The 144,179-nt window shown below is 43.1% G+C and overlaps 1 protein-coding gene across 1 annotated transcript; it reads right to left on the bottom strand.

Annotated features, from left to right (window-relative positions):
* Nucleotides 1-26,066: 26,066 nt before the first annotated feature.
* Nucleotides 26,067-114,686, bottom strand: DIRAS2 (DIRAS family GTPase 2). The gene is made up of 2 exons (XM_086961124.1): nt 114,238-114,686; nt 26,067-31,407 (listed from the first exon to the last, which is right to left on the bottom strand). Exon 2 carries the CDS (start codon nt 31,369-31,371, stop codon nt 30,772-30,774), a length of 600 nt encoding a protein of 199 aa, XP_086817250.1. The 5' UTR covers nt 31,372-31,407; nt 114,238-114,686; the 3' UTR covers nt 26,067-30,771.
* Nucleotides 114,687-144,179: the final 29,493 nt, after the last annotated feature.

Below are 144,179 nucleotides of genomic sequence, written 5' to 3'. Positions count from 1 at the left end.
AAGCCAATTCTTCACCAGAAAGGAGACAAGCTACCGGGGACCGGTTTCTGGCATTTCAGCCGTCTTCGGCCCGGCTTGCTTGAATCCTGATGGAGCAGTGAGAAAGGGACTCATGTCTGAGTATACCCTGCCACACCTATAGTGGCCAAAAACGATTCAGAAAAGGGGGTGGTGATGAACAGAGTGTCTGAATTAAGCAGACCACTCTTACCCAGTCCAAAGATCAGGGCTTGATCCATCACCGTTATTTATCTCACTGCCCCATCCCAGCTCAGAACCTGGCTATATGCAAATCAGTCTGTCCCTGGCCCAGTGCATCATGGGAACAGGGCAGACTAAACTACCAAGCCAATTCTTCACCAGAAAGGAGACAAGCTACCGGGGACCGGTTTCTGGCATTTCAGCCGTCTTCGGCCCGGCTTGCTTGAATCCTGATGGAGCAGTGAGAAAGGGACTCATGTCTGAGTATACCCTGCCACACCTATAGTGGCCAAAAACGATTCAGAAAAGGGGGTGGTGATGAACAGAGTGTCTGAATTAAGCAGACCACTCTTTCCCAGTCCAAAGATCAGGGCTTGATCCATCACCGTCCATGCACTGGGACAGGAATAGATTAATTTGCATACAGCCAGGTTCTGAAACTGGGATGGTGCAGTGAGCTAAAAAACGGTGTTGGATCTAGCCCTGATCTCTTGACTGGGTGAGAGCTTTCTGCTTAATTCAGAGACTCTGTCCCTCACCACCCCTTGTTGTAAATATTTTTGTCCACCCTAAGCGTGGAAGGGTATTCTCAGATGTGAGACCCTTGCTCATTGCACCATCAGGATTCAAGCAAACCGGGCCGAAGACGGCTGTAATGCCAGAAACCGGTCCCCGGGAGCTTGTTTCCTTCCCAGTGTAAGAATTGGCTTTTGTAGTTTGGTTTGCCCTGTTCCCATCATGCACTGGGACAGGAATAGACTAATTTGCATACAGCCAGGTTCTGAAACTGGGATGGTGCAGTGAGCTAAAAAACGGTGTTGGATCTAGCCCTGATCTCTTGACTGGGTGAGAGCTTTCTGCTTAATTCAGAGACTCTGTCCCTCACCACCCCTTGTTGTAAATATTTTTGTCCACCCTAAGCGTGGAAGGGTATTCTCAGATGTGAGACCCTTGCTCATTGCACCATCAGGATTCAAGCAAACCGGGCCGAAGACGGCTGTAATGCCAGAAACCGGTCCCCGGGAGCTTGTTTCCTTCCCAGTGTAAGAATTGGCTTTTGTAGTTTGATTTGCCCTGTTCCCATCATGCACTGGGACAGGAATAGACTAATTTGCATACAGCCAGGTTCTGAAACTGGGATGGTGCAGTGAGCTAAAAAACGGTGTTGGATCTAGCCCTGATCTCTTGACTGGGTGAGAGCTTTCTGCTTAATTCAGAGACTCTGTCCCTCACCACCCCTTGTTGTAAATATTTTTGTCCACCCTAAGCGTGGAAGGGTATTCTCAGATGTGAGACCCTTGCTCATTGCACCATCAGGATTCAAGCAAACCGGGCCGAAGACGGCTGTAATGCCAGAAACCGGTCCCCGGGAGCTTGTTTCCTTCCCAGTGTAAGAATTGGCTTTTGTAGTTTGGTTTGCCCTGTTCCCATCATGCACTGGGACAGGAATAGACTAATTTGCATACAGCCAGGTTCTGAAACTGGGATGGTGCAGTGAGCTAAAAAACGGTGTTGGATCTAGCCCTGATCTCTTGACTGGGTGAGAGCTTTCTGCTTAATTCAGAGACTCTGTCCCTCACCACCCCTTGTTGTAAATATTTTCCTTCCTCACTAGCAGCGTGGTTCTGAAGACATTTTCCAGCCTCTAATGATAACCGTTGCTCAGTCAGGGCTACTCCTGTGTGATCGCGTGTGCAGATTTGATCAAAATGACTCAATTTTGCCAGCCATACAAAACCATAGGTCCCCCATGTGAAGCGGGTATTTTCATTTTGCCCATTTGCGGACACTGAACCCAAAGCCCTAGTGTCCCTGTATAAGGTCACAGTAAAATAATAGGACAGTCAGGGCAAATGGGATAATTATAAAATACCTTAATTTGTTGACTGGTTCCTGTCAAAATTCTAATTTTCCAATATACAACTAGAGGGATCAGGAACAAAACAGCAAAGAGGTCAGGCCCATCCCAGCCTTCTCCCGTCACTGACAGGTGCAGACGGTCCGGCCCTTGGCTTGCAGAGTTTTTAAAGAGCCTCTTGACGTGTAATGCGGGTGCCGGCGGTGATGGCAGCCGCAAGGCAGCCTGGGACCTGAGTCCTGTCCTGCTCCCTCTCTGGACCACAGTGGCAGCAAGCAGCAGAGTTTTCCAGGCTTTCTGCGCTGCAAGAGCACTGCAGAGTTTTTACAGCACCTCTGGGCATGTGATGCGGGCCTCGGCGGCGGTGGCAGCTGCAAGGGAGCCTGGGACCTGGAGTCCTGTCCCACTCCCCCTCTAGGCCACAGTGGCAGCAAGCAGCAGAGTTTTCTGGGCTTCCCGCTTTATGGGGCCCATCAGAGTTTTTAAAGCGCCTCTGGGCGCATAATGCGGGCGTCAGCAGCAGTGGCAGACGTAAAGAGCCTGGGACCTGAAGTCCTGTCCCGCTCCCCCTCTGGACCACATTGGCAGCAAGCAGATCTCAACAGACATGTTCTGCTGAATCAGAGAGGTAGGAAATGTTGTTATATCACCTACATTGATAGTTAAGTTACCTTAGTAAAAAAAGAGAGTCCAAGGTAGGTGTTGTAAGTGTAATACTTTACTGTAATGTTTATTTTTTTGCACCTTTTAACTAGTTTTCTCTATTCAGGGTGCAGAAGATACGCAATCATACAATTTTGAAAATTTTTGTACTAAATATGTACTTTGAAACGGTTTAATAGTGACATATTTACTTGTTCATGTTTTACTGGGTAATTTTTACTGACTTTTTATGTTTTTTTACTAAAAAAACTGTTTAGGACAAGCTGTTGTTTTTAAAGACTCAATACTTGTTTTTTTCAACTTTCCTGATGCTTTTTGTGGTTTTTTCAATAATTGAAATTTGTGTTTTTTATGGGTTCTGCTATGGAATATTTTTGTATGTCAGTAGATGGTTCTTATTAAACAACAGACATTTCAAGAAAAAAGATTTCTGAAGGTAAGGTTCAAATATTATTTTAAAATATGCCAAAAATATTGCCTTTTTATGATTTTGGCGGTGTGAAAGCGGGCCGCAATGCTGCAGCCCTTCTCCCACAAAGCCAAAGCCCAAACCGACTGCCCACCATAATAAGACTTTTTAAGTCACTGGTGACCAGTTCTTTGCCATTCCCATGGATGTGCCTTTAAAATAGACACTGCCATGGGAACGTCAAAGCCTGTTCCGGCACAGACTGAAATGCACAATTCTGTACATTTCTTTCCATGCAGGAACATGGGGCAGACAGGGGGCACACCATGGCTCTCTACATGAACCCTATGGTGCAGAGGCACAAGTGGGCCCTGTGGGGCATCCTTTGTTTCCTCGCTGCCACACTTTTCATGGTGATTGCACCACCATGAAATGTGCAGTGGTGAGGAAACTCCTAATATGCTTGTTGGTGCAGCCGGGGGCCTGCCATCATATTAAGGGCTGCATGCCACTGCACCACCACCAGTGATCGTGGACCCTGCCAGCAGTAGCAGTCATGTTGTGGTCAAACCGCCACAGTCCTAATGCCACGTGACCCCATTTGTCACCTCAAAACATTTGAAATGCAACTTAAACGATGAATTTAGTAAATAAATTACAGTAACAGGGTGTGGTAAAAGGTAGTTTTATTTGTATTCAAAACATGCAAAAAGTACTAGAAACAGTTCTCACATACATTGATAACAGAAGTCAAAAGTAAATAGAAGATGGATATATACTAGTCATCAATGTAAAAATACTGATCTCCATAGAATCAAAAAATGAGTTGATCCTAAACCTAAGAATAAGAAACTAAAAAAATTGATTTTAACTGTGACTAAAAGTAAGAATAGGTTACACGCTGAGGTTTGCATTATGTCAATGAGACCATCTTCAACACATCAATGAGTCTGGTGATATTTCACTGACCATCTAAAGTAAAAATGTATATCACATTTACAACTGATTATCTCAATAATAAATAATTAGAAAAACACACGGAAATAGTGAGAGTTATTTTAGGAATTTAAAATTGTATTGACAGATACCTATAGTTTAATTAGACGAACAAGAGAAATTTAGAGATATCTAGAGTGAAGTATATATGTGCAGGTATTTACATGTAATGTGCACTGTTTGATCCCCAAGTTTGGATTTAAGGGACAATACATGTCAATTGTTGCAAAGCCGACACTATAGTGGTGAACAGGTTTCTTCAAAGGTATAGTGAAGTCGACCTAAGGAGTAAGAAGGCTCCATCATAATGTTCCCCAAAAGGGAGTCAAATCATTTTTAGAAGAATTTGATTATACTTACTTCAATCAGATGTTGGAGGACCTGGAACAAATCAGAATATAGTGTATCACATCATCCTGTATAGGGAATAGCAGAGGATAGGCCACTCTTATTCACTCTGAAAGAGACAACCTGGCTGAGAAATAAATTGGTTGTTTAAGCAAGAACCACCATGCATCTAGGGAAAATCGTTAAATGCATAGGTGATTAAGAGTGAAATATGTAAGTGACCTATCTTGGGACGATAATGTGGGGGAAAGAGTTTCTGTTAATGCTAAAACTAACCTGCTACAGTAGTACAGATGCACTGCATTATTTCAAATGTCCTTACATACAATCCATTAGCAGTGTGAGGATGCTTATTTCACTGATCTGGATGCACTCAGATATAATAACATGTTACCGTAGTTTACCACGTGATCAAAGTGAAAGGCAGTGCGAATGCTCTAAAAAACACAAAATGGAAGTGTAATATTAGATTTGACAAAGTTAGCTCATTATTGAATGTGGGATGAGAACTCTGGTAAAATATAAGAGGCAATCATATCTCATTTATGATGTGCAAATTCAATAGTAAATTTAAGATTAGGATTGAGCCCATTTATTCATTCATGAAATTCAAGAAGACTGTCAGTATTACCTTTCCAGATAAGGAAAATATTGTCTATGTAACACATCTATTTGTTTATTTATGGTTTCTATGGATTCTCAATATTTCCAATGAATTTAGTTTCAAAGTTGGATACATAGACATTCACTATAGCCAGGGAAAAAACTGCCTCCTCTGCAACACCCTTTACTTGCACATAAAACTGGTTATCAAAAACTAAAAAGTTGCTACGCAATGCCAAATAGGTGAAAGCTATAATAAAGGAATTAGGAACGTTGTAAGGACGGGGTGTAGTGTTTAGCATTTAGTAGATCAGGGACCTCCTGTAGGGATATAGTGGTGTACAAACTCTCTATGTGCATACTTACAAATAGTTCTTCAAAGGGATTAAATGGAAATTCTTCTATGGCATTAATGACAGTAGTATCCCTTATATATGTTGGATGATTGGCAACAAAAGGTCTTATAAAGAAATGAGGATTTTGTGCCAAAGGTTTGAGAATCAATTTGCACCCAGAAATAATAGGAGCTCCAGGTGGTGTGATCACATTTTTTTGTATTTTTGGCAAGGTTTATATAGCTGACTCTTTCTCACTGAGCCACCCTTCTTCTAAACCTGTGCTTAAAGCATACATTTGTTTTGCTTAGTTCTGTTGTGGGATTTCTTGAGAGTGGTTTGTAATGTTCAAAAAAGCTAAGTTGTCCAAGTATCCATCCATGTATTTAAGTCTATCATCAGAACCATGTGACCTTTATCAGTTGGTTTGATAATTATATAGGACCAGAGCTTTAAGTGAGCAGACGTTTTTTTTTAATTGAAGGGTAGTGGATCTCTCTCATTGTAAATGTCTGCGCATTATAGCATTGCATAGGACAGAGTTTGATGATTATGGAGCACTTTTTGCTGGTATTTCATTAGGTTGAATGTGGAATTTATGGAAATCGTGGAAATGATTGTCAATCTCAGTCAAGATTGCATGTCAAATCCCAGCTCACCTGAGTTTCTGTTCAGTTCTGATGGAGGTTGAAGACAGTCCGACCCCACCCTGAAACTGCTTGTTCCAACACACTAGTTTTAAAACAGTGCACTAAGAACCAGAAGCTCAAAGGAAGGGGGAAAGTGGATAAAATAAAAAAAGAGAGACAACACCGTTCTTGCGTTTCCACTGTAGAAGAGCTGGTAAAATCTGCGACCCTCTCTGACTTCTGTAGAAACTGGTGCCTAATGAAACATAAACAAAGAACAGATAAGTGCAACCTATCCCTAAATGTGTTCCTGGCTAAACCTTAATCTTATTAGAAATTCTCTTCCAAAAGTACCTCTTGGATCCTGGTCTCAAGCTTCCAGGTTTGGAATGTGTTACTGTTCTGGGATGTGCTTTCTATTAATGTAAAACTTCTGTAAAATCAAACGAATATCATTATCAGAATTACCAACGTCTAACATTCACCTTAATATAACTAAAGCCTAAATTCTTAATGGCAAACTCACTTTTCACACATTTCCAGACTTTTTATAAAACAAATACTGTACTTTTACATCAAAATACAGCAGGTAATATGTGCAAGTCCTTGATTTACTGTTTGCCTTGCTGTCAATGGTTTCCTCTGTTCGATTCTTTAAAAAGTTCCATGTAAAACAATGTTTATTTCACAAAGTTCCACAAAGTATTCTTGTAACAAAGGGTTTGAACCACAAAGTTTGTGGGAGATATCTTATTCCAAATTGTCTTTACGTGAATACAGAAATCGCAGACAAAGTTCTTTCAGGTAATAAAAGGTTTTGCACTTACTTGTTGCTGAAAAGGAATACTGATCAGTCTAACCTTGACCTCTTTCTCTTTTGCAGGTCGATTGCAGTGGACAGAAGAGGGGCTGAGGCAAGAAGTAGCCGGAAACCAGAAGAAGGAAGAGCCAGAAGCCATGCCCGTTGAAGTCAATGAAGGTCTGGAGAGAGCAGGAGTGCCAGCGCCAAAGGATCTATTCTCAGGTAAGTGGGAGGTAGACGAGCACAAGCACTGGGTGAGGCTCAGGGGCTGCCTTTTATAGACAGAGCTGGGTGTGGTTCACAGAGCTGGGTGTGGTTCTCACAAGCAGGTGTGCAGAGCTTCAGTTATTATGCTAATGAGTTGAAGTAACACATGGCCTAGGGAGGAGTGTTCTAAATAAGCCTTGGTAAAAGCAAGGTCCAATGTTTTCTAAATAAGCCTTGGTAAAGCAAGGTCCAATGTGCAAACAAGACAGCAATGTTCAAACTTGTGAATACATTGAGCAACATACACAGAAGTCTTAGGGAGGGGCTGAGATAACAAAAAAGGCTTTCGGTAGTATGTTTAAAGAGAGCTATTACAGAGACCACTAGTGCAATGAGAGGGGACAAGCTCTTTGCTGTGCACAAACCCCAACAGTCGCCCCCCTCAAAGGCCCTCCTACTGGACGTGGTTTCCATGGATTTTTTAGATAAAACTGTGTAATCAACCGTGGGGCATGTACATAGGACGCTGGTTCCCATGAATTCTCAGTTTTGTCATATCCTTTCCATTCTACTAAATAAAACAGACGTCCATGAATTCTTTTTGCATCTTTTATGCTTTTCACTTCATATTCTAGATTTCCCTTAATTGGTATGGTTGGCGGTGGTGGTTCGGGTCGGGCATTTGGGTTTTACGGCTTAAGCCAGGACACATGGAATGTAGCATGTACCGGGTATTCTTTTTGTACGTCCAATTTTACTGTTACCTTGTTTACTATGGCAGTTATACTAAAGGGTCCAATTAAACAAGGTTGCAGCTTTCGGGATCCCTCTATATTTAGGTTCTTTGTGGAGAGCCATCCTTTGTCACCGATTTTATACATTGGGGCCTCAGATCTGTGTTTGTCTGCTTGTCTTTTCATGCTTTCCTTGTACTTTAATAAATGTTTCCTGGCCTTGTCTTGTATGTCACCTAATCTCGTTAGTCTATATGTTACTGTAGGCAACAGGGAATCTTCTAATAAAATGGGTATAGCTCTCGGATGATACCCCTGCATGAAATAGAATGGTGAGCAAAGTAGAGCTGCATGCTCAGTATTATTATAAACAAACTCCGCTACAGGGAGAGCTTCCAACCATTCACTAGAATATTCAGCCAATAAACAATGTAGCGTTTGAAGAAAGGTTTGGTTCAGTCGTTCAGTTTGTCCATCTGTTTCTGGATGGAAAGCAGTGGATAATGCCACATCTATTTTCTGTTTTTCACATAATTTTTTCAAAAATCTAGAGTTGAACTGGCTACCTCGGTCTGACACCACTTTACTTGGCAAACCATGTAAACGCACAATTTCTCTTGTAAAAATATCGGCAAATTCTGCCGCAGTTGGCAATTTCCGTAATGGTACAAAATGTGCCATTTTAGACAATCCACTATCACTAATACTGTTGTGAAGGATTTTACTGGTGGTAAACCTACAAAAAAGTCTACACTCACAGTGTGCCAAGGTTGTTTGGGTGATGGCATTTGTATTAACAAACTGTCAGGGGCCTTATGAGAAGATTTATGTCTTGCACAAACTGGGCAGGTAGTAACAAATTGCTTAATGTCCTTACTCATATTGTCCCACCAAAAGTGTTTTCGCACGTTTTCCAGGGTTTTTACCCAGCCAGGATGACCTGCCAATGGTGAGGCTTGATGCCAAATTATCACCTGTGTTTGTAATTCTGTGGTGGGCACTAACAGCATGTTGTCGTGATACAATAAACCTCGTTGTATTGAGTTATGGGAATCCTTTAACCAATATTGAGGTGTCATTTGCATGTGTGCATTATATAGATCTGTGATGAAATTCTTCTGTTGTACTGGTGCCAAATGTTTTTGGGGAGGAATGATGGGTTCTCCTATTTTGTCTTGTTTCATGTCTGAGGAATGTCCGTATCTAGATAACACATCAGATTGAATTTGTTGTGCACCTGGTCTATAGGTTATACCAAAGTCAAATGTACTAAAAAAATGTAACCAGCGCATCTGACGTGGAGTTAATGCTTTTAGTGATCCAAAGAACTGTAGGTTCTTATGGTCAGAAAAGAAGGTAACAGGATACTTGGCTCCCATTAAATGGTGCCTTCATTCAGGAAAGGCTACTTTGATAGCTAATAGTTCTCTTTCAGCCACAGTGTAATTTTGTTCATCTGGTAATAACTTTTTGGAATAGAAGGCTATAGGATGTAATTGGCCATCTATTGCATCTCGTTGAGAGTGAACTCCTCCTAAAGCTACTTGTGAAGCATCCGCTTCGCAAAAAATGGCAAGTCAGGATCAGGATGTTTCAGAATTGGGGCTGAATGAACTTTTGTTTCAGGGGTTGAAAGGCGTGAGCCGCCTCATCAGACCAAAGAAATTGTTGCCCGTTCCGCAACAAGGTGGTTATTGGGGCCGCAATGTCTGCAAAATGAGAAATAAACCTCCTATAAAAATTGGCGAAACCCAGAAATTTCTGAACATCCTTCACAGATGATGGTTCTGGCCAATCAGTAATAGCACTCAATTTCTTTTCATCCATAATTATTCCTTGAGGTGACAGGCAGTATCCTAAAAAGTCCACTTTGCTGACATTAAAAGTACATTTTTCTAATTTAGCAAAGAGATGATTTTCTTTTAACTTTGATAATACTGCACGAACATGTTGGGTATGTTCTTCTGGGTTCTTAGAGTAAATGAGGATGTCGTCTATGTATACTATGACACAAATGTCCAGGAATTTGTGTAGGACCTCATTTATAAAGAATTGGAAGGCCGCAGGGGCATTACACAACCCAAAGGGCATTACTGTTTACTCAAATAGACCAAACGTTGTCTTGAAAGCTGTCTTCAACTCATCCCCCTCTTTTATTCGGACCAGGTGGTAAGCTCCCCGCAGATCTAGTTTAGTGTATACAGTAGAATGTCTTAATTGATCCAACAACACAGGTATTAGAGGAAGAGGATATTTATTTTTTATTGTAGCCTTATTTCGTCCTCTATAGTCGATACTCAAGCGCAGAGATTTATCCGGCTTCGGGATAAAAAAAGTGGAGATGACACCAGAGATGTGGAATGTCGGATGAACCCAGACTGTAGTAGGTCATCTAGGTAGGTTCTTAAATATTTGGTCTCTTCGTCAGTCAAAGCATATACTCAGTTATTAGGTAAAGGGGTCCCTGGGATGAGATCTATACGGCTGTCATATGACCGATGTGGGGGTAACACACTAGCCTTGACTGGATCAAAAACGTCTTTAAAGTCAGAAAATTCAGGAGGGAGACTTGGTTTGTCTTGTGTAACACTAGCACAGTGTATTACTGAGCTCTGTTCTGTACCTGCTTCTTGATAGCAATTGGTTCTACAGAATGAGGAATCCAAAGTAACTGTTCTGTTCACTCAATCAATTTTTGGGTTATGGGTTGTTAACCAGGGTACCCCGAGAATCAAGCCAAAATTAGGGTTATCTATCAGATCAATTCTAATCATCTCTGTGTGCCCGTTTTGACAGACCATGACAAGAGGACTTGTTTGTTTTGTGATTAATCCAGAGGTCAATTCTGACCCATCCACTGCACATACTGCTTCTGGACAAGGCTTTAGGCAAATAGGAAGACCTAATGTGTTAGCTAACTTATTATCCACAAAATTTCCTGTTGCTCCTGAGTCCAGTAGGACAGGGAGAGAATGTCTTACTTGGGTAGTAACAATTAAAAAGATCTGAATTATGAAATGTCTAGGTATGTGCGGTACCATGAAGGCTGCAGAATTAGAGGTTTGACTCAGTTGAGGAGATAGAGGAAACAGTACCCTTTCGTGAGTTTTTAGGTTTTACTGGAAATTCTCTGGCAAAATGTCCTGCCTTGCCACAATATAAACATAATTGAAGTGTTCTCCTTCTTTCTTTTTCCTCTGACGTGAGTGGACCTCTGAGTGTCCCTATTTGCATAGGCTCAGGTTCAGGGAGCTTATTATCTGTGTCTTTCTTCTCATGTCTAATAAAAGTTAACCATGATTCCAGTTTGGATTTATCTCCATTTCTTTCTCCTAGTCTGCGTTCCAATTTCATGACTAAATCTACAAAATCAGAATAGTCTTCTGGCAAATCAACGATATGAGGCAGTGCGTCTTTTAACTCGTCTCTCAAACCTTTATAAAAAAGGGAGACACGCTTTTCTTCTGGCCAACGTGGCTCAGTGAGTAAACGATTACAACTAGTGGGATAGATCAACAAATCCTTGTTACCTTGTTTAAGATTTAAAAGCTCATTATCGCTTGCCTGCATAAAAATGTGTTTTGCAAAAAGGCTGGTCATAGTACCTTTAAATTGATTCCAATTATGGAGGATGGGATCATATCTATCCACGAAAGGAATTGACCAATTGGCTGCTGTACCGCCCAAATAAGACAAGATGAATGCCACTTTCGTAGCATCAGCAGGAAACTGTTGTGGTTTACAAATGAAGTGTAATTAACATTGATTGATAAAAACATGGAATTTGTTACTATCTCCATGAAAACGTTCAGGTGCTGCTAAAGGCACAGCATTAGGAACATTAACAGTAACCTCAACTAGGGGGGAGTTGCATGTTTTGCTCGCGCCCCTATCTCTGAGGAGGTTTTAAACACAGGCGTAAAAGCTGTGTTCCACTGAGATTCCCTAGTTTTATACCTGCTTAAATCCTGTTTTAAAAAGGTGTTTTCCAACTTTAATTTCTCTATTTCCTCTTGCATATGTTGCAACATGCCAGACACTGATTCATTATGGGCCAAATCCTCGTTTAGGGCCTGCGCCATATCCGTGGTGTCAATGCCCTCTGTTTCTTCCCCGGCATTCATCGTCCAACAGAACTGAATATTTTAAAGGCTTGTGCTTCTGTCAAAGCCCAGCTCACCTGAGTTTCTGTTCAGTTCTGATGGAGGTTGAAGACAGTCCGACCCCACCCTGAAACTGCTTGTTCCAACACACTAGTTTTAAAACAGTGCACTGAGAACCAGAAGCTCAAGGGAAGGGGGAAGTGGATAAAATAAAAAAAGAGAGACAACACTGTTCTTGCGTTTCCACTGTAGAAGGGCTGCTAAAATCTGCGGCCCTCTCTGACTTCTGTAGAAACTGGTGCCTAATGAAACATAAACAAAGAACAGATAAGTGCAACCTATCCCTAAATGTGTTCCTGACTAAACCTTAATCTTATTAGAAATTCTCTTCCAAAAGCACCTCTTGGATCCTGGTCTTAAGCTTCCCGGTTTGGAATGTGTTACTGTTCTGGGATGTGCTTTCTATTACTGTAAAACTTCTGTAAAATCAAACGAATATCATTATCAGGATTACCAACGTCTAACATTCGTCTTAATATAGCTAAAGCCTAAATTCTTAATAGCAAACTCACTTTTCACACATTTCCAGACTTTTTATAAAGCAAATACTGTACTTTTACATCAAAATACAGCAGGTAATTTGTGCAAGTCCTTGATTTACTGTTTGCCTTGCTGTCAATGGTTTCCTCTGTTCGATTCTTAAAAATGTTCCATGTAAAACAATGTTTATTTCGCAAAGTTCCACATAGTATTCTTGTAACAAAGGGTTTGAACTACAAAGTTCGTGGGAGATATCTTGTTCCAAATTGTCTTTACATGAATCCAGAAATCGCCGATAAAGTTCTTTCAGGTAATAAAAGGTTTTGCACTTACTTGTTGCTGAAAAGGAATACTGATCAGTCTAACCTTGACCTCGTCCCGAGATTGTTCCTGGAGGACAATCGCTTTAAGGTAGACTGGTGCCAGGTTTCCTGGAAGTGCACCAAGGACCTGCTATTCCTGATTAGTCAGACAGCCAAACGACTAGCTGAGGCACTTCAAGAAAAAATCTCTGCCCTAGAAACGACCATGAAAAATGCTACTTCTAAAAACAACAAAACAGCATACACGACTAAACTCACTGAGATCAATCAGGAGATGACTGATCACTATGATTTTCTGCTCAAACAGAAAACCTCCAAACTGGAGAAGGATATAGCGAAGTTCTCAAAGGAAAAGGTTTACCCCTACCTCAAAGATGGTTTTAAGGGGCGAAAGAATAACTACTCCTCGGATGATAACTCGGGCACAGACACCAGGCGTGGCTCTTCGAGTAGTGATTCCAGTGGAGGCTACCCAGTAAGAAATACAAGAGCTACCCGCCCATGGCAACAAGGATACCATCAAGGACCAATGTTCCATGGCCCACCAAGTATACCTCCACCATGGCAATACCCATTTTACCCCCAGGGCCCCCCGCAATTCTACCCCCTTAATCCGCCTCCTTTTCAGGGCAGAGGTTGGGGCAGAGGAAGAGGGCGAAAGCGAGGCGGGAACAAAGGTATTCAGTGGCAAGACCAGATGCCAGAACCGACGGGGATGGAGACCAGGAGCACGACGTCCAGGGGGAGAAGAGCTTGATTGTGAATCTCTCCAAGAGAACCCTCACCACCGTAGAGAAGGCAGTCCTGGAGAAAGGACTCGGGTTTGTCCCTACTCCGACCCCCGACACCTTTCATGAAATGATAGAACTGAAGCAATTCTTCAGGAAGATACGTCTCCGAGCCTTTTTCGACAACAAACCGGATACCCCCTGTGAGGACACGGGCCTCAGGAAACCTTCCATGTTCACTCCTACCGATGGGATGGTCCCCCCTGAGGTATTAACATTCGAAAGAGCTGTTCTGAGAACCTTGAAGGACAAACCATCCACCAAACCGTTTAATAATCTATCTAATGATGAGAGACGGGCAGCTTCCTCGCTTGGCAATGACACCTCCATTGTGATAAAGCAGGCCGACAAGGGGGGAGCTACTGTCATCCTCGATTATGATGACTACGACCGGGAATGCAGGCGTCAATTGTCTAATTCAAACCACTATAGATTATTGACAGAAGATCCCACTAACCGCCTCATGACCACCGTGATGTCCCTGGTCATTGAAGCAGAGACCAATGGATGGGTGAGCAAAAAAAAAGCAGAATTTCTGGTGACCATAGACCCTGTAACACCGTATTTCTACATTTTACCCAAGATACACAAGGGCATCACCCCTGTCCCAGGACGACCCATTGTGTCTGGTATTGGTTCTATTTTAGAACCCCTCTCCCAGTTCTGCGATGCCTTCCTGCAACCCTTGGTTAAACGCATTCCATCCTACCTTCAGGACACTAGGGATGTGCTTCGCCTCATTAACGATATGGATGGGAGAGAGGACATCGATCTTCTCCTGACACTCGACGTGGAAGCTCTTTACACGAACATCCCCCAACAAGCAACACTGGAGTCCGTGGAAACACTCCTCCGACAAGAAGAGTGGGTATCACCAACACCTATTTCCCTCATTATGGAATTGGCTCATTTGGCTTTAACTGAAAACTTTTTCAAATACGAGTCGTCCCTGTACCATCAGATACGCGGTACATCTATGGGCTCGACCTTTGCGCCGAGCCTAGCCTGCATCTACATGGCATCGTTCGAGGATAGATGCATCTACCCCCCAGATCTAAATCCATTTCGTGAGAATCTCACCTGCTGGCGTCGATACATCGACGACATCCTGGTATTCTGGAAAGGAGACCGGATGACCTGTGAGGCGTTTTGTGGTTGGATTAACCAACAGGACCCGTTCCTAAAGTTCACGGGCACCATATCAAGTGAACACATCCCTTATCTTGATCTTACCATAGTGCTGGAACCCACGACAATAAGCACCACCCTCTACAAGAAAGAGACGGACAGGAACAGCCTGCTACCATATAGCAGCCACCATACAAGGTCCCTCAGGGATAATCTACCATTTGGTCAATTTCTCCGCCTCCGGAGAAACTGTAGTTCCACCGATGACTATAAACGACAGGCACGCTCCCTCCAAACCAAACTCTTGGACCGGGGTTACCCCACCCGCCTCCTGAAAGACTCCACCAAAAGAGCTCTCAATAATAATAGAGAGGCCCTTCTCGAGGTGTACCCCAAGGTACCAGACGATAAAATTACGTGTGTGACCTCATTCACCAGAAACTCAGCCTTTATCAAAAAGACTCTCAATGCCCATTGGGGTATCCTAAACTCTGCAGGACTAGAGATGCCACGTCCACGTTTCGCTTTCAAGAGGACGGCAAACCTCAAAGATACTCTTGTCCACACTCGTCCCAAGAAGACTACTGTCCAAACAACCAAGACATTGTGGGACCTCCCGCCTGTAACTGGGCACTATCGTTGTGGCACATGTGTAGTATGTCCACAGACCATCCAGGGCAAGTCCATCACCCTCAACAACAATTTCACATGGACTTACAGCAAGCATACAAACTGCAACAGCTCCAGGTGCATATATGCCCTAATTTGCCCTTGCAACTGTCTGTATATAGGGATGACCATGCGCCCTGTCAAGCAAAGGATAATGGAACATAACAGTAACATTCGTTGCCATAGATCTCACACCAAACTGTATGACCATTGCAAGGATAATGAACACCCCCCTGAAAGCATTCGATGGACTGTGATTGAATCCCTACCACACCTTAATCAACATGCACTCTTCATGCATGAACAAAGATGGATACATCGTCTACAGTGTGACACGTTGGGTCTTAATGACGGGGTGCCCTGGACGACTCTCGCCAGATAGTCATGATTGTGGACACGTTGTCCATGTTTACTTCCATTGCTGTGCATCCCCTGTTTGCAACACACCTGACCCCATTCCAAGATGGCGCTCATACTAACGCGCCCGGTGTATGCAGTCCTTCACTGACCCCTTCTCTCTTTTCACCTTTTGTTTTCCGTCGCGTAGTGACTGGACGGACACACCCTCTATGTGCGCGCGCTGCCTCCCTCATTTATACCCGGAAACGTTCTGATCAACCATGCCGGCTGTCCAGACCTGTTGTTTCCTGTGGGAGGGGTAGGTGCAGAGCAGCTTGCCTGCAGCGACGTTAGAGGTAAGGTGTTGGGCGGGTACTTTACCAGCTGGTTGTATTGACGGAGCACCGTCTTCCAGCAGCCCGGATCGGTTTTGAATGTCGGTCTGATTCCCCTGTGGGCGCCTGCTCTTTTTCTCCACTTACAGGGCTCCCTCATCTCGCTGCCGGCCCCACTTGGACGGCCCGTGAGGTTTCCAGGAGGAAACATTTGGGGTGAGTGCGCCGACCGGTGCACAGTTCAATGATTCCCCACAGAGTGTCAAACCACAATCGTTCTCGGGTTTTACTGTGTGGCTTTCCCATCTAAGCATAAAAGATTCGAACCTCTCACGGTTGGCTGACCGATGTCACACGCCACCGTATCTTTTCAATGTGTGTGATTAAACACGCGCCCTGCCACATGATGACCGACTGCATGATGTAGGCGGCAGTGTTTACTTTGCGACATGGTTCAATGCAAGCCTGTACGCTACCACTATCTAGTGCGAGCATCTTCCACGCACTTACCAGATTTCAATGCATTTTTGATTCTCTCTCTCCCTTACACGATAACACTTGATGAGGTCAGTATCTAGGCAAAGCCATTCACTGGTCACGCATGTTTTGGATAGCATGCACACAAACACAGATAAAATGTCACCAACAAGTTAAAGCAAAAGAGCCATTTTCTGTGTCTACATTGTTGTCTCTCTTTTCTTTTCTTTTTCAGTTCCAGAAGGTCCCCTCTGTGGAACCATTACGATACGACACTACCTCAGGTCGTATACTGGTGTCCTGCTAAATTTACAGGACCCGAGTAATTTATGAGCACCCAGGTCCTGATGAATCGCCCTTAGGGCGTGAAACATGTTGACCATTTCTTGCACGTTAAGGGTCGAATAAGGGTTGGTTCCATTACTTACCACCCCTCAATACCCCTTTATCCTTTTACTGAAGCAGGAAGCCTGACTATTAAAATATTCACCAACAGGACTTCCCTGACTTCTTTTAACTTCACTACCACGCTCACGATTACACTCCCTTAGGCCCCTCACACGCACACACCCGCTGGCCCAGAATAAAAGATCTCCATCAAAAGTGCAGCTTTCATCGCTGCCCGACGGGCATTGCACCGCCAGCCTGCCGAAGGAGCAGGGTACCGATGATGAGGCTGGACGACTGTCGACTGGGGCTACAGCTGTAGTCCTGTCGGTAGCCTGTGTGAGGTACCTTTTCATTCTGGAATATGGGTCTACACCGCACACTTGAGACCCTCACTTCACCCCTTGTCTAGATTCAGTGAGAGAGAATTACTGGTTGAGCTAAATTTGTCGAGCTCTCCCGGGGGAACTCTGTACACCTCTTATTGTTTATTGTTGTCAGGACAAGTACATTGGACCCCCTTAAAAATTGTCCAACCCCCCTCCCCCTATTTGAGATCTCAATAAAAGGTTTTGCACTTACTTGTTGCTGAAAAGGGATACTGATCAGTCTAACCTTGACCTCTTTCTCTTTTGCAGGTCGATTGCAGTGGACAGAAGAGGGGCTGAGGCAAGAAGTAGCCGGAAACAAGAAGAAGGAAGAGCCAGAAGCCGCGCCCGTTGAAGTCAATGAAGGTCTGGAGAGAGCAGGAGTCCCAGCACCGAAGGATCTATTCTCAGGTAAGTGGGAGGTAGACAAGCACAAGCACTGGGTGAGGCTCAGGGGCTGCCTTTTATAGACAGGTCTGGGTGTGTTTCGAAGAGCTGGGTGTGGTACGAAGAACTGGGTGTGGTTCTCACAAGCAGGTATGCAGAGCTTCAGTTATTATGCTAATGAGTTGAAGTAACACATGGCCTAGGGAGGAGTGTTTTAAATAAGCCATGGTAAAAGCAAGGTCCAATGTTTTCTAAATAAGCCTTGGTAAAGGCAAGGTCCAATGTGCAAGCAAGACAGCAATGTCCAAATTTGTTACTACATTGAGCAACATACACAGAAGTCTTAGGGAAGGGCTGAGATAACAAGAAAGGCTTTCAGTAGTATGTTTAAAGAGAGCTATTACAGAGACCACTAGTGCAATGAGAGGGGACATGCTCATTGCTGTGCACAAACCGAACATTGCATTCCCAAAAGTAACAAATTCTTTTGGTATCATGGTATTTTTGGGGCAGAAGGTAGCCCAGTGATGTTGTGTCTATACGTGGGATCTTGCATCGCAAAAAGACTTTTTAATCATACCAGTCGAAAGAATTTATGAGGTTCTGTTTGAGTCTGAAATATCTCATTTTTATTTATTTTTATAAAGGATAATACTGAGGATTCACAATTAATAAGTATGTGTGAAGAGAGGTTAAAAAGGGGTATTGTCAAGTTGTCATTTACCATGCGTAGTATTGGTTTCAAGTTTGTTTCTGTCCAGAGGTGTAATAGTTGTGAAACCATCCTCATCTCGCCCCGTGATCTCCGCAGAGGACTTGAACCTTTGTGGGTCAATCCTAAAAAAGCCTGATGGGATGTGGAAAGTTGGTTTGTCGTAATCTATTGAATGGAATCTATTGGTTGCTTGCTCAGTGTCCGTATCAGAAGTCATGTCACTAAAATTAATTCTTTTGATAGGGTAGGAATCAGGACCAGATGATTGATAAAAAAAATTCTCAAATAAGTGTAAGTACGCTCTTTATTTTCTCATTATATCTTTTTGAAGTTTGTCGGGCTTTTTGCTTATGTTACATTGTTCAAAATATTTATTGGTTGGGGTGAGCTTATCGAACAATTCTTTAGAGTTATCGATTTTTGAGTTGGAACAGATTTTCTTTTCAAGGTCTTCTATTTCTTTTAATAGCAACTTGATATGTATCAAAGCTGTCTCAATGCTCAGGACTTTTCAGTCCATGCCGTGCAAGAACTGTTTTTGATTTTCCCATTGCGTTGCCCATTTTTGGAAGCATCACCGTGGTAACGACAAAAGAGCCCACCAGACAGGAGGAAACTCCTAATTTAGTGGATGGCCTCACCACAGGTTTGGGCAGTGTGGTGGGAGTGTGGGCCCTAAGTATCTTTATTCCTCCTTGTTACTCTTTGAATGTGTGCTGCATTCATATGCCCAAATACAAAGCGGACTCTGAAGATATTTCTTCCTATACAAAAACTATTCTGACAACAACTACAGCACCCTTGTGCCATCGCAGCCCAAAATGCATTAACACAAGGAGATAACCTTCACCATATTTTTGTAAATATGGTATAATTCTGCGTGCTCCCTTTAATGCAGCACAGCGCAGCTAAGTCCCCTGCTGCCCTGCATTTTTAAACGCCTTAACCGCAGTGTCAATTCCGCCGCAGTGTGGGCGTTCTAAACGGTGGGTGTGGATGTGATGGCCAGTGGTCGTTCGCAGCACCAGGGAGGTAGTGCTCCCGACGGTGAGCACAAAAAGGGTAAAAATCATAATAAATGCAGGCCTTAGTTTTTAATTCCTTTATTACAGTTTGCTATTGTGAACGTAATTAGCTGCAATTGATGTTTGTTCATTTTCTTATCAGATTGTGTGAGAAGAATGAAACTAAATCACTGAAATTGCATTTAGGGTAAATGTTTTTCATAGTAGAGATCATGGCTACCTCAAAGTACAAAATGTTTTTCTCAGGGTTTTTTTTTTTGCATTTCCCTTGACTATATTTATTTTTTCAATATAGACAGCTGCTTTCGTGTTCAATAGTAAAGCATAGACGAAAGCCATGGTGTATTTATGTTAGGCTAGATAGTGCATAGTTAGTTGAAAGGATGTGTTGTTAACTTAAATCTTCTATCTATCATCCAAATAGCAGTATTTTCTAAAATATGCAGATTATGGATAGTAGAAAACAGTAAAATTATTTTAGTTGGATATTTGTTATCATAGAAAAGTGAAGGTTCATGAGTAAACGTCTCTGTAATTCGGGTAAGATTATCTACATTAGAAAATCTTTTAGGTTGAATGGGTTTAACTTTACTTGCCTGTCTGCGATGGATAGTTAATCTTTTTTAAATTTGGGAGCGGAGGCATATCCCTCGCAAAATATACAGGTGTTTTTGGACATCTCCGTAGAACTGAAACACAGGGCTCTTTGGTGGAGGTAGCAAGTGATTTATTTTTGTTGAACATTTTTTCTCACTTCAATCTCAGTTACAAAGGCTGAGTAGTTATTCTCAGAGGTAGTTTCAAATTTTTCCCCAGACTATCTGCTCTGTCTCTGCAACAAAATGAACAGTAATTTACACATATCCAATGTACCCATAGTTTAGTGTGTTGTGCCTTACAATAAAAGTACCCTTGATATTTAAGTAATCTGTTATCTGTTTTAGACAAAATATAAATTGCCTCATAAATGGTCTTTATTTTGTTTTAAAAAGAAGAAACATTTCATTAGTGATTATATTATTGCTTTCATAATTAAAATAAAAGTTGATTGTCTGCTTTTAATTTGGATTTCCAATGTTTACCTTCTATTTGATATTATTTTGATTGAGACCTGGCTTTATCATTTTCAGGTGATGCGTGTGGGCTTTTACCAAGGTGATGTATTTTCGTGAGATTTCTTGAATATATTCTGTTGGTTTAAAAAAAGTTTCCTCTTTTCATATATTATGCTTCTATTAATAAATTGTCATCCATAGTTAATCTATAAACAAAATAGATGTATTAATGACCTGTTCTAAGAAGGAAAAAATATTATCGTGTATTTAACCTATTCGTAGTATTTTAGTAATAGTTGGTTATTTAAGTTAAAGTATTGTCCAAATGTAACTACATTTATTTTGAAAAATGTTGGGATTGATGTTATCTTTTTGTTGAAAGCTTGAACTTCTTTCAAATAATTTGGTATAGTTCTTCTTTATGATCTTTAATATTTGAAAATAAAAATGATGTGATTATTTATTTTTATATTTTTTTTAAAGAATTACTCTGAAAAGCAAAATGCTGGTTGAAGACTCACTCTGAAAAGACAAATGTAGATTAGTGTTTTCATAGACATAGAACTCTGTTTTAAGAAAAAAAAAATCATTCATTTTTACCATTATTAAAAAAAAATATTACCTGAGTTCTTCTTCAAAACCGTTTTTGGCGCCTTGAACTGTAAAGTTTATGTGCTTTGAGATGAGTCTGTTGTTTGGAGTATAGAGGACCTGGGTATATAACAGAACAATTATATTTAATTCTGTTCCAATTTATTTTAGTTTATTTTAGTTGACTTTGATGTTTTGGTCATTAAAAACGTCCTTTCATGTTCTGATAGGTAGGTAATGCTCTTCTTCCAAAGTAATATCATTGAAGTATGTCCTGTTCATTCAGCTGTGACTAGGAACTGTTGACAAATTAGACCGCTGTCTACTTATATGTGGTCTGGCTAAAATAACTCATTTGTAAAACAGAATAAGATTCAGTACCTACAATTTGTTTTACAAACATTTGTAGATAAACAGGGCGTACTTTTTAAAAAAGCATAAGTGCATTGTCCTTCATTGTATTAAACTGGTGCCATTTGGGTAGAGATTTATATAAACTGTTTACTTCAATGTAATTATTTTCTTGCTATATAAAACTAATGATGTTATTAAGATATTTTCAATTTTGCAATGTAAAAAACATATGTATGTGGTAAAGATTAGCACAATAAGGACCTGATTAGGATTGTGGTGGTCTGACTGCCAGACCACCATTGCAGCGGTCGGGAGAACGCCCCCAAGCCAGCAGATCCCAACTGCCGCACTAAGAGTAAACCGCCCGTGGTGTGCAAGCGGTGGTCTTGAGCTGGCTGCATGCTTTGGCTCATAGAACGAGCTTGAATGCAATGCCGCCACACTGTAGGGCCTGCACTGTCGTGGGTGGACTGTTGCCACACACAATGTTGTGCATGGCACACAGTGTGCACACAACAGTGCAGGCATATGGGGACACAACTTGTGCCCCCAGCCACAATACAGAATGGGCAAAGCCAGGTGGAGGAGTGTGGCTCAATGGTTAGAGCGGCAGACCCTGATGCAGTGTTCTGGCCCAGGACAAGGGTTCAATTCCCGCCTTGGCGGGTCTTGGGCTCAATTTCCTCAGACCTGACAATTCTCGCCTCGGTGCCTATTCTAATCATAGGCCCCAACTCTGGGCAGTAGCTTGCTTAACCTCCACGCCGGCCCCAACAGCGCTAGGATGCCTGGCTGGGCACATCACAGGGAAAGCCAGGAAGGGTTCCACAGCAGTATGAGTAATAGCGCCAGGAAACCGCCTGGTGGCAGTGCGCTCTACAAATACCTTGACATTTACATTTCACTCATGGGGCCCACTTGGGGTCCCAGCCATGCCTTTCCGATGACAGTTTCATGACGGGGTCCCCACCAAGAAAAGGTTGGTGCAAATGCAACACGTAATTGGCTCAGCAGTGAGGGCATCAGCACTGCCTCCAATCCCCCCGCCTTCTCAAACACCGCTGCTACAGGATCCTGGCAGTGGTGACAATCTTGCGGTGGTCCGACTGCCAGGCTCGTAATCAGGTGGTAGGACCACCTACTTGGCCCTTAGTGTCAAATACATACATTTACATTACATTGCAAAGTCTATAGTTCTAAAAAACATATTGTAAAATCTAGAGTTTTAAAATAATGCATGATAAAGTCTGATATTTGCTATATATTGCTCAGATCAGACTGATAGTTATGTTTGTTCATGGTTGAGAAAATTGAGGATTGCAGCAGATGAAGCCCATGCTCTTCTATGAATCCAGACAGAGTTTATATGTCCCACATTCTGTCATATTTCAAAATTTGTTGATGGCCTGCTCCCTCAAGACTCTGCCTTGACATCTCAATCCTGTGCTGTGGTTTCTCCTACAAGGATTTCAGAAAGTTCTGACAGTGGCAACAGTGAAAGTTATGTGGGTTGCAGCTATGTTTTTCCAACTCTGAGTAGTATGGAATTACTAGAAATATTGATTTCTGAGCTATTGAAGATGTTCATTATGCTGATTCTAAAAAGTCCTTCATCCCTGTGATCTTCCCTACTGTTAAAGGTACTGTGATGCACGGTTCTAGAGCCTATGAAAGAAAGCTTTTCCACTTTCGGTCCTGCAAAGTTGTCCTTCTGGTCTATGTCACTTTTTGGCATATTACCAAGCAATAGCGATAATTATCGCTATTGCTTGGTTAGAGACAAAAATGTACCGCTAAGCTGCGGCGATTTTTATCGCAAATAAACCTTGGTATTACCAAGGTTTATTGCAAATTCGATAAAAATCATCCGCAATGCATGAATATCGCTGAAAAGTCAGCGATATTCATGCATTACCGAGCTAATGCTCTTAGCCATGTTATCCACCTCCCATTGGATAACATTGCTAAGAACTGCTCAGGGCAGGTGTTAGCTTTTGGAGATATTCGCACTTAGCGCGAATATCTCCAAAAGTTGGTAATAGGAGATAGCGATGTTAGCGACTGTTTTCAGTCGCTAACATCTTGGCACGCCCACTTTGCATGTCATTAGTGATAAATATCACTTACATGCAAAGTGGGGCCCAAGATGGTCGCTATCTCCTACTAGCTGTCGCTAACTGGTGTTAGCGACAGCTAGGTAATAGGGAGATAATTTTATCTCCACTTTCTTGGCTTTTAAAGCCAAAAAAGCGGAGATAAACCCCCTTGATAATATGCCCCTTTGTTTTGCATGTTAGTTCACTTAAGTGCTCTGATTTACCCTGCTCCATACCTAAGAATTCTTAATATTGATGTTAGAGTCTGGCTATTTGCCAAAGGCGATGTCCCTCTTTCACTTTGGTGAGGAGATGATTTTGACATTATTTTCATCAACTGCAGAGGTAGTTGGGATGCAGGTTGTGAATGTCTGTATAACAGTGCAATATAACTAGATAGGGTCAGTTTCTTCTGAAGATGTGATCAGCTGTTTGTGGAATTTGGGTCAGCATTGAAAGGGGCAACCCACCAACTGTGATTGTCAATGCTTATGGTAGGAGAACAAGACAGTCTATGATTTTCATTTACACCTGGAGATTCCAGGAGTCTTCCTGTCAATATACATAGAGGTTGCAGTATGAGTGTGATCAGCGGCGCCTCCCCTGCTATGGTGGAGTAGCCCTATCAGTATCGAAACTTTAAAAATAAAACGTCAATAAAAGTGTTCATTATTGCTTTACTTTTCTTACAATAGCCGAGGCTTGGGGGTGAGGTCATCATGGAGGGGGAGTGCTGAGCAGGGCACTATTGTCAGTGCGCATGAAGATTTGGCCGGCCATTTTAGGCTAGCCCAATCATCATGCGCTGTTAGGCTCTCGCCAACCCCTGCTGCATTGTCGGAGAGAGCAAGCACAAGCTCCCAGTATCACGCTAAGTCCAATCCTGGTTTCAGCATCATGAAAGCAGCACCAGGATTGGACACAGGGAATTCTGGGAGCCTGTATTAGTGACGGTGGAGTAGAAGATTGAAGATGCGGCGAAGTGGCAGGTAAGTTATTTTTTTTTGTCTCCTTTTTGTCTCCTTAGTGTGTCCTCCGTACCCACCCTCCTCCCCACACTGCCACTCTGCCCGGACACGAGTCGCTACTGAGTCGCTACTAAGTGTGATGTTTTGTGTCTATCCTGGTGATTTTAAGTACTGTTGTGGTACATCCGCAAAAGAAAGAAGGTAAAAGGAAGAGGAGATTATGGATCACTCACCAGTAATCTTCATCACAACGAGTCATCTGTTCCTTGACACCTTTGTACATCCATCCCTGTACAACCAAGGTTGCATTGTTAGAGAAAACAGACTAAGAGATTGTCTTCCATCATTTGCTAGAAAAGGGTGAGATCTGCAAGAGGTAAACGAGTTTAGGAGAATAATGATGTGCTCGAGAGGGGTTGTCTGTGTCACGCTAGGCAGGCTTCAGGCTAATGAATGTAACGAGGAAGTAAAGAATTCAGACAATACTCGTAAATGCAAATTGTTTAGCTAACTGCCTTTTCATCAATAGTGACAAGTTTCAATAACCTCCTTGGCATAGCTCATGGTAAATCCTCTCCGTTATTGTTTTTCTTAATCATGCTTCACTTATTTGATTCGGGCAACCAGAACAATAAAACAAAGAAGCCTGATGGTACTTTCCAGGACACCACGGTGGGTTGATGCCTGGATAAACAAGAAAGAATAATCAAAAGATTACCAGCAAATTGTCTTGCCTCCGGTCCCCCGTATATTCATTGGCCACACTGCAGGGCATTTCTCTTGTTAGTTCGGGGAATTGGCTATCTATATCAATCAATAGGTTGGAGCAGCTTGATAATGCATTACATGAGCTGCTTTCTCTCGGCGTTTACCTCATTCTTTATCAGTACTATGTTTTCCTTTAATAATAACTTGATAAAGGAATTACTCAGATAATTGTGACCCAAGTTGGAATCGCGGCCATGTTGCCACTGTATTCTATTTGTTTTCTTCCATGCTGGTTCTAAATGAATTATGGGCAAGGATTGCAGGCGGATCAGAGAGAATTTCTGCCATTACCCACAATGCCAAGCATGTCACATGAGACTGCAGTCTTGTTTTAATAACTCTTGTTATTTTTCGAACCCGTACAACTGCTTGTTAATGCATGACACTAACCGTTTACATCACATATATTTTTGGTCATTTCATATTTACAGAGAACGTTTCTATAGCAGCAGAAACAAGAGATGCTGTGCACTGTACATTAAGGTGTATTTTGCCCTATTCAGCAACGAACACATGATGGGTATATGGTGGCGTGTATATATAATTGGGACAGTACTGCTAGAAAATGTACACCGTTTGTTTGTATATTTACGTTGCATGTTTACCATTTGAGACACAAAATGATAAAGTGATTTGTTAATAATTTAGTATCTTAGGTACCAAGTGCCAAATACGAGGTTTTCGCCGTGGGCGGCAGCTTCTAACCAACCATTTAGACCTTAGACCCCATTTGAAATGTACACTATCTTTATTTTAAATCTACAGAGTATTCAATGCGAGGACATTTTTTTTCCCATGAACATCATTTTAAGATTCATTTTGCAATAAATGGTTTGTTACATTCCAAATATCACTCAAAACAGTATTTTGTAGGCACAGATGACTTTTATTTCCATATTTTCAGGAAAAGATATATTATGAAATGCTTACAATAAATGCATTCTGATGAGAGCTATGCTGTACATTGTCATTTTCCACATATAAACATCATGCGCAATGAGGAACTTACTTGTCCGTATCTTGTGTTGAAATTCATTGTTCACCTTATGTTTAATATGTTCTGTCAGTTATATATACACTTGAAAGACCTTGTATATATTAGCATCACATTCCAGAAGAAAACATAAAATATATTAAAGCTGTAAAATTTCTTTTCTATTGTCCTTTTTGCTCTACCAAAAATAAGCATTCTTTCAACGACAGCAAAACAAATATTTATGACCTGCTTACCATATGTAAAATGGACCAATATAAACTATGATTGCATTGCGAGGGTATAAAATATAATTTAGTAGTCCATAAGGAGTATTGCTTTTTTACTGACCTTGCTTGGGTGCGTGCAAGCCCGGGACATATATCATGGCTTTAATAAGTCTTCCAATAGAAAGAATTGGGGGCCAGAGGGAGTGCTCTTGTGATCGCCGTTGCATGATGGGTGCGGTGTTCCTAGTGTGAGGGGCATGCATTTTGACATATATGGGCTTCCCTGATTTTCATATGAATTGACAATGCCGAGGGAAGGTCAATATTCAAACAATGCCTCGGCATAATTCTCGGCATGACGTCACTTATTGAAAACACCTGGGATCCTTTCACTCAGCATATTGGTAGGCAAGTAAAGGTGTTTCCGTGATTGATGGTGTAATGGCCGCTTCAATACGCAATGGTGAAAGAACAATGAAGAAAAATTGTGCAGCCACCCGGCCAGGTGAAGCTGCTAGCAGTTAAGGCACTGTTTGAATCGAAATCATCATTAGCGCTCTTCACGTACGCTTTAAAGGTGTGCTCGTTTTTATGGGATAGTGTGTCATTGCGGTTTGTGGGACACATGCAAAAGAAATACAAAGCTGAGTGATGGAGAACTGAAGCATCTGATTTAGTGTTAAGTGTTCTTGGCACCTACCATGATTGCATACTAACCTAGGTGGCAATTATTGCTGACTATTAGAGATGTTTTAGTGGATCTAGCTGATGGCACATGAGTAGTTGGACGGCGCAGAATCAGGAGTTTATATTTGCTTCTTGGAATTGGTTGTTGGTGCCTAATGCTGTTGGATTTCTGTGTTTTTTTGTTTCATCGTATATTTTACCATGTTTTATTTCTGGTGGCCATACCCAACTCACTGTCCAAACACCCAAATGCCAAAACCAGAACAAAACAAACCACGTATTTGCAGCTGGCCAACAAGAACTGTCGCTAGGGAATGCTAGCCACTTACCTCTTGAGAGGCCTCATCTGTGACCTTGGGCTGAAGAATGTCCCCTAATGTAGAATGCCAAATTGATACTGGCGAAAGGGAAAGCAATCACAGAGGAGAAGAACGGAGGCAATCAAAACAGGAGTGCTAGCCGCTGCTGATTGTCATGACCCAAGTCAAAACATGTCAGAAGCAATACAACTAGAAGGAAAGATGCTAATGTTAAAGCAGCGCGAACAGCAATTGCTCCCTCCTGATAATTGGTAATTAGACATATACGGTTAATTACTTGTACTGTATTTCTAGGCTCACTAAATAATCACTATAGAGGCCCTTTCACTACCACGACACTAGAATGAACGTCTTAATAATATTTTCTGTAAAACTGTGCGGTGTATATATTGTGCATTTGTGCAGTACAGGATGCAGCATACCTGCCACCATATACTGTTAGTTTCACATTGTCCTTGCCTGAAACATTTCATGTAAAATGTAGTCGCGGCTGGAGGGGCGGGTGTGTGCTTGGCGGTGTGTGTATATGCATGTGCTCATTATGTTCAATTTCCCCTAATGGAGTCGTCAGTTACATTGATGACAACAACAAACTGCTAAGGCCTTTGCTCATACACAAAGTACTGCAGGGTTACTGTATATGTGCAGCCTTCAAAACATTACACTGTTAATACTGTACATGATGCAACTGACCTCTAAAAACCACACTATTCATTCTTGGTTTTTCAAGTGCTATTCTGAGAAATTAGACATTTAGCCCTGAATGAAAAAAAAAACTATACTTTCGATTCTGCTGCTGTACATTACAAATATCTCTAAACTATCCAGTGCCATTTGCCAGTCAAATACTGAGCCGTTGTCTCCTTTGCTTTTAAAGAGTTTGGCAAACATGACCTCTTAACCTCATTTCTCATCCGTCCTTCTGTTGATTTTTTTCGTTATCAGGAGCTCTGAGGTTACGACACAAAAGCGGCCCGCAGAGCCATGGTAAGCAGCAGAGAGAGCGGGGACAGTAGGAGTTCAGGGGTCAAGTGATTTGTAGCAAATGCGAGAGGGAGGGGTCTGGCCAGGTTGCTGCATGGCCGCTTTACGATTTGTGCAGTGCTAGAGTGCCATTGAAGGAGCAGAAATGGCTCCAGTACACATGGGGGAATATCAACAAGAAGTCACTCTTCAAGCAACAAAGGTGTTGTGACTATGCCTGCTGCTACACTGTTACAACTCTTTGAATACATGTATTTTGTTACATGCAAGGCAAACTAAATTACCCCTACAGTCCTGCACTGCACTTTCCAGTACTATGCATTGGAATAACAACTAACATAAACACAGAGGATGCTCCCTTTCTCATATATGTCCTAATAAAGTGCACATAGTAGCGTATCAGTTGTATACCTTGGTTAACAGCAATGTGCTTTGTTCCTCTTTGTGGTAATCAGTGTGTCGCGACTCGCAACCAATCAAGACGTGCCGTAGGAATCCTAAAAGCAGTGTTCTTACTGAGAAAAAAACTGATTTTTTTTACTCAAAAAAATCTATACCACATATTTAGTATGTATCGATTTGGCAGTGAAACCAATTGTAACAGCTCAAAGACTCATCATTCTGTGTTGTTGGTTGTGTTGGTCATCGCTGGGGAAAAAACTGTGCCGTATGATAATAAAGATGGACATTTAGTAGCCACAACACACCCGTCTGCTGCTGTGCAATGAATGACCGAATCATAGTTAAACGTATTTGAGCCAAATATGATCAGGAGTGTGTGGCCATTAGGTTGCATCAAAATGTGTCAAGCCATTTTGGACCCGGCTATAAATGGCTTTGCCAACCTTAAAGGAGGAGCCAGGTGGGCCTCAGAACTTTGTTGCTGTGTTTGCATCTCCAACCTAAAGAATATTTGTATGAATTTGAAAAGTTTTTAGCTTTTTATTGTGACTTTTTCGTCACACCAGGAATTCATATTACATTTATTGAATCACCCCAGAAATTAAATGTCAACACTTTTGAGCCAAACTAGTTTTTGCAATCGGAAATTAAACACTTTCTTAAACCATTGCCACAGCTGAGGTCAGGTGTCTGAACTTATCAAACCAATTGATTGTTTGTTTCGCTGGAGGAAATTCCAGTTGACTATTTTCAGTTTACTTCTATTGGATCCAGTTGTAGCATGTATTCTCTTTTTTTCATATAAATTGTTGTGGCGAAAATTCTAATAAGCTCCAATTGCATTAAAACTTGAAATATTGGCCAATATTGATTTCAGTAGGAACTTTTATGTAACCTGTAGATCTCCTCTTGTTTTCTGAATAGACATATATGGTCCAGGCTCCAAAGGACCACAGGAGAATCTGAACTCATTAGAAACCATTTACAACAGGTCAACTGAAAATTCTACCAAAGGTTGAAGACCAACAGTCAATGATTCTTTCAATTATAGTCACTCAACTTTCAATTGTGCGGATCTCTTCATAAGTCAGATGTCAGCATTTTACTAATCAATATTTGAAGACTATGAACAGCATGACCATTTTATTACTAAAGGGTCAGCAGTATTTAAAAAGAAAATCATAACGATTTAAGCACTTCACAATTTAAATTAGAATTGGCTCTTAGTGTCTGTCCTACAAACAATGCTGTGACGAAGATTTGATGAGATTGTTAGAGCTACAGCCTAAGTCTATCTGCATGCACCACTGCGGAAATTTACTTCATGCTAGGGGAAGTTGCAGATACATCAGGGGTAATACATGTAGTCACTGGTGAGCCAAAGTTTGCCAACTGCACAACACTGGGAACTGAAGCTTTGGCGTTTTTTAAAGACAATTTTGAGCACGCCAAAACCCGCACAGGAGAAAAATGAGTTGATCTGTTTGCAGAAGGAATTCCATACTTTGTGGGGTGTGGATAGGATTGTTCTTCAGTCACTATCACTTGTTGATGCAGGCAATTAATGCAATTATACTACTTGTCCCGATTTTTTCTTTTTGCTGCACGTAGGAATAATTTCCCAATTGTTTTTTCAGATCTAAATTGTGCTGGCTGCTATAAGGAATATATGTTTTTCTGCCACTGAGACTTGGTTTAAAAGTGGGATGTGAAGAAAAAAAATCAAAGCAACAATTCTCTTGAAGACTGTCTGTCACTATTTGCGTTTTTTAATTGTTTTTTCTTCTGTGCAGAAGACCACAACCTTCTAATGTTTTTTAATGGTTTGGGTTTTTTAAGTTGTTCTACTTTTCTGTCCATACTATATGACTACTTTCCATCAGGGATAATTTAAATGGCATGCTGATTCCGTGCCACACAGCTTGCTTCTGCTAGGCAGGTGACACTGTGCAATTTTCTTATCCAATCTCGTTTTCACATGACCACACATTTGCCTTTCAGCTTCTCTTTCCTTTTCTGCTGCTTGCTCTTTTTGCCGTCGATCTGTAGACTCACAGTCCTGCGTTTCTCCAGGTTCAGCAGCTCCTGAAAAAGCTCCTTGACGTTGTGGTTCATTTTGGCCGAAGTCTCCATGAAGGCACACTTCCATTTCTTAGCCATGGCCTCCCCCTCGCTACTCTCCAGTTCCCTGTTTTGGTTCTCGTCATTCTTGTTGCCCACCAGCATGATGGGGATGCTCTCCACGTCCCCTTTGATTTGGACGATCTGCTCATAGATTGGCTTGAGTTCCTCCAAAGACTGCCTACTGGTTACTGAATAAACTAGAATGAACGCATGTCCTTTGGATATAGACAGGCGCTGCATGGCCGGAAACTGGTGGCTCCCTGTAGTGTCCGTGATCTGCAAAGTACATATGCTTTTATCACAGCTGATCACCTGCCGGTATGTGTCTTCAATGGTAGGGATATAACTTTCTCTGAAGGTGCCCTTCACAAACCTCAAAACCAGGGAACTTTTTCCAACGCCGCCAGCTCCAAACACCACCACTCGGTAATCATTACTTTGTTCAGGCATGATCTTCAAACTGTCAAACCCTTAGCCCGGGAAATCCTAAGAAAAATAGTACGAAACACAATTAATAGAGTATCTCAAGGTATATCTCAAGCAACACATTCTCCCACTTATTCCTCTCTATTTTCATATTATTGTGTAAAAAGTACAGAACAATAACATTAACATAGAGGTGTGCAATTCCAACCATGGTGTTTAGAAATATACTTAGTTCATTTACAAACTTGAACAAGTTGTCTGGAAGTCATGCAGTCACAGCAATACCATTCACGATCTCCCACTAATTAGTACAAACTGAGCCATAGTCACCTCTGTGCATCCAATATGCCACAAAGAAGCTATCATATTTATCATACAAGCCATAGTATATTCTCTAGGTCTCAATAGTTTCACAAACTTCCTTGCACATCCCCTGCTTCTTTAAATGTACCTTCTCTGCCACCATACATCGGTCCATATCCATGTACCATCTTACCATAGTCATCAGCCGTGCATTCTCTCATTGTTTTGGAATGTCTCTTTTTTCTACGTTAAATTTCAAGGAACACGTTTTCTGCTCCTACTTCTCCTAAACATATCTACATCATTCAGAATGCCTGAGATTGCAAAGAGAAGCCTTGGGTGTATATGTTACCCATGATTCCAGAAGACTTATCCCAAACTTATGTCCAGAATGTCTGGCATTCTAACTCTGTTTGTAAAAAGGTGCGTTGGCTCATTCTGTACTTCAGACATCCGCCACCGGACAACTGATTGTACCACCCACACAAGTAGCCTTTCAAAACTGTATCAGGATGCCATTGCCCGGCCTGTTTGTGTGCAGTTTACTGCCACTTTGACTTGGAATTTAAAACCATATGCAGAACCGTAAACTCCCCTTTTACTACACATAGATCACTCCTAAGGTAGGCCATTGGTAACCCTAAGGACAAGTTGCTGTATAAGATGAAGGAAGGACATGCACATTTAAGTTTTACATGTCCTGGTAGTGACAAACAGTTACATTCATTATTTACTACAGTGAGGCCTACTCTCCTTATGAACAAGCATTGGGAATTCCTTAACACACTCCTAAGCTGAAATTCCTGATTAGGGAGAAGTAGCTAAATTATGTTTCATATCTTTGGAAAGGTAATGATGAATCATCTTTAGTGTTAAAGTTTGACCTGATATTACTATTTTAGAAATACCACTTTTAGAAAGTGCACTGAGTGAAATATCTAGCTGACTGTTTATTGGGCTGCCAGCTATTTGAGCAGACTGAGACCAAAATCACAAATAAAATGATCTACATCTTTTAATTGTTCTTTTTTTGAAAATTATTATATGTTTTATAAATTCACAAGACGTATATGGACTACACTTCACAATTTACACAATGTCAAAACTTCACTGAAAAATTAAACATATCAAAACAAATTACAACACCATAATTTGGTACGATTTGGTATTTGGCCAGTGCTGGCCCCATTACTTTGTTGTTAACTGGAGTACCCATCAGACAAAGAATAGACAACTCCAAAAGATTACTACATAGAGGCATTTTGGATAAAAAGGTTAAAACACCTTGCTGCCCCATGGGCTCAACGACAAATTCGAAATGGCATGCTTTTTGTAAAATGCATCTTAGATTAATACACATGTCTTAAGAACCCTCACACACACAATTTTAATCTCACATTTACCAACAACACTGAGCTGGCTGTTTTTTCCTTCATATAATTAGTCCTTCTGTATAATCGATTTTTCTTTGTTTATATAATTTATTTATTTTGTTGCAATTATGCCAGTTTACTCATAGAGAGGACGGATGATATAAAGAAAACTGTCATAATATTCTGTGAAACTTAAGGAGTCTGCATACTTGTAAAACGTTTTTTGGACATTGCTAACATGTTTATTATTAACTAATAGTCACTATGGTCACTTGGGAGTACTTTAAAGCTGATTATTTGCATCTACCAGTGAACACCACTGTTCGAAATATCTATAAGAAGACTAATGAGGCATCTGTTTGGTTCACGTTCATTGATTCTACAGTCGTGTTGGCATCGTGGAATTTTGCAGAGTAATTTGTGAAGTGAAATGTATTTGGGGAGATAGTAGATTAATAGCAGAGCCACGGCTATTCGGGGAAGAGTAACATTAGTATCTCTTGCAGTTTCCTTCCATGTTAGTGTACAGTCATATGACTGTTTCAGTTCCCTGTAGCACTCAAGCTCTTAAGCAGTTGTCAGTGAGGAATGATCGAACATACATCGTCATGGCGTCTTTCGCAGGGTTCCCTAGTGATCGGTAAGCATATTGAGACATCGGGTTGGCGATGCTACCTGGGGCAAGGTTACATATCGAGTTGAGCAAACACACATTTATTCTTTTCAGCGAGTCCACCATTTGAGGCAGCCATCAAGAGTTGCTTGAACATTGTAGCGGTCCCGCCCTGTTTTGGCCGGAGGTACAGTGATATTGTCATGCACACAGGCGATTACGTGTCTCAAGTCCTTAGGTACGTGCATGTGATGTTATGGAGATGATGGCTCTAATCATCATTTTTGAGATAACGCTCACTGTTGGCATTTTATTTTTGTAGTGATTACATGATTTGTGCTACGAAGAGCTATGGAAAATGTTGAAACCTCTTGAGTAATATTGAGGTATTGAAAATAAAACACGTACCTCTGCAGACTGGTAGTGAGTAAGGTATTGACATCACAGGTGTAATCTGAGAGATGCTTCTTTGTTACGTTTTCTTTGAATCAGGTTGTTCTGACTGTGTTGTTAATTCAGGTTCGCCACGGAGTTAGCAGTAAGTGTTGAGTTTCAGGTATAATGATCACCTTTGAGCACATCAGGTTTGGCGAAGGGTGCATGATACAATAATCAGACAAATAACTTAATTGTAGTCCCTTATCATCAAGTGAATTGTCTCCTATCATTGCTAGAGTACCAATGTAAATCATATATAAGGCATAAATTGAATGTATAGGTATGATTTTGAAAATAATGTTTTTTTGAAATACTAAATGCATTGAGTTAAAAATCCTTTGGTCTAAAATTGTAATATTGCATTGATTTTTGATTATTTCACATTTTGTGGTGCACGTTAGAGTCCAAGTCACACATAGGGACTTGGACACTCCAAAAATTAACTTTAAAACCAACACAAAAAGATGATGGATGGAATGTTGAATATTGTCAAACATACACCCCCAGTCACAAATCTAGGTTTAATCTAACTTTATTTTGCTCACCTCACCATTCCAGTTTGGACCCAACCATATGCAAATCAGCCTTGACTCTGTTCCCCATGTGAACAGTCTAGCCCGAACTGCCAAGCGAGGTCCTCCCTGGACTGTAAAACACGCATCCTTTGACTGGTTTTGGGGTATCACCCCTCATCAGCCAGGCTAGCTTCAACCCGGTGGTGAAGCAAGCAAGGGACCAACGTCTGGGCATTCCCTTCCCATTTAGGGTGACAATGCTCATTGTGCCACTTGATTCAAGGTAGCCTGGCTGATGAGGTGTGACACCCCGAAACCAGTCCCAGTATGCTTGTTTCCAATCCAGGGAGAACCAGGCCTGGCAGTTCAAACTGGACTGTTCCCATGGCAAGCAGGGTCAAGACTGATTTGCATATGGCTGGGTCCAAACTGGTGAGCATGGTGAGCAAAAGAATATTGAATTTCACCCAGATCTCTTGACTGGGGGTGAGTGTTTGAAAAGTTTCGGTACTCCGTTCATCATCTTGTTCTGTTTACTATGTTTGCCCAGAGTTGCCAAGGTTATGGCCAGATGTGGGTCCCTTGCTCGCTGTGCCACTGGATTCAAGCTAGCCTGGCTGTATAGGGGTGAATCCTAAAACTGGTCCCAGGATGCTCGTTTCTGGTCCAGGGAGGACCTGGCCTGGCAGTTCGGGCTGGAATGCTCCCATGGGGAACAGGATCAAGACTGATTTGCATATGGCTTGGTCAAACTGGGGTGGCATTGTGAGCAAAAAAACAATGAATTTAGCCCTGATCTCTTAACTGGGGGTGAGTGTTTGAAAAGTTTCAGCACTCTGTCCATCATCTTGTGTTTGCTTTGAACTTTAAAACCATCAATGATAGATTCTGATCCCTGAGCAAATGAGTTTGCACAGAGGACAGATTTGTGGGTCACAACTCGGCTACCTCTCCTATCACTTGTTGACTTTGTTTATCTTTGACCCTGTACAATGCTCCTCTGCCTTTTGGCTAGATTCGCACTATAGAAATACCATATACATACATAAATATGAGCTAAGTGATAATTATCACACACCCACACTATTCCTTTAATCAGAACACCCAGGATGTAGTGTCATAGATGTGAAAATTTTGTGGCACAAAAATGGAAACCTTGGGGAATTATTGTGGAACTGTATTTTACTCATAATCATTCTTTTTCAGCAATTAAATCAATTGAAAATGTTTTAGCAGATCATTGCACTCTGAAACAGGCATGTATAAAGTGTCTGAGAGTGTTTGTTAATCTTCGCATTTTTCTATTGTCAGAGTTTTATTTATTGCCAGACCAGATTTCGGGTCCCAGATTGTTTGAAAAGCTATCATCAAACATGAATGGGTAGTTTCATCCAATTATGGTCTAATTTAGTAGCTGTAGAAAGAGAAGGACAATCACGTACAGGTTACCGTATCCTTTTTTAAACATTCAGATTATGGACTTCTGCAGGATATTGGAGATGGGCGCCCCTGATACCCGTGTCTTTGATCTGTGCATACTTCCTTTGTTGGTACAATGAATGATTTACAATTGTGATTACTCTTCCTAGAATTCTGCATATTTTTGAAAATATTTGTGCTCAATTTTTGGAATTCCATTTAATAGAATTGCGTGGAATTATTTTACCTAACAAAGGAAAGAATACATTGTGGAAGCAGTATGTCATGAATGTGGTGTGCGAATGCTTTGTAGCTCATAAAGTTAAGCGCTCGTTGCTGACATCTGATGATACATGTAGGCCACATATTTTTAGTATATCAGTGTTAACTCTGCATTTCATACTTTCAAGGTCAATGACTTGAATATCATGGTGTTGCTATTGCAATTTTAAAACCTATGAAAGTGAAAAAGTACTATATAAATAAAATGGAGCAATGTAGTTGATGAGAACAGAACTTATCAGAAAATGGAGCAAAATTGGCTTTGAAATTTGGGTAATTCATAACTTGAGAATTCTTTTTAAAGTGTGCATGATTGTTGCAGTTCTTGTGGCGGTGCTTTATTTTAGAATGGTTCAGAAGAGTTTTGAAAGTTCAGAAATTGTTCAAAAACAGCACTGACATCTCTCAAAATAGAAAGGTTTTTTCCAAGATGTTGTAGAATTGTTTATTATGTACACAAAATCCTTACAGAAGTGAGAGTACAGTACAGTTTCCCCTCCACGACGCACTGGTAACTTCCATATGCCCAGTAGCGCAATGCAAAATTGCCTTGTTTTATTCTGGCAAGACTAGTATAGGGGCATATTACCAAGCAATAGCGATAATTATCGCTATTGCTTGGTTAGAGACAAAAAATTACCGCTGAGTTGCAGCGATTTTTATCGCAGATAAACCTTGGTATTACCAAGGTTTATCGCAAATGCGATAAAAATCGGCCGCAATGCATGAATATCGCTGAAAAGTCAGCGATATTCATGCATTACCGAGCTAATGCTCTGAGCCATGTTATCCACCTCCCATTGGATAACATGGCTAAGAACTGCTCACGGCAGGTGTTAGCTTTTGGAGATATTCGCGCTTAGCGCGAATATTTCCAAAAGTTGGTAATAGGAGATAGCGATGTTAGCGACTGTTTCCAGTCGCTAACATCTTGGCACACCCACTTTGCATGTCATTAGTGATAAATATCACTGACATGCAAAGTGGGGCCCAAGATGGTCGCTATCTCCTACTAGCTGTCGCTAACTGGTGTTAGCGACAGCTAGGTAATAGGGAGATCATTTTATCTCCGTTTTCTTGGCTTTTAAAGCCAAAAAAGCGGAGATAAACCCCCTTGATAATATGCCCCATAGTTAATAAAAAATACTGTCACTCTTAGTACATTCAGTGACAGCCAAAGAAACAGAACACAAAAAAGTGACCAATGGGATAAAGTGAGGTGCCTTCTTCTTATGGTAATCGCTGAACTGAATGATGTCTTAAATGAGAAGTTTTGGAAGTCAACCTACTTACTACACTCCTTTCCAATGTGCCTTCTGCAGCCGGCTGTCATCATCTGTGCACTTCTCAAGAGGATGCTAATCTTACTACCACAAATTGCTGCTGCCCACTCACTGTGACAGGCTTCTTCTGCTTTTTTTCGGTACTATTCTGGGGGTCAGAAGTTCGCTGCTCTCTTGCAGAGCTGAGGAGCCTGAAGGCCGACTGCATCGTTCGTGGACATGGCTTGCTGGAAATAGACACAGTGCAACAGCAAACACACATAATTAAATTGAGAACCTAACATAACTGAGGACCTGCAAGCAGGCACCTGCCAGCAATGTCTCTAGCATGAGGCACCTGCATGGCTGAAGACACGGGGGTCTGGACCACTAACATGACTCGAGGATGCAGACAGAGGCCAGAATGCAAAGGTGCCAGTCAGGCCTAAAAATGCACGATTATTATGGCGAGCAAGGCAAGATAAAAAACAATGCTGCCGTCTCCCACCTCTGTGTCTGCCACAAAGCTGATTCAATCAATCTCCTTCCTGTGTGCGCGGTCTTAGGGGTAGAGTAGCCTCCCATCGGAAAATAAGTCAAGACATCATGAGTGCTCTAGTCTACACCAGCAAAGTCAAATTTCATTGAGATGAGGGCACTGTAGCCACAGCGCATACATGCTTGACCCATCTGCGTGCAGAAGCCTTGAGCATGTGTGAGCAAGACTGGCGTAGCCTATTTCTACTCCCTAAACCCCACTGTATTTCATGATGGACTGTTGCACATGTGTGCTTACAGCCAATAATATTGTGCGTGTGTGCTGGGAGACTCTTTTTCTACGGAGAAAAATGTAAATAATGTGCTCATCGCGATCCTCAGCTGATTTTGCATTTATTTAGCAAAATCACGAAGTGATGGATGGTCTGTCTAATAGGCCCTGGCAGGTAAAAACCTTGAAAATGTTTCAGATGAAAAGACACCAAAAAATGCAAAAAATGCAGTGTATTAAAAATGATTCCTCATACCAGGCCTCATTTCCATTTTGCAAGCGGACAATAAGGGAAATTTACTTTGTTTGGTTAATACCTCCACCTGGGGTAAGAATATTTTCCGCTTGTGGAACATACCCCACCATATTCCACACATCATGTAATGAGGGTCTTTATATTTAAACTATTAAGGGGAGTACAGGTCCTATTAAAATTGCAATTGAGCAAATATTTTCATACAACTCTCCAACCCCTGATGTGTCTTCTCCGCTCATCAATAAAATAATACTTCCCAGGACACAGGCAGCCGCCTCCTGACACACTGCAAACCTCGGTGCCTGCTGCAGTACAGACTGCGAGAAAAGTCCCAACTGTCAGCACAAGCAGGTCCCAAAAAAAGTATAAACCAGCACTTGCCTCACATGGGACGCTTCCCCCACAGCCTTGGGGTGCCTGTCAAAGCGTCTACGAGTCGGGGAGTTGGGCGAGTGGTGGAAGTTTTCAGTTGAACAGCATCCAGGTAGCCTCACAGCCCGGACCTCCTATGCTTTAGGTGCATACGTAAAAAAAAAGCCTTATTCCATCGGAAAATAGCAAGTGATAAAAGCCAAAATCGTCTGACTAGGCGGGGAGGAAGTGATGGGAAGATCCTGGAGATGCTGATGCTACTCCCTAGACTGTTGCTCCTATAGGCTACTGTAATGTTTCCTGAGCCGGGAGATGATCACTGACCGTTTTACCACTGGGCGTCTCCCTGCATGTAGCCCGAGCGAGAGGTGAATGGCTGGGCAGAGGGGCCCTGTCATTGGCATACTAATGGACGTGCTTGCTGGAGCCTGGGGGCAGAGTGCAAGAGGAGACACTACACAGTGTTAACCATCTGAGGGCTCACAGCCCAGTGCCTATCATTTGTGCAAGGTGCTGCAATTGTTATTTTCCCAATTTAGCAGAAAATTTGCAAACCACTGTGAATTCACAGGAAAACCGAAAAAAAGTTTTTTTTTTACCTTGGTGGGTCCCTGTGGGACCCCACCACCAGGCCTAGGGGGTCAAGGTAATACTACCCTGCCCACTTCTCTTTTTTTACCCTTTTTGTTTGGGACTCAAAGTCTCAAAATAGCTGCCAACACTTCCTGATTGAAGTGTTGTCAGCCAATCAGATCTGAATATGAAATCTGCCAGATTCATGAAGGATCTGCACCTCTAGATATCTACATTTCTTTTTCCTTTAATATCTCAAAAACTCCTGAACAGATTTACACCATATCCCAAAATGACACTTTGTGGACCAAGCGCTACCTCTGCCAAATTTGGTGTAATTCTGTCCAGAAGTTCGGGCTGTAGTTGTGTCTAAAATATCTATGGGAATTAACATGGGACCTCCCCTTTTTTTCAGCCCGCTTGATGGATTACCCTGAAACTTTTCATGCACAACTAGAAACAGGAGGTCACTTTTAGGGGAACATTTCAAACAGCACCAACATTAAAAGCAGGTCAAAAAACACTATTGTTAACTACATACTGACGACAGGTATAGATACCTTTAGTGACTGCATAATTGAGGATTTAAAGAACTGAACTATAAAGTATAACAGAAGCGCAAACGAGACAATGTGAATGTCATCATTAGCAAATCTGATAAAGGGGGTAATGTAGTGCTGTGGCCCAAATCCCAATATATGGCTGAAGCTCAACTACACCTAACAGATGAAGCCTGCTACAGAAAAGTAACAATCAATGATGTTAAGCAGGTAAAGGACATGTTATATAGAGAACTGGGTCAATGGAAAAGAGAAGGTCTTTTAAACAAAAATGAATACAGTTTCCTGAAAACCGATCATCCGATAACCCCAGTTCTCTATTTTATTCCAAAAGTACACAAAAAACAAACACCTATACCTGGACGTCCGATAATTATTTCTCAAAGGAGTCTACTAGAAACAATATCCAAATATGTAGACTATTTTTTGCATGAATTTGTAGAGAATCTGCCTTCTTACTTCAAGGATACAGGTCATTTGTTGTCGACATTACAAAGAGTTACCTGGAGTGAGGACTGTGTATTTATTGTTATGGATATATGTTCCCTCTACACTAGTATACATCACATAGATGGGTTGAAAACTGTGAAGTACTTTTTTGACAAGAGGAGCATTCATTTCCATCAGCACAATGTTATGCTTCTACGTATGATTAAACTATGTCTTGCAAATAACTATTTTATGTTTAAGAAAGAAGTGCACCAACAACTGCGTGGAGTTGCCATGGGGGTATGCTTCTCTCCCAGCTACGCATGTCTACACATTGGCTGGTGGGAGGAGCATGTCCTCAGGCAGACCCACAAGGATCTCTATGAAGCGCATGTCTCACAATGGTGGTGCTTCATAGATGAAGTTTTTGTTATCTGGAGGGGGTCAATTGATTAAGCCAAAGAGTTTGTTGGTGCTATTAACAATAATGCTCTAAATCTAGAATTCATTGCACACATTAGCAAGGAAGCTGTTCAATTTGTTGATGTTGAAGTATATATCAGTAATAACAGCATACAGACCAAACTCCACAGAAAATGCACAGCGGGAAACTCAGTACTCCATGCTAGTAGTGCCCATCCAAAACATCTTAGGAGCATTCCATACGGCGAATTCTTAAGAGCTAGAAGAATTTGTAGTTCTGATGGGGATCTCTTACAATGTCAAATTGAGTAATTTGAAATATTTAGAGCCAAAGGATACAAAACTAAGGACTTAAAGGCAGCCATTTCCAAGGCAAACACATCGTCCTGAGAGGAATGTTTGGGTAGTGCCTCCAATGAAACTAGAGATAAGAACTCACCAAGCACTGGCACCCTTTCGCAGAATACAAACCAAGGGCCCGATTAGGATCGCGGTGAATCCGCATCCTCCGGGCCGGCGGAAGCCACCGCCGGCCCGGAGGATGCGGATTCACCGCTGCGGACACATAAAAGACCCCCGCCAGATTGCGATGGCAGGGGGGTCATGTTTCCGTCCGCCGCTTTTCCGCCACGGTCGCCTTCCGACCGCGGCGGAAAAGCTTTAATATGGTGGCGGTGTCTATCAGACACCGCCAGCCATATTAGGATGCATGGGGAAACATGCTTTTCCACGGCGGCTTTGCCGCCGTGGAAAGGCATGTGATCTTTTCAGTTTGGGGGCCCGTTGCGGGCCCCCAGGGTGTCAGGGGGTGAGGGGTGCGCATGGGGGGGGGGGTAACTATGGTACCTCCCTGCATTTGCTTGCACATAGCGGCAGGCACCGCGCGGTGCTTGCTGCTTTGTGCATGCAAATGAACTGCATGTATTTTTAGCATTGCAGCGGGTGTGCTTCAAGCAGCACCCGCCACAATGTTATAAATACAGGATGTGCCCGCCAGGGTGGCGGTCACATCCTAATTCACACGGAGGGACCGCCGCTGCCCCTGCGGACGGTCCCTCCACCTCTGGGGTGGCGGATGGACGCAGGTCCGTCCGCCATCATAATGACCCCCATAGTGAGAGTAATAACCAGCTTTAGTAGCCAGGAGAAACAAATAAGAAATATTTATTATAAAAACTGGCCCATAGTTAAAACTGATTTAACTATGTCACAAATACTGCCAGATCTCCCTCAGATCACATTTAGAAGAGCTTCCTCTATGAGGGATGCCCTGGTCAAAACTAGTCATGAGGTTGACAATACAGGTACCTGGTTATCTAAAAGATTTGGTTTCTTCAAATTCATCTCTTGTAGGGTCTGTAAGTTTGGTACCAACATGTCTAAATATATGAATGCCTTTAAAACTATGCCTACCAAGGTCAGGGAGCTATTCACTTGTAGAACTGACTATGCTGTCTATGTAATTGAGTGTTCTTGCTAAATGAAATATGTAGGCAGCATGAAATTACAAGTATACATTTGTATAGTTCAGCATTTACGTGCTATAGTCAATTCAGACAGCAGCCACCAAGTAGCACGACATTTTAAATCAGTACACCAGAATACCTTGAATGATTTGAGCTACTATGTGATAGATGAAGTACCCAAACATCACTGAGGTGGAAATAGGGAAAGGAAATTACGCCAATTGGAGTCATGATACATTCTGTTACTCAACACTAAGATGCCCAACGGCTTGAACACAGGAGAGGATCTCCTTAACTTTCTATAAAGCTGATCTGCCTATGCTTTGAAGAGATTTGGTAATTTGTTTTGCACATGTTAGTTTTAACCGTTCTTTTTAGCCTGGCCTTTTTTAGCCTCATTTTTACCCTGTATTACAATTGGATTTAGTGGGTTTTATCAGGTTTTTTAGTAACGGTTTTTAAACTAGTGTCTAGTCATTTATTATGATTCTATACCATCAGGATGTTTATATATATATATATATATAATTTGTTTGCCCTTTATTGATGATATCTGTTTATTGCATTTGCACTTTATGTACCTAGCTGCATCCGGCAACCCAATATGACGAAGTATTTTTATATGATGATCCGCTTTTTGCACTTGCACTTTGGCCAATATAGCTCCAACTTTTTCAAATGATGAAATAAGGAGGAATTCAACATATATTGGATTAAATTGCTGCTATTCTGATATATTTTGCACTTTTCTTAGGAACTGGTTCTATGGGTTTTAGTGACATTTTAACGTATGTACCCATTTATTAGGTCTCTCACCTGGCGATTACAGCGCAAAAGCGCTGTCTCGCCTGCAAGACCTATAGTCACCGACTCTGCTTCCAAGGAGACAGGAGATGGGCATGCGCAGCATGGCGGAATCGGATCAGGTCACTCGCGGACAGTATGCCGGAAACACACGCGCGCACCGACACAGACACATGTGCACACACAGACACTCACACACACACACACACACACATGCACACAGACACATGTGTACGCACACACACAGACACTCGCGCACACCCCCCCCCCCCACTCACGGACTCCTTCCGCTACAGGCTCCGCCACTTCGCTGCATCAGGGTACCACGCTGGTTGTCCCTCTCTCCCTCGTCAGCGGGTCAGTGTCGGCATCAAGCGGGCCGCTAGCTCACAAGCTCACTTTTGGCTGGCTTCACGGGCACAGGAGCGTGGGGTAGGCTCCTGTCTGTTTCCTGTCTTTTTGCGGCCCCGCCCCTGTCCCAACACAGGTTGCCTAGCTTCCTGTCCAAGCCGGGCTGCGGCGGTGACTTTCTCAATACGTGATTTGTGTTTCTAGCTGCTGATAAAGTTTTGTCCCGTCTGCTGGTCCACTCGTCACTCTTGTATATTCTTTTACGAGTAGTTGCTTTTATGGCAGCATGCCCAGGCGGTAGCCATTGCTTTGTTTCTCATTGCACCTTATACAAAAAGAAGGGGTCCGGAGGGTTGGATACATGCAACCTTGTGTGAAATTCTTGTTTTTTAAATCTAATTGTCAGCATCGAGGCACTTGAAAACACGGGAATGGGCGGCACTTTAGGATATTTGGTGTTGGAAGGGTTGCATTTTTTCCAGAAGTTTGAGTTGGACAAGCCTCCTTTGGCTGTTTCTCGTGGGAATTTTTAAATTTGCGGTCAATCTTTATTCCTAGATATTTTGCACACAATCATTTAGGCGTGAAAGCCTGCAAGTGCTCCGATAGGTCCAGGGAAGAGGGCTTCTGGGCGCCCAGCCCCGGCTGCTTGGGAGGTCTTTGTGTAGGGGGTGCTCTCTGTGCGGGTCCTTTAGTCACTGAGGAGCGGTGGGGGTGACATAGATGTCTCCCCCTCCTTCACTGAGGCTGTTTCTGCTCCTTGCGAAGATGTCACTTACACGCGAATCCTAGCACCAGGGTGCAAGGGGGGGAGGGTGTTGTGAAGGGTGTGGAGTGTTGTGAAGGGGGTGCATCGTGAACTATTTGGACACTCCAGGACTTCCTGAGCCATGCGGGTGTCCCATTTCAACGTGTGCGTGTTGCAAAAGCAGAGAGGTGCCAACCCCTGTCGTGTTGCGCGATAGAGGAAGTGTTGTGATACCTGTGACATACCCTTCAATCGCATGTCCTGGCGACGCTGTGCGACGGGTGCAGCAAGCCAGTCTGTGATATCCCCGCCCCTGCCTGACCTCCTCAGGCCTGTCTTTTACAATATGTATTTATTTATGTATGTGTATGTATGTCCAATTTAGTTTCCAAGAGTACAGAAAGATTAAATAACATTTAAGTGGGATGAAAAAACTGTGTATGGCGGGGTGGTGTCTCTCGAAGGGGCATGGGGCATGGGCCGTGGCCAATGTAATTGAGGGTGTGGTTTAAAAAACATAAGCTAAAATTCTGTGCTTAGCATAGTGTGCTGCCCGATGTGTATTTTGCTGTTTCTGTCCTTGCGTCCAGATATATGATACAAGTAACATTATACCTACAACAAGTCAGGATTATTGCCTTTGTCAATGGTTGTTAGTTGCATTAGATAAATAAGCAGCAACTATGGCTTGTATATAATATTGAAAAAACTTCCACTTAAAGCCCTGGTGACACTACAACAATGTTGCTGCTTCCGAGCTTCAAAAAGAGAAGGGAAATCCAGAGAGAAAATGACTCTTTAAAGGGTTTCCCTTCCCCTACAAACCTCACCTGGCATGACGTCATGCCGTAACTTCTCCAATAGTTAAAAGTGAGCTGTGTGAGCAGCACACATTGATGTGCCTCCTATCACTGCAGTCCGCCTGTGCCAGGGCACAAAACAGAGCCCAATAGAGATCAGTTTCGAAGCCCCCTTTAAACAAGCATTTACAATGCAATAGGTCTTACATTATTAAAGTTTGAGCTAATGGCATTGTAAATGACAATGCCTTTTATTCATTAGCATCGGTGCGTACACAAGCACTTTGTACTTATAGTCCATGCTTATGAGAAGCAAGGCTGGCAGTCTCTTTTACTGCAGGCCTTGCTCATTGTAAGCAAGGACTATATGTTCAAAGTGCGTGTTTATGCACCGATTGCAGGTTTTAAAAACAAATGACTAAGAGGCATTGTCATTTACAATGCCAAAAGCTCAAACTTTAATAATGCGAGACCTATTGCTTTGTAAATGCTTGTTGTTAACAGTTATGTAATGAATTGAGTTGCAAGATATTACTTGGTCGGATTACTGAAAATGAGATTATACCGCACCATCAGAGGATTGTACATTAGCAGGAAGTAGGAATACCAAGGTCTCCCCACATTGTTTTAATTGATTATTATGTCTATGATCTGTTATGTAATTATTAGCAGATACTAGAAGACAGTATAATTTTTGCACTTTCAATTTATGTATTATTATTTATTTTTCCGGTCCATACTTATTGCTGTTTGACATGCTGATCATGATGTGGGTCTCTGCAACTTCATCAAATGCCATAATTTTACTACTTGTTATATACATAAAGAGTACTAATCCTAGTATCAGGCTCTTTTTAAAGAATATAAATGAAAGTATGCACCTACCTTGATTATTATACTGAAATTGATTTTAACAAAATTAATGATGAATATGATATGGTTTTATATGCCACCTATTATAGTATGTCTTTCTAAGGAACTGACCGGAAATGATGTGTCGTCACTATATAATGATTGAATTCACTGCAGTGTGTCATGTGATCAAGGCCGTGGAGACACAGCCGAAATGCTTCATGCTGAACGAATTGCAATAAAAGCACTTTAAAAGTATCCAGCTCTTGTGGTCTGCACCTGTTTTGTCTACCAAGGATTTGGTACTCAGGAGTGTGTTCCTATATATATATATTCACTGAAAAAACCATAGGTTTCAGGCCTTATATAGTTAGGAATTAGCATTTAAAAAACCTTGCAAATTCACTGAAAACACCATAGGTTTCAGGCCTTAAATAGTTAGGAATTAGCTTTTAAAAAACCTTTGAAATTCACTCAAAAAACTATAAGTTTTAGGGGTGTTATATTTAGCTGGACATTTCACTCATAAAAACAATTGAAATTGCTCCTATATAGTTAGTTGTACTAACTATATTTCGCGCACCCGCAATCCACTGCTGATGATGTCACATATTACATCATTCATGACATGCTCAGTGACATCACTGATGACACCTCAAATGACATCAATGATGACATCACTGATGACATCATCCAGTGAATGTGGTTAGCTTCGTTATTTAAATATGCATTATATATGAAGCAATTTGCATTGAAGTATGAGTAGATATATACAAATAAATATTTGGATGGAGGACTTTAACAATGTATAGTGTCTCACTAAATATAGTGGATAGTGACTAAACTGTGTGAATATCTGTATCACTTTGTCAGTTGTTGTGTAAACTGGTTCTCCAGTTGGTTACTAGCTATGTGAAAGTCTATATTAGTTATTGTTTAGTTAATTGAGTATCTGTATGGGAGAGTGAATGTGTGTGTGGTTCGGTGGAGGGTGTGTGACTTCCCAAAGATGTGTGAGTGTCTGACTGGGTCTGTTAGTGGGTGAGAGAGAGTATGAATAGGTCTGTAGGTGGTGTATGAGCGTCTGAGTTGAACTGTGAGTGGGCTTGTGAGTGTCTAAGAGGGTCTGTTACAAGTATGAAAATTGTGTATTCCATGACAATATTCACTGTGTTTGAAAAAAGCAACCTCATTGTTCTGTCTAAGTTTAAATGTTTCTTATTTAATAATATGTTTTAAAAATATAACATTGAAAACAGTCATTTATAACCTATGCAGAGCAACATTGTTATATGGGCAGATATATATTTTTGAATTTTTTTTATCAATTAATTGTAGATAAATTACAATAAAAATATTTTGAAGCCTGTGCAAATTAATGCAGAGGGGTGCAAAAGGAAGTGTAAAAAAGGAAAATGCAAAAGTAAAAATAAAATACATTTTAAAACAGCAAACTATTAGAAGCATAAATGTATTAATTTTAAATATGAGATCTGTCAGTAAATAGCTACCTGCACCTCTAAAACAAATCTTCAATGCCTACCAAAATATTACTATTTTACAATTAGGGAGATATTGAGCCACAGAGAAGATGGGTGGCTTGAGTAAGAAGATGGGGAAGGTTGATGCTCGACTTAAGTAATGATCTCTATTTTAGCCCATTTTAAAATATATTATGCATCAAAGGAATAAAGCTTATATTTACCCTAGGATTTATTTTAAACTGCTGGTTTCATACATGCATTAAAACCTTAATGGCCATTACCTTCAGCGTACTTCATGAGAAAGGCTTTAAAGTCAGCCACGCCTATTCCAACAAAATGGTGCTCAAGAGGGTCTGCCCCCTGCATATCGAATCAACAATATTGATGATCCTGTACAATATGGAGTACATAATATCAAAATAAAATATCAACAGGTAAGTAAGTATAGATTTTCTATGCCTAACTCCACATATGTATATATACACCTATGCGATACTTGTATGTTCAAGGTACATAGACGTGGAGTCAGGGATTGTAAATCTATGCTTTCCTGAATGTACTTACCTTCCAATATATTGTCCCTCGATATTCTGTTGTCGATATTAGCATGTCATGATTTTGTTGGTGTCGATATTCAGTAGTACAATCATTTAGGTGTGCTTCAATGTTATACTAGATAGAGACTGTAGCTTTAAATTAGAACTTGCTGCTGGTAATGATAGCACACACTTCACTAAGCGGGACAGACTTTGTTTCTGACATGGATGAGGGAGCTTTTTGTATTATATGAACCCTATTCTCATTTCACTTTCTAGGACACAAACCATAATTTCTATGACAAAATAAACCCCTATTTTTTGTTAATTTAGTGCAGTCTCCTCCTGTGCAAATGCTTTCAAATCTGCAGCTCTGATTACAGGTGCATGCTATTCTGGAATGACTAAAGAGAAGCTTGGCTTCTGGGCACACTAAATAATTTCCATTCAGCAAAAGATTTTGCATTTATCACAGGTGAAAATCACCTGAGAACTCATCATGTTTCCTGAATTTAATATGCTACCACCAACAAATGAATCATATTGTGACCAAAATCTGCTATCAGCCTTTCTTTTTGCTCCTTTTTGTGCCCTCAAATTCAAGCATTCATTTCAATGAGACAAAAATGGCACTAATGCCAAGTTTGGGGTGGTTGTGATGGATACGAGGAAGATGTTCCAGTTCATTGGTGCATAGATGTAAAAGTCTTGCTGCCTTGTTTTTTGTTTTCAGTCTGCAGTCTTATGGTGTGCTGGCTGCGGGAGTGCCCAGATCACCAGAGACGGTGATCTTGTCTACAAGATAGGTGGGGGCGCTGGTTGTGATTTATAAATAATGCAGCATGTTTCTGAAATCTATATATAACAATACAACAAAGTGCTGTGCCCTACTGTTAGTGGATATTATTTTAAAACTAAGATAAATCAATCAATTCACATGCATAGTCACTGACAGTCTTAATATACTTTTTGGGATAATGACATTATTTTAAGTTGTTTAGTTATTGCATGAAATGAAACAATTATCGTTGAACTGTATATCTGACAAATTAACTGCACTTTTATGTATCACCTCATTTAGAGGGGCGTCAGTGAGAGTTGACCAAAACAAAAGGAAATTGTTTTTGTGGTTCAAGAGCAAGTAAACGATTCCTGGATGTAATATTTTGACAACCCTTTCAATATCCTATCATGGTGAATCAAGCTGTTTGCTTACAAGTGAATGTGCCCATAACTACATGAACCACGCAGGCTTTCACACATCACTTCCTCATTCCTTTAAGAAAATATTTTCTCTCAATAACCAGATGCATAAGTTCCTTGTTCTTCTGCTAAAACCCAACACGTTTTCCTATCTTTTAATCACTTCAATGCAGGTAGGGGCCAGATTCATAAACCTATTTGTACCCCTAAGTGGTACTGAGTGAAAATTCAGGTTCGTGATCCCCAGAAACTGAATTAGCAATTATAAATGGATGTAACGACAGGGAATATTACACCAATACAGTATCATTTACGTGTAAGTAAATCTCGTTGTTGACATTTTATGTGAGGACACTTCATAATCGCAGTCAATACGCACATGACCACAAGTTTATCTGCATGCACAAACTTTTTGCAAGTTATCTCCGCACCGAAAAGGTCAGAGAATTACCAACGCACATCCGAAAAGGCCAGACATATACCCCTGTCAAAGACGGGAGTTACAGATGTTTTCACTATGGAAAAGGGGAGAGAGAATGTTGCTAAAATTGGTGACTGTTTATGAGAAAAATATTTTCTCTAGTGAGAAACAAAATAGTAAAACAGTGCAAATGCTCTTATGCAATGCACCTATGCATTTGGAATGAACACCGGCTACATTTCCAAGAGCGCAATTGTATCCGCAGGTGTTAACTCCTAGTTAGATGCTGCAACAGTTACAGTTTCCCATGAACACTTCAGACAGTGTTTGAGAATTCCAAGTGTGAAAATGTGTAGGCCTTGGCGGTAAATTCCGTTCCGCTCGCGGAATTTGGGTAATTTCGCGTTCCGTGGAGAACGCAAAATTACCCAAAATTCTGCTTTCCGCGACTTCGCAAAATGTTTTGCTTGTTCGCATTCTGAAAGTGCGTGTTCACGAGATATATCACCGAGCATGCAAAAAGCGATTGCGAACAGGAAAAAAGCATTGCGAACAAGCAATTCCGCGTGTTCGTGGTATTCTGCGTTTTCTCAGAGATTTTTTACCGTTTCGCAGAGATTTGCGTAACGTAATTACGCAAATTCTGCCAACCCCTAAAAATGTGTCAAAAGGTAGGACTAATCTCATGGGTGCAAACTTCTGACTTTTCGGTGAATTGGACCCTATGTGTTATAATAGCCCCTAACAGGTGTAGTGTGAAAGTTGTAAATGTAAATAGGAGGAGACTAGTCGTGCTGGGAGCAGAAGCAGTGGCTTGCAAGCATGAAGACAAAAATGAATCCTTGAATCAGTCAGAAAAGTTATATACGGAGTGTTTATATACCATTCTTTATTTAAACTGTCATGCCTTTTAGTTTTAAATGGCCTATTACCCATGAATCCAATGTGACAAGAATTTCCACATAAATGCTCCCCAACAGCCTGAGAACAGAAAATCAAGAACATACAAGAGCTTCTGAGAATTAATGATTCGCAATGCTTAGCAATGCCATGCAGTCTCTTGGGGCCTGATTCACGACTGCCCATCTTTTTATGTGCAGAGTCTCCGCCAAGAGTGCGGATATACTGAACTCGTACAGATACTACTCATAAAATTGTCTAAGTGAGGAAACAGCCAGTACAATGCAGTTTTTTCCATGTATATCATTAATTACACTTGTGTTATAATGCATGCACCGTTACCATGCATAGCCTTTACCATGCATGCCTTTACAATAATTACATTGTAAAGGAACGTATGATAAAGGTATATGTGTGGCAAGGGTGGAAGAGGCTATCAGCATGGTTAGAGGAAACTGAGAGACCCTTCAGCTTCCTCTTTACGACGTGCACCGTGTCTCAGAAGAGCTGAAGGTGTACCACCGTGGAGAGGTAAGGGGGATTTTAAATTAATTTGTCTTTATTATTTATTTATATTATATTAGGGCTCATGTTGGAGGCCGGCAGGCGGGGGTCACATAGGGGTACATTTGTAGGGCTTTGGCCAAAAGAGGGGTAGTTTTTAGAAGGGCTGCGGGTCAGAGGAAGGGTTGCGCAGGTGACCGCTTCGAGGGCTCTAGATAGGGCAGGGGTATTTGTTAGAAGGGTTTGGGTCCGGGGGGGAGGTCCCACAGGGGTATAGGGCAGGTGAGGGGTATTCCCCAAAGCTCACATTTGTATTTCTTTGGAAGTAAATATTTTATATTTGGAAGACATCAAGTTGCTAACAGGGATGGGATATTAATTCAAGATATTTGTAGAAACTAAAAAATGTGGCATGGTGCCTGAGGTTAATGAGAATGCACATTTTATCACTGCTCTGTGTGTCCTCGTCACTCTATGTACATTTCTGTGTGTCCTCGTCACTCTATGTACATTTTACAAATTAGGAATTTTACCACAAAAATGGCAAAGAACTGTGTTTTTTTAAAACTTTGTTATATCTCATGTGTAGGTTTTGAAATTGAGTACTTGGCTTCGAAATGGGGCCGGGGATATTTTCTTTTTAAAGGACTGGTGGCCGCACGGGGGGGCAGGGAGGGACTACTTTTACGACTCGGGCAGGGGTCAGGGAAACCTTCATCATGAATATGCCCTTAACATTCATGCCTTCATAACGAAATTAGTTGTAAAGTTATATGTGGTAACAGCATTAGTGTTGATAATGCATGCATTGTAAAAGCATGCGTTGCAACAGAATGCAATGTAATGTCATACAACCGTATAAGTGTTGCATCTGCAGTGGATTATGGATGTTTATGAATAACTGGGGGCCTGACTGTACCAAGATCCATAAATTACACACAGTAAATTTACAAACGTATAAACCAACAGTATTAAATGTTTGTCTTACACAAGAGTTGCAGATGATTCACTTCCAAGAACTGGATTCAGTTGGTTTTAGGGGGTGTCCCTAAGAAGTAGGAAATCTGACTGTATACAGATACTATAAAGAAAAGATCCATCTACTACATCTGGAAGGCAAGAATCATGGAAATATCCTTACATGATACAATTTTGAATTATCCTATATAGTGGATGGAGGCTATAAATTCACTGGAAAACAATAAAGGAGGGGCCAGGAAAAGTGGTTGGATAACAGACCCCTAGATATTTGGCATCACACATTCTCCTGATGTTACACAACTATATGATGCATGAGTTACACAGTTTCAGTGGATGTTCAAATTCACTCAGGAAAGGATCCATGAATGTAACAGGACACCACGTTTTGGTTGAGGGTCAGATATCCTTAAACAACGTATTCCGTTCACACCACACCAGTGCCTGAATATACTCAGACATGCAGTCCATATACCTTCCCTAGTTTGAGAAACTTGTGGAAGCAGTAAGATCAGTGTGGGGGTTTATCCTCAGTTTGCAAGGCATACTGTCTATCTTTAAACTTCCCTCCCTTTCCCTCATTCTAATTAGAATAATTTCACAAAATGGGCTACCGGGGGTGACACTCGCAGAGTGTTCACCTACTGGGATGTTTCGTGCATAAGTACGCCCCTGCGCTGCGTGGGTGTAGGGAAACAGCTGATTAGGAAGGTGGCACGAGACACGGGCGGTTGGCTTGAGCGTCGTTGTGCCTGTGGTAGTTTCCAGAAGGCAAGGACGGCGTCGGAAGTTTTGGCCCGCCCTCCCGCCCCCTGTTTTGATTTGGCAATACTTTTTTCATGTTTTCTGTTCAATTGATGATAATTTTCTATATTGTGGTTGTCGCTTGGACAGGTGGCTGATTTGGAGGAAAGCAAGACAGGCAGGAAGGGTTTTGGAGCATTAGGAATAGGTTTGAGCAGAGGGAATCAGGGGAGAGAAGTTGGGGCCAAAAGGTAGGCAGGAGACTGAGTTAGGCGTTTTGGGAAGGAGGTGTAGGAGGTACAAGGTGGGGAAATAGTGGTTAGGGGGTTATGGCTTAGGGGATGGGGTGTTAGCGTGGGAAATGTTTGTATATGATATATATGCATTTATTATTCTGCCTACCTGTCCAATAAAGCGCCTTTTACCCCATCTTGGTGTGAGGCGTGGTTATTGCCCAATGGGCTCCCGGGGGTGACACTCGCAGAATGTTCACCCCGGGATGTTTCGGGCATTGATACGCCCCTGTGCCGCATGGGTGTAGGGAAACAGCTGATTGGGCAGGTGGCACGAGACACGGGCGGTTGGCTCGAGCGTCGCTAGTGCCTGTGATAGTTTCCAGAAGGCAAGGACGGCTTTGGAAGTTTTGGTCCGCTCTCCCGCCCCCTTTTTTGTTTTGGCAATACTGTTTTCATGTTTTCTGTTCAATTATGATGATGATCATTTTCTATATTGTGGTTGTCGCTTGGACAGGTGGCAGATTTGGAGGAAAGCAAGACAAGCAGGAAGGGTTTGGGGGCATTAGGAATAGGTTAGGGCAGAGGGAAGCAGGGGAGAGAAGTTGGAGCCAAGAGGTAGGCAGGAGACTGAGTTAGGCATTTTGGGAAGGAGGTTTAGGAGGTACAAGGTGGGGAAATAGTGGTTAGGGGGTCAAGGCTTAGGGGATGGGGTGTTAGCTTGGGAAATGTTTGTATATGATATATATGCATTTATTATTCTGCCTACCTGTCCAATAAAGCGGTCTTTTACCCCATCTTGGTGTGAGGCGTGGTTATTGCCTATAGAATACATTGCTTGAATGTTGAAGGAACAGTCCAGCCATTGAAAAGGAAGGGAAAGATGTAATCGGCCAGTTAACAAGTTGCAAACATTGTGATTCTCTAAATCACAAAGAAATTTCATTTTTTACTAAATACTAAACCCATTGTTTGATTCAGTGAATGATTATTGAATCATATTATGGGTTTAGAAATGCGTGAAAATTGGAAATTTGGAAGGGGCAAGTTTTGATCATACCATCAAAATTGCGATTACCCTCTCTTCCGGCTATGGTCGCGGCCAACTATACGGCTTTAAGTAAAAAGATCAAGGAGGAACTGGCCCGTTGGGACAAGGGCACGTTGTCGTTGCTGGGCAGGGTGGCCACGGTAAAAATGACCCTTCTGCCGCAAGTCCTGTACCTCTTTCGGGCTCTCCCGTTGCAACCCCCCAAGGGCTGGCTTGGGCAGACTCAGTCTGATATCACACGCTTTGTGTGGCAGGGTCGTAAACCTAGGCTCAAGAGAGCCATAGCCACGCTAGCGCCTGAGTCTGGTGGCCTTGGTATACCGGACTTGCACAAGTATTTTGAAGCTGCTCAACTGCGCTACCTCGTAGAGTGGAGCCGATGGGAATCGGACAAACATTGGTTGTTTCAGGACCAGGCGGTGGCGGGCAGGACGCTGCAGGGGGTGCCCTTCCTGCAGAGGGCCCACCGCCCCCCAACCTCTATGCATCCTTCGTAACGCGGGTCCCGCTCCGAGTATGGGACTCCGTGTCCACCAAGCACGACCTCACCACCTTTCCTTCTCCTTTCACGCCAATAGTTGGTAACCCGGACTTTGGCCCAGGTATGGAGCCGGGAGCCTTTGAGCTCTGGCGAGCGGCCTGTTGCTCCGCCCTATTCCACATGTATGGCCCGGAGGGTGCGGTCTCCTTCCAGAATCTACGGCGGGACTTCGGTCTACCCGATACAGAGCGTATGAGATATATGCAGGCGCGCCATTGGGCGCTACAGCCGCAGGTGCGAGCATCGGCGAACCGGAAACTCACGGCATATGAGCGCTGGCTGGTAACTCGCTCATCGGACGCCAAGCTTATATCCGACCTTTATAAATTGTTGCAACCCCCCCCCCCTTTCACATGTACAATCCCGGGAGAGAGCGGTGGGAGTGGGAGTTGGGGCGGGCGCTGAGCCACACTGACTGGGACCACATCTCCTACCGGGCACGACACTCTGCCTACCACACTGGGCTCACAGAGACTTTCACAAAAATCTCGACTTACTGGTACCGCACCCCCGAGAAACTACATGAAATGAACCACTCAATACCCAAGACTTGCTGGCGAAATTGCGGTCAGACTGGCACACTCACTCATATACTATGGGAATGTCCCCTGCTGACCCCTTACTGGGAGGAGGTGCTGAATGAGGTTGACCAATGCTTTGGGATTGAATTACTCCGCTTTCCCGCCTATGTTCTACTGGGCTTGCCAAATGGGTTAATGTATCCACTAAGATCTAAGAAGGGTAGGCAGATAGCGATCGCCCTGGGATCGGCAATACAGAATATACTCATTCATTGGCGCACTACTACACCTCCTACTGTTGTCGGCTGGCTGCATAGATTGTGGCATGTCCTAGGCATGGAAAAGATGTCCCTGGTGGTGGCGGGGGAGGTGGACACATTTGAGGAGCTGTTGGCACCATTTCACACATTGTTAAGGTCGGAATTCAAGGAAATTACTTGCCCTAGATATCTCAGATTGCTACGGCTGACGCCGCCGCCAGACCCGCCCGTCTGAGCTGGCCGAGTAGTTAGCTAGAGGGGGGGATGGATATCACGCTGCCACAGTGAGAAGACGGAAGGTTGATAGCACAGTACAGGGGGTGGGGGAGGGAGTTGGGGTGTTGGGGGGGGGCAGTTGTTTGGGGGGGGTTTCTTTGTCTTTCTTTTTCCTTTTGTTTTGTCCCCGCCCACAGGTGCGCTAGCTATGTGACTCTGGTACGGACTGTACCCATCGCACAGCACGAACTGACTTCGCGTATATGTTGACTTGTACACATTAATTTGCGGGGTGCACCTGTGGGTATTCGTCTGTAATGTTGTCCTTTTTCGTACAATACTGCAATAAAATACTTTAAACATAAAATTGCGATTACCAATGTAATGTATCACTGGTTTGTGACCACAATTTCAGTTCCAAACCTTTGAAAAGTTACTGACTCCTCAAAGGGGATAGTAATCCATTTACAAAGGGAAAGGGGTACACTTAGGACCCCTTCCCTTTATGAATGGTAAAAATAATTTTGATGGAGAGCAGGCAGAGGTCCAGGTCACCAATGTCGAGCCTAGAACAAACCTAAAAAAAAACAACAACTTGGTTTAAATTAAATTTAGCTCCATTTCCTTTAATGAAAATGGGACGGATAAAAAATAGTTTACTAAAGTGCGATAACAGACATGGCGGTCTGCTGACCCCAGCAGGCCACCATCCTTGTGATGGCATCAAACAAGAGCATGTTAAAATGTGAGACCTATCCCATTAATATTCATGCAACAGATCAGATTGCAACCTACTCAGAATACTGATGCTATGTACCCACCTAAAACTACTAGTCCAGTTCACAAAATCTGATTGAAGTCACAGTCTATGCAACCACTTTTTGTGAATCCTATGTTAGTACATCTGACTCGAAATTGTGTCTTGAAACTATGTAGTGCAGCCAAAGCTTGAATACGCTCTAATCAGTAACTATGTACCAATCACTGTTGATTCTGTCATTGTCAGATGACTTACCTGACAGCAACATAAAAGTGCCAACATTTCTCCCACTATCTTCATATTTTTTCATAAATACCCCTTTTGCCTCACATGATTATTTCAAGAGGAAAAGCTAGATCACGCTTACATTCTTCAGAGATCAATTTGTAAAAATGTCCACTGACCCATAGTTTTATCACATCTGACTGGCACTGTAAATAACAGGGTGTGCGAATTCGAAGGCTTCCTACTCTTGATTCCACCCTGCTTGTGTTTTGTCTCTATCTCCTTGTTGCATTCATGAATCAGTCTCTGCTTTCTTCCTTTGTCGCTGTTCTCCTACAGCCACTTTTCTCAATGTCTGCCTTTCTCTCTTACTCTTGGTCAAAGTCTGATTAAGAAAAATAAGTCCTGGTCCCCAAAATTGAGTGGCAGTGTCCACCACCTGCAAACACCAGCACAAGTTAAGCACAGGCCTTTTTCAGTAACGTTGCCTTTGCTGTATTGTTGTTGGCAGAATGCCTTTGAGTATCCCTTGTTTCTGTTTCTTTGTGTAGCAGCAAATGTTAAACAAAATGTTTAATCGGATTTATTGAGTTTTCCGCTGTCTGATCCGTACTCTGTTAATTATTTGGAGGTGTGGAGTTCAGACACCAATGCTGCTTCTGTCATATCGAATTTGTATTTCACTACCACGTTATTGGCCAAGGGAAATGCATCCTTGAATATTTTTGCTAATCCAAGAAGGACCTGCACAATCCTTTTCATTCTCATTGCCTTTCGCTATGTTGCTATCAGACCATGGAGGTCTCTAATAATTTGGATGTGTCGCGCTGCAAGGGGTGTGCTGCATTGGCCCCGGACTTTGTTTCCTGCAAGGATCTTTACTTTTGGCTTCAGACCCCACATCTCGTGGCCTCCGCTCCGCGGGAGCCACTCGCCATCCAGGGAGTCCCGGTGTCTGCTGCTCACAGGACCTAAGCCTAATACCAACGAGGCCCGGAGCGGGACTGCGAGGACCAGCGGGCAGTGTGTCTAAATCGCCACAGGTGGTCATCTTCCAGCCTCTTCCCTGAGCATTCAAATCGGGGGCAGGACTCTGCTTCCCTGTGTGTCGCGCTCCAAGGGGTGTGTTCCCTCTTCTATAAAGCTACACCTCCATATCCGGCCCGCGGGACGCACCCGGGTAAAGCCCGGGCCAAGGGCGGGCCCGTTTCTGCCCATTCCTGACCGGTCAGGACAGGACCGGGCCCCCCCTCATGATTCAGGCATTGTAAACTTATTATTAACTTTGTGAACCATGTCTGGGCGCGAACTGAGGAGCAAGTCATCGATTGTTGGAGGTTCAATTCTGGGAGGTATGGAAACATTCTTAATTAGAGCTAACTCCCTAATTGAAACTGTAATCTCTGTCTTGGAAAAACGTTTGTCACAGGAAATCACAGTAAATAAAAGATCCTCCCTGGGAGCAATTGCTAATGCCAAAACGCTAGATAGGAATCTGGATACCGCCATTACAGTGCCTTGCATAGCAGAGCAAGACATTACTTCTGGAGTGGAGGAGCATGATTTGCAGGACTTGGACATTCTAGTTAATGAAATCTTGCCCAAAATTAATTTAATCCTTGATAATCCTGTAATTACACCCTCTGACCCCGGGGACATTATTAATAGCACCCTGCCTCAAGGGACCAAAGAAGGGGCTATCCCTAAAAGGAAACAGGTTTATAACAAGAAAGATGGGAGTAAAGCTAAAATAGCAAAGCGATAGCAATTCATCAGCTAGACCAACGGTGGGGCTAAAAGAATCTGCGAATAGGTTGGTTGATTTAACTATGCCCCCCCCCTGTTATCCATTCGCGGACCCTGCCCGGCAACGATTTGTCCATTGAAAGCCTGGGAGTGCTATTTAAATCTATTTTATTCCCCTTAGAAGCTAAAATGGAACAAATTGAACTTAGATTGGCAAATATTGAGAAAGCTACATCTGCTTTATTAGCAAACCCAAGTATGGCCAACAAGCCGGGCGCATCCTTAATCCCTGCATGCCAGACTGGGTGGACATTATCCTCTGTAGATGGTGGAGCGCCCATTCCTAATTGTAGACCGCCTGGTCCACCAGGCTTTAATCCTGTACATGAGGCACCCCCTAAGCAGACTCCTGCCCCCTTGCCCAGTGGTAGTGTTAACCAGGGGAATGCTGCTGACTGATTGTTACCTTGCACCGCCGGCGTTAGTAAAAGAGTGTAGAGTTAAAAGACCCCGACTACCAGACCTCCCACCTGAAGCTAATCGTTTTATGGTGGTTTTGGCAGGTGCTCCTGCTTTAGAAGAGGGGGAAGGAGAATCTGTTAGCTCGCTAAAAAATAAGGTTATCAGATGGCTAAACAAGAATAGACCCTTGCCGGCTCACTTATCTAGTGAAAATATTATGATAAGAAGGTTGCCCTGGTTGGGTAAGACAGCTAAGACCATAAATGGGGACTGTAAACCAGTCAATTTTAGAGACCCTTGAACTGTCTCCCATATTTTTGCTGGTTTTAATAGGTCATTTGACTCCACCATTCAGACACTGCCATTGTCCTTATTTTTTTCCCCCTAACTGCATAGCCTATGGAAGGGGCACTGATGATTAGACAAGGGTTGACCGTAGGGGAAGAAACAGAAGATTTGATGGCAGATCAGCCCCCCCTTTCATGCCCACAGGGGAGTTTTTAGGAGTGGGGGATGGCCATCATGGTACTGGGTATAAACTAGTGAGCTGGAATATTGCTGGTTGGCGAAAAAAGGAAGAGACTCTTAGTTGGAGGGAGTCTGTTATTAATTACGACATACTCTGCCTCCAAGAGACGTGGTCTACGGTAGAGATACATTTTGATGGATATGTGTCTTTTAATTGTTTGGCGCAGGAATCAACCATGGGCAGGGCTAAAGGTAGGCTGGTGATTTTATTGTCTGTGAATTTTCCGGTTCGAGTTAAATCCCATACCATCATTGGATTCCATTCACAAGTGCTTTGGTTGCAGCAAAGTGGGGGTCGAAACATTCTGCTAATTAACCATTATAATAATGTGTTTGACTCCTCTTGCTCCACAGTAGTTAATGAACTCGAGACTGCAGTTGATAAAATTTGTAGGGCCAACCCTGTCCCTTTGATACGATTTGGGGGGAGGGGATTTCAATATCTTTACGTGCCCCTTCTCCTTTATGAATGTCTGTGGTTTTGATGGGCTAGAGGGGAGGACCGGGCTCACTTTGTTCACACCCCATATGGAGAGTGTCTCAATATGCTCATGCTTAAATTAGATCTGTTAATTCATCAGCCGGCAAATGATAGCGAGGGCAACCCTGTCCCTACCTTTGTAGGGAGGAACTCAGCCTCTGTCATTGACTATTTGTTGGTCTCTGTAAATATCAGCTTTCTCTGCGCTATTTCGGAAATTGTCGATTTGGCCCTTAGTGACCATAACAGCATTACTATGTTTACGTCAATTTGGGGGATGAAGGCTCAAGCCGCCCGAAGGACTGTTGCCGAAATAATTCCCTGTAGACAGAACGGCATCACGATTAAATGGTGCGGGGATAATTCAGAGAAGTTGTTGACTTAAATCGTGGCAGCTAGTCTCCAGGAGTTGCAGCGCTGCCTTGATGTTAATACAGGCGGATTATGTATTCTTGCCGACTTTGAGAAATTAAATGAAATAATTAAAAGGACTTTAACTATCACCACTAGGGTGACTGTAGGCTGGTTCGACGGGGCCTGCACGAAGTCCTTACGGGAATTAAAGGAAGCCCTCTCAAGCTGTCCAAGGGATAGGGAAGTTGTTAAATCTCTTGGGCAACCTATAAAAACCACCTGAAATGCAGGAAGCAAGAGTTAAGGGCGGAAGCTTGGGACAATCTCTCGAAAGCGGCAGAGCTCCTCCGGAACAGTAAGCTTTTCTGGAATACTGTAAATAGCCCCTTCCTTCAGAAAGAGGAATTCCCTGTATTATCTGCCCAGGTCAGTGAGGAAAGCTGGGTTTTGTACTTCACAGGTATTTTTAACCCGAGCGGGGAAGATTCCACCAGTTCTAGGGCTGTAGTCCTCGGCCCAAATTTACCCCTTAATATTACAACGCTAGAGGTAGATGATGCTATCCTGAATAGCAAGGGAGGGAAGGCCCCTGGGCCTGACAGGGTGCCGGTCGACCTGTATAAAGTGGATTCATTGTTATGGGTCCCTCTTTTGACCCAGGTTTTTAATGTGGCAGTTAAGGAATGCACCCCATCAACATGGGGTCAGTCCAAAATTATACCAATTTACAAGAAGGGAGACAGAGGCGAGGCTAAGAACTATCGCCCTATCTACATTCTAGACTCATCCCTGAAAATAATGAGCAGGGTGCTCTTGTTGTGACTGGAGGAGTGGGCAGAGGCTAATGGTATCCTTGCGGATTCCCAATTCGGGTTCCGCAAGTGTCTCGGTACCATCGAGCAGTGTATTAACTTAGATCTAATTATTGGTAAATACACCCGAGCCAAGCAGGGCTCGTTATTCCTCTGTTTTGCGGACCTCACCAACGCATTTGATTTGGTGGACCATGCTTTATTGTGGACACATTATTAGATCTGGGCGCCCCTGCTGCAATCATTTATTTTTGGGCTAGATTGTACAGCAAGTTGTCGGCCCAGATTCAAATTGGCCAAGCCGGGGAATGTACCAATAACATCAAGGTCAAATCAGGTATTAGGCAAGGCTGTGTCCTTGCCCCACTCCTTTTCTCCCTTTTTATTAATGCCATGGATTCCGAGTTGAAATTGGTTAATGCTGATGCACCGCTTGTTGAGGTCCAAGCGTTCCCGGTACTGCTCTACGCAGACGACACAGTCCTATTATTTAGAACACCAGTCGGTCTGCAGAGACTAATGGACAGTTTTTTTGATTTTATCAAGGGGAGGAAACTAAAAATGAATAACTCGAAAACTTTTATCATGGCTTGTGGGAAGAAGGTAAGGAAGTTAAGATCATTCCAGTTTGAGGATCAAAAAATCGAAGTGGTGGGCAAATTCTGCTATTAGGTATTACTGTTAGTAGCAGTGGCACGTGGACACAGGAGATACTTATTATTAAGGCTAAGATGGGCAAGGGTGCTTTTGGTGTTTTTAAATTTGCCTCTAAAATAGGAAGTTGTCGTATATATGACATGTTGTATGTATACCGATATAGATGTGCTCCAGTGGCACTCTATGGTTCGGGTGTTTGGGGACACTGTCGCCATGGGGACTTGCAAGTGGCGGAAAATGACTTCTTAAAGAGGCTTCTTTGTCTCCCAACCTCAGCCTCTAATGAGCTGGTTCATCAAGAAGTTGGGTTGGAATTTATGACTGATCGAATAGGATTAAGACCACTATTGGCCTGGAGATCTATCTGGGCCAAGGACGAAACTGGTTTCACTAGGAGAATCATTAACGACTGCCTCCGTTTGGAGAAATATAGTCTGATCCCATGGCTTAAATACGTTATAACATCATATAGAGACATGTTTGATATGGATGTTTTTGCGGACCTAGCCAGTGCCACTGATATTTCAAAACAGGAGCTTAAACATGTCTATCTGGGGGTTAAAGAAAAATTGCGTAGTGAAGCCAGCTGCCTGTTTGTAACACATCAATTTTACTATTCTAATACCTGGCATGCTATGGCTTTTCGAAGTATTTAAAAGTGGTCACTAAGCAATCTCACCAGTATGTCCTTACCAGACTAAGACTAGGTATTGTTCATAATCTGGTGGCTTTTCCCCTGACAAAATAAGCATATGTCAATCCCCTGTCCATGCGACAGGACCTCGAAGCAGAGCACTGTGCACTTTTTGCTTATTTGTCCTTTGTACCTGTATCTCCGTACTGCCTACCTTAAACCGCTTTTCAAAACATACTCTGTGTCAACTGTTAAAACTGCCATGAGGTTTTTATTTGCACTTGATGTACCGGATGTGTGTTTTTTTACAGCGACATTTATTTTGAAATCCGTGTCCGCCAGGAAGAGTATGGACTTTACAACCCAACTGTGAATGTACCGTTTCCCGTAAAATTAGCTGCTGTTGTCCTTGTCCACTTGTTACCTCTCCCTTCTTTGAGATTGTAATGAATTTTTTACTTTTAAAATTTTTAAAGTTGTTAAGTAATATTGATGTATTTACTTGTGTGCTTTTATGATTGTTTCAAATGATCGAATAAAGCTTTTGAAAAGAAAATGGATGCACCTAAAATGGATTGTGCTTGTTTTTCACGTGTAAAGAAAGTAGGTCAATAGGTTTCTGAAATATCCATGATATAGTAAAAAAAAAAGCCATCAGAAAGATAGATTAAAATAATATATCTTTAGGAGATCTGCAACGAAACCTACTACTGATATATGATTTCAGATTCAAATTTTGATTGCACCAAATGTAAACTAGGAGACAATACCTTACTACCAGTTCTTAACATCTTGCAGTTTCAGGTTCTTGAATTTTAATGAAATGAAAATAAAGTGTATATTTCTCAGGTATGTTGTAATAAGTTTCTCTGAGTGGGTTCACACATTGGCTTGGGCACTCACAGTGGCCATTGGGATTAATTCCGATGTATAAATAACTTTAGTCATGATGGAGATTATCTTTTAGGTTAGTGTGATAGGATACCCATAGCATTTGTGAGGTGTAACCAAGTCTATCTATTTTAGATACAGGATTATTAAAGTCTTTGACGATCACAATTAGGTGAGGACACATTAATCTATATTGCATTTCCCATATTTCCCATTCCCCATATTGCAACCAACAGAATTCATAAAGCATTATCGCATTGTTTCTAGAAGATATGTTCGAGCCAGCCTTTAAGGCTTCTTGCACCTTTTGGTACTCCCTAAAACCTACTACTTGCTTTTTGCTGAAACAGGTTGACAAACGCTACTTCTTAATGTGCACTGGTGATTGCCAAAGTTGTGTAACAATGTTTAATCAAACCATTTACATTAATTAAAGTAGCACTGCATTATTTGTTAGTTCATTCCAAACACTGTTCACTACAACCCTTCTGGGGGGTGACTCAAATATTTTCTCATTTTAGCACCCTCCACCACAGAGCTCCCAAACCCTGTGTGGTTTTGCAGCATGCACTATATAAATAGAGGAAATATGCTTGACCCTTCAAAACCTTCAGCTGATATTGCATACAGGCCTTACTCTTGAACTAAATTGTGTCTTGTTTCAACCTTACTTCCATTACTAAGAAATAAAGTGTAAGTTTTAGTTTTCTTAGGGAAGGCTATTAATAATGATTAAGCCCATCATTAAGAGCTTTAAACCAGCTTATTTTGTGACTGCTCCTACTTACTTATGATGAGATGACCTCCAACCATAGAGAAGACATTTCAGCTTGCTCATCTAAACTCGCACCAGTAAAGAGGCCTACCAAGGGAAATTACTGACTTTATTTCATTGAGTTATAAGACAGGGGGATCTAGGTCACCTTGGCTGCAATTAAAATGCAGGAAGATAGTAACATTGGTGAAAAGTCAGGTGGTTATTTTCTAATTAGCCAAAGCCTGGCTAATTTAGACAGATGTTCCAATAACATAGCACGATTTATGCTGGCAGAAAACCTGGCAATTTAATTTTAAGTGCACACTTACAAATCAATGATTTCCATATAGATATGACTACGTATGAATATTCACTTCATCTGTTACAGCTGACGGACACCTAACAGTATTGGAAATACTGGGAACAAAATAATGTCCAAGTAGGGAAAATGAAAACTATGTTAAGTGAATTACCTCTTTCCTGCAATGTGTTATCTAGGAGGATTGAGTCCTGAAACGTTAGATATGTGCTTTTTGTTGCTCATTGTTCGTATATCGATCAAAAATACAGTACTGGTTGATGTTGCCCAAGATGCTTTACCCAACAGTGGTAACTGAATGGCAGGCTGGATCTTGAAGTCACTCAACTTAATTTATTAGACATATGCTTTATTGGAAAATTACATATATTTTGCAAATGAACTATTCAACACAATTACTTTACACTGTGGCATCCATAAAAAAAGATGGATCTTGTTATTGTTTTTTTCCAGGGAAAGTGGTGTTTTTTCCAGCCAGGTAGGTCTGCAACTGGCTAGCCATTTGACTTCAGTTTTTACAGTAGACCGATATGCCAGCAATCATCCAATGGAGAACAAATAATCAATTCTCAAACAAGGGATCATCCTCAGACTCTTAATCTTAGAGTGCATTTTGCCAGGGGTAAGTCAACCAACAGAGTAGATGTGCATTGGAGGTGTCTATCAAACACGTTCCTTGATCAAACTTAGTGCCAAACCTAGCATCAGAGGCTAGGTAATATTGGGCACCAAAAGTGTGCATAGAAGAGCAGCATAGCATATCACAGTTGCTACAGCAGTTTTATCACTTTTGAAATGGGCAGTTAGAGGAGCTCTGCTGGGACTTTGATACCACTGATCTATGCAGTCAAACGTATCAGGAATGAATCCACTTTGGTCTTAGGAACCTGATATCTGTTTTTTTTTTTTAAATAGTATCTGAAGCCATCTTTATAGCTGAAGTATGCGAAGCCAGCTTTGCTGGGTTCTGCGGATGAAGATAAATTAATTGACATAGAAATGTGGCACAACATTTGACAGACGAGAAGGATGTCTTCTTATGATTTGTTTGACTGAAGCATGTGCCTAACATAGTTAGCAGATATTATCATGATAAGATAACCCACACATATTTGAGCTTATGCTTAGGTAGGAGATTGAAAGACATCCGGAAAATTTAGAAAGAATAACTTCCCAAGAAGATGCTGGTGTTCTAATAGAAGGAACTAATCTATCAAAATTATGAATGACTAGAGTGCTGAAACATTAGCCCTAAGAAGGGGATTTACTTATACATTTATACCCAAAAGATCAATTAGAAAAGAGAAAGCGGCTGACCAAGGTTATGCACAAAGAATTTCAAAGTATAATACGTAAGTCCATATGTTGTGCACAGTATGTCCAGAGTATGCCACACCAATACTCTCCTGCGAAGCAGATCCCAAAGTTCATATATAAAAGGACGGTGTGCTAAAAGGGTGTACTCGAAAGCTCCAATTCTTAGTCCAAAATTATTTTATTCAATTTCAATTAAAACAAACTCCTCAGCCAATGCATTTTGTGCGGCAACCACCGCAGCACCAGGAGACGGATCACTCGATGGAGGTGTCCGCCGCGGGGGGGCTTCAGCAATCTCCAGCGGCGGCCGCCCGCCGCAGCACAAGGTCAATGCGGGCCTGGCGCGTCACCTCAAAGGCCCGCCCAAGCAATCTCGGTGCCCCAGGGGAGTAGGGCTAGAGGAGCGCCCGGGCCCGGCAGAACACTAAACAGCAGTCAGGCATTTAAATGAAGAGCATCCACAGGGGGACAGAAAGCGGGCGGCCCCCACAGCTCGGCCGGCGGTCACTGGTGCGCCGCGAGACACAGCACGAGGCCCAGTGGGCGGGGCCAGACCTCGGGCTTGCGTGATAATCCACGCCAGTTCAGCAGCTCTTCATCAAGGCCCAGGGAAGGCCGCTGGTCCCGGGGCAGAGCGTGGCATCCGATCACCACAAAATCAACCTCCTTCGCAGCCCAAATAGTCTAGTCCACTCCTGAAGTGGGAGGTCAGGTGTCCGGTGGGTCACATTGGCCAGCAACACAACAACAGCAAATTTTACCAAAAAATGGAAGAACTTTGAAACTGTAGTGAATAGAGTCCACAATGAAGTGGGAATTTTGCCTGTGGCTTTTCTCTCTATGTTAAAGGAGGCCTCCTAGAGAATGAGAGTAACCATTAAATCCCCTTGGCTTAAAAATGGCTATTGGCTGCAAGCTGAATGTCTTGGATTTTTCTTTCCAAACATAATGGTGTTCCTAAACAGGCTTCCTATATCTAATGATTTGATTATATGATAAACATACATAATAAATCTAAACCAGGATATATCTGCACAAACTGGAGGACGTGTCCAAGAAATACACTTCCCTGCATGTACCCATGAATCAGTGCTGACCCCTTCTCATTTTGAAGAAACATTACATCCTGACTCTCACCTCGATGCCAAAGGTGAAGGGGCACTGATGGCAGTCATTGTATGCTTTGGAAAGGGAGTTTGACAAAAGCAGGGGTGCTACCAACTCCTTTTTCTGTGTCTGCTGGGAGGTATTTTTGTTCCAGGCACAGCAATCGTACTATGTGGGACTCACTCTTCATCCTTTGTATCTCCTCATTAGTCTGATAGTCATATGTCAAAGGTAGTGAGAATGGCACCTCCATGAACCTCAGGTATGGCCATACAATCTAGTTCAGGAATGTCTACAGAGAACCACTCATTTTGATACTTGGAACTAGGTACACCACATGCACAAAAGAGTACATTTTCAGTGCAACAAAGCAATGAGACAGTCAAGATTTGTAGGAAATAAATTCCTCTCGGCTTCTATCTGGTACTGGGAGGTTAATATTCTTCTGAGCAGAACGTTAGGATTGAGGATCTCTTTAAATTGAAAAGGGAAAATCCTTGAATCAGGTAGTTATCAACAAAGTATGTGACAATATTTTTCCTAATTGTATGTTTCCGTACTTGTTTAATTATTGTTGACTAGCATCATGTTGGTCAGCTAATGCAACCCATAGCATGTCAGTGTTGCCTTTAAAGAAGACTGAATTTGATTTGACCTACTTTCTACAGTGCTGGAGCTGCAAGTGATATGCAATCATTATGCCTCTTCCCATAAAAAAACAGCTTCATGCTCAGTCAATTAATGTAAATGTGTAATCTACTAATCTCCTTGTAAAGCACAGAAGAATTGCTCTTAATTATAGTTCAAGGGACAGTTATATGATATGCAACAAGCCCATGTATGTGCTTTGTATGCTGCTAATATACAGGGCCACTGGAAGTAAGTGGCAGGGATGACCAATTTATGAGGTGGGGTTCACTAAATTATGCAACAAGAAATAAACTATTGTTTTAGCATAATACGTCACAATTTGTGGAAGTATTACTACACAATTTGACATTTTTACTAATGTTAACACTCTAGGAGCTAAGGGTTCTCTTCTTCTATGGTATCAGTTGAAAGCCAAATTCAGCAATCAGTAACTGAACGGTGACCTGAAACTGCTTGGCAAACGGCCCACTACTGACAGTAGTAACATTTGACAACCGTTTAATCTAGAAACAAGTTTTCTTTGTTAAAATCTGTTAAATATTCAAAAAATTATGTATCATGTGGCAAGTGTGGCACATCCATAATTATGTGGAAAACACCACAGCCGCAGAATCGCATATTTCCAGAGTTCCTGATTATATGCCTATACATATATTAACATGGTACATATTTGTGTATTTGACATTCGCTCAGAGTAAGAATGATTAAGGCTTTATAATGAGCCATAACAATTAGTGTGTTAATTCAACACTTGTTCTTATTTTGCTTGCCGAAACTGGAAAATAACATTGCCTTATTTTGTCTGTATAAATTGCTATATGTCTTCGTCTCTCAACAGCTAATCTTGAAGAGGTGATTTCCAAATATGCATTGCCTAATATTAACTACAGCTAGGAGGCAAAACATTTCTTGCATAATGAACTTGCCAGGCCGGGTTCCGCACTAACTGTGATTTGACTATAAATATGCACTAACTTCCGAATCTACAAATTACATTTTTGTATCTGGCTAAACCTTGCTACTTCCGCAGAACGGGGTTCACAGTGAGGGTGCCCCCACAATCCCCATACGAATGTAGTAAAAAAGGTTACATAAGCAATGTCCTGGAAGCTACTAGGTATGCCGGAGTTTCTAAATGCCTCTTCAATAGTCCGTATGATCACATACTGCCACAAGGCATTTTGGGAGTTTTAGACTAATTGATTAGTAGTGTCCGATGAACAAATGCTATAGTTTATATTCTATTCATTCTGATAATATTCATGATTGCTGAGGACTTGATTATTATAATGATAACCTGAATACATATATTATTTATAATATTAACACATAATAAACACAAATTATTATCGACAGCTAGGTTTGTGTGTGTGCTAATCCTTTCCTCTGCAGAGGCCAAGATTACACTCAAACCTCAGAGTATAAGGACATCTTCAAGTTGTGACCCATGGAAAGAGACACTCGTCACAGAATGCCCCAGAACTCTTACCCCCTAGTCACTCTTTTTAATTCAAATCTTATAGGCAGTTTGACTTCCCATCTACTTGCCCGTTTGTTCTTGGTTTCTTGTGGCAACTCATTTCTAAACTGAAGAATACATCAAATATTCTCCTCCATATGGATATCCACCAGTCCAGAAGATGTCTATGACTAGTACGGTTGAGTGAAATGGCATTCCTCTCTTTGACATTGAATTTTTTTAGTTCTAGCAGTGATCAAAATTAAGTAAGGTCCAGTGCTTTGTTACGTGGCTTTGTGTTCTCATTCCAGTGCACAAATCAAATATCCACCTTCTTCACAAAGCCCCTAATAAAAAAGATCAGAATTGTGCACCACTAGATTTAGCCCGAGTTCCCTGACTTTCTCCAGACCGCAGAATCCCACACATTTCCACAACGTGAAATAGAACCTGAATTTGCAACAATCTGACTGTGAATAGTAATATCAATACGAAACATAAATAGTCAACTAAAAAAAACACCAAAGGGTTGCAGAAATATATGACATTCAAAGATTTCCAGGAGCTTCAGTAATGCAAAATGTCACATACAGAAATTCTACCAAGTAAGAAAATCCATTATATATAAATGATGCATACATAGGGCATACATAAGATCAAGGAAATGTTTTATTCCATGTAAGAATCATTCCTCCTGTTTAAGAATCCCTTGTCCCTTAAACAACACCCCCTCTCACAACATCTATTATTAAATTATTTTGAGTGTTGAAAAATGCTAACAAGGGGTATGTGAATACCCACAAGATGACATATTTATCTAGGATGCCACATCAGGAAATGTCCACCATGACCTCTCTAACCCTAAAGCTTACTAACATGGCAAATACACCACATGAGCAGACATCCTCCTTTGAATGTACACTTTAGGAATGTAAAATTTCACAAAATAATGAATTCATAATTTAATTTTTGGAATTTAATTCAGAACGTGATTTTATTTATTTACTCATCCAATTACAATAGATGTACACAGAACCAGCTATGATCATTCATAGACTAGAAAAAATCCATGATTAAAGCTTAGAAATACATTCCCTGCACCTGTGTGCCCATATATGGTACAACACAGAACGTTCACGTATAAGTCTGTCTCCAAGTGCACCTGAGCTGGACAGTAAAACGCAGATGGTATTGGATGTAAACCCTTCATGCTGCATTATAATGGAGTTCATCAGAAATTATCCCAATGTCACATACTTGAAGAGATGTCGTTTCTCTAATGCAGCTCACTATTCGGAGCAGCATGAACAGAATGCACAGCAATGATTTTAAAAATATCAGTAAATGATTATGCTAAATCACAGCTAAATTCAGCCACACACCATGTGGGTTCTCTAGGCAGATGCCATGTTATGGAACAGATTTACCGCTGATTTACTGAAGGCTCCTGCTGGAGGTATTTACAAAAATACAGCTTTCCCTTTTGAGGAAGGACAAGGCACATTTTCATATGGTTTGCCAATAAAGATACGTTCAATCTGTGACCTATGTTGATTACCAGTGTTTTAAATGAGACAAAGTCATCTATTTAAATAAATATGATGTAAAGATTATATATTTAAAAGAAGAAGGGAAACAAACTAAAACGTTGGAAATAATTGATGAAAAAAATGATTCCCTAGTGGGTTAGTATTTGTTTTAAAAAGCTTCAATTTTCTTGATGTTTTGTTTTAATAGTATGATTTAGTGTTACAACTGTTTTGAAAGCAGGAGGGTGAACTGGAAATGATATTATTTCAGTACTTCATGTTTTTTTTAAAATATTGCCATATAGCATATACTTTGTAAGTCATTCATTTAAACTGGGACTGTAGTTTTTACATTTGTAATCAGGATAGCCCTTTGGCCAGTGAATTCTTAACAAAAACTAATATTCAAATGTTATATATTTCAAATGATTTGGTTTCAAATCAACTGTCTTTTTAGTGTTAAACATGTTTTGGAATATTTTTGGCTAACAAAGTTCGCTGAAAAATGCGGATTTTGAAATCACTCATCTGATTTTTTCACCTGAGTATGATAACGTTTGGTTCAGGTGTTTCAATGCAATATAGATATGTGAAGACTGCAATAGGAGACTTTCTTTCCTTTAAAGTATAGTATTGCAACCATTATTGTCCCTAAGCTCCTCCTAAATTAAATCACCCCAAAAAATGTTTTGAAGTGATTGTTAGACCTGTGAGCCCTAGGGTGGTCTTCCCACAAATGATTGCCCTACTCTTCCATTTTTGTTGACCTTGTTTTCAGTGGCCTTAAGACTCTGTGCTCTTTACCACTGCTAACCAGTGCTCAGGTGCATGTGCTCACTCCCTTAAAACATGATAACATTGGCTTACACCCAATTAGCACTTTTGATTTACTTGTAAGTCCCTAGTATGGTGGTACTACATGTACCCATGGCCTGTTTAATAAATGTTACTAGTAGGCCAGCAGCACTAATTGTGCCACCCACTTAAGTACCCTTTTAAACATGTCTTGGGCCTACCACTGCAGCTTGAGTGTGCCATTTTAAACTGCAATTTTGACCTAGCAAAATAAACCTTTTGCCAGGCTTAAACTTTCCTTTTTAAAACATATAAGTCAGAATTAGTGTAGGCATTAAGAGCCCAGTGTACAGTGTGCAGTGTATTAAAAACATTGAACCTGCAATTGTAAGTTTTACATGTCCGCATAGTAATAACTCTTAAATTACTTTTTCACCAGTGCAAGGCCTACATTTAACCTAGGATAACACTGGAGTCTTTCAAATTGTAATTTAAAACGCTATTTAATGGTAAAGTTAGATTTTAAGTTACAATTCTGAAAAATACACTTTTAGAAAGGATCTCTGACTTGAAATGGAGGAGGAGCTGTCACCTATCACACTTGCGCATAACATAGCCTCTGCACGAACACATTCACAAAGAATTTGGCACAAGTCTTTTGTGCCCCGAAACAAGCTAGGGTAAGGGCAGGGAGGCAGGAAATTTGAAACACCTCAGGGGATAGACACCTCCGGAGCCTTCTCCTACTTCAAAGCTGGCACCATATATAAATATTGAACCCTCAGACCCAACTCTTCAGTACACTTCTAGACTTGAGGAACTGTCTGAGGGGCTGTTGTACTGCTCTGGAAAAAGGAGAGTAACTCTGTTGTCCTGCTCCTCCAGTGAAAAGACTGAACCTAAATCTTAACCCTGGACCACCAGAGTGACTGCAAGGGCAAGTTGGCTGCCCTCCTAATCAAAGCCTCAAGGACAGAAAAGACTCCAACAAACTTGAACCCAGAACCTGGACTCAGTGATGCCACCCCGGTCCTGGGCTCTTGATTGAGGGCCTAACGGTGCTCTTCCAGTCCAGCTGTATTTTTGTGAGAAGAACCAACGCAGCGTGTCGCTTCTCCTCGCAGCAGCCTCGGAACTGCCGTTGGGTAACGACCCGAACACAGAACCTCACATTGCATCCTGCAGCTTCATTTGAACCAGTGCTGCATGACGCATCCTTGATGATGATGCAGGACTTTGCATCGCAGACCTGCAGCTTCATCTGAAACCACCTGTGCATGACATATCTTTGAAGTGGTATCTCGAAATGTTCCGCAACTAGTATTTAGGTTCTTTGTTCAGCGGGCCTAACCTGGTCCTTGTATCTGGCAAGCACTCCATTGGAGTAAGCCTAACCTAGAGACTTTGTCCTGTTCCGTCACAGCCAGATAACTGCTGCACGACAAAGTCTTGACACAGTATCTCGCAGTGTTCTGCAGCCAGGATTTAAGATACTATGTTCAGGGGGCCTAACCTGGTCCATGTATCTGGGCCGCATTCCATTAGTCAATCTGAACTTTAGACTTTGTACCAGTCCGGCATGACCAGATAACCACAGATGGTGCTTTGTGCTTCTAGGAACTATTTTCACTTAAAACCTTCAAACTGCATGACTGTTTGACTAATTGGATTTTTGCCATTTAGTCTTAAATACGTTTTTAAATGTAAATCTATTTGTGTAAATTGGTGTGGGGTTTTTCTTATTTTTCTTGTTTTGTGGTAATATTGTTTGAAGTGCTGCATAGATATTTTACACATTGCCTCTAAGTTAAGCATGACTGTTTTGTGCCAAGCTATAAGAGGGTTGAGCACAGGTTAGTGTGGGGTTTCCTTTTGTCTTCACCTTGACAGAAATTGTGGTTGCTGCCTGAGTAAGGTTTCAACCCCATAACAAATAACCCAGGTTCCTACAGTGATTTAGTTCAAAGTGTCTATTGGAGAAGAGGTTTTCAAATTACTACTGTCATACATTTGCAGTAAAGACACTTAGCATACATATATTTAGATCAAAATGCTTTCCCGGTATAAAGAAAACAAAATTCTCACACCAAAAGAATCCAACAAGTGCGCTCCTGTAATGTGCCTAAAAATCTTGAGTTTTTTTAGTCAGCAAAAAGTGTTGTAGAGTGGTCAAGGAACAGTGGGCATTTCCTGCTTTGCTTAGAAGCGAGGCACCATGCAAAGGAGGAATTGCCTTTGCCAGGCCGACTGTGGTGTATTTTTTGAGCAAGGGATAAAAGGCCCTTGAGGGATGTGTTAATTGTGTGCCACACCTTCCAGTGACACCACCATCAAAAGGCAGGCTGGTTTACCTCTGCAGAGACACTGTCAGCGTGGCTTTGTTGTTGTTAACAGTCTTACACCCTGGCACCTAGAATCCCTCTTATGGTACCAGATACAGAACTTCAAGGGACACTCAAAGGCTAGTGTGGAGATATCTGCACATAAACACAAAAGGTGATTACATCCTTGCTTGGTTCTTCAAGTCCTGTTCCGTCTGCAGCATGTACACCAAACTGCTCAAATGTAAATGTAAATGTGTGGGACTTGTAAAGCGCACTGTTGCCCGGGAGCGTCCTGGCGCTGAAGACCGCTGGGAAACCGGTCCTGGCTTTCCCTGTGAGATGGTCCCTTCTGGGTATCTCCAAGGTGAAACTAGGTATCCCCAGCATCTGTGGGGGGCCGTTGTAGAGATGAGGCAAGCTTAGTGCCCAGAGTTGCCGATTGTGATCCCTGGTTAGAGTGGGCACCGAGGTGCGAATTATCGAGTCAGTTGACCCTGGTCCACGACCCTGCCGCGTCAGGGATTGAACCCTGGTCCCGGGCCGTTCTCCGCTTCCGGGTCGGCTGCCTCTAACCAGTGAGCCACACCACTCCAGCTCAGTTAGCATATTGCATAGTGCATTTCTCAGAATGACCTAGCCCGGTCTCCTCTTTTTTGCACTTAAGTGCGTGACTGAATTGCTTCAAATGACAGCACTTCAAGCCCCATGTGTAATCCAAGTCTAAGACAGGTGAAAATGTTTTGATTGTCAGCTATTTTTGCCCATAAGAAACATTATAAGTGCTAATTGATGCAATACTCATTGCAAACCTTTAAGTTAGGTGTCAATGCAATTGCTTATTGATTTGCAAACATTTCATATCTTACAAAGATGAGTAGGGAAAATATATATGTTGCATAAGTTATGATCTTGTTATGAATGACTCCAAGAAGAAATGAAGCAGAAAACAAACTCTGGAAGAGAAACTACCTGGATATCCAAGCTTTGAAACATTTCTGCAACTCAAAATATTTAGTATGTTAGTAGCAACCAGAACACGAATGTGCTGCACGAAGACTGGTCTCTTCCAAACCATCTGTTTTGCTTTCGCAGATCACTGATTGCGACAATCATTTGCTGTGAAATACAGATGGCGGTGCACTCCTCCTCATAAAAGAGGGTGATGCATCACTGGCATCACTTACTGCTAGCTTTAATCATGACATATTTCAAGAGGTTCATTCGGATCTGCCAGTCAGTGCTGACTTCTACAGACACCAAACAAGAAAAGGTTTTGGAACTTCCTTAAACCGCTATATCCAACTCAGTAAGTCGACGAAATAGGTTTTTATGCCAACACGGCTGGTTTACATAACATTGACCACACTGGAAACTGTTCGCCTTACTAATAGTTCTAAACACAACAGAAATGTAAATATACCGAACAGATAACAATACCACAGCAAGCAAAAAAAACAATTTATTTCTCTTGATTACAGAACTTTCATCAACGCCCATACAGTATCTGTAGGTTCACTGACTTTCTTTGCAATTAGACATAATAAGCACCAGTTCGACAATAACATCTCACAATCTCTCCTACAGAAATCATTAAAGTAAGTGAGATATTCTCCTTACAGGAGCCCTCTAAGGCCAACCAACTGTCCTAAAGGATGGGTTCTAGACTTTACTTCCTTGGCATGGTGCCCCCCCCCAATCTTTATGCCTTCACTTCCCTGTTTTGCTGAGCTTCTTTTTGTCAGCATTAGGCTACTGTGCACTGTATCCCTGCTAACCAGTGGTAAATTGCCTTTCCTCTCCCTTAAGCACTGTAAAATTGGCTTACACCTGGTTGAGACAGTCAATTTACTTATATACTTATAAGCCCCTAGTAAAGGTGCCTACATGCACTCAGGGCATGAGGCAGTCATTGTGCCACCCAATAACATATCCTTGTAAAACATGTCTCAGGCCGGCCACTGCAGCCTGTAGTACAGTTTGAAACTGCCATTTTGGCCTGGCAAACCATTTGCCCGGACTAAACCTTCCTTTTTAATGCTTATACGTCACCCCTGAGTTAGAACCTAAAGGCTCACATGGCAGCATGCATGGTATTTATTAAGAAGGACATGTGTACTTAAGTTTTCTGTCCTGACAAGCCCCATGTGTAATCCAAGTCTAAGACAGGTGAAAATATTTTGATTGTCAGCTATTTTTCCCCATAAGAAATATTGTAAGTGCGAATTGATGCAATATTCATTGCAAACCTTTAAGTTAGGTGTCAATGCAATTGCTTATTGATTTGCAAACATTTCATATCTTACAAAGATGAGTAGGGAAAATATATATATTGCGTAAGTCATGATCTAGTTATGAATGACTCCAAGAAGAAATGAAGCAGAAAACAAACTCTGGAAGAGAAACTACCTGGATATCCAAGCTTTGAAACATTCTGCAACTCAAAATATTTTGTATGTTAGTAGCAACCAGAACACGAATGTGCTGCACGAAGACTGGTCTCTTCCAAACCATCTGTTTTGCTTTCGCAGATCACTGATTGCAACAATCATTTGCTGTGAAATACAGATGGCGGTGCACTCCTCCTCATAAAAGAGGGTGATGCATCACTGGCATCACTTACTGCTAGCTTTAATCATGACATATTTAAAGAGGTTCATTCGGATCTGCCAGTCAGTGCTGACTTCTACAGACACCAAACAAGAAAAGGTTTTGGAACTTCCTTAAACCGCTATATCCAACTCAGTAAGCCGACGAAATAGTTTTTTATGCCAACACGGCTGGTTTACATAACATTGACCACACTGGAAACTGTTTGTCTTACTAATAGTTTTAAACACAACAGAAATGTAAATATACCAAACAGATAACAATACCACAGCAAGCAAAAACAACCTGGCATGAGGCAGTCATTGTGCCACCCACTAACGTATCCTTGTAAAACATGGCTCAGGCCTGCCACTGCAGCCTGTAGTACAGTTTGAAACTGCCATTTTGTCCTGCCAAACCATTTGCCCGGACTAAACCTTCCTTTGTAATGCTTATATGTCACCCCTAAGTTAGAACCTAAAGGCTCACATGGCAGCATGCATGGTATTTATTAAGAAGGACATGTGTACTTAGGTTTTATGTCCTGACAGTGGAAAACTCCTAAAGTAGATTTTCACTGTTGTAAGGCTATCTCTCTCTCATAGACTAACACTATATTACCTTATAAAATATAATAAGTGATAACTTTAGTTTCAGAACGGCAAGAGAAATGCTTGTTCCACTCATATGAATTGTAATTTAAGATCGGTTTTAATGCTAAAGGCAGAATTCTAGTTACTATTCTGAAAATGCCACTTTTAGAAAGTTGAACGTGTAGTGTAACAGCTGTGATGCACTCAGTTTTGGTGCTGATCTAATTCAAGTATGGTACTCAAGATTAGTCTTAATTGATGCGCTGACTTTGAAGTGGTGCTAACTTGCCACTAGTTCAGAAAGAAAATTTAAACTAAGATGAGCTGGCCTAGACAATGTCTGCACTACCGGGATACACTCCACCTAGAGTGTGCATGAATTCATGTTGCAATTTAAATACATTCATATACTAATTTCCATCAAGTAATCAATATAAACAAAATATAGTTAACTGGTATAGACTAAAAAGATGTTGATTCCTTCCAGCGTTGTTCAATGCTTCTTTTATTCAAAAGCACGATTCATGGAAAATAATGAACTTCATATTGCACACTCTATGTGGAGTGTATCCCGGTAGTGCAGACGTTATCTAGGGCAGCTCATCTTAGTATAAAATGTACTTTCAGGAGGTAGGCATTTTTCTGCCTTAACCAAATGTGTCTTTCTGTCAGTATCCAGGATCAATTATTAGCAAATGACTCTTCTATGGTATTTTGTGTATGACTTCCAGACATGGGGACAAAAGGGCATTGGGAGTGGGGCTCTCTTGCTTGAGCTACAGGTACACAACAAGCTCCAAGAGGCCTCCCTGCAACTGCCTATCTGACCAACATCAACTGGAACTGTTTGGACCTGACTGAGCCCTGCTTCTGGGCACTGCTGGAGTAAGTCCTGTACCCCAAGCAGGCGACCCCTGGTCATGGACCCTTGGCTGGCATTAGAGTGTATGCCTTCTGAACTCAAGGTGAAGATACAGAAGTGTTTGCCTCTTCATGGCTGCAAAACATTCTATTTGTTTTGAGAAATGAACATCGGTGACAACTGTAAATACAAAGCTCCACTGAGACCTACACTTAGCGCTGACCAGGGATGACAACTGATGTGAGAATCTAGCAAGACCAACAATTCATGAAGACAGGGAAAGCTGGTGTCAACCGCCAACGCAAAGCTCTAGCCGTGAACGGCTCTTCGATCTAAAATAGTGACTGTCCGCAACGCCTGACCTGCTCCTCTGAAAGTGACCTCCTTGAAGGCACAGCAAAGGGGGGCTCCTCGTGTGGCCTTGAGAAGGTAACTCTTCAGTGGAATGAACCTCATCCTAGTATCTGACCCACGCTCTATTGCGGTCAGCCGGAATTTGTGAATTTACCCTGGACTGGCATGATCAGGCAACCGAGTGGCAATTTGTGCTTTTGGCACTTTTTCACCTAAAATTCTATAAACTCATATCTCCGGTTCTACTGATTCATTTTTGTCATTTTATTGTTATTTTAGTCAATAAAATGTATGCTATTTTTCTAAACAGGTTGAGGATTTTTCCTGTCCTGTGTTTTCACATTATTATTGTTTGAACCCTGCATAAATACTTCACACTTTTCCACCACATTTCCACATTTCCTCCAAGTTAAGCCTGGCTGCCTTTGTGACAATCTATCACAGTGTTAAGCACAGACTTATTTAGCAGCTTTTGTGGTTCCCCCTGACAAGAACTGCCATTATTATTTGAGTGGAGTTTCACCTCTTTTAATTAATAACCCATTGTATTGCAATGATAGCTTGCAAATTCTGCTACCCAATAGCTTTTTGCTTCAGGAAGCCAGGAAGTTGAGACATATGATCATCAGCAGACCTGTGATGCAACTCAGTCCTTGCAGAATGCATGCGTCTATAAACTATGAACAGGGAGGTGTGGGCATGCCATTGCATGGCAAGTCTTTCCCCAATTTTCCCCAAAGCCCTGCTGAAACAGCAGACACCTTACCTTAGGGTATATCTGACAGTATTTTAAGTTCCACTGAATTTCTTGTTTTAAGTTCACTTCTTTCACAAGCTCAATATTTTCATTTCATTTTTTATGTTAGAATGCACACAGATTGGTGAAGTGCTACTATATATATACACAGTTAAGCGGCGAGGATTCCTATTATGTGCTTTAGGAGGGTTTTCTGTTACTCGTGCTTCCTCTACTTCAATTTATTTTCTTATTCCAAATCCTCCCCTACTCCTTACCGTGGAGCTAATGTAGATCAATGCTGTACTGTAGTCATGCCGTAGACAAAGATGAAAAGTCTGTGGCAAGCAAGTCAATTTTCTCTCTACTCAATCACCAGATACCCATTAATGATATTCAATAAGTGATCAATTTTGAAATAGATAGCTCTGCAAGTTTTGAACTGTTCAGTATTGTCTCCAATCGGAGTCAAACCAATCCCTCTAGTAACAGTCATTACCATTTAGCAGATGTGTAGTGCACCATGTGACATTGTGTTTTTTTAACCAAAGCAAGTGTAATATCTTTGATTCTCACTCCATCAACAAAAACACCATCACAATGCAGTTCTACTAGAAGTAGACATTGATACTCTAATCTCAGAGGATAATGAAAAATTAGTTTGAATCTGACTATTTCCTTCTCTTATAATAATGCATTTCCAAATAGGGAACATTACCAACGCAAAGTGAGAATCCACTGCCACAAGCTGCTACTGATCAGTGTCATATCATATATGCATTTAATGTACATGTACTCAAATATAGAAAAAAATGTAAATGCCAAAAAGGTGCTAAACAGGAATCATGATATAGTGGAAGCAGTATAAGTGAAATGAAAAGAGGTAATATGATTTTATGCAATTAGTGTTGACGTGTGACTTGGCTGGAAGTGAAATTAGTCCCCTTTTTCTACTGTTGCAGCTAACACATTAATCTAGCTTGTTTGCTAAGGCCTAGGCAAGTCCATTGCATTGCCAAGGTACAGAATCTGTTCCATAATCTGAAGGTCAGCACTAAGCATGCACTTGTCTTTCCACGTGGAATTGTTGTTCATACCTTGTGCTATTGACATGAAACAGTGGTGACAGCATACAGATTTGTATGAATTAATAGTCCTGAACAGACCTTTTTCTGCATCAGTGAGGAGCGTGACCAACCAGCCTTACTCATGTAAAGTTCTGTTTCCACATAACACCCAGACCCTTGTGGTGACATTCCAATTAAGTGTTGCATACATGTGTGCATGGTACATGTATGACACACAAAAGGTAGCTAGATTACACCTGACATGTTAGAATGACTGCTGGAACCACTTTGGTCCAGTGTACTGTCTGCATTCCTGTGGCTAAAGGGTGAAATCTCAAACACTGAAGTGAGGAGAATAGACTGTTCTGCACTGACCACGGCAATCTCTAAGTAAGGTCTGAATGTAGTCACTGGGAGCATGTGCCCATGTGAGCAAGTGCCCTCTCCCACTGAAAGTGGATTTCTTCATCATTGGGCTTGCGCCTTGTTGATCTGGCTCTGCAATGCCCAACGGGCCCTGAGAGACGGCACTTTGTCGGAGATCTTTGAATCGTCAGTGGATGACTGAGAGAATGAGTGCATTTCCAGTGAGTGAGTTAGAAGATTAGAAAAACGTGTGAACTAAAATTGACTATAGAGCTTGTAGGGCTATCTATTTCTTAGGGTTGGGAGACTATGTTGAGGTTAAAAATGGAGTGGGAGACTATTAGACATTATGGTCCTAGTCTCTTACATTTAAAGGTATACTTTGTGATATAGGATCAAGTTGGGGTACCTACATCTTAATCTGTGGTCAACATGTGTCATGCCTCAAATATGTTGAAGAATGGTCATGTGGCATTTCATCAGGACCTTTATACTGACATACCTAATCTTCAATAGGGGAGTGGAACCTGAGTGTGTATCTGGGTTTCCTCACCCCGATGGATAGTGTGGTACTCCACCTCAAATCAAATTTTTGTTTGAAAATGCTCACATCATTGCATCTGTGCCTCATCTTAAAACAGTGACCTACATGAATCAGGAAAATAAATCACAAATTCTATGAGTAAATAACTATTAAAATTACGACGCAGTATATTGCAATAAAACGTTGACCATTTCTTAATCCACCTACAAACAGGCCAGGTGTGGCCAGTGAGAATCACTGCAAACTAGAAAAACAAGCATGAAGGGTGAAGAACATATGAGGGCATTTAATTAGGTAATTATCCAAAATGGTATAAACATACTAGTTGGTGTGGAAGAGTATACCACCCGTTTAATGGTTTGAGTTTAAAGGACACTGTACTGGTCGGACATTCTCATCTTCCTGCCTTTTATAGATGAGAAGGATTGAGACAGGGTTGCCCTTCGAAATTCTATGAGGAGATGAGCCAGCACATTCATTTGTAAATGGTGAGGACATTTCTAGCCAAGTCATGTGTATTGTCATTCCTCATTACTAGTCCAGGAAGGCTGATGACTGCTAGGTGCAGAGTCTTCACACAACAGTGTACCCATTTTTTAGATAATCCTGTTTGGAGTCAGCACCATCACTGCCTGCTGTGAGAACTATCACCTTGCACCTTGCAAAAGAATTCAGATTGCTGTGATATTAAAGTACTACAGACAAACCCTGGGCTAGATGATGATGTATTGCTTCTGCTGTGTGACTGCTTGAGTTGTGGACCTCCTCCCGCCCCCACAGACAAATTCCCTTACAAGCCTTTGACTGCTCACTTCGGTATCATGAGAGTCATGTGCAGAAAGGGTGTAAATTATCCAGCTTTCTGTGCTGTAGTTGGATGGACCCCTATGGCATTAGTTGCAAGCAACCACAGCCCAAAGTTGTTGGCCAGTAGCCCTGGCTGCCCTGTGTCCATCCCAAACAGGGTCTGACAGTTTTGATTTTACAAGTAATAAAGTTACAAATTAATATCTTTATGAACCACAAAATAGGTGACTGAAAATAAAATGGTACACAGATGAGATCTTATGAAGTATAAAGAATCACATCTGTAGATTAATATACAAGCATGATTTTAACATTAAAAAGAAACTAAGTAGTCAGCAAATATCTAAAAGATTGCTCTGAAATAAATTGAATAACTCATAAAACAAGGTGATAAAATGAGTTACCTTATTAATTTAAATAGGATGTAATTTAGAAACTGATGGGTAAAATTAGAAAATGTCCAGAAGTGGACCAGAGTGTACTGAATTGTTGAATTGGTACAAACATACATCAAAACAATGTACACAAAAATGAATGTGAACGGCAAGAAAATTACATGCTCCGATATATTTTGGAAATATCAAACGGCCACCACTTGTGTAATGAAAAATATCGCTTCATCAGGGCCTAATGTATAGATCAAATACGTTACTGAGTGCATATTGCCTAATAGGTTTCCCTAATATTAGTGTTATATAATTTGCAAATTGTTTCATCCAAATATAATATTCACCTATAAATGCTAAGAAGTAACTGGCATAGTGCTGCTGCATGATCAGTATATCAGCACTTTCTCGCAGAGCGACACAATAAGGCCCTTTGAAGCAATATTTTCTGTGAAGCACGTGTTGGCCGTCTGATATTTGCACAATAGATCAGAAAATTTAATTTTTGGCCCTCTGCATTAATGTTTTTTTCTGTAGAGTTTTTTTCATGCACTTGTGTTGGCAGACAGTGCATCCAGCGGGAGCAGTGTTGGGTCCATAGATTGTATCTGCCAAACACAAAAACAATGAATGGAAAACAAGATGAAAGCTGTAAATTCACACATGAAAATATCCTACTAAGCGGTCAAAACCTAAAGCTGGAATAATTAATATGATAGATGGAACAAATCCTAGAATTTTTAAGCTTTTTCAGGTAAGTTAGACAGTTGATGGTACAACTGAGCTTGTCCAATGAATCACTAGTGGGAGATGAACAATGAAAAATATTGGAAGCGATCATTTACAAAAGAAATGGAAACCAAGAAGAAGTCATCAACTACTGACTAAGCCTCCTCGGATCAATATTTGGAATTAGCAGATCCACGTGTAATCAAAATAGCAATCTGTTGTATTCTCTGCACTTATGTTTCTCTGTATCCCTTTAAGTCCTGCATTCCATTTTCCCTGATGTCATCTTCTCCTATGTTCTGTCCTGTCAGTTAGCTCCTGCTTTCTGATGGGAACACCAGCTATTCTCTATGGTGCTTAATAAACAAGTATTAAGCCTTACATCTGTCTACTAACTTCATTTACAACACATGGCGACGATGAACAGAAGGAGCTAAACAACCATAGAGGGAAGAGAACTCCACTGGTGAAAAGAACCACGCGAATTTATGAAGAAAAAGAGAAAATAATTCTGAAGAACCACGCAAGTCTTAAAACAAACAAGGAAAATATACTGCCACGCAAGTCTTGAAACAGACAAGAAAGATATATTGCCACTTTTAAAAAAAACGTTTGGAATTGAAGCCTGCAATAGTTTACGTTCTGAACTGAAGTCTGCAAAGCCTCCAGAGCAACTGGTGAGTTTGAGAGAATATATACAAATCTTTGCCGTGTGTCTGGTTGTGACTTTTGCGAGTTTTAATCATAAGAAGCTGCACCCAGCTAAAAGGAACACTACCCAACGCTACGTTTGGGAAAGCTGTATTTTAAAAAAGGGGAGAAACTCCTGTGCACGTTTGAGATTTGAGGAGAATATGAGCGCTACTTCTGAGGCGAAAACGGAGTGACTTGTGCAGTATTCATGCCTAGTATTTGACTTTTTTTTTTTCAAAAAAAAAAGGGGGAAACTCCTGTGCACGTTTGAGATTTGAGGAGAATATGAGCGCTACTTCTGGGGCGAAAACGGAGTGACTTGTGCAATATTCATGCCTAGTATTTGATTTGTTTTTCAACCTTGTCTAAACCGACAACTCCTGCACAAATATACGAGTTGCATCTTTCAAACAATCTTCTCGAACAGACACACGAGCACACCTCTCGAGCGGAGAAGCGCAAGTGACTAACGGTGAGAGCCTCATTTACCACTCGAACCTATTTTTTTTAATCAATTTGTTTTTACAAGACTTTAGGCAGTGCACAGTGAAGGCTACCACAATTATTATTCCTTACAGTGGACAAATAGAGAAAGAGTAGAGAAGCACACATATAGCACTTGCTAAAAGGTGACATTTCATTCCAGTTTGACTATCTCTTTATTTCAAAAATACTGTGCTTCTTTAAAAAAAAAATGGAGAATCTAAATATTATTGCACCTCCATTGTTTTTACAAGCCACAGGAGATCCACCCATTGAATGGGATGAATGGATAGACATTTTCGAGAATTACATCGAGGCACTTGATGGGAAGGATTTCAGTGCAATAAGGAAGAAAGCTCTCTTGTTAAGTGCTTTGGGCAAGGAGGGCCAGCATTCCTTTAAATACCTTCCTGTGGCAGTCAACCAAGATGGTAGGGCGATAACTAACGTATACACAGAAGCCAAAGCTCGGATGAAAAAACAATATGCAAAAGAAGTAAATATTGTTATGGCGAGGCACAAATTTTACACTCAGCCCCAAAGTAATGAAGAGTCTGTAGATCAGTTTGTGGCCAGGTTACGTGAGTTGTCGATAAAATGTTGTTTTGGTGAAATAAGAGATGAAATGATAAGAGACCAGCTGATAGTACAGTGCCGAAACAAAAAGATGCAAGAAAAACTGTGGGCAGCAAAAAACCCAACCCTACAAATGGCCATTGACATAGCAAAAGTAGTTGAGGAATCGAATGCATGCATGAAAGAGATGGAAAAGAAAGATAACACAAAAGGAAATGCTCAAGGCAATGATGTTTCGTGTGTTGATCATGATGAAGTTGCTGTTGTGAATAAGAGAAGTGTAGATCTGGGAGGAAGTAGTCAGAAAAGATTTAACAATGCGTTTTCAGGCAATGACAGGAATAGATTCCAAGGAAGAATGTGCAGTAGGTGTGGGAGTACTTTTCACAATTCGGACTTTAGGAGATGTTTTGCAATTGACAAGATGTGTAGGAAATGTGGGCGGAAAGGACATTTTGCGAAGATGTGTAGAGGTACGAACGTCGATAAAGTAGCCGTTGTTGAAAACAAGGATGAAGTAAGAGACTTCATTAGTGTTGAAGGTGCGAACAAAATATTGTGTTTAGGTGGGGATGGTGTGAATGAGGGTGAGCCTGGGAGGAGATTCAGACCAAAAGCCCTGTTCCTTATTGATAAAATCGAGGTTCAGCTGATGGTTGACCCTGGATCCTTATGGACCATTATTCCCAAGGATATGTTCCTAGCAAATTGGAAGGATGTGCAGTTATCTGCTAACGACATTAATGCCTGTGGTTTTCAGGGTGAAAGCATAGATGTGATTGGGTTTATGGTGTGTGTAATAACATTCAAGGATCGTTCAGCTGAAGGGAAGGTGTATGTAGCCAAATCTGGTCCTGCAATTTTAGGATGGGGGCAACAGTATGACCTTGGGATAATAATAAATCCTAGAGCAGCACAACAAGTGATGGTGGTAGATAGCATAACCACGGATTCGATAGTTGAAGGGATGAATGGTTTGTTTGATGAGCATATAGGAGAGTTAAGGGGTTATGTGCATAAAATTGTTTTGAGGGACGATGCCATACCCATGCAACACAAAGTCAGAAAGGTTCCATTCATCGCACGTGAGGAAGTGAAGAAGATGTTAGGAGAAATGCTAGATCAGGGTGTGATAGAGCAGATCGAAACGTCACCTTGGGTTTCCCCCGTAGTTATTACGACCAAATCCGATGGAAAATTTCGTTTTTGTGTGGACCTTCGCACCCTGAACCAAAACATTGTAGTAGACAACTTTCCCTTACCGAACATCAATGAGTTGGTTCTATCACTAAAAGGTGGGAAGTATTTTTCCAAGTTGGACCTTCGCAGCGCCTATCATCAAATAAAACTACACCAAGACTCAAAAGCACTTACAGCGTTCATAACAACCGAAGGAATATACCAATTCACACGAATGCCTTTTGGACTCGCCTCTGCAGCTGGGGTATTTCAAAGGATGATGGGTGTTGTACTAAAAGGTGTGAACAATGTTGTGTATTTTCAGGACGATGTCCTGATATTTGGGGCGACTGTTGAAGAGCACAATGTGATCTTGAAGACCGTTTTAGAAAGGATGGAACAGGCAGGATTGACTCTCAAGAAAGAGAAATGTAAATTTGCAGTGGAGGAGGTTGAATATCTTGGGTATACATTGTCTGTGGACGGAGTAAAACCTAAGAGAGACTTATTAGACTCCATTAGAAATGCACCATCTCCGTGCGATAAAGATCAGTTGAGGTCTTTCCTCGGCCTCATCGAGTACTACGCTAAGTTTGTAAGGGATTTTGCAGAGAAAACCGAAAAGATCAAGGTGCTGTTGAGGAGTGGATGTAAGTTTGTGTGGGGTGTGGAACAGGATGAGTGTTTCAAAAGAATCAAGGTGGAAATTTGTGAGGCGGGCATTTTGACACCGTTCGACACCAACCGTAAGTCAGTTCTGACAGTGGATGCAAGTGCCGTAGGCGTTGGTGCGGTTCTGGCTCAAGTACACGATTCTGGTCTTAAAACTGTAGCGTTTGCCTCAAGGACACTCACTACAGCCGAGAGAAATTACTCTATAATCGAGCGTGAGGCTTTGGCCGCGGCATGGGGTTGCGAGTATTATAGGATGTACCTGTGGGGGTTCAAGTTCACGTTATTGACAGATCACAAACCCCTGGTTAAAATACTTTCGCCTGGCGGCGCTGGCAAAGGCTCTGCCAGGTTAGCTAGACTCGCTGCCAGGATCCAAGAGTACTTGTACACTGTGGAATACATTCCCGGTTGGAAGAATTGCCAAGCGGATGGACTCTCTAGACTTCCACTACCTTGGGAGAGGGTAGACAAGTTAGGGGTAGAATCTCTCAACTCAGAGGGTTCTGTTGCCGCGGTAGATGAAGTTGTAGATATGTGTGCTGGGGCAATTAGTAGAAGTTTGTGGAACACTTCAATGGCTAAAGATGTGGTGTTGTGTGAAGTCAAGGATCTGATAGCGAAGGGCCCAAGGAGAGAGAGTTGCCTATCTCCCGCACTTCGTCCTTATTTGAAGGTTCTGGACCAATTGTCTATCTTGGACAATGAGGGATTCATGATTTTAATGGATGACAAATTCATTCCTCCACAAGATGTGCGATTTACCTTGTTTAAGCTGGGTCATGAGGGTCATTTAGGGCAGTCCCTTACCAAGAGGAGAATTAGAGAAAATTTTTGGTGGCCCGGAATGGACTCCGAAATCTCGCAGTGGGTGGAGAGATGTACCGATTGCTTGGAAAGTGAAAAGAGACTTAAAGTGGGTAGCCATACTGGTTGTGGCTCAATAGTAGATCCCAGGTGCCCTTGGCACACCATATGTCTCGACTTCATTGGCCCATTCCACCAGTTGAACCAAGATATGAGGTTTGGGCTGGTGGTAGTTGATGTCTCTTCCAAGTGGTTGGTAGTCAAATTCATGAGGGAGATCACTACGAGCAGCACTATTGCTTGCGGTGCTGGGTGAGATCTTTAGAGAGGAAGGTTTCCCCACAAGGATCATTACTGATAATGGGACGCAACTCACCTCCCTAGAGATGGCTAATTTCTTGGGAAGATGCGGTATTATTAACTCAAGGACCTCACTTTACAACCCCCAGGGAAATGGCATAGTGGAGAGGGCCAACCGAATGGTTAAAGGTGCCATTCAAATAGCGATTTCTTCCCGAATGGATGTGAAGAGTTTGGTTAATGACCTAGTTTGGGCCTACAGGACTACTGAAAATGGTGTGACCGGTTTGGTCCCGTTTTCTGTCATGAGGGGACGTTCAGCGGGTACTAAACTAGTGGCTGCGTGGATGAAAGAATTTCTGAACGCTGACCTTCCTGCTGGTCCTGGTGAGCCTGACACAGTATGTGAATCAGATGGCGCGTGTAAATTTGCTGTGAATGATTGGGTTAAAGTCAAACCTGGTCGAGTGGGTGTCGGACTGACGAAGTTCAGGGGTCCATTTAAGGTCAAGTCTGTACACAAAAGATTTGTCACTTTATTTAACGGTGAGAGTTGGAATCTGAGGCGTGTGGCACTGTATAAGAAAGCCGAGCGAGAACCGGTGAGAACCAGCGAGCCTAGCGCCAGTGGTATCAATGAGTTTTGTGCTAGTAGAATCCAGAGAGTGAGAAGACCCCCAGGTCATTTACGTGACTTTGTTTGCAAGTAAGGTCTCTCTCTGTAACGAAGAGCATGGTCTTATCATGTTTTTTTTTTAAACTTACTTTCGTTTTTTTTTCATGTTCCTCCATATGAAGGGAAGAGGATATGTTGTATTCTCTGCACTTATGTTTCTCTGTATCCCTTTAAGTCCTGCATTCCATTTTCCCTGATGTCATCTTCTCCTATGTTCTGTCCTGTCAGTTAGCTCCTGCTTTCTGATGGGAACACCAGCTATTCTCTATGGTGCTTAATAAACAAGTATTAAGCCTTACATCTGTCTACTAACTTCATTTACAACACAATCAAAACACCATAAGAACATTGCTACCGGATCAATATCAGTTATTTTCTCAGAGAGAAAGATGCACCAAAGAATCAAGATGCATTCTTCAACAGTGTACCAAGTGAACTAAATTGTGATATAACAATACATTTGATTTAAAAAAAACTAAGAAGTCAGGAATTCCTCCAATTCCATTCCAAACAGACATATTTCCTATTTCCAGACAGCTAATGAGAGGAACCAAATTAAACCGATGTAAAAAGTGTTTTTTTTAGGATAGGCATCACAATCAGCAAGAAATTGAACAGTCTGTGAGAACATAGCTGAATCGTGTTCCTACAAGAATTGATTCTCAGTTTCTTTCTATTGTGTCAACACAAAGGTGGCACGGAGGAAGAGTGAATGGGTAGGGTATTTCTCAAAAGAATTCAGAGCAACAGAGAACACAATCAAACATGAAGGCAATGAAAAAGACAAAAAGCAATAAATATGAAATGGGGGCATTAGGTCACCACACAAAAAGTCAATGGTATTACCATATTGGAAAACTTCACAATATGTGTTGAACAGTCTCCTTCCAAAGAAAAACCAAAGGTGGTGATGGACCGAGCGTTGACTATACAAACACTCACCCCCAGTCAACTGATCTGGGTTTAATCCATCACCGTTCTTTAGCTCACTCCGCCACCCCAGTTCAGACTTGGCCATATGCAAATCAGTCTGACCCTGTGCCTCATGGGAACAGTCAAGCCCGAACTGCCAAGCCATGTCTTCCCTGGACCGGAATCAAGCTTCCCAGGACTGGTTTCTGGCATTACAGCCGTCTTCAGCCGGGCTTGCTTTACTCCAGTGGCAAAGTGAGCAAGGGACTCACGTCTGAGCATACCCTGCCAACTTAGGACGAACAAAGAAAAACTAAAGGTGGTGATGGACGGAGCGTTGACAATACAAACACTCACCCCCAGTCAACTGATCTAGGTTTATTCCATCACCGTTCTTTAGCTCACTCCGCCACCCCAGTTCAGACATGGCCATATGCAAATCAGTCTGACCCTGTGCCTCATGGGAACAGTCCAGCCCGAACTGCCAAGCCATGTCTTCCCTGGACCGAAATCAAGCTTCCCAGGACCGGTTTCTGGCATTACAGTCGTCTTCAGTTGGGCTTGCTTGACTCTAGTGGCAAAGTGAGCAAGGGACTCATGTCTGAGCATAACCTTCAACTTAGAGCGAACAAAGAAAAACCAAAGGTGGTGATGGACGGAGCGTTGACAATACAAACACTCACCCCCAGTCAACTGATCTGGGTTTAATCCATCACCGGTCTTTAGCTCACTCCGCCACCCCAGTTCAGATTTGGCCATATGCAAATCAGTCTGACCCTGTGCCTCATGGAACCAATCCAGCCCGAACTGCCAAGCCATGTCTTCCCTGGACCGGAATCAATCTTCTCAGGACCGGTTTCTGGCATTACAGCTGTCTTCAGCCGGGCTTGCTTGACTCCAGTGGCAAAGTGAGCAAGGGACTCACGTCTCAGTCTCCTTCCACCAACCATACTCTGTCGTACTCCTACTTACACAGATTCCATGCATGCACAAGAACAGAACTGAAGGTATAGCCTTCTTTTTCATCACTACTACAGAATAGAATTGCCTCTCAATTCACATTAGAGCCTCCTCACTTCTTGAACTTCGCAAGAAGCTGGAAAACTAGCTCTTTCACAATGTCCCAGCCCCCACAACCCTGTGGCCAGGTCCTACGCCTGCTCAGCACTGGAATGGCTTTGCAGGTGGCTGTGTGCTTTACAAACACTCATGACATAACATAACAACATTGAACTGTGGAAAAACAAAAAACAATGCTGTAATGCAAGCACAGAAATAAATTATCTTGCAAATGTAAGATAGCAATAATATTCCACGCAACACTTGTTCTGGATTATCTAGAGCAGTTTCCCCTCTTCTTTAAGACTAATCATGAGAAGCATACAGAAAGCATTAAGAAAATGTTGCTGTATGCCCTAAAGAAAAGGAGTGAAGATTAAAGGAAAAGGATGTTAATATTTCTTAAGGTTAAAAAAGCAACATACAAAAAATATTTATCAGAGATATGGGGCCTCAAAGCAATTTCAGAACATATCTTTTCACTGAGAAGGCAGTAGTTATTGTAGCGGTTTTTGAGCAAGGATGAGGGATTCAAAAGAGAATCTAAAATCTGAAATGTATGTTAAATAGAAAGGTACATTTGGAAAACATAAGATGTATGAGTGAGCTTTTAGGAAAATGCGCGACTTTAAAATGAATTCTTCTCTCAGTCGGAAACGAGATTCAGCAGCGGCTCCCCCACTAAGGCAGAAGAGTGCTACCCCTCTGCTCTTTGATCAGTGGTAAAAGGAAAAATATAATGATAATAACATGATGTTATTATCATTTTATTTTCCCATACTGAAGCATCTTTATGGGGTGGGGCAGGGCTGGGCTGTCATCACAGCCAGCAGGGAAGGAGTGGTTGGGCACTTAAGTGAGCATGACCGTTTGGCTGGCTGCCTTGGGCCAGCCAAACCTTCATGTGCACTTAGTATGTTCAACGCTGGCTTTATTACACAGCGTGGAAAACATGCACAGGCTCCCACTGCCTGTCTGAGCACAGAACCACAGTGTTCTGACTAATCATGACGCTGCTGTCATGCTGGTGACAAAATCAGTGTGATTGGCTTTGGGGAGCCTGCGTGTACTTCCTGCTTCCAGAAGGAACAGAAGAGGAAGGACACGAGGCGGCAGCCGACAGGCAGGTAAGCACCTTTTATTTATTTTTCTACTCTCCCACCCGTACTAGTCAGTGGCAGCCACCACAGACCAGAGTTTCCGAGCAAGAATCAAGGTGATTTGCTTACTAAGTAGATCAGGTAGCCAACTGTGCCAACCTATTTTATTATTTATTAGACTTTAGGAGCAACTTGGATAGCTCCAAACAGAGCTTGCCATCTAAGAGGGGCCGAGTGGAAAGAGGGAGGCATCTTCAGATTAAACATGCTCAGCAAAAACTTCAGTTACAACGTTTAATTTTAGACAATGGAAGTTCACATTGACTTTGACCTGTTGACGGAAAGGCAGATCTTCATTAATTTAGACATAAGGGTTCATAACTTCCACAGTCTGAGCTCAGAAATGACCCAGTCAATCAAGGATGAGACCAGGGGCCCAACTATGTCTTGTGACCAATGATGCGGTGTTATTGAAGGTGGTCTTCATCCACTAATCTACTGATTAACCAGTATAAAACAATCTTCGAGGCAGGTGCAAACAGAAGGATTATATTAATCAAGATAAAAACATTGTAGTTGACAAAAACAAAAAGAAATGCCAGCTAGTGCTGCTAATGGGTAAGCATAATATTTCATTAATGAAAATCCCTTCAGCTCCAAACGACAGTGAATGAGAAGCAGAGGCAAAAGATTGAACACTCACTTCCTAGATTCAATCACTCACGAAAAAACAATCTAGGAGATTGCTTTGCTGCTGGTGTTAGCTTCTGCCAGGTTCTGCAGTAATCGTATATAGTATCAAGTATGTAATGACTTTTCCACTAACTTGAACAGACAAGAGAAGTTGCAAAAGGGATGGTTTGTGCATGGGTTTAACTATCAAAATGTATCAAGAATTACATTATTTAATGATGTAGCCCAGTGGTTCCCAAACTGGGGTTCACGGACCCCCAGGGATCATTGACGCATTACTGGGGGGCCGCAGGCAGCAGTTTTAAAAGCACTGCAAAGTCCCTTGTATAATCAGCAGTTTTCGACAGCAATAACATTGTCAAGATAACTCCAGTGATTAATGTGCCTTCTGTAGAGAGATGGGGTTTTGTCCAGTGGCAGCTTTGACTCATCTTAGGAAGCGCTGGTGGTTAATATGCTTATTGCAAAGAATGTCTACCACTCATTTTTTTATATAGAGATTCTTTTGTTATTGTGCAGTTCACAAGTTCTGTTCATAGTTAAGCATAGTGATCTATAAGCTCTCATCAAAGAGCTGCATGCAAACTGCATGGTACAAGTTAGTAAGTTATGCTTTTTCCAAGTCTTTCATTATCCCGATGCTGCTAAAAAGGTTTGTTTGGGTAGAAATAAATCCTTATTAATAAAGTTAATGCTAACCCCTGTGTTATGTTGTGAATCCTGTGTTTGTGCTTTTCCAGACCAAGCACTCTTAAAAAATGCCTACCAGTATGGATGACATGTGAATCCTACACCTTTTAGTCACCTTTGCCTAATGTACCATTTTCTTTTCACTGAGTTACACATTGTTTCTCTATGTATGTGATGTAAAGTGCTCTGACACCCTACAGTGGTAGGAGCGTGCTATAAAACAAATACATGTGACAGTGGAGCTATGGATCTATGGAGAGAGATACAATTAATATATAATGACAATTATGTTGTAAAATGCACCATTTCCCCCCAAATGTTCCTGGGGGAGATCTCCTGAAAGCCCACTTTGTAGTGGTCAGTCTCACTCGCTGCACATGGTGTGCAGTATACGGGGACTAGTCTGATAACATTTGCTAGAGCAGCTTTAGGTTTCTAGTCCAGACTTCGCAGGAGCAGGAGCCTCAATGCTGTGAGATAAAACCAAACAATGAAAAGTTAGTAGTGAGATACAGCACCAACCTTCCCAATAGGATTTTTCTTTTTTTGCAAATGTTTTTAATATAAAAATACTAAAATATTCAGTGATTCAAGTCTAGTCTTTGACGTGCACACGTGGTTTTTTTCTCTTCGAATTACAGTTTTAATGTTTGAGATTTAAATCATAAAAATTGCTTGGGGGTCCCCGGATTCCAGTAGTGACTCAATGGAGGTCCTAGGGAGTGAAAAGATCGGGAACCACTGATGTAGCCTATTACCATGCACAGTGCCCCTGAAACAGTGAAGGACCTCAGTCATCAGTGACACAATACTTTGGGCCTGGAGAAGATGAACCATAGCTTTTCTTTACCCGTCGCTATTCTATGATGATAATATTAAAAGAATCTGAGTTCAAACGTTGTCATACAGAACAGTCAGCTACCAAAAAATGGAGTACAGTATGAAACACTAGTCCAGGGAGTCTGACATGACCATACATTATGACTCCCAGACCTATGTATGTGAAGGCTCTGAGACCTTACCTATTGTGATATTAGAAATACCCATGTTCCTCAGGGATATACTCTGGTGTTTAGGCTAATAGTGTATTTTAAATGAAATACGAAGACAAGTCAATACACAGTTTTATTGGTGGGGATAGCTAGGCTACCAGGTACTGCACCATTATTGACTCAATGAGACACTGTGAAAATGGCATTATCTTCATTAAATAGAAAGTCACCGTTTTTGCCTGTTCACCTCATTTATTTTTGTACTGACTGTCACTAGTGGTAGATGACTCAGACTGTGCCCTGGGCTCTGCTCGTGAGGCCCAGGGCCTGTGCTATATTAAACACCAACACATGCATTGAGGTACACTCACTATTGGCATGATCTACCCTATATGCCCCTAGTAGATATTAGCGCAAGGGGATAGACACTACCTCATTTTGGGTAACCCCCCAGGTCTCTCTGTGGTATTTCAGGGCTGAGGGATCATGTAACTGTTGGACCCGGGCCTTTATGGCTGGTTCACCCCTGAACTTTTTGCTTTTGATGGCGACCTGGTGTTCATGATTTCTGGCTTGGCGCACTTTTTCCCTGGGTCCCAGAGTGAAAGTGCGTGCGTGTAGTATGGCTGGCCTGCCCTCCCATAGGAATGCATGGGGAATGTGTGTGTCACTGGTAGTTCCTGTTGCGTGGGGAGTGCAGGCTCGAGTTTGGTATGTGTAAACTCGTGAGAGTGAATGCTGCAAGATGGTGTCTGCGGCATGTGTGTGTCTAGTTGGGAAGTGCTACTTCTGGACATTGAGATATGTGTGCAGTGAGGGTGCGGGAGCGTGATTGGCTGGAGCTGGCTGGCATGCCAGGCTCCAGGAAGTCTGGATGGGTCTGCCCGGTGGTGAGTGGGAGATTAGCATGAGTGATGTGTGGGAGGAGTGTACCTGTGTCCTGGATGGGCTGGGTTTTCCCCACACAATGCTGGCTCCGCCCCCCTGTGGTGTGTCTAACGACCCTAGCCTCCCCAGTGAATGAAATGGGTGGTTGGCCCATCAAAGTGCTCCAGAACCAGTTGCAACTGGTTTCTCCCCCACCCTGCACCTACAGACAAAGGATTTCAGTGTATAAAAATGGGGCTGTGTCCCCACTGAAATTGTTCTTTTCCAGGATCCTGAGGGGGGCTGTTGCTGCTGCTGGGCCAGAGGACCGCCACTTGGGGTGTCTCTCTGCCTGGAGACCCAGTGAGCTGGCTCTGGACCCAGCCTTGCCCCCCCCCCTGCCTTGCTGAGGGGCTCTGCCTGGACTTTGGGGGCCTGAGCTCTCCCCTAGCGCTTGGGAGCGCTCGTTTTCGGCCCCTAGCGCAGGGAGCGCTTTAAATTGCCTTTTAGCGCTGAGGAGCGCTTTGTCCGCCCAAGCGAGTGCCACCTCCCTTTTATTTGTGAATTCCTGGGAGGCTACCCCGGATTGCGGCAAAAAGAAGTTCCCCTCGGCATCAGCAGCGCGACCCGGAGCCAGGGGGGCTCTTCTGCAGGGCCGCGCTGCCATTGGCTGTCTCGCCAGCCTATCGAGCTTCAGCCTGGCCGGAGGGTTGCCCGGCAACGGGAGAAGCGTCCTCGAGGACGTCGGGGAAAATGGCGGCCTAATCGCGGCTGGGGCGCCGGCCGCACGCACTGCCCAGGAGGAAGAAAGAGCCCAGCGTCTTGTCCTCGGCGAGGCTCTCGAGGGTGAGAGAGCCCCGCCCGTGGCCCGGCAAGGAGGAGAGCCAAGCTCCCGCCGAGGAAGGAGACCGCCAGCGTCCCGGCAGCCTACGGAGAGACAAGTCCCGTTGAGTGCAGCGTCTCGAGGCGGGGGCCCCGGTGTTCTTTGAAGGCCCCGTGGGGGCTCGTGCATACTTCTGGAGCGGCCCCGAAGGCAGCGGGCCTCTCCCCCTTTTCTGTCCGACATGTGGGCATTTCTGGAATCAGAGCCCCAGAGGCTCCAAGGCTCAAGCGCGCCCTTTTGGTAATTACGAGCCTGAGAGGCTCTTGGCGGCGCATCTTGTTGGAAGCTCGAGAGGCTCTTGGGAGCATTTGCCTTTGCTCCGAGTCCCCCGAGAGGGACTCCAACGTGCCCACATTTGTTTATTGAGTCCTGAGAGGCTCATGTGCCTACAGTCGTTTCGCGAGCACTGAGAGGCTCTTTAAGTGTTACTAGGTCCCCCGTGGGTGACCCCACTGCCCAGTGAGGCGGCAGTCGTGTAGGAGAGCCTGAGAGGGGGGTCTAAGGGTGCCATCTACTTTGCGAGCCCCGAGAGGCTCGAGTGCCCAGTTCTTGTCTAGAGCCCAGGAGGCTCCCGGGGGCATTTCCTTTGGCCCCATTGTTGTTCCTGAGCCCCCGAGGCTCCAACGTTGGCATCCGTGTTACTTACAACTGTCCAGCACTTAGTGGACAGTTGCTACGTTTAGGCTGGGTGTACTTTTTGGCTTATTACAGCCTGCCCTGACTTTGGGACACAGGGACTGCCACAGGTTGTGGCTCATGGGAAGGTTTGCGCAATTGCTTGTGCTCGCACCGCTGAATGTGTTCTGAAGCATCATGTGTCTTTCCTTGCATACACCGCTGAATGTAGGTTCTGCATCATGTGTTTTCTTGTGCTCGCACCTCTGAATGTGTTTGGATACATCATGTGTCTTCTTTCCCTACACCGCTGAATGTTAAGGCATCATGTGTAATGTTCCTATGCTTATACCCCTAGATGTTGGTGATTCCTAGGTGGTTGCTTTTCTCCTAGTACAGGTGTTGCTAGTTGAGGTCTTTTGTTCCCTGCGCAATAGTTGCCTAAGGTGGTTAGGGTTGCGTAGGAGGTTCTTATGCTTTACCAGTAATTACTGCTTGTGTGCTACACGTTCTATTTTGGTTCTAAAAGTATTCTATGTGCTAATTACTATTCCTAAAAAGTGATGATTCCTGACAGTGGTCCAGGTGGCCCTGTCTTGTAAATATCCCCCCTGTAAATTCTGCCCGTGCCTGTTGGCACAGTGTAACCAAATGTATGTTTTATCTAATGTGTTTTTGATATAATACAAAGGCTATTTTTATATAACCTTGTGTGGAGTTTCCTTTGTGGTGGGCCTTGGGTGTTGTTGCTGGGTGCGCGCGCAAACACTTAACCTACATAGCCTCCAAGTTCAGCCTTGACTGCTCGCGCCACGTTACCTAGAGGGCGAGAGAGGGGTTATCTTGGTGGGTGACTCCCTTGCCCTGACTTTAGAAATGGTGATCCTTGACTGACCTCGACGCAAGTCTTGGCCGGCCAGGGTCCCGTTTCTAACATTGGTGGCAGGCGGTGAGGATCCGGATTTGTGTTTGCGTTGTACTGCAGTGGCAGCAGGCCACACTACAAAGCTCTGCATTTTAGATAATTACATGTTGGGGATTATTGTCCTTTGAAGTTCTAATATTTCTTTTTCCAAAGAGTGTCCAGTACATTTGTCCCCTGCCCTGCTCCCAGAGTTTGGTACCTGTGTCACGTGTGGTCAGGTTGAGAAATCAGGGGTGGTAAAAACTGCCTTACCGGTCCGAGGGGAGGGTGTGCGTGGATGAATGGTGTGTTGCCTGGACAGATTAGTATGAGTTCTCTTTAGTAGGGAGCTTGCTGAAATACTTTTGAACCGTGTGCTCTCGCTTCAGCTCTGACAGTTAAGTCCCCTGTGTTGCACGTGTCTGTGAGCATCCTGTCAAGATGGAATCTCCTTTTAACCTCTGTGGTCTGTTTAAGTACAGTATGCATGAGTTGGTACGGTTATGTAAGGAGAGAGACATCCCAGTGAGTGAGTCAGACACCCAGTCCAAGCTTAGGGATAACATGATCCTGTGGCAGAAGAGTGACTGGGAGCGTGAGCACAGTGAGAGGGAGAGGGCCTGGACCGCACACCATGAGGGTGGTGGGTCCGAGGGGAGCCCTGAAGAGTCTGATGTGGAGAGTGAGGATGACAGTGGATGGGCGCCAGCAGAGAGTGAGTACCCCCTAGATAGGGAGTCCCTTGCTGGGTCCAGTGTCAGATGTAGCACCCCATCCCTTTCCCTGTCCCCAGAGGAGTGGGTGGATAGGAGAGAAGAGAGGGAGCACCAGTTGGCCATGGAGAAGCTCCGGTTAGAGCATGCCAGAGAGATGGCGCAGCTGGGTGTGAATGAGCGGACTGCAGAGGCTGAGAGGGCCTTGGCCAGGGAGAAGATAGCCCTAGAGGGTAGGTTATCCCCTGACCGCAGTCATAGTTTTCTGGATTCCCCAGGGAGGGTTGGATCCAGTGGTGGCAGCAAGAGAGAGTTTGGTGCGGGAAGTGCCATGCCCCGTTTCCAAAGAGTGGTACCTTGTTCCCGAGAGGACACATACAGGTTGAAGTTCAGGAGCAGTAGGAGACTGTCTCACCAGGATTGGGCGGATTATGTGGATGATTGTCATGATGCCCTGCTTGATTGGTTAGAGGTTCATGGGGAACCTGATTTTGATGGACTACTCAACCTTGTTATCAGAGAGCAGTTGCTCAATTGTTTTGTGCCAGAGTTGCGCAAACACCTGTCAAGAGGTGACTACGTGTGTCCTTGGGACATTGCGAAGGAAGCAGACCGCTGGGAAGGTGCCGGTGGTTCTGACACGTCATGGGTGAGTGAACTCGAGAGTAGTGGGTTAGGTATCTTCCAGACCAGTGTGGTGGAAGAGGCTCAGAGTAGCCCAGCTAGGTCCCAGTGTAGCGAGAGGGGTGAAGGGGCTCACGTCTTGTCTCCGTGGAGTAAGAGTAAGAGTGAGTGGGGGACTGAGTGTTCCCAGGTGCCCGAAACCCAGTCTCAGAACCTGGATGGTTTCTTGAGGGAACACCAGGTTAGGGATCTAGGCTGTCCTGTTAGACCCCTTGAGGGGGATCCCCCAGTGTCTAGAGAACCTGGAGTATCTTTAAATAGTGTTCCAGTGGTTCTAGTGCCCGGCAGTGCCACTCCAGTTGGGGGGGCACGGAAGTCCGAAGTGAGGAGTGATTGGGGGAGTTCCCCAGTGGGAGAACCAGTGGGTCAGGGACTACCCAGTTGGGCGAAGTTCCCGTTTAGTGACCATGGTGACACCACTTCTGTTCTGGGGGATCTTCCCGCACTGTCAGGTGGACAGGGGACGGGAGATCTGCGCCAGACAGACAGTCATAAAGCACATGAGTCATGTGTTAGCCTCAGGGGGATGGTGAGTGAGTCCCCAGAAGTCCTGGAGTGCCAGGCAATTATCCCACCTAGAGGTTTAGAACGAAGGTTGGGAGGCCGGGAGCAGGATCGGCCTGACCTGAAGGGTGGGACTTCTGTAACCAGAGTCCTAGCCAGTGCTTCTTCCAGGGGTACCTCTCCAGTTGGGAGGGTGCAGAACTCTGGAAGGGGGTGCAGAGGGTGGGAGAGCCCGCCTCTGACCCCGGTGCAACCTGAGGGGTTAAACCCTGGGTTGGAATGGCGTTCTAGGTGTACACCTCGCAGGAGGTGGAGGAACCCTAGAAGGAGAGGTAAGGGGAGGAGAGCCTTCCCTGAGACTCCTGGTCCACCTAAGGTTGTAGACCCTAGGCTGGAGAACCAGTGGCAGTCTAGCCCTGTCTTGCAGGCAGGAAGAGTGGAGAGTGGCTACTATGTGCCAGGGGTTACTACCCCCCACTCGGTGAGTAGGCAGGAACCAGTGGCACCTGGGTGGCCCAGGGCCTGGTCCTGGCCGCGGACAGCTGAGGAGTACCAGTGGGGTAGCCCAGTTGTTCCAGATGGTGGTTTTAGAAGGAATCCCAGGGGTTCACAGTGGCGTGGAACAGGACGGTGTCCCGGCAGTGGCGGGCCCGTGTCCGTGTTCTTTCGCCCAAAGCAGGGAAGCCCATCACGGTGGTGATCGGTCTACCCTGCGTTTTGGCTGGAAGGGGGTTGTGTTGGACCCGGGCCTTTATGGCTCGTTCACCCCTGAACTTTTTGCTTTTGATGGCGACCTGGTGTTCATGATTTCTGGCTTGGCGCACTTTTTCCCTGGGTCCCAGAGTGAAAGTGCGTGCGTGTAGTATGGCTGGCCTGCCCTCCCATAGGAATGCATGGGGAATGTGTGTGTCCCTGGTAGTTCCTGATGCGTGGGGAGTGCAGGCTCGAGTTTGGTATGTGTAAACTCGTGAGAGTGAATGCTGCAAGATGGTGTCTGCGGCATGTGTGTGTCTAGTTGGGAAGTGCTACTTCTGGACATTGAGATATGTGTGCAGTGAGGGTGCGGGAGCGTGATTGGCTGGAGCTGGCTGGCATGCCAGGCTCCAGGAAGTCTGGATGGGTCTGCCCGGTGGTGAGTGGGAGATTAGCATGAGTGATGTGTGGGAGGAGTGTACCTGTGTCCTGGATGGGCTGGGTTTTCCCCACACAATGCTGGCTCCGCCCCCCTGTGGTGTGTCTAACGACCCTAGCCTCCCCAGTGAATGAAATGGGTGGTTGGCCCATCAAAGTGCTCCAGAACCAGTTGCAACTGGTTTCTCCCCCACCCTGCACCTACAGACAAAGGATTTCAGTGTATAAAAATGGGGCTGTGTCCCCACTGAAATTGTTCTTTTCCAGGATCCTGAGGGGGGCTGTTGCTGCTGCTGGGCCAGAGGACCGCCACTTGGGGTGTCTCTCTGCCTGGAGACCCAGTGAGCTGGCTCTGGACCCAGCCTTGCCCCCCCCCCTGCCTTGCTGAGGGGCTCTGCCTGGACTTTGGGGGCCTGAGCTCTCCCCTAGCGCTTGGGAGCGCTCGTTTTCGGCCCCTAGCGCAGGGAGCGCTTTAAATTGCCTTTTAGCGCTGAGGAGCGCTTTGTCCGCCCAAGCGAGTGCCACCTCGCTTTTATTTGTGAATTCCTGGGAGGCTACCCCGGATTGCGGCAAAAAGAAGTTCCCCTCGGCCTCAGCAGCGCGACCCGGAGCCAGGGGGGCTCGTCTGCAGGGCCGCGCTGCCATTGGCTGTCTCGCCAGCCTATCGAGCTTCAGCCTGGCCGGAGGGTTGCCCGGCAACGGGAGAAGCGTCCTCGAGGACGTCGGGGAAAATGGCGGCCTAATCGCGGCTGGGGCGCCGGCCGCACGCACTGCCCAGGAGGAAGAAAGAGCCCAGCGTCTTGTCCTCGGCGAGGCTCTCGAGGGTGAGAGAGCCCCGCCCGTGGCCCGGCAAGGAGGAGAGCCAAGCTCCCGCCGAGGAAGGAGACCGCCAGCGTCCCCGCAGCCTACGGAGAGACAAGTCCCGGTGAGTGCAGCGTCTCGAGGCGGGGGCCCCGGTGTTCTTTGAAGGCCCCGTGGGGGCTCGTGCATACTTCTGGAGCGGCCCCGAAGGCAGCGGGCCGCTCCCCCTTTTCTGTCCGACACGTGGGCATTTCTGGAATCAGAGCCCCAGAGGCTCCAAGGCTCAAGCGCGCCCTTTTGGTAATTACGAGCCTGAGAGGCTCTTGGCGGCGCATCTTGTTGGAAGCCCGAGAGGCTCTTGGGAGCATTTGCCTTTGCTCCGAGTCCCCCGAGAGGGACTCCAACGTGCCCACATTTGTTTATTGAGTCCTGAGAGGCTCATGTGCCTACAGTCGTTTCGCGAGCCCTGAGAGGCTCTTCAAGTGTTACTAGGTCCCCCGTGGGTGACCCCACTGCCCAGTGAGGCGGCAGTCGTGTAGGAGAGCCTGAGAGGGGGGTCTAAGGGTGCCATCTGCTTTGCGAGCCCCGAGAGGCTCGAGTGCCCAGTTCTTGTCTAGAGCCCAGGAGGCTCCCGGGGGCATTTCCTTTGGCCCCATTGTTGTTCCTGAGCCCCCGAGGCTCCAACGTTGGCATCCGTGTTACTTACAACTGTCCAGCACTTAGTGGACAGTTGCTACGTTTAGGCTGGGTGTACTTTTTGGCTTATTACAGCCTGCCCTGACTTTGGGACACAGGGACTGCCACAGGTTGTGGCTCATGGGAAGGTTTGCGCAATTGCTTGTGCTCGCACCGCTGAATGTGTTCTGAAGCATCATGTGTCTTTCCTTGCATACACCGCTGAATGTAGGTTCTGCATCATGTGTTTTCTTGTGCTCGCACCTCTGAATGTGTTTGGATACATCATGTGTCTTCTTTCCCTACACCGCTGAATGTTAAGGCATCATGTGTAATGTTCCTATGCTTATACCCCTAGATGTTGGTGATTCCTAGGTGGTTGCTTTTCTCCTAGTACAGGTGTTGCTAGTTGAGGTCTTTTGTTCCCTGCGCAATAGTTGCCTAAGGTGGTTAGGGTTGCGTAGGAGGTTCTTATGCTTTACCAGTAATTACTGCTTGTGTGCTACACGTTCTATTTTGGTTCTAAAAGTATTCTATGTGCTAATTACTATTCCTAAAAAGTGATGATTCCTGACAGTGGTCCAGGTGGCCCTGTCTTGTAAATATCCCCCCTGTAAATTCTGCCCGTGCCTGTTGGCACAGTGTAACCAAATGTATGTTTTATCTAATGTGTTTTTGATATAATACAAAGGCTATTTTTATATAACCTTGTGTGGAGTTTCCTTTGTGGTGGGCCTTGGGTGTTGTTGCTGGGTGCGCGCGCAAACACTTAACCTACATAGCCTCCAAGTTCAGCCTTGACTACTCGCGCCACGTTACCTAGAGGGCGAGAGAGGGGTTATCTTGGTGGGTGACTCCCTTGCCCTGACTTTAGAAATGGTGATCCCTGACTGACCTCGACGCGAGTCTTGGCCGGCCAGGGTCCCGTTTCTAACAGTAACTATAAGCAGAGTCTGTATAAAAGGCGTTTTAAAAACCCTGGTGAGATAAAGTAGCCCATTTTGTTTTTCTCCAGTGTAGGAAATTCGCTACAAAGTCGACTTTGTGGTGTGGGCACTGTGAAGTATTAACCTACATTAGCTTTACATATTATGCACTCCCCATGTCTCCCCTAGGTGTCCCAGGGGTGTGGGGGTCCTGTATTTATGAGCAGGGTCTTTAAAAAAGAGGTTTTATAAACCCTGGTAAGTAAGAAATAACAAGTTTAATTTTCCCCATTGTAGATAATGAGCCTCATAGGCTAACATACCAATACAATATGGACACATAACCATTGCTAGGAAAGTATGAAAAATATTATTCAAGGACTGAACAGAATGGTATTGATAAATCCAGCAATTTGCCATTGCCGAATGTATTATAACTTGTACAGAAAAGACGTTATAAGACTTTCTTTGCTGCAAACCTAAATCCAGCCTCTAGCCCTTTTTCCTGATTGGTCAGCATGAGTAGATTAGCCAAGCTGCCTTGATTAGGGGATAAGTGGCCTAGTCAAGCAGAGGTTCTCTGTTGGAGAGAGCGCATTGAAGCACAGGAATGCCAGAGCAGGGGGTGGGTCATAAAGCATGAGTTTCAAAGGAGAGCAGGGTAGGTAAGCCTGTCAGCCAGGACCACCCTCTCTTCTGGCCAGATGGGGAGGCTTAAGGAAGGAATTTGCAGATGTCTTGGGGGGAGAGCTATTTAAATGAGCCACACTGGGAGTTGGTTTAGTTAGCTCTTGCTTCTCTGCTGAAGTTTCAGCCAACATTGATTTTGGAAGAATAGTGCTTTCTGAGGCAGGGTAATGCCACACTTTGGAGGTAGTTGTCATGCTTTAGGATGTTGCCCTGTACATCATTGGACATGGGTGCTCCCCTGCTTGTCGCCAGAGACCACTGAATAAATATGTGAGAACTGTATAGCCTCCCAGTTCTACTGCCTGAAACTACAAGAAGAAGGAGGATTGTCCTGCTGGAATCCTGATCTGCAACCAAGGGCTTGCCTGGTTAAGACTATGCCTGCTGCACTTTCTAGGATTACATCTCTGAGGATTTTGCCTTGCTTCAAGCAGGAGTAAGGAGTAGACTCACTGCAGCTACAAATGAACAGAACTTAACTGACCCTTCTCCAGCCAGAGCCCCTCTCCTGGAGTGTGTCCAGCGGAGGTTTAAGAGTTTGACCGAGTGCATTGTGGGAAGTGAAGTACAGGCTTTCCAAGGACCATCTAGAAGATTCCAGACCCTTGGAGTTGTGTTTTGGACACTTGGAACCCACCAGGAGGCCTTCTGGAAGGTTGGTAAAGTTTAGGAAACTTTGGGGAAAAATCTCTATAAGGTGACCTACTCGACCGCAGGAAAAAAGCAGGCCACCTTAAACCAAAACCCAGCCCAGATTTCAGGTTCATCCAGCTGAAGAGCTTTTGAGGTCCAACTTCCAGAGATTGACCCGGAGCTCCCGGAAAGTGAAGCCGGTGACCCCTCATCGAATTCGGAGTGGTGGGGAGAAGCGAGGGCCCTTTGCTTAAAAAACTCAAGAAAAGTTTCTAAGTGCAAAGGTAAAACTTTGACTGAGGTCATCCGCTTGGGGAATCCAAGCAGGGTTTCATTGTGGTCAGCCTCAAACTTTGCCTTTGTCTCGGTCAAGCATGACCAGATGTCCAGGAGTGGTGCTATTAGTTTTCATGCACTAGAAAGTGTTTCTTCTTTCAAAATTCCTATCTCCAGTTCCCGCACATTGGACTTTGGTTGTTTTTGTGCCATTTTAAAGATAAAAATATGTCCTATTTCTATAAATTGGTGTGGCATTTATATTGTGTGTTGTGTCTTCTTAATTTATTGTTCTGTTTTTTAATGCTTTTCATGCATGCCTCCTAAGAAGCCTTATTGCTCGGTGTCAGCTACCAAGGTTTGATCAAGGGGCTAGTTTACAGAGACCCTTTTTAGGCCTCACTACCATGTTAGTTGACTTATTGCCAGTATAAGGTGCACACTTATCACCACTAATACATTACTTTCCAATAAAAAGGGTTGTTTAGCCAGATATTGTGTTACTTTGCACTATTTGGCCAGCAGATTTTGCAGAGAAAGGCATATCGGTGGTAGGTAATACACTCAGGAGGACTTTTGATGAAAATAGTGTTATTAAATTCAATTACAGTTCAAGAGCAAACCAGTTGTTCCTACAGTAATGACTAGCCAATGCCTTACATCTCAAAACAACAAACAGAACTGAGGCATAACCTATCCAAGTGGTCCGTAGGTGCAAAATTGTCCCTGATTTTACATCAACCACCAGACTTGGAAGAGAACACAAAAAGGCCACTGTGGAGGTGTTTGATTGACTTTTAGAGTGTGATCTAGACATAGTTTATTGGCCTTTGGAGCTGTACATTCAAAAGGGCAACCATACGTAAAATTTAAAAGGCATAGCCATATGCTTTGAAGAGAGTAGTGTATCGGAATATGGCTATTAAATTAGGATTTGGACCTAAAATTCAGTTTGTATTTATTGGATGCCCATTTTTGTGAGTAAAGTGTACCACATTTTATCCAGCCCCATGGAGAACAGTAAGTGGGCTACGTTCTTAAGAGTTCTGTGAGGGTTTTTGAGTGTTCAGAAATGGTTGGCGCAAAACAAATTGCGGCGAAAGAGTAAAAAGAAATGCTAAAGTTGAAAGGTGCCACTTGGTCAGTGGAGACCCTAAACCTCTGAAAATGAGTAGGGACAGAATCCCTTTTGTTTACATAAGCAAAGTCCAGAGCACACTCAGGAGTAAATTATCCTGTGAAAGTAATCACATACGTAAAGGAAGGATAAAATCGCACACCAATGGTCACAGCTTTCTGAGAGACCGGCTTACAGCCCCGGTTTAATAAAGACGGCATTACCCGCCGATTCTTGGATCTCAACTTTATACTTTGGCTCCACGCTTGATATTTCGCCCACAGTGGGCCTTTTTTGTTTGAACGTTACCTGACTAGGACTGGGTTGGAACTATCACCGGTCCCCCGATACCGCCCCATTACACGTTTTTCAGCCCTGAAGAGTCACAGCTGTTATCCCGAATTGACGAAACACGTGTCGGCTGGTGCATGTTCTTTGGATCTCCTTGACAGGAGTTTCATTTTGACCCATAAAAACTATTACATATGAAAAGAACCATTGGTGTGCGATTTTATCCTTCCTTTACGTATGTGATTACTTTCACAGGATAATTTATTCCTGAGTGTGCTCTGGACTTTGCTTATAAGCTACGTTCTTGCAAGGTCAACTATTTTAGTAATTTTACTTTAGTAATTTCGCAAATCCTTGCATTGCTGCTACCAATAACCGAACATGACAAATGTAGGTGCAAATAGGGAACAACGCTTGGAAAAGCCTTTTTGCATATTTGATTCTGCCTCCTGTACTGGTGCAAAATTAACATCTAGTTTTTGCTTGTGATGACAACATTTATCCCTTGCAGATAGGTAGTATTACAAATTTAAATGCATGAACACCACTTTTTGTCTAAATACAAAAATCTTGCTAAATGCACTGAAAACTACTTGCTGCACTTACTGACCTTCCCGAAATGAGGAACAGAATATTGTCTTGTTCAGACTATAGTGTGCAAAAGTTAAATTTTACTGTCAGACTTGTGCGATGTTCAAAACTCTCACTTTGCACACCTTACTAAGTGTGCCACATTGGAAAAACTCCACCACATAAAAAAGCTTGTCAAAATATAATACTTTTTTCCAGGATAATTTTCCGGCTAAAAGTCGGTCTTTATAATAAATATTCTTTCCAAAAAAGCCTAGAACTGCAGGAAAGTTTTACTCACTTTTTATAACTTTGCATCCTTTGTGAAATTCAGATATTTTTTACAATTTGGACAACACTTTATATAGTGTGTAGAGAAACCCATTGACAAATTAACACTATCCTCATTTTGCGTCCACTTGTTAAAATTACTTGTCTCATTTATCACTGCGGTGGAAAAGTATTAGAAAAGATTGCAATTTCCTTTGTTGTCTGCCAGGTCCAAAGTCTAACAGTTGAACTTCTCTGCATTTGGCTGCAAGGTCAAATACTACAATTAAAAACACTGAAATGAACAGAGTATGGAAGAACTTATCCCCAGATTTCCTTTTTATTGTATATTTGCAGGCATGCAATTGACAAATGCATTTTCAATTGATTACTGTTGAATACTAGTAAGATTGTTAAAATTATTCTGGTAGATTGAGGACTTTTTTCTGTATTTTCGGTTGGCTTTTTCAGTGATTTGACCACATACATGAGTTATCTTTTTTTATTTCTCTATTTAAAGTGTGGTTTTCAGAAGGTATTCACGTGTTATTGCACATCTCGGCTCCAGCTTCTACTGGTTGAGCCAATAATAATACATTTAACTCCTATCAGTCAAAATGGATATAAATGACCTAAAATTGGTGATATTGTCTTGTATAAAAAAACTTCTCATTGGCTAAACTCAATTGACCTTCTTTTCTGTTTAATGTTTTTTTGTCTCAAAATGCTGATCAGTAGGCAGGAAAAATTACCACATGCCACGTTTCTTTTGTGAATCCCATGCATGTAGTGCTTCACACTATTTCAATTCATAAGATTGTAAGCTTGTTTTAAGCACAGAAAAAACTGCAGGCCGGATACACAAAGGCCTCCACACTTGTGGCGGAGGCTCCATACTTGTGGCAGGAACTCCTTTCTGCATTTACCCTTTGCGGAGGTCCTGCCATGAGTGCTGAGCTACCACCACAAGTGTGGGCCCTTTCCCACGACCGTGGGGCCTCCGCCATGAGTGAGGAAGCCCTTTTGGATCTGCCCCTTTGTAATTTGTGCTCCAATTCTCCTTACCCCATGATTTACTGGGTACGCTGCTAACAAGAAAAGGGGTCGCTTTCCAGTCACAGCCTGCGGTCCACCAGCCTATTGATGACATTAGCCCATTCCCACCAGTTCACATCAAATTGTACTTAATTTACTTGCCATATATTTATTTGTTTTAAGATGTTGGTGGATGATCACTTACCCGATGTCTAGCACTTTAAGAGATATAGTAAAGATGAAATGTAAATTTCTGCTACACGTGCAAATCTTTACAACACACTTTTCACAAACATTCACTGAGGAAGACCATGAATTCTTCCCCATACCTTATCTTGGTGGATTATTTTAACTAGTGATTCATTTATAGGTAATGATATTTCAGCACAAAGTAGTTAGCTCATAGGACTGTTGCTGCACTACTCCTCATACTAGACTAAATAAAAACAAAACAAGTCTTAAATCAGATATAGTCAAACGTATTTATAGCACAAATTATTTACTGGTAGTCATCCTTATTTTTGTCACAGTGCTTAATTTGAACTTGTGGTTTCCAGTGCTCTGCACCAGCACTTAATTGTCGGCACTGGCTCTATTGAGAGTCCACCACATGGTGGCGTTGTGTGTCCATTGTTGGGATGAGCATTACAACAGTGATGAATAAGTCAAGGAAAGCTTTGTTCGACTGCATTTTTTAACAATCATAAAAGCTAAAAAAAATCATAACATTTCAAACAGTTCATAAAATAACACACACTCAAAATAGCAAAAATGTTAAATACATGCAAAATTAATGTGTTGATGATAAAACTATCTAAAAAGTGGCAAATGACCACACAATTATGATTCGTCATTTATAATAGTTTCTTTTGATGGAGTACTTTTACCAGGCACATTGCTAAATACCAAAATACATGTTTATTCTCCAAAAACTGAAGTTTAATCAGTTCCGGATGGCATTGCCTCAACCCTTGATGTCTTAAAAGAGGAATAATCCATACTTTCCTTAACATTGCATACCATTTACAAGATATAGCTAAATGAATGGTGGACTGGTCAGAATGATTATCGCATGGGCATAGTTGCAGTTTCTGTGAGCAGTCATTCATTTTTGGGAAGGTCACGAGTCTGTGGACAGTACCCAGCCTAAATCTGGTTAATAGCCGCCCACCAAACCCACCAGGTACAAATGTAGTCTGAAGTCCAACCTTCTCTAGATCCTTTCTAGTAATTGCTTGCATAGATCTTGGGTCAGAGAAATATTCTGCGTGCCCTATGTCCTTAATGAAGACACGGAATCTTTAAAACCCCCTCCAATTTAAGACAATCTCTTTGTTTAACTTGGTTTGCTCTTTTAACCATATCCTGTGCCACAGGAGAATGGGTTCCAGTTTTATAATGTGTGAGATCAAGGGAAGGCCCAACTCATCGTGAAAGGCAAAAGAAGAGGGACTGGCTGGGCCAGAACAAATTTATTTTAAAAACGAGTTTTCTACGACTTGGATCGAGTGGTTGTTAACAAAACCCCAGACCCCCGCCCCGTACATTGCAGTTGTAGCGCATTTGGCTTTATAAACTTGGATGAGCTCACCTGGCGGTTTCCTGGCTACTTTCCTTGAGAAAGAAGCCAGGGCGGCTGTTGTCTTAGTAAACGCCAGTCTTTTCACAGATATAGCTTGACCCCAAGAATCGTCTTGCTTAAATAAGATGTTGAGGTATGAAAAACTCTTCGTGCTATCTTCTGCCCGTCCGCAAAGATACTTCTTGGCCATTGACTTCCATGACCACAACTCATTGTAAAAGTCTTTGATATATTAATAGAGAGACCCAGATCCTTCATAAAGTAAGTAAATCTGTCAACGACCCTCATGAGACCAATTTGTGTTCTGGACATTAAAACTGCATCGTCCACATAGAGGAGGGCCGGTATAGGGTGTCCCCCCACTAAAGGAAAATCTTGGTTATCCCTAAGAAGTGCTGGGTCCAGTCCATTAATATGAAGATTAAAAAGAATGGGGGCCAGGACACAACCTTGCCTGACCCCCCTTCCAATTGGAAAGGGAGCTGTATGTTCACCACCCAGTCCATAACGCACACTCGCTGTTGCGCCACTGTACAGACGCCATAGAAAAAGAATAATAAGTCAAGATTCATTAATAAAAATAATAATACCTGCTACTCATGCCATTATTATAGCCTTGGATGGCATTGGAAGGTCTGAATTGTCACACGTGAAGAAGTGTGATGAGAGTTAGTTGTGTTTGTACTGTCATTGGCAGTGCTGGCAGGGGCAATTGGTGGGGCGCGCTGCAATTACCTCCTGACGTGGGCCCTGGCACTTATGTTTTTTTACAAATTAAGGACTGTTTTGTCACCTCTGGGTCAAATGTGTTGGAAAGCCTCCAAATTCAGAAATCAGTTTTTTTCTACAAAAAGAAAGTTTTCCAATACAAATTCTCACCTATTATGCAAAGCGATTGTCAAATGAAATTACAGCTGTTTCATAGAAAACTTTCTCTGCAATGGAAGAAACTTGCTCTGCATTATTCAAAACACTGAATTCCATTTCACTACCCAGGCCCAAGATCATATGACAAATTTGCTAATTCTCTTTCTAAATGCCTAGGGTTGCGAATGTCACACAATGCTCAATTATCTCTTGTCAGAATGGTATCCCCCACCAGTGTCTTATTTGCTGCCGAGTGGCTGTGGAATTAAAGAGATCTAAAGAATTGGAAACGAAAGAAAGTAAACAGTAAACAAATAGCCCTCTTCACTTTTGTTCCTGCCTCCGCCTTCATGCCCCCATCACCACATAGCAGGATTAACGATGAACAATGACAGTCTAGATACTTAGAAGAGCCATTAGACAAGTGGCATTTTCAAACTCTGCCAGAATTTGATGGGCTGCACTGTTTGTTTAGTCCCTAGGGCAGAACATTTCAGAGGCAGGCAGGCAACGCTGTGAGATAAATTCCATTCTCACACAAAATTAAGACATTACCGAAAGTGGTTGCACTTCTTAATATAATATATTTACAGACTAATCGGACCTCTGCCTACATCATGAGACATTGTAAAAAACAATATGTGCTTTTCACGATTTTTTTTCTTCAATTTTTTAATTTTGACTGATTGCTGTTCCTGGTAATTTTCCCATTTCTTTTTAGTTTTTTGTCGTGCAGCTACTTTTGAAAAAAGATTGATTTGCTTCGGAATATTATAAAACTCTAGACAGGTTTTCTTTTTTTCAGTTCATAATAGCTAAGGATTAGCAGACGAAAGAATAGTTCTATCAGCAAATGAATAGACCACCATTTTCTTATAGGAGAGTAAAATGTATATACATTAGTTAGCTTAGATTCATGGATATGGAGCATAGACATTCTGCCTGGTCTTCTGACTCATGTGCATCAAGTAGTACAAGAAGTCACGTAGGGCTCAGTTAAATCAAGAAACCTCCTACAAGAATTAGATGATTCTGTAATCGATATAATTATATTTGATTTTTAACTTAATTACCGACAGTGCTGAGCATGAACTGTTGGAAGAACAATCATAACCACTCATCAATTAATACATAAATAGAGTGCTGGACCGGAGAAGCTTCTGTTATACATGTATCGATTACAGAATCTGCTAATTCTTGTAGGTTTCTTTAGTTACATGTGTCCCACGTGACTTCTTGTAGTACATGAATCATATGCCTATCCATGTCCGGTGGGCGTATTGCATTGTCCTTGTGATTGTTATAAAAATGGTCTTCTGACTCTGCACCAATCTCAGAGTCAGGTGTTTGGGGGAGGTTTTCCCCATTTTTGTCTATGCAAGTAATCTCCATCGTTTTTTCTATTAATTAGGTGGAAACTAGTTCTGAAATTATGTCAGTCATTGTCATGTTGTATGCAGTAGTGGCTGCTGCTAAAGTAAGCGGTAGGGTGAGAAGAAGAGGGGCTTGGGGTTGGGTTTTTAAAAATAAAATAAAATAAAAAAACGTACCTGCTGCTCCGAACCCGCTGCCAGCCGCTTCGTTGCTCATGTCATCCCGGAAGTGGATAGGCTTCACTGCACAGGCTCCTCACCCAACCCAGATGCTGCTATCATGCTACACCTTGCATGAGAGCAGTTCATGGATTTAACGCTCGCTCAGGCACAGGGAACCTGCAGATTTTCTCCAACCTGGCTGAACAGCACAGCTGTGTTGGAGAAACCTGAGTGCACATGTCTGTCTGGCCGATCTAAGACATCCGGCTAAACTGACATTTGCACTTACAAATGCCTACCACTCCTCTCTACTGCTGACATGACGCTTGTCAATATGGCCCCACCCTAACATCAACTTGGCTGGCAATAAGGTATGAAAAATACTATTATAATAAAATGGTTATATTCTTTTTTATTTTTCAGTGGAGTGATGCTCCTCCACCATAGTGGAGGAGCCACCCCTGGTTTCATGCAATTGGCATACATTTTGTTTGCCCATACTGTGCCTCTACACTGAACTAGCCTCTAAACTGAAATCATAGAACAGTGGTACTTCCCACCATTTGGGCAGTCTGAGGGACTTGGGGACTATGTCTGGAGTGAAGACATCTCTGTGGAGGGAGGAGACGGGCCATCATCATCATCATCTCTTATGGGTATTTGTTCAGTCTCCTGCTGGTATGTCCAATGTGCAAGACAAGCAAACCAGGCAAGGGACAACCATATAATGCAGGAAGAACATGGTCAGTGAGACGACTGCCGTAGTAGCTCACACTTTTGACATGTTATGTTATTTTAATTTACAGAGTGTAACATTTGCAGTGGAGGTACCTTGCCCCTAACATGCAAGCTTAAGTGCAAAAAGAAAACTTTCTATAGATACCATGTTATTTAAGTATATATGAACCTAAGACGTTCATTCACACCATCACTGTCAACCTGTCTTGAGTGAGTGTCGAGGTTTTGCACCCAAGTGGGTAAAAGGCGAATCCCCTTGATTAAGCTGGATGCTGTATTGTGACACAAAAAAATAAGTTCTGAATTTTTAATACAAAAAAGCTCTCTCCATGAGTCGGTCAATAGGATGTCAGGTCTGAGTATCAGTAAGTGACCCACTACTTGCTCTCAATCCCCCCCTCTGTCCAAAGGACAAAATAACAGTTTAGAGGTGGTCAAATTAAGAGGTTGTTGACAGCTACAGGGTGCAAGTTTATAATGTAACCAAGCAAAACTTTCAGGGTGGACTAACACCACTGGCGTAACGAAAACTGAGGGGCCTCCCTGCACGGTATGTAGAGGGTCCCCCCTCCGAGCTCAATCAGGAGCTCTCCGGCCAGAGTGCAGTGCCGAGGGGGGCCCTGGAGCTAGAGGCGCCCCCCACCCCCGCACCGCGGAGGCTGTGTGGGCCTGTGTTACGCCCTGACTAACACGCATAACTGATGCAATGTTTCGGCTTTAGGATTTTGATTTCTTGTGTGGACAATACACTACCTTGATTGATATGCCTGCCGTGCTTATTTGTTAAGTTGCACAGCATGGAACATTTGATATTAACACATCTGAACAGTGCAGCAAAGTCAAAGATTAGTCCTGTGGCAATATTAGCCTTAAATACACCTGCTTTTGGATCCGACAAATTATCAACAGCAGGGCTAATGTACAAAAAAAGAATAAAAGCTGGGGGGCGACGTTTTTTTATGAGTTTGCTACTTGTGTTTTCAAATACTGGGGATGCCAAATATTGGTCCTGCTAGTTTTGATTTCAACTCTTGCCTTTTTCTTCCACCACCCCACACTTTATGTCTCTTTAACTCACTCTTGCAAATTCTTTTTCATACATGCTTTGTCTCTTTGTCACTGGTGTCCTACATTTCTCCTCCTCTTTTCATTCTTATTCTGGGTCAAAATCTGAATGTGAAGCATAAGTCCTGAGTCCCAAATGTAAGTGTTGTTGCCCACCCACCTGGATCCACGGTACAAATTAAACATAGTCAATGCCCCCACACTCATCCTTGTTGTTCCAAGTGACACAACGAATCACTGTGAGAAGGACATCAGATACTTAGAATACATTTAAAATCACTGTCGACTGCTCGACCTAGAGTTAACATGTCCTCCAAATTTAATATAATAACAAAACACTTCACGTGAGGTTTTAAAATGCTCGTTCAATGGTGCACTTTTTGGGTTATATCAAAACAGACTATTTGACATTGTATACGCGCAGAATTAGAACAGATAAGCTGTAAATACTGGGTTTTTATAATACATGATATTGTTCTGCTCATAAATCGAGAAGCAGACGTGCATCTCAGGCTGTAGATGTGTTACACTAAACATTGCCCGACCAGTCACAGATTGCACGCGCATCACAGCTGTCTGAAGCCTCTTAGGGTCTGAGATCCCAAGGAAGCTTTCTATAAAATTACATGTAATAGCCACAGTGATGCTCGCAGGGAGGCAGAGCTGATTAGGACCACGACTCGCATAGTAATCACATGAACAACCCATATTCACAGGGCTATATGTTTTTGAGCAGGCTTTGAATTTACTTAGCAAAACATATTTCCCTTCAAAGTTGCCTTTTCAAAGACATCAAGTCCTGCAGTGATATTACCTCGATAGACCTTATTTTTTTCCTGGCGTTGGGAATTTGCATACGTTGCCTCTTCACAGCAACTATAAATCTGACAGAATTAAAAAAAACAGATGTACCAAGGATATTTCTCCCTACCAACATGCACATCATTCCTTTTTAACATGTTTGGATCCATATGAACGACAAGGCGAAAACAGAATATAAATATATAACATAAACATTTAAAACACTTTCTGATTGCTCGCAGCACTCCGCCTCACTCCCTCCACTGTGAATGGCATTTTCTATCTCATCAGGATTAAAGTACATTAACTGAAAATACCCGTCACAGCTCAGAAATGGATTTTCCTTTTTCCGATGCTGCCCGCTGCATATCCGTCTCACCAGCAGAAAAAAACCAGTCACTAGCAGTTTTTACGGCACGCACCACACTTCATCAAATCGGTGCCAGAAAAAGAAAACCTCGTCTGCTGGGGGGAAAAATCCGAAGCAGGTGCCTGCTTGGAATGTCAGAACGTATGTACACGGGCTTGCACATGAACGCCGCGCTATCAGTAACACGCCAAACGCTGCTATTCATAGGGTTTGTACCTGCAGGAGATTCCATGCATTCATGTAGCAGTATCAATTATGCCCGCGAATTGTTATTTTGCATATTGCCAAATTAAACGACGCGAATATGCAGTTCGGCGCTAAACTAGAAAGAGCCCTCTCTGCTTAATCTTGCTGAGCATTCAGCCTCGCAAGTGTTCTTTGCAGACGACGTCCGCCGCGCTGCACATCGCATGCATGGCTTGCCTGCTCACACACACGTCATACATACTATCAAGTAAAATGCACAACATACGTTACCTTCACGGGATATATCTGTGCGCGAGGATCCTCAGTTTATTCCGGTCATAGTCGCTGCTGTGCTGCTGTTGTAATGGAGGACGCTTGTAAATGGGCGAGCCCCTGTGGTTGAGGGTATCTGCGGTTGCTGCTGCTCGCCCGTGCGACTGTTGCTGCTTCTTTCTGGCTCGCTCCCTCTAACGCTGGGCTCTGCAGTCGGACGTTCAGCCGCCCTCTCTCCTTTGCTTCCCCGTCTTTGTCTCTGTTCCTCCCACTCTAGGCTCTCGCTCTCCCCTTCTCTCTCTCTCTCTCGCTCTCTCTTTCTTCCTCTCTCTCCTCGGTGTCAGGGCCCTGCTTTCTGTTTCTACTTTCCCAGCCTGCCTCTTATCACCCGTCCAGATTCGCTCTGAGTGCCGAGGGATGAACTGGCTCCAGTCTCCCTTTGCTGCTGCTGCTGCTGCATAAATGGCGACTGAAAATTAATCTAAGCCTTGAAGTGCCACCTACTGAAAATTTCTGGAATATTTTTCCTTTCCGAAAGACTGGGAATTTTGGATTATCGGAGCAGACAGACTTAATAGCTTCATGCAAAAGACAGCTCTCTGCATTATTTTATTCTGAAAGCCTAATCATATCGTCCACTCAGGGATAGCGTGTTTTTGTCAATACAGCTTTAACAATTCACTGAAATATGCGAGGCGGGTGGAGGAGGTGGAGTAACGGGCTCGTATTTTGACCTTAAAAGGGTCATTCCATGTCCACAACCCAATTACCACATCATTGGATCTCTCCTCTACGTTCGCTTTTGTCATATTTCTGTTGCACTCAGCAGCACAGCAACGCCTGCTCCGAAGTTTATAATTCACAACATTCACATCGTGTCCATTGGCGTCGGACATTTCTATTTATCTTTGGCCTCCATACGCAATCACGCTTGTAAATCCTACTCAAGCAACTATAAACCTTAGTTTCATTACTCCAGCTGAAATCGTTCTCAACATGCAACATCACCACGCCTAAACACAGACTGTCCAGATCTCTGGCCCTGTTTGAATAAATTGTGAAATTGCGTCCGGTCCTTTGATCAAGAGAAGGCACTTACCGAGCCAGGGGCCTGCACACTTACTCTTTTTAAAGGGAATTGCTACCATATATAAATGACGACAGATCGTAATGTGAAATTTATATTTGTTTCTCTAGTGTGGATATTTTGAGTCAAGTTAAACCTAACTATTAGTGCCTGCACGTGCACTTAGGTCAAATATATTCAAATGACACTTCTTGTGCGTATCAAAAATATTCCTTTGCACAGTCTGGAGTCTAAAACATTCCAGAGTCCAGACCGTTATGATCTCAAAAGAGCCACTGTCCCCTCTGCCACTCAATTACTAGATGATAGCCGTGCACAGCTATAATGGTGATACTTAGGTTAAAGGCGTGGATCGTGCTCCTTCGTTTACTCCCTGCTTTGGAGTATGTTCTAAGAACTGAGGATTGCGCTAGCACTATACGGTGCTAGTGTCACAAAGGGCACTGATTTCTAGAGAGCTGGATTCACCAGCAAGTTTTAGTCAATAGTTTTCAAAAACTTGAATTTTTCTGTTCACTGAAGTATTTTATTCATACTTGTGCAAGTATTTTCATGTAGATATTCCATAATTATACTTTATATCCAATTCCTTCTACAACAATCCATGTGTTCCAATGCATTTCGGCCCACTGGCCTTCATCTGGGAAATAAGAGCCAATGCGTTTTGAATCCACACAATTCACGGATTCTCCTCAGGACTTGGACAAGGTTGATATCTGGATTAAATTGTTTTAGAACATTCTCCACACACCCGATGTCTGCTACAATTCACCCGATGTCTGCTGAATTGTAGCAGACATCGGGTGTGTGGAGAATGTTCTAAAACAATTTAATCCAGATATCAACCTTGTCCAAGTCCTGAGGAGAATCCGTGAATTGTGTGGATTCAAAACGCATTGGCTCTTATTTCCCAGATGAAGGCCAGTGGGCCGAAATGCATTGGAACACATGGATTGTTGTAGAAGGAATTGGATATAAAGTATAATTATGGAATATCTACATGAAAATACTTGCACAAGTATGAATAAAATACTTCAGTGAACAGAAAAATTCAAGTTTTTGAAAACTTTATTGACTAAAACTTGCTGGTGAATCCAGCTCTCTAGAAATCAGTGCCCTCTGCCACTCATTCATGTCCTCTTCCTTACTGTTTTCAAATGTCAAGATGATAATTAAAACCATTACTTACGAGAAACTTCATGCTTTTTCCTGTCAAGCGTGCCATGAGGCTGTCCCGTCCATCACAGGCCTGTATTAGAAAAAAAACTATCTTTAAGTCCATGAATATGATAGGCTTAAGGCTCCTCCCTCCCCAGCCTTTCCTGTGAGTATCAAGGAAACAACAAGAGGGGATGCAGAGGAAATACTCAAGAGGACGGAGGAAGGGAGGGGTATCAACTGGAGCAGTTGGACCTAATTCAGGATATATAAGTTTATCAATAAGAAATGGTTTCATTAGACTCTCATTGGCCACTCTCGTCCCAGTCAAACACATCATAAAAATTTCACAAGCTTTCAATATAGGAATCTGCACCAACTTTTGATGCTAACATAATTTATTATAACCACAACAATGACTGCATTGCCATTTTGACCACATTTAAACCAATATAATTCGACGTTTCATCCAACGCATCCAATCTATAATTGTAGGAAAGTAGGATCTGCTTCTTATGGTTACCCACACTTTTTGCTAAATGTGATACTGTTTTTGAATAGTCTGACTGGGATCCTGCTAATCAGGACCCCAGTCTATCTGCTTTCTCCCTAAACTGTTATGTCATGTACTTAGGTACACTCCAGAGTGGCTACTGGGGTACCATTGTCAGTCCTTAGTGTATGGTACCCATGTACCGAGGGCATAGGTACCACAGATGCCTCCCATGGGCTGAAGCATGAATTATGCCACCCATGAGAGGACATGCAAAATTAAACTAAAGGTCTGCCATTGCAGCCTGTGTAAGCTGGTGAATGCACCACTTGCTTAAGATATAGGTTTACTATGTCTAAGTGTTGTGAACCATTTTAGGACACTATTGTAATTTTCCCGATTTATTCCCCTATATAGGTATATATCACCATATTCTTATATAGGCATAGAAATCATAACCATATTTAGGCATAGCTCATGCAGTCCAAATACGGCAGGGCTACTTCCTCTAGTTCCGAAAATCTACAACGATTTCTTGGAAAACTCAGCTTCAGCAGCTAGGGACATTCCCTTGCTCGAGAACTGACTTGTCCAAGAACTCATGGAGTTTTCAAAGAACCGAGAATCTTTAATGACATTATTATGTCCACCTTTACGTCAAACTCAGCACTTTCAAGAAATAAATATGCCCACATTTGCCCAAGCAAACATACAGTGGTTTGGAGCAGTTCGACTATCTACTTGCCCGACACGCCCTGCTACAGCAAGTGCCGAAGGAAGCCAACCCTCCAGCAGATGCACTGAGAGAGACGTTGTCTTTTCTCCTGCAGAGAAATCCAGCTCCAGTGTTTCCAAGCTACCCATGCGGGTTGTTAGGAAATCGAGTCCCGAGACTGACCTTTTCCATTCTAAACTAAGGTACGGAGCTGATTAGACCCTTAGAGAAATCTTGGACAGATTCTTGGCAAAAGAATACTACATTTATGCTATACCTCACTTACTTCTTCCCTCGTACTGAGCTTAGGTTAGGTAAACCGGGGTAGGCGTATTTTAGAAGCACCAGTTGAGTACTTTTAGCCTCTGTTATTTATGTATGTATTTATATATGGTTTAGGAACCATACAATGCTCTTACAGTATTACTTTATCCTACTCTTTCTACTGCATGCATTATATTTTATAAACAGTTTTACGATTGTAGCAGTTCATTTCTTATGCTTGAGAAAGAAGACTGTTCAATAAATCCTTTTATTGAAAACGCCCGTCTTTCTGCTTTCTCTGCACCTCTAGTGAAACGAAGCCAGCACGATTGCCTGAGTAAAATATCTATCTATTGTTTCCACGACTCTGAAGATACGTTTTATCTTGGGGAAAGAAAGTTGTCATGTTTATGCGGTTGTCAGAGACTAATCCCTTCTTGTGAATTCGAGAAAGTTTCTAGTGACCTCTGAGGTAGCTGGCACACACAATTAAGTCTAGTATATTCGATAGAGACCTAGTCGACCTCAGTCCTACGTATAATCTATAAGATATACTATTCCAATGCGCAGAGCCTATTGGGAATATAGGAACTACACTACATAAGGGTCACTACACTTAAAACCTATAAGTCACCCCCATAGCAGGCCTTAACAATTCCGTAGGCAGGGTGCTTGGTTCTTAGTGAGAGTGCCACTGCATGAGCAGGACATCCCTGCAGCCTATGGAGTCCATTCTCCCGGGTTGTTAGTGCAGCAGCCATTTATGACATATAGAGGTGACATTATGCGACCGGTGATGACCTACTCTAAAACAGCTGAAAGTAACCCTATTGTGTTTGATATCAAACATTGTGGAATCATACCCCCACACCGGTAACTGGTGTGGGAGGTATGATTCCACCCCTCAGAAGTGACCTTCGTTGGGTCCCTGGTGTTCCAGGTACCAGCCTTCTATTCCCAGGCAGCACAAAATGGTTGCTGCTGACCAGTGACACATTTCTGCCCTCCTGCTGCTGAGCCAAGCTCAAGCAGAGGAAGGTGGAACAATAGGCATCCTGTCACAGGGAGGTGTGACCACCTCCCAGACAGGATTAAGTGTATCAACTGACCCATCATCAGGGTTCTGAGAAAGGAGATCAGAGAGTGGGTTACTCTATTCTTCCTGTCCTTCATCAGTTGCCATATGTAAGCCCATGCCAGCTCTGTCTATGCATGGCTTGAGCCTGCTCGCATAGAGCACTCTGTGGGGAATCATGTGAGTACCAAGGTCATCCTAGTAGGTGACCCATCCCTTCGGCTCAAGAATGGTATGGGGTCCACACCATTTGGCTTGGAGAGCTGCAGGGGCCACAGGCTCTAACACCCAACCCTTCTGACCTGGCTGATAAACAGTCAGAAAAGTCTTTTGGTAATGCCAAGCTTTTTGCAATTCTTGACTGGCACCAAGGTTTTTGCTGGCCTTCTTCATGTATTCAGCCATCCTGGAGCAGAGAGCAAGTACAATGTCCACTATGTCTTGTTTAGGAGGTTTGAGAGGTAACTCCCTTCCCTCCTTCACCAAACACAAAGGACCCCTAACTGGATGCCCAAACAAAAGTTCAAAATGACTGTAACCAACCACTTCTGTGGGATCTCTCTGTAGGCAAAGAGAAAGCAGGGCAATCGGACATCCCATTTTTGCCTGAGCATTTATGGGAGGCCCATGGTCATGCCCTTGAGGGTTTTGTTGAACCTTTCAACTAACCCACTGAATTGTGGGTGATAGGGTGTGGTGAACTTATAGTTCACTCCACACTCTTTCCACATTGCAGTGATGTAACTTAACAGGAAGTTTGTACCTCTGTCAGTTAAGACCTCCTTGAGGAAACCAACCCTGGAAAAGATTCCCAAGAGGGTCCTGGCCACCACAGGAGATGTTGTGGTTCTAAGGGGTATTGCTTCTGGATACCTAGAGGCATGGTCCATCCCCACTAGTATATACATGTGTCCAGATGCTATAGGAGGGTTCATGGGACCAATGATATCAATCCCAACCCTCTCACAGGGAACCTCCACCACAGGTAGTGGTATGAGGGGGGCCTTTGTGGTACCACCTGACTTACCAGTGGCTTGGCAGGTGGTACAGGAGAAACACAACTCCTTTGTGTCTTCAGACATGTGAGGCCAGTAAAAGTGAGGGACAAGCCTGTCTCAAGTCTTGTTTTGGCCTAGGTGTCCTGCTAAGGGAATGACATGCGCCAAGGTAAGTAGGAAGGCCCTAAACTTCAGAAATATGACCAACCTCCTGGTGACACCAGGTTTGGGGTCTCTACACTTTGAGTAAAGGAGTCCCTCATCCCACTAGAACCTGTGGGATCCACTGATACTCCCAGCAGTCTCAAAAGCAGCTTGCTGTCTCAGGGGTTCAACAGAGGGGCAGGTTTGCTGCTCTGAACTCAAGTTGGTCCTGGAAGGGCCCCTGTCCCCAGTGACTCAACCTGATCAGGTGCACGTTCATCTGAGATAGTTCCTTCCCAGGGACTAAGATCCTCTTCCTCAGGAGACTGATCTTCACTCTGAGTCTCGGGGGAAGACACAGCCTTACCCCTCCTGCTCCTTCTCTTGGAAGGCCCTTGGTCCATTATTTCAGGATCCAGGGCCTGTTCAGTCTTAGTCAGTTTGGCTTGTGACCTGTCACAGCAAACATATCTGCAGTGATGCCCAGCATTGCTGGATGAGTCCTTAATTCTACCTCAGCCCAAGGTGAAGTTTCCAAATCATTGCCCAACAAACACTCCACTGGAAGGTCTGAGCAGACCACACCTTTCTTAGGGCCATTTACCCCTCCCCACCTGAAATTAACAACTGCCAAAGAATGGGCAGTCTTGGCATTGTTTGCATTGGTCACTTGGTACATTTCTCCAAGCATGATTTGGTCAGGGGCCACAAACTTTTCTGTCCACACAGCAATACTTGCACCAGTGTCCCTGTATGGCATGGCGTCTTTACCATTAATAAAGGCTGTTGTCTGTATTTGCCCAGGTTACTGGGACTGACAAATAAGGTGGCAAGATCCATTACACCATCAAAGACAAGCACAGCCTGAGCTGGAGTTCTGACTACGTCAGAACCCACCTCAGAGCCCAAGGTTAACACTACTAATCCCTTGTTTCCTGTACCACCACCTGTACTTGTGCTAGGGGGCGCAGTTGCCTTAGGGGCAGTAGTGGTAAGAGGAGTTTCCTTGGCTTTTAGACAATCAGCATCTCTTGTCCAATGTGTCTTCTGTTTACAGAGATAACACGAAGTGTTAGACACAAGTTGCACCTCGGCACTCTTAAATTTCATATTTTCATTCATGTATGGTAGAACATATCTCTAGATCCAAAATCAATTCAACAACTCACAGGAAAATCAATTTTAAAAAAGTCAATTATGCAAAAGGACTCATATTTATTTCTTATTGACAACGCTTCACTCAAAAATTATTATACAAATATATGGTTTACAAATAGACCAATAATAAAGACTGTTACATATCCTGTGATACTGTTTATAATTCAACACATAGAGGTCCCATTCTTGTACCTTCTTAGTTAGTATATGAAGATGGCAGCCCACACGTGTTTTGTTACAGATGTAACTTCTTCAAGGCTTATATTCTTGTGATTGATGACTCTTTGTCAGTTGTCAACCCAAAGTGAAAAATTTAAAAGTCATCTCAAAAGGGGATCCTGATAATCCTGGAGGCTGGTTATATCGTCTCTAGGCTTCACTTTGATTGGATGTGGATAATCAGAAGTGAATGAATAGATACCGGCAATTCTGATTCTGGTCAGGGTTAGATTCCAGGTCATAAAAGGTGTTACCTCCTGACCTGTCCTCATTCCCTATCCCACCCACTCTGTCCTGCTCATCTGACCCAGGAGTCTTGGGTCATCTAACAGTAACATCTCTATCAGATGTTGAGTGTTGGTACTTCTCCCTGTTTTCAACTTTCTAGAGGCACAATTGGCTTCCAATTCTTGGAATGAAAGCTCACTGTATCTAGAAGGCAGAGAGCCATTGGCATCTTCTTTAGTAGACATACTAAGTTTGTTGAGGTGTTGCACCTCCCTAACCTAGTCGGAACTAAATTCTCTGAGGTTGGAGAAAGGGTGTGCTAGACCCTCGACTTACCCAACCCTAAATTCAGTAGAACTTACTTATTCTAATGCTAGTATTATATGTACCTAGTACTAGTGGTGTTCAGTTAATCAATGCAAAGATGTATTTGGCAAAACAATGCAGGCTTGAGTCCCAACGTCTGCACACCAATGTGAGAAGTTGGCCTGGTACATGCTGTCCACTAATTATGGTGGGCCCCTGGCACCAGTCCAAATAACCCTTATGGTGATTTAAGAGATAACCTTAGAAAGCTATCCAAGTGTTAACTGTGGAGAGCAGCCTTCAGGCTGAGCCTTGAAGTAATATTAAGCAGCTTTTTTTTTTTTTTACCAGAAGGCAATCTTATAGTATTGGTTAAATGAAAGGAGAACAAAACAGTAGTTATAAAAAATATGTATTTATTGATAAAACACTCTCTAGTATGACACAGTATCTTCTACATGAAGATACTCACAAAGCTCACAATACTGTAGCTCAGAAACAATAGTAAATAGCACTAATACACAGTGGGCTACAGGGGGAGACCAAACCATATACTAAAATAGTTGTATAAGAACCATGATGCGAGTCAAGACAGTGTCTAGAGGATGTAGAATCAATGGGACCGCAAAGAACCACCCAAGGTGAGTAAGTAGGGACCCCACAGAGGACGGGTGTATTGTGAGAACACGTCCGTGTGCTCTGTACAAGTTGCGGTTGAAGTTTTAAAGTTTAATGACCCTTCCCAGTGGACTTCGAAGAAACCCAGTGGTAGTTAGGAGGTTGCTGAATGAGTAGTACCAGAGTTACCTATCCCAGGGGACCCACGTGCATAGGTCTGGAGTAGCATCGGAAACCACCGTCGATCTCAATAGAGGATTTCAAAGAAGAGCCACTGCTTGAAGGAAGAAAAGTGTCCGCCGGTATCCATAAGTGGACTCTTGCCGAAAAGTACCTGAAAGCAGAGGGGACAGAGTCTGGGTCACTCAGGATTGGCCAGGGGCTCGGTAGACGAATGCTTACTGATGTCGAGTGCTTCAGGTGGTTTGATGGAGTTTTTGACTCTGCAGCCACAGGGACCAGGAGAGGTCAAGGATGACCAGGGGCCGTATACGAGTTGTCCCACAAAGGATGTCGAGTGCTAAGGGGTCGGTGTCCGGTGTGACCTAGAAGCCCTGGCAATTGCAACCCATGCAGAAGGTCAAAGAAGGTTACGGTTCGGACCAGCAAATGTGTCCAGCGACCCCCAGGTGGCTGCCCTGCAAATCTACAGTACAGACATTCCACCCAGTTCAGCCCATGAGGCAGAAAACAGACCTTGTAGCTCAACCTAGAATCTGAGAAGGAGGGCATTCCCCAACTGATTTATAAGCCTGGGGAAATGCAAGCTGAATCCAGCGGCTCAGGGTGGACACAAACACTTTTTGTACCTTATTCACTTTCTCAAAAGAAATGAATGGCGATTTTGAAACTCTAAAATCACTAGTGCAATGTAAATACCACAATAGAGTTTTCCGCACATCCAGAAAAAAATTGACAAGCGGGACCTAAATGTGGGTATTGAAGTTTACTGGTAAGTAATGGTTTTGGTGAGCCTAAGGTTCCTGAGCTTGGGGCAACCCATGTGTTGGCGGTCCCACAGAACTTCTTGACCTTCCTTCTGGGACTGGCTCATGGCAGTCCCCTGACAAAACATGTGCATCAGGAAAAGACCTTCGCCAGGTTCGTCACCTCCGTCTATTGGCCCTGTATGAACACAGTCTCAGATGCATTCTGTAGGTCATGTCCCACCTGCCAGGCCAATGGGAAAAGAAAACATGCCCCCTGGTTCCCTCACCTGTCATTGGCACCCCCCTTAAAAGGGTGAGCATCAACATTGTTGGGCTCCTGGATCCTAAAACGGCCTTAGGCAACAGGTTTATCCTGGTTTTGGTGGACCATGCCACCAGATATCCCGAGGCCATACGTCTCAGATCTGGTACTGTACCTGCAGTGGCCAGGGCTCCGATGAGGATTTTTATGTGCATGGGGTTCTGCAAGGAAGTGGTGACTGACAGGGGCACCAACTTTATAACTACATGCATGAGGTCTATGTGGGATGAGTGTAGTGTAACCTACAAATTCTCCAGACCCTATCACCTCAGACAAATAGGCTTGTAGGGAGATTCAACAAGAACCTCAAGGGCATGATTATGGGCCTATCTGAGCCCATGAGGCAGAAGGGGGCATCCTCTTACCATGCCTGTTGTTTGCCAGCAGTGAGGTACCACAAAAGGGAGTTGGGTTTTGCACATTTGATCTCCTCTATGGTCACCCTGTTAGGTGACATATCAGTCTGGTAAAGCAGGGGTGGGAGTCAGCCCGCAGATAGCCCCTTCAAGAAGTTGTCAGATACATGCTGGCTCTCAGGAACCAGATGCAGAAGTTCTGAAAGAAGGCTTCTGAGATACTATTTAGGAGCAGGGGTGGCGCCTCCAGAATGGTGGAGGAGCGCGCCACTCCTGCTGAAAGACAGTGGAGGTAAAGGACAAATATAATGGTAATAAAACTTTTATTTATCATTTTATTTTTTGTCCTGCTGGCTGTGACCTCTACAGAGGGAGGGGTGTGGCCACCCACACTTACGCTGCAGTTACAGCACTAGGGAGGAGTGGGGAGTGACAGGCACTGCAAGTGCACATGATGGTCTGGACAGCCCCAAACGGTCATGCACACTTAGCCTTTCTCCATCTAACTGTGTTGTACAGCTGGTTGCAGAAATCAACATAGGCTGTCAGTCTATGTCTGTGCACCGAGCCGAGGAGCTCAGAGCAATCCCAGTGCTGCTCACTGGCTGGGAATAGGATTTCCTGCATGTGAGGAGTGCCGGGATTGGGAGCTGGGAGCCTACACAGTGTGCATCAGTTCACACAGGGCGTGAGGATCAGGTGCAAGGTGGGAGCTGTCAGATAGAGGTAAGTGCAATTCTCTTTTTTTATGATTGTTTTTTTGTTTGTGTTCCCCTGCTCCACCTCTTCACAATATGAGTGACCGCTACTACTTTGGAGGTAATTCTCCCTATAAATAAGGTGATCTCCACAGGTGTCACCAGCTGCCTGGGCCTCATCTTGCCGTGGCGTCCAGATTTGGGCACTTTTTCCTTGCTTTACAGAACTCTTCCCTGGTGGCCCCACCCTCAACTTGCCATCCAACAAATTAGGCAGATCTCCCAGGGCACCGATGTCCTCCCCATTAGGCTCCAGGGCTGCCTCCTTGGGTGACCTTTAACTTGGATTGTGGGAGTTTTATGGACTGCTTTCCCACACCCCTGACATTCCCTTTTTCTTGGCAGTTGCCTGAGTAATATTCCCAGGCTTCCTTGACTCCCCTCTTGGGCCGCCATGGTACATGTGTTTAGGCACACCCACTCAGGCAACTCAAACACCTCTACGTGAGATAAAAGCTCCACTTCCTTCCACAGAGTGTGTTCTAGATCATTGCCTAACAGACAATCTACAGGCATGGCGGGGCTCACAACCACTTTTAGAGACCTCCTCAAGGACTACACTGGCCAACATTTGGGTCTGCCAGCCAGTCAGGGGCTGTGGCCTCTTGGACGTTTGATATCCCCTTTCAATTGCCTAAACGCTTAGCAATCTTGGCACTTGGGGACAAACTTACCCATCTTCTTATGAAATAAACCATTTTTCTTTTGGCCAGATTGGGGCTGGGTCTCCTTTCCATAAGAACTGTTTTAGGGTCCTTTAGAGAACTCTTTTTTTATTTTTCTCACCCCCTCTTTCTTCCGGTGGAAACCCTAACACCCCTTTTGAAATCCCCTCAAGTGTCTCTTTGGACACTTTTGTGCTGACCTTGACGTCCCCCTCCTTTGCAAGCTCCCTGTAGTCAGTGAGCTTACCATCAATCAGGTGTTTGCGCAGTTTGTAAAAAAATATACCGAGCATTGTACTCTCTCAAAATCAGACTGTACAACCCAGTAAATGTATCACCTTTGCTGTCCCTCCTCCACACTCTCAGTGCCTTATTGGAGTAGTCCAAGAAATGTACCCAAGTCTGGTTTGGCAGTTTCTTGCTGTCACCGTACCTGATCTGGTACATCTCAGGGATTAGTCCAAATTGGCACATTAAATGGCTTTACTTAATTTGATCCTCACCTCTAGTGTTAGATGGCTGTCATTCCCACTGTTGGCATGTGTTTCCACAAGCCTGTTGCCCAATCCCCCTCTGGCACCTTGTGTATTCCAAAAGCTGCCTCATAGGCACAACACCATTTATCTATGTCACCTCCCACCATATAACTGGGCACCAGGTGTTGAGGTATGCAGACTCTCACCTCTCCAGTAGACACAGACTGCCTGTTGCCACCATTGTCGATGGATTATGCTTGCTTGGCACTGAAGGCCCAGTCCTTCAGTCTCCTCTCATGAGCCACACTCTTCTCTTCCAGGGCCAGCTTCTTCTCCTATAGTACCCTTTTGCCAGCAGCCTCTTCCTTGGTTGTCTCCATGTTCAATTTGGCCATCTACAGCATGAACTCCCTGTCAGGCTCCCTATCCAGTAGTTTGTCACATAACAGGTTGAGAGTGGCAGGTGGCTCCTCTCCTGTGGACACATTTTTCTCCTGGTCCTTGGGGTGCTGCAGCAGAGGATCTGTTGCCAGATTCTCATTCTCCTCTAAGTCCACCTCATTCTCCTCAGGGTTCTCATCTTCTGACCCCTCTGAAGTGGCCCGAATCCTCTTTACATCTTCCTAAGCACAGTGGAATACCTGAAGGTCCACCTGTGTAGTCTTCTATCCTGTAACCAGCCCCCTCTTCTTGCAGAACCTCTTCAGCTCAGTCTTGCTGAGGTAATCTATTTTGAAAAGCTCCATCTTCATTGTAGCAAAAAAGAGTTGAAGTAAACTTAAATCTGGAAAAAGGAAAAATAGCCAAATCAAAAACTGGGGAGAATTTAAAAAGAGTTCAAATCTGAAATTATCTATCTCGGATTTTAGTGTCACACCAGTCAATGTTTGGTATTGCACAAACACAAGCATTGAATCCCACCACTGAGCACCATTGTGAGAAATTGGGGCATTGGTTGAGGGGGGATGTGAGCCTTTTACAAGCAACAGCCACAACCCTTGTCAATCACAAAAAGTCACTAAATTAACCTGCGCTTATCCTTCAATAATCTTGGCACAAAAGCATCAGGCTTAACTTGGAGGCAATCTGTAAATTATTTATGCAGCATACAAACAGAAATAAAGTAAAAATACAGCACAAGAAAAATTCTACAACAATTTTGAACAGTAGCGTACAAAAGTTATTTGACACCAAAATGATAAAAATCCAATGAGTAGAAGAGGAGCTATGAATTTCTAAAGTTTGAAATGAAAAATAGCACCTAAAAGATGAAAGTGGCAACTCCGGCCATCTAGTTGTTCAAGACCGGGGCAAGGTTGAAAGTTATAGCTAACCGCAATGAAATTCAGTTCAGTTACACAAAGTGGATTAGGCATGGTCTCTTCTTAATTTCAGGCTTAGAAGTATTCTTGTAGAAAAATGTCTCAGAAGGTAAAGTTCAATGAGGCAGGGCAGTCAGTATTGTCCGAGGAGGTAGCGTTGTCTTCAGGAAGCCGCTGGACAAAGTCTCAGTAAAAATTTCTACATTTGAACTTAGTCTCTGTTTTGGAAGTCGAAAATCTTCAGCGGAAAGAAGCTGCAAGCTGCAGTCAACGAGGGCTCTACGAGGCCGGATACACCTTCTGCACAGAGTTGCTGAACTTGTTTGCGCGGTTTTATGTTGCAGAGAAGAACATAAATGGAGCTACTGCGAATTCAGGCTGACCGGCGGTCCTAATCTTCTCTCGGTTCTCAGAGCACTTTTTGGCAAAAAATGTCTAAGTACCAAATTTTGGATTGAGCTATCTGGGCACCTTTCGTACCACTTCCAAGCTTCCAGGTCTGGAAGGGTGCCACATGGAGTCGCTCAGGCTGCGTCCCGGAGCGGGTTCAAGATAGTTGGAGCCTTTGCTGTCCCTGAGGCTTTGATCAGAAGGAGAGTCAACAAACCTTTGAAGTCAGGCTGGTGGTCCTGAGTTCAGGCAGAAAAACAGGTCTCAAAAAGCAGGGCAGTCCTCTGTGGACAGAAGGCAGGCAGCAGGGTAGTACTTTGAAGTACACAGCAGGCCACAGGCAGCAAGGCAGTCTTCTGAGAGTGTCTTGCCAGTCCAGTAGTAAACTGAAGAGTGGTCTGAGACACAAAGTGGATTAGGCATGGTCTCCTCTTAATTTCATCCTTAGAGGTATTCTTGTAGAAAAATGTCTCAGAAGGTAAAGTTCACATAGTAACACAGGTAACATAGTCAGTAGAGACCTAGATGACCTCAGTCCTACGTCTACACTGCTGTTTATGTTATTCCAATGCGCAGAGCCTATTGGGAAAATAGGAACTACACTACAATGTGTTCGCCCGAAGTTGGCAGGGTATGCCCAGACGTGGGTCCCTTGCTCACTTTGCCACTCGATTCAAGCTAGCTTGGCTGATGACGACTGATTAGCCAGAAACCGGTCCCAGGATGCCTGTTTCTGCTAAAGGGAAGACATGACTTGGCAGTTCGCTCTGGACTGTTCCCACAAGGCACAGGGTCAGACTGATTTGCATATGGCCATGTCTGAATTGGGGTGGTGGAGTGAGCTAAAGAATGATGATGGATTAAACCCGGATCAGTTGACTGGGGGTGAGTGTTTCATTTTCTCCAGTGCTCCATCCATCATCCCTGACCTGGGTGTATTCTTTTTGCAATGCACTGGATGGTTAGGTGAAGGGTAGTTAGGTAAAAGATTAACAGGGGCTGTATAACTTGTTTGCAACAGAGCACATGTTCATTCTTTGCTTTCTAGATCTGCATAAACACCTTGTTAATGGTAAGCTCACTGACCCCAGAGAGCTTGCTAAGGGGGCGTACTGCTGCGTCAGCACCAGAGTCCACAGAAAGGTATCTGCGGGGAATTATTATCACAAGGGTGGGCAGGGTCCTCACAAGAAGGAGGGAGGAGACAAAAAGAGTAAAACGTTCTGTAAAGGGCTCCAAGATAATCCTGTGGGTTAGGGTTCCCTTCCCATTGTTGATAAAAAGAAGATATGGTTCCCTGGGAATAAATCTTCAGGGAAGGTTTCCGTGAAGTGCTATGAGTGCCAGCAGGAAGGGCACTACAAAGGGGATGGCAAGTGTCCCAAGTGGGCACAGGCCTGCACCGGTTGGCAGTCACTGGGGTTGGCTAGTGTATTTCTTGGGGAGGAGATTGCCCCAGATAGTATTAGGGAAGAGTAGAATTGAATCTTTATGCCTGGATGATCAAGAGATGGTACCAAGAACCCATATGCCTGGCAATAATAAGAAGTACAGTCACCGAGTGTCCATCAATGGGCAGAGGGTGGAGGCTCTGAGAGACTCAAGAGCCAGTATGACAACCGTAAGGTCTCGTTTGGTGTCTTCAGAGCAGGCAGTCCCTAATACATTCCACCAAGCTGTTGCTGCTGACAATCGTGAGAGCCACAACCCTGTGGCCCTGGTTCCCTTTGTGTGGTGAGGGGCTCAGGTCTGCTGACCTGGCGCACACCATCTGGAAGAAAGTGGAGATCAAATCACAATTGGACATGATGGGGTTGCCTGAGTGGGTGTGCCTGACTGCATGGTCCATGCCAGCTCCAGAGGGTGGTCAGAGGACCTGGAAGAATGGCCCAGATACCTTCCCAAAAGAGGAAGGGCAAGAGGTTTGGGAAACCCCCTCCCGTAATTCCCACAGTCAAAGAGAGGCGAAAATTGAGGTGGGACTCCCCTCTACCTACAGGGGAAGATGTGGGAACAGGGGAACCTGCCTGTGCTGACCAATTGGCAGCAGAAATGGGTTCCCTCCAGTCTCTACAGCTAGGTCTGCATTTGGATCTGCATCTGTATTACATTTCTTTTGGAACAAGTTGGTAAAGACAGTCTGTTTTTTATCCCCAACAGCGGGCTGGTCGTTAATAGCAGGGGATTTTTGCTGCTCTAATCGGAGTTACCGGAATTCCAGTCGGGTTTTTGTTTTCCCTGCTTCCGTTTTTGCCTCAGATTTTGCCTTAGCCTTTGTCTTGGGCCGTGAAGTTGCTGTAGGAATAGGCGCTGTGGAGCGAGCCTTGCTCCGTGCTCTGCCTCGGGCTGCTGCCATTGCCGGTCTCATGTATGCTTCCTTCTCCCTGGCATCGTGGTTGCTAGGCAACCTGGATCTGCTCACGTTGATTTAGTTCCAGCCGGCGAACGCAGTAAGGAGCAGTCGAGCCAGCATTTCCCAGCATGAGCTGTGTGCCTGATTGCTTCAGCGATCGGCCTGGGGGTTACCTCGATCCACGCACAATCTCTGATCGAGTGTATGCCAGTGATGTCCTTGGTGCCAGCGAAACCAGCATCTATCGCCTCGGCGCATCTCTCAGATGATATGCTCCTTAGAGGGCCGGAGCCCTGCGGAGGTGAGTACTGAGATCTCGCTCAGCCGCCATCTTGGCTTATTTGAGGACGCCCTTAGTCTTTTTCTGATGTCAAAGGTAATTTGGGGGAAGAAGAGAAGAAACAACGACTGCCCCCGGAGTACCTGCCAGAAACTATTGAAGCACGATTATCGTGGGGTTCAAGTAGCGAGATTACTGTGTTACCCTCAAATGACACTACAGATAACCCACTACAAATGGAGCAGGGGGTTTTAAAAATGGGTTACAAGCTATCACCAATACTGAACCAGAGAGGCAGGAAACTGACATCTGTGTGCCCAGGAAAGGGGGCCCATCTCCAGACAAGCAATTAATGTGCACGCTAGTAGCCCCCCTAGATAACATTGAGCAGGGATATTTGTCTCCGGATCCCACTGAGAACTTTTTGTCGCTGAATGAGGAATCCGATGGCTCTGAAATCTCGGATTTTCATAGTGTTAGCAGCGGGAAGGGGGTACCAATACCTCCACAAGTAATGGCAGCCAATATGAGGGCAAGAGAACACAGAGGAAATCTAAAAGGTCCTCAGAAGGGAGGAAACCTTACCAGAAGGTGGACACGGAGGAAGAACACGATCTCCGATGGGACTATTCTGATACACACTAGTAGAAAAGGTGCTCCCAGCCCTTAAGTACAGACCATAACCACATGTATAATAAATCACAGAAAGGGATATACCAAGATAAAAAACAATTACAAATCATATATAGAAAAATTGTACATTTTATTTAAAGAATAATACATTCATAAGACAATTTTTTCTTAAAAACATTTTCCTAAAATCATTTTTAGTGCCATTGATAACAGTTAAAAAATGTGTCAATCTACATGAAAAACATTAACAAACATTTTTGTTACAAAAGTTGTCGACGCAGCGTTTCGGTTTTACGATAGGACCTTCATCAGGACAAGGTTCTGGTTCAGAAAGAAACATACAATTAGACACAATCGCTATTTTCATCTTTTTACACAGAATACATCAATGGCATTGTTAGAGCATACAGTAAAAACGGTCGATAGATTTATGGCACAACAAAATCCTCTTTTAATTCATTAAACATGTGGTACTGGTACTGGAGAAAGAAGTGACCAATGGAATGCTCTGCTTCGGGATAGAGCATCTAATCAAGGATTCTTTTAGTACACACCTTGTATATTAAATTGAGGGTGCCTTTGTTGGTAAACCAATAATTAACGGCACGTGATATCCATTCAGAACACTCTGACTGACTTATATAGTTCACCATCTTTTATAAATATATTTTCTTTAATAGGATAGGTGAAGCGACCTACTTAGATGGAGGTATTAAGGTTAGGTCTCAGAGGGTAATACCGTCAACATAGGTTACAACAATTTATAACTGTAACAGGCTATGATTACCTTAAAATATCTGTATTGTGTGGATGGTACCAAATCACCACCACATGGGTCGATCATAAATCCAACCTCTTCCTTTGGTTTAAGGCACTATTAGTTTCATGAATAATGTGCGGGTCTAAATTGAACAAAAGGGATAGAAGTAATCTTTAATAATATTCCTATTCTTTAGATTAGCTACATCTATCTGTACCGCTAGACAAAAGAACATATGTACCTTCTTAATTAGGAGTGTTCTTTATAAGTCAAGGGAGCCACCAATTTTTTTGAATAGTTAAAAGTTAACCTGGTGGAAGTAACAAATGGGAAAAGGGGATGTTCTTACTAATTAAGATATATTGTGTATTTAAGGTGTTTTGAAAAAAGAATAACATTAATAAAAAAAGTCTTCACTTACCCACAAATATGAGAAACAGGCTAAAAAATACAGAGCATGGCTGGGTGCATTGATACTTGTGCCGGTCGTCATTCGCTTTAATTAATTGGCGTGACCTCCTTCAAGTTCACCACAAGCTGAATTTGTGCTTAATCGTGCTCTATGAAAGGAAAGTTTTCCTATTAAGATCTTAGTCTTATTTTATAAAACTGATCTAATGCTTTATTTAGCTACTCCACAGTTAGATCTTCCTTTTTTTTAAATTCTTTGTAACTCTTTAAAGTGAGCTATCGCTATTTGTCATTAAAGGTTGACCCGCCCCTCTCAGTCGGCATGTGCTAAACAAGGAAGAAATACTTTTACTCCTAATTTTTTGCTTTTCTATGTGTGCTGCATTCTGCAGCACACAGAGAATGAAGAAAATGCCATAAAATTGTTTTTGTGCAGGAAGATGTGCCTTTCTACACAAAAACAATCATCCCTGCAACACAGGCACCCTTGAACTATGACTACTTTTAAACCAAGAGCATCAAAGGGATATGTAGCCAGGCCACCCTCCACTCACTTAGTTATATAACACAAAGGCCTAGTTGCAACTGACACATAATGAACTTATACATTCTTAATCCACTGGGTATCAAGTACACCTCCTGGAAGCCGCTATGCTAATTTTCTTTAGTCATGCCCCCCATGTGTGTTCCATTATTTTTTAGAGAATTATCAACCACCATGCACCCCTCCGAATTATCATAGGAATTTAGGATGTGACTGTAAAAGTCCTCGTAAAAAATGTTAGGTGGGTCACAAAGTGCTTCACATAAGCAACGTCCAGAGACCTGTTGGTTGGTACTCACCAGTTTGCTCACTTTGCCATCATTGGCACTTTCAAGACAAGAAAATAAATGTCGGAAAAATAGAGAGGGTCCCTTTGTTGACGAAGGAATGGGGTTCAAATATCCAATAAAAAGCAAATCTTCCTTTGGTTTACTCACTAATACCTACCACTCTCAAACAATCACCACCACATGTGATCCCACATCAATTAAACGTTGGGGAGTCTAATTGCCAACCCAAAATCAGTGCACCAAAAATAGAAATTATATATGTCTTTTTTATTAAAAACATTAAAATCATTAGACGAAATTTAAAATTAAGATTAAAAAATCACATCGCATAGATTTCATATTCCTACAATGTAGTATCAGTATTATGATAGATTGCAGCAAAAAAGAGTTTGCCACTACATATAGACGAATCAGACAAAAATTTAATGACACTGAGAGTAACAAGAAGACAATACAATTTGTCAAAAAAGCACATCCTTGTTAGAAAACATTAGAACTGCAACCCGATATATTGTAATTCATTAAATATGTATAGTTCCATCTACAACATGGATTGTGTACCAAGGCGTTGACACGTTTTAATGGTGATGTTCTAATTATACCATCTTTATCAAAACCTGGATAAGACTCTCACAACATATACAGTCAACAAAAGCAGCAGGTTTAGACCATTTTAACCTGCACGGCCGATATGTTTCATTGCCTGCCAGGGGGATGCCTACAAGCAACTCACCAGGGAGGCGTTCATGTTTCAACTCGAGCTGTGAAAAGCGAAGGCCCGGACCCGGCGGTGCAGGCGTTTCTTGCCACATGAGGGAGTGTGAGGGCAAGCCTCTCCCTGGTGAGTTGTTGGTAGTTGTCCACCTGGCAGCCACCCAGTTCAGCATAATATTGAGGTGGAGTTATGTCCCCGTACCCTGATGAAATTGCAGAAAAATCACAGGGCAATAAAACATGACGGCCGTTCAGGTTAAAATGGTCTAAACATGCTGCTTTTTTAAACTGGGTGTGAACACTAGTAAAAAATATTAAATACATGCGATAGGTGATCACAACCTATTTTAATTGGGATTGCAATTGATTCTTTGTTATACGTTATGAGGCTGAGATGGTAGATAGTTTACATAATTTTTCTTTTTACACCATTCTCATGTATGGGTTAAATCTTCACATCATTTTGAGTTAGGTCACATTTATTTTCTTCCCATGAAAGTACCAATTATGAGAAAGTGAGCAAACTGGTGAGTACCAACCAGCAACTCTGTTGACGTTGCTAAGTGAGGCACTTACTGACGCACCTCACATTTTTTACGACTACTTTTTCAGTCATATCCTTAATTCCTAGGATAATTGGGAAGGTTGCTTGGTGGTTGATAATTCTCTAAAAATAATTGAACACACACGGGGAGTATGACTAAATAAAATTAGGATAGCCAAACCCAGGAGGTATACTTGATAACCAGTGGATTAAGAATGTATAAGTTCATTGTGTGCAGTGGAAACTAGGCCTTTGTGTTTTGTAACCCTTGCACGATGGCCATGTGTTCTGCCTTGTTCAGCACACATGGAAAAAGCAATATGCCTTGAATTGATTATGCTCAGGAAGGTGACCCTTGCTGCACATAAACAATCTTTAAAAAAAATTAAATATTTTAACTTCCATGTGTGCTGCATTAACAGCACACATAGCAGTGACAAAATGGCATTTCAAGATTGTTTATGTGCAGGAAGGGGGAACTCCCTGTACATAAACAATCTTCCACTGCATGCAGATACCCTTGCACTATGGTGCAAGGGTACCTGCATTGGCGCTACACTGCCGAGTGTAGCGCCAGCGCAGGGGGAAATGCAAGGCTGCACCATATTCTTGTAAATATGGTGCAGCGTTGCGTTTCTGAAGTGAGGTGTTAAGCCATGATGGCTAACGCCTCACTCTGCCACTTCTTTGTAAATATCCCCCTTAGTCTGCAAACACTATATAGCACTGATGCTTTTCTATATTTAAGCAGGAAGTGATATTTACAACACACATTTTGCCAGAATACATACACCCACCATGTGCACACTGCACACTGCTTCCCCGTTCATGTATTGTACCTCATACAAGCACACATACACGAAGCACATGCTTTCATTGCTCATGAACTGCACAGCACTACATCTCTAATGTAATGTAGTCCTCACAGGCATACGTACACTCAGTACATGCACTAACCACACATACACTGCACAATACTGCTCTGTCCCTGTACTGTTCCCTTCCCAGACATAAAAATGGAAACAGGAATGACCCACAAAGCTACCAGTTGGTAGCTTTATTGGACAATGATGCCAAATACTATGCAACCCTATTACTTCAGGAACAAACGACATGGGCTACAGAAGTCACAGCAATTTCACTCAACCAAACAGGCTTCTGCAAGAATACGGGGATTACTAATAACATCTTATTTCTGTCAATAATGATAGACGACACGCATGCAACCAAACAGCCATTCCACCTGTGTTTTATTGGCTATAGCTCTGCATTCGACCATGTCAATAGAAACCTTTTATGGCAAAAGCTAAAAAGGCTGAACATTCCATCACTGCTTTTAAATCAAAATAATTATTTTGCACAGTGACACCTGGGTGCAAGTAAAATTGGGTGCTGGAGACTATTTAACAAAGAAGATTCCAACAAGTTTGGGAGTAAAACAAGGCTGTGTGCTCCCCCCAACACTTTTTAATCTTTTTATGGCAGAGTTATCAGTCTCTTTAAATGAATGTGACTCCCATGCTCCTAAATTAGGGGGTTTCCAGTTATCCAACTTATTCTACGCAGACGACTTGGTGCTTATCAGCCGGACCTCTGTAGGCCTACAACATCTGCTTGACATCACCTCTTGATACTCTGGAGTTACCAAACACAGTATAAACCAAGGAAAAACAAAAGTTATGTGTGAACATTCTCAAAACAAAAACAACAAATAACTGGTACTTGGCAAATCGCAAAGTGGAGACCGTACAAGAATACAAATATCTGGGGGTTATCATTGGTAACAAAGGCAACTACAAACCCCAACGCCAGTCCATAAAAAAAGAGAAATATTGACAGCAGTGGCATTGAGAAACTTAAAAAATAAGACCTTTGGCCCGAGTTTCCTCCCCCTAACCAGGGTGATACAGGCAAAACTAATTTTATCCATCACCTATGGTAGCGAAGCCATGAGGGGGAGAGACGCTGACACACTAAACGGCACTGTAGCGAGAGCGCTGCAAATGATCGACAGCTTACCATGATGCACATCCGCCGCACAAATGAGTTTAGAATTTGGGTTACAAAGAGAAGAGGAAAAACGTAATCGCTAAACTCCTTTCTGTGGAAAGAACTACAAGTCAAGAGACCTGCCCGCCAGATGCTACCTGGATGCCGCCCTTTATCATCTGGGGATACAGCACCTTTGGGAACAATCAGGGACTCATGCAAGCTTAAAAGAAACTGTAAATAACAAAGTCAAGAAAGAAATCCCTCATGCAAGATAAAACCTCCCTGACAGAATGCTCACACGGCTGGTTTACTATACAGGCCTACACCAAAATTTCACCTCAAGCCTATCTCCACACTAGCTTCTCTAAAATTACAAAGGAAAAGTTCTTGAGATTCCGTCTAGGATTACTGCCCTCTGCACTCCACTTGCCACCATGGCTACACCCTTGGAAGCTAGCAACCTGTCGGCTCTGTGGAGATGGTGAAGAGAACATAATGCACCTTATCACTATATGGCAGGAAATCCCACGCAATTGACAGACCCTCCTGAGACAAATTTTCAATAAGAAAGATATACAGTCCTGCAGCCAAGCAATGCTGGCAAGCTTCTCCGGTGACGACATCCAACTGAGCTGTAGCCTAGTAAAATGTCTAACAGTCATGAAAACTAACAACAAAAAATGAACTAATGGCATAGTAGGTGACACTGTACCAGCAGCAGTGCGGAACTCATCACCATGACCCTCATGGCGAAAGACAATGTCTGCACCTTCACTTCACCAAGAATTCCAGTGCTGACGATCTTTATACAGCTTGCACATCAAACGGACTAAGAAACTTGGAACGATCGTGGGGCCAGCTTGTATGTTTGCCCCCACTGGAGAAACTGGCCCAAGGATTCTAAGCCATGGAACATGTTAATGTTAATGTTATGGAAATTTATATCGCGCACGGCTGCCCCAGCCAAGGGGCGTCCCGGCGCTGCGAGTAGACAAAATGCAGAGAGAAGGTTGCACAGATAATTGAAAGATTATTGAAAAAGATGAGTTTTGACGGCCTTTCTAAAGGCTAAGAGGTCTTGAATCCCCCGGATGGCTTCGGGTAGACTGTTCCATAGCTTGGCAGCCAAGAAACTGAAGGATCGGCCGCCTACTCTGGCCAGTCTAGTGCGAGGAATGGTTGCAAGATGTTGCCCCTCTGAGCGGAGCGATCTTCTAGGTGTGTACTCAGACAGGAGGGGACTCAGCATGGGGGGAGAGGCGGTTTTAAGGATTTTGAAGGCTAAACATAAAGCCTTAAACTGGATCCTTTTGCCCACCGGGAGCCAATGCAGTTTTTTCAAGGCTCCAGATACAGAAGAATGGCGAGGGAGACCAACCAGAGCCCTGGCTGCCGCATTCTGGACTCTCTGCAATCTGGCGGTTTCAGCCAGATTCGTTCCCAGTAGGAGAGAGCTGGCGTAGTCCAGTCTAGAGAGGATTGTCGCCTGAACAATGAGCTGGCGGGTGCGGCAGTCAAAGAACTTCAGAATGGGCCTGATGTTACGTAAAATGCCAAAGCACGTGGCAGCCACTTTCTTAGTGTGGATGGTGAACTTTAAAGCCGAGTCCACCCATACTCCCAGATTTTTGACGCAGTCCTTTGGCTTGGGGGGTGGGCCTAAGATGTCAGGCCACCAGTTGTCTCCCCAAGACGAGGTGTTTTTCCCCAGGAGCAGAATCTCGGTTTTTCCGGCGTTAAATTGGAGAAAATTCGCCGTCATCCAGTTGGTGATATCAGTGAGTGTCTGTTTAAAGTGATGGGCTTCCAGACCACTGTTGTTATTCAGAGCCACCACCAACTGGGTATCGTCTGCATAGGATACCAGTGCCAGTCCATTCCTTCTAGCCACCTCCGCCAAAGGGCGAACATAGACATTGAACAGGGTAGGGCTAAGGGAAGAGCCCTGCGGCACTCCCTGTCCAATGCCATGCTCCTTCGAGATGTAAGGAGGGGTGGAAACTCTAAAGGACCTATTAGACAGGAAGTCTCTGAACCATCCCAAGGCTGCCCCTGTAACTCCAATTTCCTCCAATCTCGTCAAGAGGACCTCGTGAGACACCGTATCGAAGGCAGCACTGAGGTCCAACAGGACCAGTGCTGCTGTACCGCCGGTGTCAAGAATGGAGCGGAGGTCCTCAGAGACACTGAGCAAGGCTGTCTCGGTGCTGTGACCAGCTCTAAACCCGTGTTGAGAGTCATCCAGGATGTTATTGGTAAGGAGGAAGTCGGACAGGATGTTGTTGACGTGTACCTCGATGATTTTGGCAGGCCAGGGGAGCAAGGAGATGGGCCTAAAGTTCTCCGGGAGTGAAGGGTCTAAGGTGGTTTTTTTTAAGATGGGGGAAACCCAGGCCTGCTTCCATTTGGAAGGAACGCTGGCGGTGGAGAGTGACAGATTAATGATGTCTCGGATGTGTTCTGTGATAAGTTCGTGGGCTTCACAGAAAGCGTCCGGTTTTAAAGGGTCTGCCGGAGAACCAGATTTAATCTTTCTACAGATTTTTACAAAACTCTCTCGCTCAAGTGTAGGAAGAAAGGTGAGAGAGGGCCTGGTGGGATCAATGATGACCGATGACTGTGGGCATTTTGGAAAGGTGTCATATATTTTCTTGACCTTATCAATGAAGAAATTAGCCATGTTATTGCAAAGGTCGGGCGAAGTGATAGTAGTATTAACGGTTTTGTTTGCAGTAAGGTCTTTCAGAATTTTAAATACCGATTTTGAAGTATTGGAGCTATTGCTGATTTCACTGGCATAGTATGCCGCTCTAGTTCTGCAGACTTTACGATGATAAGCTTTTTGGAGCCGGACATAGTCCTGTTTAAGATTAGCGTCGTAGTTTTTCCTCCAACACCTTTCTGCCTTTTTACATTCCTTTTTTAGAGTAGCTAGTTCAGAGTTATACCAAGGACTGGCAGTATGAGTGCGGGCCTTGGTCCATCTGGCAGGAATTAGGATGTCAAGTGCCTGGGTAATCCAAAGGCAGAACTGATCATAGCCTACATCCAGGTCTTCACTCGGGAGTAGGGGATTTAGTGCTAGTAGATCGTGTAAGTCTTCAAGGTGGAGTTTTCTCCATGGCCGTTTCTGAACTAGTGGAGTAGGAGCTGCTGCAGGGCTCGAGTTACAAGAGATAGACAGAGTTACTAAATGGTGATCTGTCCAGGTCATGGGGATAGGTAGATCTGTAGAACCACTGGTGATGTTGGAGAAAATGGGATCAAGAAGGTGTCCTGCTCTATGGGTAGGGCCACTAACAAGTTGATTGAGTTCAAAAGCCGCAAGATCCGCTAAAAAAGTTGCCACTTTAGGCTCAGTATCCCTGTCGAGATGTAAATTAAGATCGCCTATGATCGTGAAGTTAGCCGTTTTAATCACATTGGTGTCCACATATTGTAGAAGTGAATTGGTGAAGGGGACGTCTGCACCAGGAGGTCTGTAAATCAGAAGGCCAGTTGCACAGAACTGAGGATTAACTTTAATTGAAAAGCGAGCGCTTTCACTGCCTCTAATATCCACTTTGGTGAATTGACAATCAAAGTGAGATTTAATTATGAGCGCTAACCCCCCCCTCTCGTGCTCCTGTTCATGGTGTGGATAGAGTAACCTGTCGGAGTTACCAAGTTGCAGACCGAGTCCATATCATCAGAGAGCCACGTCTCAGTCATGAACAAGGCATCAAGGGAGTGGTCAGTTAGGAGATCGTAGATTTCAGAGTGATGTTTATACATAGATCTGACGTTAAGGTGACCTAGCCTGAAAGTATGGGCTTGGGGGGCTTTAGATTTACTTTTAATAGTGGTGCACAATTGGGAAGGGTGTGCGAGAGGATGGCGTATATGGGCAGGGTTATGTCTAGCGCAAGAGCATGAAGAATGCTGAAGGCCCAACAGCTCAGCTTTAGAATAGCACATCTTACCGCCTTAGTAGCAGAAAGAGGTGCAGACTGCCTGGCTCCTGGCGTTGCCTTAGCGCGGACGGGCGCAGACGGGCAACTCTTTGGCGGGTCTTCGGTGGGTCTACGGTGGGGCTGCGCGCGAACGCTGCGCGCTCGAAATACTGCGAGGGCTAAGTAGCCACAGGAAGTTGGACACTAGAGCGCTAACCGCTCTGCATGCAGGCCAACCGGAAGTGTCCCAACGAAGAAATGCCGGGAGACGGCTCAAGCAATCAATCAGTATGGCGTGTGGTGCAGGGGGAAGTGAGTTTTAATAAAAGCACAATTTAGGAAGCACACAATACAGTTCCAACAAGATTAAAAGTAAAGTTTTAAAAACGAAGCGCTATCTGCTTAAACTGCCCAGGTCAGATCGCAAAGCGGGTCGGGGACACTGCCACTGTCTCCTTCCCGCCATTCATCAGCAATGAATTTTCAATTATTATTATTTGGGCACCACTGCCTCTCAGATACCACCCCCTTTTGCACAACTACTCTTTTGTATCCTTTTAATGTTTTTATATGAATGTATCTGTTTTATCGTATAATGCAGGCTTTAACTAACTTTGAATGGAAATGTGGAAGAAGATAGCCTAAGGTACCTTGGCGGGTCAATCTTGGCCGTCCTGCACCTGGCCATCAAGTCGCACATGCACTCTGCACTTTCACCTGTAAACCTATATACCTGCTGCTTGATACCCAATACAGACTGCTGCTAAACACTTCAACAAAGAGAATAATAAGCTTAGCCCTGCTGCTAATTACACGCTCATAATAGTCGCTAGTCTCTTATTATTTTAATTTATTGTGAACCCCAGTTCTGGCAAATACTTGCACACTTTGCACACCAGCGCTCTAAAGGAATACAAAGTATGAATTTTTAAATGAGTGGTCTGGACTCTTTTGCTTTTTAGACAATGTCGTCATTTTTCACATTTCAGTCCCCGCTATTTTTTTAAGGGTTCCCAAGAATATATGTGCCTCATTCCAGCACATAGGTTTTAATGAACAAAGAAGACTGCTCAATGAACTTCAGTGGGCTTTACTTGGCTGCCCCACTTTTGACCATTTCGTCATCCCGGCACACAGCACTTTTCCTGGTACATCCCTGCACTTGTTTCCTGCAGGTAGAAAACACTCTGCCGCCAAGTAGGCGTTTAACAAGGTTAAACTAGGTCTGCCCTGCTGCTAACATCACGTCCAAAAATTGCCAGTCGGTATATTTTATTCATGATGGTTTCAGTTGGCCAGTTTTATATATGCCTGTATTTTAAAGCTTTTCCCTTTGTTTCTTTAATAACGAGTTTTCACTCAATTTAAATTGTCACTGCGAAAATGTGTTATGCAATTTATGTTTGTAATGGTTTTAATTAACATATTTACTTACTTACCTTCCCAGGCACACATACATCCTGCGCAGAGTCACAAGGGGTGAGTTAAGCCCATGGCAGTGGTACTTTTTACAAAGTAAGTGAGCTTGAAGGCCTCACGCCTCTGACAGAGGGTAAAAAAATCCTGTTCACTACAACTCATCACTACACAGCAGGTTGCCACCAGCAGGCTCATACTACTTAACTCCTTGGTGAAGGCAGTAGCCTTCCACCACTATAAGGTTAGCCCTTTGGGTGTCCCTCGCGGTTTAACAAGCCCACAGTCCATGACACGCCTATGTCATGGCGCAAACGCAGCAAACCTCATAAAACGGGTTCATGTGACCTGGTAATATTGGAAAAAGCGGCCATAAACTGCTTATTCTTCTACTATGTCTCAAGCATGGATGGAATTTCATAGTACGTAACTGCATAGCAGCGACCATCAGATCAGTTTATATGGCCTTTGAGTTATTGTGGCAGGCACCAGCATGCACATAGCTTTAAAAGTGGGAAATTATTGGTGCACCCATAACTAGGCTCTATTTTGAATGAACACATCTTTCAGTGGTAGACTTGACATATAATCTGAGTTTTAATTGAGGGGAACATAATTCTCTGGAAGCATTTTAGCTAGTTATTACTCAATTATAGATCTGAGTTCATTACTATTTATATATGAAATGTGTATTTGGCATTGATTCTACAAAGGTAGCAGTGCCTCACATAAAATATATTTTTCGAATTAAAATTATAATTGAGATGTTGAGATGTTGAAAACTTTTGGAATTTTTTTAAGTGAATATTTGCTATGAACAATAAAGCTTTTAAATTTTCTTTTAGAGTGACAAATTAGAAAAAACAATGTTATTTCTTGTCGTATGTGGTAAAAGTTGTCCTGAATGCTTTTCTATGCAGGAAAGTGTGTTAACATCCTTTTCTCATTCTGTATGCCTCTCAGGACTCTCTTATGGCATAACCAGGCCTTCTTGAATGTCTGCATTTACCTGCATCGCCCCCTCTTTGTCTTCTGTGATTTTTCAGCCTATTTTTGTTTACTTTTAAGACCAGAATGGAGACTGTGGAAGATTTGAAGTAGTATGATCCCGAGTCAAAAACAATATATAAGTCTGCCCTGAATACATTTCAAAAGTTAAAACGTTCCACGATGAGAGGTTATTTCTCACAGCTAATTAAGAATGCTGAGAATTCTACCAAAACCCTTTTCAAGATAGTGAAGGATTTTGTTAATCCTCCTGCCATGATGGCTCAGAGTTCTTCTAGTCAGGCCCTTTGCAACGGGCTTTCTGACTTTTTTCAGGATAAAATTATTGAGTTATCATCCTCATTCGAACCAGTTTTGTCCGCCCCTTTGACTGCTGAGACTGACTCTCTGCTATGTTCATTCAATTCCTTTGAAGAGCTTACTCCTGAGACTGCCACTAAACTACTTGTTCAAGTTAGTTCAGGGTCACCACTGGATCCAGTCCCCGCTAAGGTGATGGGCAATCTTGCCCCGGTTTTAATCAGCCCTCTTCTTTCCATCTGGAACTCCTCGCTAAGCTCGGGTCAATTTCCATTAGCTTGGAAACAGGCTATGCTGGTACCTATCCTGAAAAAATCGGATGCGGATCCCTCACAATTCTGTAATTACCGCCCGATTTCCCTTCTTCCCAAGCCAGCTAAGATCCTGGAAAAGGTGGCTCAGAGGCAACTGGCTTATTATCTAGAAGCTAACCAGCTGCTACATGATTCCCAGTCGGGATTTAGAACCGGATATAGCACGGAGACCGCTCTTTTAGAGGTATCGAAGACAATTTGTGAGTGTGTGGACAGGGGCGAGGAGGCCATGTTGGTCCTCCTCGACCTGTCCGCCGCTTTCGATACTGTGTCCCATGAGATACTACTGGACCGCCTGCAGCAGTTGGGAATTGGAGGCACTGTACTGTCTTGAATCAGATCGTTCCTTACAGGGCGGACGCAGAGGGTATTTCGCCTGCCCTTTGAATCAGAGGATAAACCTCTTCTGTGTGGAGTGCCTCAGGGCTCGGCCTTGAGCCCTCTTTTGTTCAATGTCTACCTCGGCCCGCTAGCCAGGGTGGTTGAGTCGTGGGGGGTCAGAGTGATCTCTTGCGCTGATGATACGCTGCTTGTGTTTTCATTTAGAGATCACTCTGACACCCATTTTACCAACTTTCGCAACTGTCTTGGCAACATTTGCTCTTGGATGGCCTCTAACATCTGGTATTGAACACTGACAAAACTGAGGTTTTATTTTTTAGCCAAAAAACAGCACCTCCTGCTACTCTGTGGTGGCCAACAGTTCTGAATCCTCCTCCGACCCCAGTCCAGTCAGCTCGTAACCTGGGCTTCCAATTTGATAATACCATGTCTTGTAAGGCCCAGAT

Source organism: Lissotriton vulgaris, chromosome 3_1 (genome assembly GCF_964263255.1).
Source record: "Lissotriton vulgaris chromosome 3_1, aLisVul1.2, whole genome shotgun sequence".
Taxonomy (NCBI): domain Eukaryota; kingdom Metazoa; phylum Chordata; class Amphibia; order Caudata; family Salamandridae; genus Lissotriton; species Lissotriton vulgaris.
This window is presented reverse-complemented; position numbering and strand designations above follow the sequence as displayed.

Coding starts and splice junctions, on each gene's coding strand:
- DIRAS2 (XM_086961124.1), bottom strand. CDS start 31,371: ATGCCTGAACAAAGTAATGATTACCGAGTGGTGGTGTTTGGAGCTGGC.